The 144,179-nt window shown below is 35.8% G+C and overlaps 11 protein-coding genes and 1 pseudogene across 14 annotated transcripts; 8 read left to right on the forward strand and 4 right to left on the reverse strand.

Annotated features, from left to right (window-relative positions):
* Positions 1-2,060: 2,060 nt before the first annotated feature.
* On the forward strand, positions 2,061-3,291 carry LOC120423604 (E3 ubiquitin-protein ligase RNF113A). The gene is made up of 3 exons (XM_039587469.2): positions 2,061-2,229; positions 2,298-3,024; positions 3,089-3,291. The coding sequence occupies exons 1-3, from the start codon at positions 2,160-2,162 to the stop codon at positions 3,255-3,257; spliced, it is 966 nt and encodes a 321-aa protein (XP_039443403.1). The 5' UTR covers positions 2,061-2,159; the 3' UTR covers positions 3,258-3,291.
* Positions 3,292-8,889: 5,598 nt separating this feature from the next.
* Positions 8,890-28,373, reverse strand: LOC120423598 (H(+)/Cl(-) exchange transporter 5). 2 transcript variants are annotated; one of them, XM_039587459.2, is made up of 11 exons: positions 27,596-28,343; positions 23,783-24,107; positions 18,034-18,069; positions 16,661-17,876; positions 16,384-16,592; positions 16,185-16,325; positions 9,994-10,103; positions 9,835-9,935; positions 9,604-9,767; positions 9,336-9,549; positions 8,890-9,275 (listed from the first exon to the last, which is right to left on the reverse strand). In XM_039587459.2, the coding sequence occupies exons 1-11, from the start codon at positions 27,707-27,709 to the stop codon at positions 9,185-9,187; spliced, it is 2,721 nt and encodes a 906-aa protein (XP_039443393.1). In that variant the 5' UTR covers positions 27,710-28,343; the 3' UTR covers positions 8,890-9,184. The 2 variants fall into 2 exon arrangements, with proteins under 2 accessions (XP_039443393.1, XP_039443395.1); XM_039587461.2 differs by lacking the exon at positions 18,034-18,069 and having other exon boundaries at positions 27,596-28,373.
* On the reverse strand, positions 23,973-35,506 carry LOC120423601 (WW domain-containing oxidoreductase). Its single transcript, XM_039587465.2, has 2 exons — positions 34,126-35,506; positions 23,973-24,107 (listed from the first exon to the last, which is right to left on the reverse strand). The coding sequence occupies exon 1, from the start codon at positions 35,342-35,344 to the stop codon at positions 34,133-34,135; it is 1,212 nt and encodes a 403-aa protein (XP_039443399.1). The 5' UTR covers positions 35,345-35,506; the 3' UTR covers positions 23,973-24,107; positions 34,126-34,132.
* Positions 32,237-34,056, forward strand: LOC120423600 (iduronate 2-sulfatase). The gene is made up of 3 exons (XM_039587463.2): positions 32,237-32,539; positions 32,599-33,802; positions 33,865-34,056. Exons 1-3 carry the CDS (start codon positions 32,324-32,326, stop codon positions 33,999-34,001), a joined length of 1,557 nt encoding a protein of 518 aa, XP_039443397.1. The 5' UTR covers positions 32,237-32,323; the 3' UTR covers positions 34,002-34,056.
* A 2,180-nt stretch (positions 35,507-37,686) lies between the features above and the next one.
* On the forward strand, positions 37,687-45,610 carry LOC120423617 (probable inactive tRNA-specific adenosine deaminase-like protein 3). Its single transcript, XM_039587484.2, has 2 exons — positions 37,687-37,952; positions 44,325-45,610. Exon 2 carries the CDS (start codon positions 44,457-44,459, stop codon positions 45,588-45,590), a length of 1,134 nt encoding a protein of 377 aa, XP_039443418.1. The 5' UTR covers positions 37,687-37,952; positions 44,325-44,456; the 3' UTR covers positions 45,591-45,610.
* A 12,893-nt stretch (positions 45,611-58,503) lies between these two features.
* On the forward strand, positions 58,504-60,129 carry LOC120423618 (uncharacterized). 2 transcript variants are annotated; one of them, XM_039587486.2, is made up of 2 exons: positions 58,504-58,800; positions 59,549-60,129. In XM_039587486.2, exon 2 carries the CDS (start codon positions 59,877-59,879, stop codon positions 60,024-60,026), a length of 150 nt encoding a protein of 49 aa, XP_039443420.1. In that variant the 5' UTR covers positions 58,504-58,800; positions 59,549-59,876; the 3' UTR covers positions 60,027-60,129. The 2 variants fall into 2 exon arrangements, with proteins under 2 accessions (XP_039443420.1, XP_052566637.1); XM_052710677.1 differs by lacking the exon at positions 58,504-58,800 and adding an exon at positions 58,864-59,469.
* A 416-nt stretch (positions 60,130-60,545) lies between these two features.
* Positions 60,546-93,835, forward strand: LOC120423616 (uncharacterized). The gene is made up of 10 exons (XM_039587483.2): positions 60,546-60,811; positions 64,298-64,715; positions 70,878-71,303; positions 72,345-72,405; positions 72,465-72,711; positions 73,067-73,357; positions 73,474-73,646; positions 73,731-74,138; positions 74,201-74,275; positions 92,554-93,835. The coding sequence occupies exons 1-10, from the start codon at positions 60,551-60,553 to the stop codon at positions 93,059-93,061; spliced, it is 2,868 nt and encodes a 955-aa protein (XP_039443417.1). The 5' UTR covers positions 60,546-60,550; the 3' UTR covers positions 93,062-93,835.
* A 3,075-nt stretch (positions 93,836-96,910) lies between these two features.
* Positions 96,911-101,563, reverse strand: LOC120423612 (uncharacterized). 2 transcript variants are annotated; one of them, XM_039587478.1, is made up of 2 exons: positions 101,157-101,563; positions 96,911-97,455 (listed from the first exon to the last, which is right to left on the reverse strand). In XM_039587478.1, exons 1-2 carry the CDS (start codon positions 101,440-101,442, stop codon positions 97,361-97,363), a joined length of 381 nt encoding a protein of 126 aa, XP_039443412.1. In that variant the 5' UTR covers positions 101,443-101,563; the 3' UTR covers positions 96,911-97,360. The 2 variants fall into 2 exon arrangements, with proteins under 2 accessions (XP_039443412.1, XP_039443411.1); XM_039587477.2 differs by lacking the exon at positions 101,157-101,563 and adding an exon at positions 97,523-98,619.
* A 2,002-nt stretch (positions 101,564-103,565) lies between these two features.
* On the forward strand, positions 103,566-106,810 carry LOC120423610 (double-strand break repair protein MRE11-like; annotated as a pseudogene).
* On the reverse strand, positions 106,109-106,704 carry LOC120423594 (DNA replication licensing factor Mcm7-like). The gene is made up of 2 exons (XM_052709890.1): positions 106,550-106,704; positions 106,109-106,352 (listed from the first exon to the last, which is right to left on the reverse strand). Exons 1-2 carry the CDS (start codon positions 106,702-106,704, stop codon positions 106,109-106,111), a joined length of 399 nt encoding a protein of 132 aa, XP_052565850.1.
* A 1,652-nt stretch (positions 106,811-108,462) lies between the features above and the next one.
* LOC120423622 (origin recognition complex subunit 4) lies at positions 108,463-110,144 on the forward strand. Its single transcript, XM_039587490.2, has 3 exons — positions 108,463-108,778; positions 108,839-109,336; positions 109,395-110,144. Exons 1-3 carry the CDS (start codon positions 108,584-108,586, stop codon positions 110,082-110,084), a joined length of 1,383 nt encoding a protein of 460 aa, XP_039443424.1. The 5' UTR covers positions 108,463-108,583; the 3' UTR covers positions 110,085-110,144.
* A 2,087-nt stretch (positions 110,145-112,231) lies between these two features.
* LOC120423595 (uncharacterized) lies at positions 112,232-113,130 on the forward strand. The gene is made up of 2 exons (XM_039587456.2): positions 112,232-112,463; positions 112,522-113,130. The coding sequence occupies exons 1-2, from the start codon at positions 112,287-112,289 to the stop codon at positions 112,969-112,971; spliced, it is 627 nt and encodes a 208-aa protein (XP_039443390.2). The 5' UTR covers positions 112,232-112,286; the 3' UTR covers positions 112,972-113,130.
* Positions 113,131-144,179: the final 31,049 nt, after the last annotated feature.

The raw sequence follows: 144,179 nt of genomic DNA on the forward strand, positions 1-144,179 counted from the left end.
GGACGAATCACTGATGAAGTCTGCAAGTAGTAGACGAAATACGTATCTGTCAAGATATTAAAAATATATAGCGGAATTTATTTGAATTTGATTTTTTGATTTTTTCAAAAAAATCATCAGTTTTTGCACCTTGAAAATACTTTATGAAGGAAAAGCACACCTGCAAAAAAATCGAAGAGCTGAGAAAATTTCCAACATTTTTCTTTTTTGACTAGATCATAAGTGAAATTTTCTTTTTATAAAAATAAATTCGGGATTCTTTAAATCAAGATGAATTTAATGAACGAACAAAATCATTTATTTTTGACATTTTCAATTGTTAAGCTGCCAAGCTTCCGTGGCCGTGAGGTTACGGGTTTCGCCTTGTAAGCGGTCGTGAGTTCAATTCTCGTACCGGGATGATGAAGTTTGAAAAAAAATTGTACCTGTCGGGACCAGTTTTCCCAAAAAATGGTTTTGTTTTCTGCTACACGAAGGGGAACTTAGCGAAAATGTTACGTTCATCAAAAGTTGTTTACAAATTACATATTTCTATGAGCTAGAGATTACCAACAAAGCTCATATTTGCACAAGACATACTCTGAAATGTCCTCTAGGCCCGGTCGGGATTAGTTTTGCGAAAACTTTAACCCTTTTCGAGAAATTTGAATTTTAGTAAAAAGTTCCCGGGTGATGCACTCAATCGTTAAATATTTAATTAAAAAAATAATATACAAGTTAGCTTGAGATATCTGTTGAGTATCTTACTTCTCCCCCTCTAAAGTGTCTTCGTGGTTTATGGATGGCCCCTTTATATGATATACAGCCTTGCTTCGGAAGAGACCGGTGGCGTACCGTAAGAATCGGTACAGCTTGGACTCTGATGTTGACCAATCTTGAGCAGAAGCGTTAAATACAATAAAAAATGTTTTTTTAAGCATGCTGTTTTAAAGTTTAAAAAAAATAATTTAAAAATCAAGCTCATTTTTCTGAAATTATCACTGTAGTATTAAATGTAGGTTATTCTTGCCATAAAAGGTTTCTTTTCCAATTAAAAGTAAAACACTTTTACCGATACAACGATTTTGTTCCATAAATGCATGGTAGTATCAAAAACTTTCCAACTTTTAAATTAAAAAGTTTGAACTTTCTACGAATATTCACCAACGCGAACTTTTAATCCAACGAACGATCTTTTTAAATTTAGAGTATTTTTTCTTTGTGTGAAATGACCCTTTGTACGACCACAAAGAGTTCAAAATGGATTTTTAAATCAATTTTGAAAAATTAACCTCGCGGTCCTTCTTGACAGAAAATGTCCTACTTGACAGCTCTTTCCAAGGGGACCATAGTTGATCCATCGAAAAAATGTTGTCTTGAAAATATTTTTTTTGCGTTAAAATGAAAAAAAGTGATCAGAAATGGTTTTTAATCGTGTTTTTTACCGTTGTACATAAAAATTTACATTGGGCTTTAGTACCCAATTTTGTTTATAGGACCTTTTCAAAAAAAAAACTAGAGAAATGAAGAAATTTACAGTCGAATTAAAAGTGAAAACTTTTAAATCAGAGAGCAATGACAAGAAAAAAACTTTTAATGTAGCAAATTTTAATAACTTTTTAATTCAAAACTAAGTTACTTTTGTCATGATCGTAATATTTTTTTGTGTGTACGACAAACAAACAAACATGCAGTTTGCCTGCATTTGTTTGTAGAAACGTCAGCCTGCATATATTAGGCTTTGTTTGCAAGTTTGCTGCAAACTAATGTGCGAGTTTGGCAAACTGTCGAACGAAAAAAAGGGCGATTTTGATTGCCATAGTTTAATAGCTCCTTTACATAAAGGATGATTTCTAGAGTTTTTTCTCAAAACGACTTATAAACCATTGTCTTTCAAATGTTTATAGGACCTAATCAAAAAACTCTAGATTTGAATAGGAATTAATTTGCTGTTAAAAAAATATCTTTTGTTTGGGAACCTCTGCTCAAACATGAGACAATCAGTAGTGGGTACAACTGTCATTGATATCATCGTCATCGTACCGTCATCGTTTGTTTACCATTATTAAAAGTTTGACGTTTGTTTACGTTTGAAAGCAAATTCTACCAAAATAGAGGCAACTCATGCGATTTAAAATCTAAACTAAAGTTTTTGTAACAATAAACTACTTAATTTCAAGATGTCCACATTCATCAAACGCAACGTTAAAAATAAGTTTGCCCGGAAACGCAAGCAATCTTCCGACTCGGGTAAGTCAACATTGTCCAATAAGTTATTGAACAAAATATTTACGTTGAACTTTTGGACCACTTCTCAGATGAAGCCGAAGCGGAATCGTCTTCGGTTGTGGTCAACCACGAGCGCAAGAAAAAGTCCAACCCAAACGTCCAGAGCACCTCCTCGCTGAAGGCCAATCTCAAATCGAAGAAGGAGAACAACTCCTCCGGAAGTGACTCCGACGAAGAGGGTGCCGGAAGTTCGTCAATCGGCGTGAGCTATAAATCGAATCGCTGTGCTGGCCGGGCCGGGCCGCAAGATCAGGGTGCCACCGCCGAGCTGGAGATTGAAACCGACAAAGCTCACGATGCGCAAGCGATTTACGAGAAAAGTTTGGAAGTGAACCGCGAGCTGGAGGGAAAGGAGGACGACAAGCTGTACCGGGGGTTGAACAATTACACGCAGTTCTACAAGAAGAAGGACACCGCGCAGGGTAATGCCGCGTCCGGTATGGTGCGGAAGGGACCGATCCGGGCGCCGGCCAACATCCGCTCGACCGTTCGGTGGGACTACCAGCCGGACATTTGCAAGGATTACAAAGAGACGGGATACTGCGGGTTCGGCGACAGCTGTAAGTTTTTGCACGACCGCAGCGACTACAAGCACGGCTGGCAGATGGAGCAGGAAACGTCAGGGACGGGTGGAACCTACGCCGGGGACGATTCGGACGGGGACGACACCAAGTACGAGATTCACTCGGATGACGAGGAGCTGCCGTTCAAGTGTTACATCTGCCGGGAGAGCTTCGTGGATCCGATTGTGACCAAGTGAGTTGGTTTAAGTGTTTTAGAAATTGGTTCAAATTCTAACTCAAACAATTTTGTTTTACAGATGCAAGCACTACTTTTGCGAAAAATGTGCACTGGCAAATTACAAAAAGTCGACGCGTTGTGCGATTTGTGGAGTTCAGACAAACGGAATGTTCAACCCAGCGAAGGAACTTATCGCTCGGTTGAAGACAAGAGAGATCAATGAGGAAAACGGTTCGGACAGTGATTAAAAGTTGAATGCGCTAATAAAAGATATTAAATTGATTTTTGGAATTTCCATGTATAGCTTGAAAGAAACACTTTTTTATTTGATTTAAACGCTTTATCTTCCATCGGATGAGTTAGTAAAATGTCGGTCCCGGCCTTGGTTGTTAGGCCGTTAAGTCATTCCAGGTGTAGGAGTCTTCTCCATGCCATAAGTACAAACAACACACCAAACCAAGCCTACTCCGGTGGAATCGCTGGCGGCGGTTGGACTCGCAATCCAAAGGTCGTCAGTCCAAACACTGGAGTGGAAGGTTCCTTGGAGTAAAAAAAGGTTTGGGTGCTCTCCCCATTCAAGCCTTCGGACTCCAAGGTTCGAGCAGAAACTTGCAATAGAGACCACAAAAGACCCGGGGGTCGTTAATGTGGATGGTTTGATTTTTTTGATTTATCTGGAGGGTAAGATTGGGTCATACAAAAATGCTGAGATTTCTATGACCCAATCTTACCCCTCAGACTCAATGTCACTCCTGCTGACGGCAATCATCTAAATGAGTTTTTAACTTTGAATTTGACCATAAAAATTTTGCCAAAAAAAGTAGTAGATACCTATTTGAAATTATTAAATCAGGGGAAATTCTCGTATGTTTGGCAGGTTAAGCTCTCGCTCCTAACTCTATCCAGTTAGCTGATTTTCACTATTCAAATCAAAATCAAATTATTCGCTCTACAGCATTGCCTTGGCGTTCTCGATTGCGAGATTCCTACTCGAAACTAGGTGTTCGAAGGCTTGATTGTTGAGGCAATTGCAAACCTCTTTTTACACCTTAGCTTCCATCCACCCCGGGATTCGAACTGACGACCTTTGGATTGTTAGTCCAACTGCCTACACTGAAAGAAACCAACATAGCAATCTCAAGTGTTTTTTCACGTGAGAGTCTCCAAAAATCAACACAATAAATTCACGTGCTTTTCCTTTGACCCACACATGTTTTTCATGTCAAATGGATGTGAAAATCATTCAAAATCAGCTGATCGCTATCGAAAGACCTTTCACTCTTCTTTCGCATGCTATTCACTTCATATTCAAATGAATTTCACTTAGATTTGCCCCATTCGACATTTCCTTTAATTTCGAAGTGAAAAGCACGTTAGATTGAAATGTTTTGGTTTTGAGGTGCGTATGGCTAAAATTCTTCATAAGTAAGATGGCCACATACGATGATGGTGCAAAGTTTGCTTTTCGGATTGAAAAGCTCCTTTTTGCTAACAAATTACCTAGTTTTTTTTTCTATTTGTGCGCTGATGGTAAGTAAAAACCAGAGAAACCCATCATTGAATGAAATTAATGCGGATTGACTTTATTTTTCCAGAAAATCGGCTACTCCGATCCGGAGCTGTTATCCCGGACGAAAGATTGCAAACGGTGTTAGTCAAGATTGGTCATGGACATCAAAGGCGGGCTTCGGATCCGCCAGCTGCCGGATCGAGAAGTGTTTGAGGTTGTCGGTGACGATACATCGGCCCAGCAGGGCTTTCTTTTTGAGCGCCTCGATGGACACAGCTCAGCACAACGCCGTCGGGACCTGGTCCGAACACTTCAACGCTGTGTAGCAGAGCAAATGTAATGCCAGTGAAGTGAAATGTATAGTTCAATGTTATGTATCCAAGAAGATGTTTGGTTTTGAAAATAATAAATATATATGTTTGAAACCGAGGTATAAATTTAATGTAAAAAATAAAGAAACCCCCTCTCACCGTTTTAAACACCTGAAAACCAATGGAAATCCGGTCGATTCAGACTACAAAATCATTTAACATTAATGAGAAAAGCATTGCAAATTCATAAGCGTTGTCTCATGAAGTTAACGTGTTTTGCTTTTGAATATACCGGGTCGCGCGATGAGAATTTTCGATGTGATTTGCACATGACATTCACATGCCAAGTCGTATGGGGCAGATTCACGTGTGAAACATGTGATACTGCTATGTGCCTTTCTTTCAGTGATATACCAGCGACTCCACCGAGGCAGGACCCAGGGAGACGACTCCTACACCTGGACTGAGCTAACGACCTAACCTTTAGGTTAGACCGGGACCAACATTTACTTCCCCGTCCGACGGAAGGCGTGATCAGACAAATCTCGTCTCGGAAAATGCCACCAGGACCGTCTGGGATCGAACCCAGGCCGACTGGGTGAGAGGCAATCACGCTTACCCCTGCACCACGGTCCCGACTGACTATTTTTCACTATTTAAACATCTAATTTTGCAAAACTTTTGATAGAAACTTGCTGGCTCACTTCTTATTGAGCTATTTATCACTCGATTTCAGTTGAAAACGCTTTTAACACTGGAACGCCCAACGCATGTCCAACTTACACGGACGCCCAAGCCTCCCAAAACAGGTGGAACGGTAACTTCAACTCAATGGTTCTTGGGCATAACTCAACCAATCAAGATGATTCTTCTTTCCAGTGATTTGTTAGGATGTCTAGATGATTCTAGAACTTTGCAGAACTAAATTTAATCAAATCTGTAATTTCTGCGACCGAAAACATCGTTCCACCTTTTTTCAAAACGACTGCCTCCGCAGAATTTTTGGCGAATTTTTATTTACACGCGAAAAAAAAAGTTGGAACGATGTTTTTGATCGCAAAAATTACAGATTTGATTAAATTTAGTTCTGCAAAGTTCTAGAATCATCTAGACATCCTAACAAATCACTGGAAAGAAGAATCATCTTGATTGGTTGAGTTATGCCCGAGAACCATTGAGTTGAAGTTACCGTTCCAACTTTTTTGGAGCCTCGGGCGTTGGAATGTTAATTAGCTTTAATTGAATGTAAAAGTCCTGACCTGCCAACATTAGAGGCACGCTGGAATTAGATGCTGTTCCCCTACTTATAGTTGTTTCAAGTGATTAGGAATTCAGAAATAAAAATATATAACAAATTAAAGTTTAAAAACTTAAACTTGAAAACGAAAAATAAAAAAAATAGTAATGCTACAATTTAAAAAAAACAAAGAAATTATAAATTCATAAATATAAATTTTTAGATTTAACAATTTAGAATGCGATTAACCAAAATTTCAATTCAATTCGTGTTGAATCAACCAGTTCTGCTCCAGGATGTTACATTTGCAATTCAGAGATTTGGAGAACCTTTCAACTGAGATCAATTCATAAGCCTTTACAGGGAGGGTACATGTTTCTAAGTTTAGATTTTGCTAGCTGAGAGCTCTTTTAGGGAAAATAAATTTTGTGAAAAAACCCTAGACCAAAATTTCAAAATTCTAGAGATTTGAAATATTGAAAAACAGTTCGTACTCGATTAAACAAAGTTCTCGTCAACATTTAACGAATGAATTTACAAAATTAATAATTTAAAAATGTGTGAATTTAAAAAAAAATATAAATTTAAGAAATTAAGAATCCCAGAGATTAAAAATTTAAGAATTTCAGAAGTTTTGGAATCAAAAATTTAAAAATTTAGTATTAAAATTTTTTAGAATTCACGAATTTAAAAATTGATGAATTTTGAAAATTAAAAATTTAAGGATTTATGAAATTAATAATCCTCGAATTTTAGAAGTTTTGTGATTCGGAATTTAGGAATCTAAAAATTTAAAAATTTACGAATTTAGGAACTTAAGAATAAATATGAGAATTTAAGAATTTAGGAACATAAGAATTTGGGAACTTAAGGATTTATAAATTTAAGTGTTCAAAAAATATTAATTTAACAATTTAGGGAATTTTAGAATTTCAGGATGTAAGAATTTAAAAAAAAATTATTCAGGGGATCTAGGAATTTGAGAATTCAAGAATTAAAAAAATCGAATCAAAATTAAGGTTTCTATGTTAGACTTTAAATATTTAAAAAAAGTGTATTGCCCCCTCGACCTCGGCTGGATTAACACTTTAAATAAAATTTGTATCAGCCTTACTAAAAGTATCTAAATTTGAAAGGAATTTTTTTTTTAAAGAATAAATTTTCATTCTTTAAAGCATTAAGGAACAGTTTAACCCTTTCAGGCCTGAATTTTCAAACAAATATTTTCTTTTTTGGTAATGGGAAAATGATTTTAGGGACCATACGAAAATTAAGATTAGCTAAAAAAAAAAGATTGTTTTGTCATTTAGACCCATCAGGCCTGAAAGGGTTAATTGATTTAAGTTATGTTTAGCCATTTCGAAATGATTTAACCAAAAGGCGCATTTATCTTTGTTCAGACAAATCTTAATTATATAATCTGCAATTTTGTTTTAGCTATCAATGGCAGTGACACTGCAGAGTAACTTTAAATATTTTGAGAATGCCTGCATCTCTCAAACAAATCGCGAACTTCCCGAACACAGACGTAAAATGCAACTACCTATCCTACCGTCTTGTAGAACCATATGTTTTGAATTTTGATTGACTTGGCATAAGCTTCGATGTTAAAATATTTAGTGACGGTTTCAAACAAATAATGCTTGTAGCCGCGTTTCTATTAGATTCTCCGATGTAACCAATGCTGGCAATCACGGCAGTTTATCCGAGACACGCGTGTCGTTCATGATTGCTTACTCGTTGCTCTTCCCTTCACTTAAAATAATCTACGTAGGCCTAATAGATATGATGGTTTTTATCATCCCGTCTTGTGCTTGAATTCCGCGACGATTTCAAAATTATATTCCTGCGAGCGAGCGCCCAGTTTAATTTAAAATCTAATCTTAAGATTTCATCAATGCATCGCCATAGCTAGCTCAAGCTTGTGATTTAGGCAATGCCAATGTATGATGTTTAGAAACAGATTATTGATTAATTGAGCTAGACCGACAAATCTACCAGTCTTAACGATCGCTCCCAAGTCCTGTTCATTTTTTTTTTTTTTAGACATTAGTGAGTAAATTCAAACTTTTAAACTGTTGACAATAAGACTCTTTCCTTAACGGCAGCACGCCAAAATTGTAGAAAATTCGCACACACTTATTCGTTTGGCCTAAAATTTCTCTCAACTGCTGTTCTCAAACTCTTCTTTGTCCGACCCGATTGGTTTTTTCTCTGATTGTTGCGCCCATTTCTTCCTCTTTTCCATATCTCGTTTAAGCTATGAGCAAAGCCACCAATACAGCTCATTTATAAGATGTGGGACATTTTTACTAAATACTCACCTTGAAAGTCGTTTGTTTTCTGCAAATGTAAGTTTTCAGTTAAAATTTATTTTTTGAGTGAGTTATTTTTTTTTAAGGATGAATTTCAAAAAATATAAAACACGTGTTTATTAATCAAGGATTTTATGTTTATTACATAAATATACAACTTTATTATCTCCTGTATTCCTCAATCGGCCAAGCGTTGCTTCTTTATTCGACTCGCCATTCGTACTTGGTGATGAAGTTCCGGAAAACGATCCTGCTGCTCCTCCTAATATCAACCGCTGCCGATGATCCTGGCGAGAATTGAAGTCACACTAACTCTCCTCATGATTTTTTCTGTTTTGTTTTATAATATATGTTACAAAAATGGGCTAACGTTGTATAAAATTTCTCTAATAGAGTTAGGTTGCATTTCTACAGCGTCGTTTTTTTAGCTTTCTCTCTGCGCTTCCTCTAATACTCGAAAAAACAGCCTGCATCAACTGATCGAACGGGGGGTTTGCTCTTCACGGATTTTTAATAAACTCTAATAAATTATATTCTTTTCCATTTAGGGAGGTCGCTAAATGAGGGTGTGATTCATTTTTTTCTTGTGTATGATTCTCTATAACAGAAATATATAATGTATAATATAATTGATACTCTCTCCTCTTGTTCGCTGCGCTTCCAAAGTTTGTAAAAACACTATTTTCAATATCAGAGTGTAAAACTTTGTTATTGCCTGGGTGCAGAAGTATTTTGCTCAATTTTTAAGTATGGAACATTTCATGAAGAAGGGGGATGAAAAAACTGGAAGCCAACAATTGTTCTAGTTGAACAGCACCGTGTTCGGGTCTTCGTTATCCATTTGCTTGACGTGTCGCAGCACGTCCTTTTTGGTAATCACGCCCAGGAGCCGGCTGGAATGCGGAGAAAAGCATAAGTTTCTAGCAAAATTTGAGGGGGGGCAATAAACTCACCCGTTGTGCGTGACCAGGGTTTGCCGCAGGCCCAGCTTCCGGAACATGTCGACGACCGTCTCCATCGGCGTCTGGTCGGTGACGGTGATGGGCGCCATGTCGAGGATCTTCTTCAGCTTGAGCGGCGACGGGCCGAGGTTTTGGACGGGTTGCGCCGACGTGAATATCACCGGCGACTGGCCCGCGATGCCGTCGATCAGGCGACGCGCGTTGGCTGTGTGAAGATAGGAGGAATTAGAATGGTTTTGGGAGAAATTATGGCTCTTACCTATCGCCAGGTTCAGATCCCTCCGCAGCACGAACCCGACCAGATATTGGTTCTCTTTGGACACGACCACCGGGTAGCCGTTGTGCTCAGTCTCTTTCAGTAGCGTTTCGATGTCGTCCACCGTCATCGAGTCCTGCGTTATCACGGACAGCGTCTCGTTGCGCCTAAAAATAAAAAGAAATCAAGAATTTAACATCATCCTTCCAGAAATGCATTCAAAGTGGTTCTTACTTTGGCTGCATCACATCCGCCGCCAGGGTGGTGTGCTGGAACTCGTCCTTGCTGTCCAAGAACGGATATCCGTTCAGCGCTATGTGCGCGTCGTAGATGCCCTGCAAAATGTAACGACTTGAAACAATGGCCAACAAAATCAACCGGAAATTGCATTACCTGTCTGCCGAGGGCATCGCCCACCCACTTGGACGCCATCGCAGCCGCCATCAGGGGCACGATGTACCGCACACCCCCCGTCAGCTCGAACATGATGACGACCAGCGACACTGCAAGTGTTCAAGAGTTATTTATTCCAGAAGACCTCATCAAATCCCATTTTCAAATTCCCGACTAAAGAATGATTTCAAACAAAAAACTCTTTATAAAAAGTCAATATAAACCATACAAAAAAATCTAAAGGAATTTAGAGAATATAACACTATTGACAATTTTCGTAAAAACATAAATTTAACAACAAATTCCTTTAAAAAACCTAAAAAAATTGAAGCACTAATTATTTTGATTCCGATTTAAAACATAAACATTTAGTCTTTGAAAAATAACTGAAAGCTAAATAGTACAGCAATTGTTCGGTAACTTGTCGAGAACGTAGCCCAGTCAGCGAATGCTGTTCGCTAACTGGGCTGAACGAAAAATAACGAGGGGATTACCGATGCATAATGTTTTTTGATGAAATATAAAAATAAAAGTTACTCAAATTTATTTACAATGATTACTTTTCTTATTTTTTTAATTGGGTCCTAAAATGAAGCTTAGATTGCTGATATTATTGTTAACAGCGATAAAGCTTATTTTTCTGAGTACAATGACCCTTTATACGACCACAAAGAGTTTAAAATGGGTTTTTTAATCAATTTTGAAAAATTAACCTCGAGGTCCTTCTAGACAGAAAAGCTCCTACTTGACAGCTCGTTCCAAGGGGACCACAGTTGATCCATCGAAAAAATGTTGTCTTGTCAAACAATTTTTTTTGCATTAAGGTGAAGCCGTTGATCATTTTCGGAGATAATTGATCATCACTCTGAAATATTCTGTACAAAATTCAATTTAACGAATTTCTGCCCCAAAATGAATCAGCATATGCCGGTTGATGCCTTCTTTAAGCCACTGAAGGAATTTTGGATCTAAATCAAATGTGTCTCAAAATTTATATAATTTTGTGGAACAATCATTGACGTCCTAGTTGGCAGTCATTGATTAATGACGATTTCCATAACTTCGCAAGGAATGGGATAATCGTTACCAAAAGGAATCAGCATGTGTAGGGCACTATTCTAAACAACTTGTAGAAGGAATTTTGTCAAAATATTGATAGCGACGCAAAATTTATATCATTGAACGAAAAATCATGGCAATGATGGAAGTCTTCACGTTAAAATGAAAAAAAGTGATCAAAAATGGTTTTTAATCGTGTTTTTACCGTTGTACATAAAAATTGACATAGGGCTTTAGTACCCAATTGTGACTTGAAATTACATAAAAGTTTGAAAAAGTTTGTTTTATTTGTTGAACATGATTTTTGCATCCATTAACCCTTCGGTGATTTCGGTTTGTTTTGATTTTTGGAAGTTTGTCTGCTTTTTAACTGGGCTACGGCCCAGTTATCGAGCGCCCAGTTGAAAAGCAGCCCAGTTACCGAACAACTACTGTATATGTAATTTCGATGATTATTTGTAAAATTGCCACAAGTATAGTTTTTGATACTTCGTTTCAACTGGAAACGACAGGAAGTTAAAGATAACGAAATTTATAATTTTATTCATTTTTTAAAAAATGATTGCTGTTAAGAATCTCTCAAATAATTTTAAAAATTTCTAGGAATTCATAATTTTTTTTTGCTGAGTTTCTTTTTGAATTTTGTTATTGCAGTTTTGAATTAATGTTGATTTATCTAGTTGTCAGTATTTAACTGCTTTATAAGATTTTATGTTTTACCACTTATTTTATGTGAAATGTTTGAAAGAAGAAATTCTATTAAAATATTTGCAATAACTTAAACCAAAATTTGTTGGATTTATTTTTTATAAATTTAATATTTTTTCACGATTTTAAAACGATGTTCGTTCCGAATGAAAAAAATGGCAAAAAATGTAACACATTTTTTTCATTCAGAACGAACATCGAATGGATTTTTTCAATATTCAAGTTTCCCGATAACTGAAAATCTAGCTTTATCTTAAGTAATTTACCTATATATACTCACAAATAATTCAAGGGAATCATTTCGGAAAAAAAATATTTGAAATGAGTTAATGAATATAGTTCAACAATTAAACATATTTACCGCAAAAAAAAAACATTGCCAAACTCAAGTTGATTTTTTTTAATCAAATATTCAATCAATGTGAATCAATGTGAAACAGAATCGTATGAATCGTCAAAATTAGGCTCAATTTTTATGTTAATTTTTCATTAACTTTGTTGTTGTATTAAGTTAGAGTAAGAACAAGAGGTAATGTTTAATAAACAAAAATAAAAAAATAAAAAAACTTGATCAAAAAAAAAAAAAAAATATATATATATATATATATATATATATATATATATATATATATATATATATATATATATATATATATATATATACAGGGCTGCGGAGTCGGGTCATATTTCAAACGACTCCGACTCCGACTCCGACTCCGGCTTTCTCAGATTAGCCGACTCCGACTCCGACTCCGGCTCCGGCTTTCAACAAATGGTTGGCTCCGACTCCGACTCCGACTCCGGCCTACCAACTCTAGCCGACTCCGACTCCGACTCCAGCTTTCAACAAATGGTTGGCTCCGACTCCGACTCCGACTCCACATATTTTTAAATGTTTCAAAAGTTAGTTAACTATTATTAGTTAATTATTTTTAAAACATTGATAAATAGGATTATTTGAATACTCTCTAAGCGTCATGTTTTTCTCAAGAAAAATAAGTTAAGTAAAAGTAAAGTAAAGTAAAGTAAATAAACGGAAAAAAAGTTTCTAGGTTACAAGTTTTATACTTTATGGAAAAAGAAATCAAAAAATATCTTCAGTTTTAGAGGCATTTTGAGAAGAACAGTTATGTAAGTTAATTTGGATTTATTTGCTTAACCTCAAATTTGAAAATATTTTTTTCAAGGTAATAAATTTAAATTTTAAATTATTATTTTTGGAAGAATAACTAAAAGAAACCTGGCCTTAATGATCTATTGAACATAAAAATTCAATTTGCTCACTTTCAGGCTGACATTTGTAAGAAGCACAGTGACAGGCACCTTGTTTTTAAAATGACAATTTTAAACGAAACATTTTTTTTTGTTTTTTTAAGACGTACATGGACATCACGGCTGAAGGAGATTATTATTGCAAATCAATGTAAAAAACGAAACTATTGGCACTACGCCCCCCGGGGCATGGCCTTCCTCTAACGTGGGATTTCTGCTCCAGCGCCTCTGACGAGACAGGAGAAACCGGGACCGACGTTTTACTTCACCATCCGATAGAAGCTCAGTGGATAAGGCGGGAATCGAACCTGCGTCTCATAGCATCATCGGGATCGGCAGTCGAAGCCGCTACCCCTGCGCCACGAGACCCAAATCAATGTATCTAAACAATTTCTTCGTGAAAAGTACGCTTAAGATGTCCTTTTCAAATATCTGTGAAATGGAAAATATTTTACCCTGGAAATTTTTAATTTATTTAAATTTTAAAATTTTATATACTTTAAAAAGGAGGCGCACGATACTTCGTGAATCTTCACCTAAAACAAAGTTTTATGAATGATCTTGCGCCTCCATCGAAATATATGAAAAAACTTAAAATATAATAAAAAACAAATATCCACAAGTAAAATATTTTCTAGGTCACAAATATTTAATTTTTTAAGGTACATTGTTATGCAATGATTATCACCTTTCGTCATATTGGCGTGGGACCTACAGTTTGAGAAAATTCGTACCAGTTGATAATATTTTGATTTTGTTTTTTGTATAATATTTGAAAAATAAATTAAAATCCTACATTTTGTTCTATAAATTTTTTTATTAGTTCATTTTTCTCTGAATTCTTGAGATTTGGTTTTTTTTTTGCAACGATATCAAAATAGTTTAACTAAAATCAACATCAACAATCAATGATTAATTCAAAATTTGTTGCAACTTCTTTTGATATTTTTTGTTAGTTTCAATTATTCAAATGCAACATATTGATTTTCTTGTACTTAGTGATAAACAAAATGCGCATGTTGAGTTCCAAGTAAGAGATTGTTATTATCGTTGATTATTTGTTACAAAAGTTAAACTGTCAGTGACTCTTTTTCGATTTGCAAAAACAGTGATTACTATTTTTAATCTTAATATGCTATCGGGGTAAAAGATGATTGTGTGTGTACTTTTTTTTAGAAATATCTGGATGAAATTTGGTCAAATCTGAATTGAAAGGGCACATAAATATAGGCAAAAGGAAGCATTCAAGAATCAATTAGATATGTCTGACTACATAACCAATATTTTTTTAAATTATTTTTTAAATTATGATGCTACATACTTGGGTAAGAGGTTATCATTTAGTGATTATAGTGTACACTCAGAAAAAAGTACTGGCAAAATCCATAAGAACATCTTATGACCTTTCGACATCAGGATTTTATTCGGATGTCATAAGATTTTCTAATGGCTGGGAGGGGAAATTTGACAAAGCCGTCAATTAAGATTTCCATTGAGTTATCTTATGACATTCATAGATGGAATTGTGTACAGAATATATGGCAATGCTCATGGAGATTATAATAATAAACATTGTTTTTTATACCCATTTTTTCTTATTTTTAATTGAATGAAAACAAAAAAATATTTAAATTTAAACGTATATATTTTTAAATTATGGTAATACATATAACCAAACTTCATTTCCTTCCGCTGCTCGTCGTCCCGTTAGTTTACGCAGCCTCCGGTTTAATCGTCTTTTGCTGGTGATTCGGCATGTTCTGCCGGATGGCCACCACCTTCGCATTAATCAAACTCAATCAAACTTAAACCTTCGACCGCTGCTCGGAACCTTCCTCACCGATGCTATTCTCCGGATCCTTCTGAAGGATGCTGGGGAGGGCCGCCGGCGGAACCAACGGGCATTGATATTTCCTAAAATACCAAAACAAAATATTCAACTTCGAACCAAAACCCACGAAACACCCGCCACAGAACTTACCTGTGTCTTGGAGGTCGCGGTAAAACTCATAGCGGCGGCGGCAGCTTTGGGAAGTAGTTACCGGAACGAACTACGGGGCGATTTGGAGTAGCGAGCGTTTAAAATTGTCTGCTCGATCCGTCCTTTCGCCATCTTGAAATGTCAAAAAAATTCACACTAGCATCATACGCGAAAACCATTGAAAAATTACAGATGAATTCCATAAGAATTTCTTATGAAGTCCATAGTCTATCAACAGTGGACCAAATACATAAGTAAAGTTTAGATATAACCATATGAGTTTATAGTGACGGTCATAAGATTGTCTATGAAAATCGTGAGATCTTAGTGGATACTTAAATCAGGCAGAACATAAGATGTAGTCTTATGAAAATCTTACATTCTTTTTCCTCAGTGTAATAACACAATTAGACCTTTTCAATCACAATAAAAAGCTTCAAAAACACAATGGCATCTGATAAATCAATAAAAATATAAGATGTTTTGAAAATTAGCCTGTTCTATAGGAAATACTGAACAATAAAAAAAACATGTTTTTTGCTGAATTTAAGATAACTCCGGCTCCGACTCCGACTCCGGGTTATCAGAAATCCTCGGCTCCGACTCCGACTCCGACTCCAGCTCTAAAAATTTAGCCGACTCCGGCTCCGACTCCGACTCCAGATGTTAGAGTTTTGACGACTCCGACTCCGACTCCGACTCCAGGTCCCCAAAAAGACCCGACTCCACCGACTCCGGCTCCGACTCCGACTCCGACTCCACAGCCCTGTATATATATATATATATATATATATATATATATATATATATATATATATATATATATATATATATATATATATATATATATTGTAAAATTATGTGTCAAATACATCCAGTGTTTATTAGTATTTTAACCCTCAAAAAGAATTGAAATAGTTAAACAAAACCATAAATTTAAAGTATGTTACTAAAGAAGAATTGAGTTAATTTAATTTTGAAAATTGATCAAAATATTACAAAATTTTTCAAGAATTTGAAAACAAATCAAGCAGATATGCTTGGGATTCCTGACTTTAAACGACTTTCTGACAAAAAATCACAAATGCTCGACTTTTTCCCGATTCTTAACGGATTTTGGCGAATTCCCGATTTCCCGACTTGAGGGGCCGCCCTGCTAAAAACGCATTACCTGTCATTCGAGTGACACCGCCCAGCACGGCGGCCGCTCCGACCATCGCGTACAACCCGGGCGTGATGCAGTCGTCCCCGGTCGAACACTCCCCGGAGAAGATCCAGATCTTTGGATAGTGGTAGGCCAGCTGTTCCATTCCTGCAACGCGTAAAATCATTTAATAACCGCTCGAGTCATTCTTGGAGAGCCCACTTACCAATTCCCACGATCCGCCCCATGATGGCACCGAGCGCCAGCGACGGAATAAATAACCCGCAGGGGACCTTCATGCCGAACGTGAAGATCGTCATCACCAGCTTCATCGCCAGCGCCAGCGTCAGCAGCCAGATCGCTTTGTACACGCCGGGGCCGGCCGCCGCAATCTCGATCGCCGAGTTGACGTCCGTAAAGTTGCGGTTGTAGTCGCTGAAAAAGGGGAAGACAAATCGAAGATTAAAGCTTGTTTGAAGACGTGCTAATTACGCCGTACGCACCACAGATAGTCACGGTTGGAGATTCCGCACTGGCTAAACAGCAGATAGATCAGCTCGCTGGTGTTCATGCGCGTGTAGTGGTTCGGGTAGGCGATGACGGCCGTGATGAACGTCACGACCAGCACTTCCGTCACCGGGTACTGGCCCAGTTTGCTGTGCTTGCGGAACCGGCACCACCACAGGTTCGCTTTGATGAAGAGCGTCGCGATGCAGCCGCCCATAATGCCCAGCCCGATGAACGGAACCAGCTCGAAGAAGATCCATGGCTTGTTGTACTCCACGTAGAACAGCACCGAGTGCTCGTTTCCGAACGGATTGATCGATCGCAGGATGAACGCCGCAATCAACGCGCAGAAGAACGACCTCCAAAGCGTCTTCAGCGGGAAGTAGTACGAAACCTCCTCCAAACTGAACAACACCCCACCAATTGGTGCGCCGAAAGCAACCGAAACTCCCGCCGCAGCAGCAGCCGAGATAATCTCACGCTTCTTGGCCTCGTTCCGGCCGTACTTTGGAAACAGATACGACAATATGTTGCCGATACAGCTCGCTATGTGCACCATCGGCCCTTCCTTGCCCAAACTAAGCCCCGTCGACACGGCCAACATCAACCCCACCGACTTGATGATCAGCGTCCACTTGCCCAAATAGCTCCGGATGATGAACCCGGACAGGATGGTTTTAATCTCCGGAATACCGGACCCGCACGCGTAGGGCGCAAACATCCGCACCAGCGAGGCCGCCAGCAGGGCAAACAAAAGTGCCCACGCGATGTAGAAAAAGTATGATATGATGTACGCCCCAACGCCCTCCCGCGACGAGGTCAGAATCTCCGCCCACGTGTACCACTGCGAGCAGTTCCCACTCACGAAGCTCGTCTCGTTCGACGACCAGCAGCACTGCTCCCGGTTCAGCCAAAACGCCTGCGGACAGATCCCAAACTTCAGATCCGTCATCCAGCTGGCACCGATGTCGATCACACCGGCCACGCACCCCGTAAACAGGCCCACCAGCAGCACGCACACCCACCCCGACGACGCGTCGTGCGCCCCCTTGATCAGATCCCACAGCGAGTCCTGGCGCTTCTTCACGATGTACCGGTGCCGCATCCGGTCCCGCGCAATGTCCCGCTGCCAGTCGATCGTGTGGAAATCCTCGTACTGCCCGATCCCGGGAATGTCGTCGCTGGTGTCCGTCATCCCGGAGAATGAGATACCTGCAAGGCGAAGAAAAAATACATCAAACAGGATTCAAACACCTTCAACAAAAAAATATAAAATCTGTTAGTAGAAAAAAGGTTCGAATGATTGTTAGTTGAAAATTTCGGAAGGACTCGAATCACAAAACACGCAATTGAAGCAAACGGGTTTTACCTTCCAAAAGGCCGGAAAAGGACACGGCGACAGAATCTGTACCGGGTGGTATAGAATAGGATGTTGAAATACGAGCAACTTACTAACAGTGTTGTAGGACAGTGAAGCTTATACGGGCTAAATGAGGCGAACTTTACAGGCAAAAACAAATAGATTTGTTCTACCTAGTTGGGAATCTCCAGTCAAGTATGGATAAAGAGACTTTTATTTGACCCCCTTCAAAATTCTCGGAAATGTTCCAGGCTTGAAGACAGTGTGCTTTAAATTGTCCATGTGTATAAATATCTTTCAAATGTTCATAACTCAAATACAACGAAAAATTGTTTTGTTCCAAAACGAACGGTCCAATTGCTTCTGGAGAACGCTTTTATGACCTTTTGAAAAACTTTTACTCGATTATCCGAAGGCCTCGGAAAAATTTCACTTCGGATAATCGAATCACGAATTTGTTTTTATAAAACCTTATTTTGAGTTCAATTTGATTCATTTTTAGGTTATAAACCTTCATGACTCTTCGAAAGGGTAATTTAAGTTTGGTATTTTTGTATGGATGTTTCTCAGAATTGTATGAAAATGCAATAATAAACTTCCTGTGGTTTATGCTTTAGGCATTAAACACGTTTTTTATCCACATTTAGGTGGTTGATGCCTTCCACACATTCATTTAGTAAATTCACGGCATCAAAAAAGTGTATAAAAATCACTTAAGTGCTCAAAACCTTCGAAAGGGTTGTCAGATTTTAATTGTTTTGACTCTTTGGAAAAGTCCCATGATAGGTCGTATGGTAGATCCAAACAACGTTATTGCCAATTTTGCACCTAATTCGACGCACAGCCAGAAAATATTCACACCTCAAATATGCACACATCAGAATGCACACACCCTCTCCACCCCGCTTGCCTACTATAGTTAGTGTCTAGGGTAATTTTACCCTAGACACTAGCTTTTAAGCTATCATCGATTTGAAAAAAGCTTTCAGGTGTGTGCCTTAGACAGTTCAAGAGTTTTTTTTTGAAAAGGTCCTATAAACAAAATTTTAAATTTTAGCTTTTTGGGTGTTTTTAGAACCGCCTTGAGTCAGGGGTTTTCAAAAACACCCAAAAAGCAAAAAGTAAAAATTTTGTTTATAGGACCTTTCCAAAAAAAAAAAAAAAAAAACTCGAGAGTTCTACTGTAGTTTGAGGTGTGTACAATTCCAGCTCAAATCAGGATTTTTTTCTGGCACTTTTGTACCCTACCCTCTCCGATTTCAATGAAACTTTTTAGACATGTTATCTATAGACTTCCAATACATCAAAATTTTCACAAGAGTCTGGCCTACACGCCTCGTGTGTCCAAATAAATCGCAAAAATGGTATATGTGCCTAAAAAGTGTCCTTAATGCATTTAAATAGTCATCAAAAATAAAATAAATTCAAATGCTTGGAAATCTATGACCGTAAACCTTCGGACGAATGATTCACCCGACATTTTGTAGTGGAATAGTCATACTTGAAGCCTATTGTATGGGTTTTTGCCCAAATTTGCCCGAGACTTTGTATACCGAGCTCGAAAACTAGCTAAATTATCACGAAATCTTGCTATAACTCATCACATATAGCTCCTATCAATTTGGCGTCTTCGACAAAGTTGTTTGTTTTGATATTACTGACAACTCTTCTGAACATTTTTTTTTTTTTTTTGTTTTTTTTTGCGGATCGAGGTGGGATAGCCAGGATCAAGTCAGTCCAAGTCCGGTTGTGTAAAGGAATGGTAATGGTCGTGTCAATCACATGCGGATCGCTCGCACTCCATGGGAGCGGGGATTGAGGACATGATTGGGTAGGTTAAAATGAGATTGTGTTTGTGAGAGTATGTAATCGTGTAATGATGTAAATAAGCTAAATCGAAACTTCGTGCTCAATCGCCGCCCCCAATGTTCATTAAAAACCCCATTTGCACAAGCTTCCCAAAATCAGTGCTGTAGGTTTGAACTGTCGAGACTGTTAAAACCTACAGAACTGGCCCCAAGGAACTCGAGCAAACGGGGTACACTATCCACGCACCAACGGACTTTTACTACGTGACCCTTAACTGTTCCAACAAAAGCAAAATTATTAAAATGAATTCATATGTTGAGATTTAAACTCAATTAGCAAAGGTCATTATTTAAAAGAAGCAAAGAAACACACCTCGGGCAAAATTTTCCCACATAAAAAGGACTTATATAAAATGTTTTACAGTCTTGCAGTCTCCTGTCCTGTCACGTTCGTCAAAAGTCTTGTCAATTTTGCTGAAAATTAAAGTGGTTAGTGTTGCAGTTAATCGTATTCAACATGACCAGAAAAGGCAGGCCTGTAATACGATTATCATGCATGAGTACTTAGCTTTAAAGAGGACGACTCCGCAACCGCCGTCAGATGTCCTCGATCACCTTCGCCAGTATATGTCGCAATTGGCCACGAGTTTGTCCTGGTCGTCCTTTGACCAGCTCCGCGGTGGGTTTCATCATATCGAAATCGGAATTCCATTACACTACGCAACCCGGCCGCTAGGTACGCTCCAGTTGCTCCGAATTTTCCGACGTCAGGCAGCATTCGATCATTCGGTTCCGTCTGGATTTATTCTTCAAAACTGTGGCACTGTAAATATTCTTCAAATAACTAATAAAGAACTATTAATATTTCCAGACACCACTCGGCAAAGATCAATGTGTAACATCTTTGACTGGCGCTAGTATGGGGAACAAATGCTCCCCTGCTCTTTCCGTATTGGTAAAGTGCATTACAAGCCCTCCGACCGTCCCATGCTTTCCATGGGGGCAAGGTCCCAGCCGTGCGGAGGGACAACTCTTCTGAACATTGTTATCGTCTAAAATCAAAGTTCAACATAGTTTTAGTCAAAAAACTGTTTTTTGGCAGGGATTTATGAAAAAGGTTCCAAAACTGGTATTCAACGCAAAGATAGAGCTTTGGCGTCTTCGACAAAGTTTGTGGAAAGCCCTACAACTTTGCCGAAGACACCAAAGCTCTATCTCTTAACTGTCAAAAGTTAGAAATTCCATAGCCTGCTGTGATGAGTATTTTGAAAAACTAATTTCACCAAAAGTAGGCCATGACAACGCTGAACAAAGTTGTAGAACATGTCGAAGCACGAAAATGCTTACTTTTTGCTCTAATAAATTAAGTTCGTCAAAGCAGCCTTTTGAACCACTGTGAGTTGATAGCCTTAGTTATGAGCAATGCAATTTAGCTTATATCTATAAACCTATCCAGCTTTTTAAGCGAAAATGGCGTTCGAATGGTGAACGCCCGAAATGTCAAAATCGCGCAGTGGTACCAACATTGCGAAAAAAAGTGTGCCATGGCATGACAGTCACATTTTTTGTTTAATGTTGGTGCTACTGCGCGATTTTGACATATCGGACGTTCAACATTCGAACGCCATCTTCGCTTAAAAACCTGGATACATTTGTATTTGTATTTGTATCTTTATTTCAAAAATATACATAAGGGCAAGCCTTTTATCGTATACAGAGACATCATTAAGTTCGAATATGATAAAACTACAAACAAAAAAACATAAAACTAACTAAAAATTAGGTTAGAGTACATCAAATGATCATTGCATAAATAAAGAGAAATAACTTAACCTAAAAACAAATACATCCAATTTAAAAGCTGTCAAATGCAAACTTAGGAGAGACATACTATCCTGCATTTTTTATGAGTCTTTTTGTAACATTTTAAGCTATCTCCTCAAAAATTTTGAACGAAAAAAAATCGTGGCATCTTCTGGCGTGTATTTTTTATTCAGTGTTTTTTTAGAAAGCCCGTCCAATTTCCTACAAGTTTGTCTTTGAACACTTTTTGATACAATGCAACGGCTTCGAGATACAGCAATATTTTAATTTTAAAACACTTACGCCCTTATCCCCAGGATTCCCCAGGCAATTTTATGTGAAAAAAACTGACTTTTGACGAATTTTTGTTCAGCCTCTTTTTGCATGGCGATTTGTACCCTTTTTTGCCCACTTTACAGTGATCAAAAAGGTCTTAAATAGAATCTAGAAATGGGTTGACACCCTGTAGATGTGCCTCCCTGTCTTTCAACCATGTCAAAATTTCTTGGAATAAGTAGCTTAACAACTTTTCCTAAGACACCAACGCTTTAAACCAGTAGAAGTTAGGGCTTGGTTGACACCCTGTAGGTGTGGCACCCTGCATGTCAATAATTTTAAATAAAAGCCACATTCATATAGAACAACTTTTCCTAAGACACCATTTTGCTAGGTTGCTTCTTTATTACGTTATAAATTAAGATTTCGAAATATCTACCAAAGTACTGGAAGTGTTCGCAAGAACTATAATTTTCAGCACTTTTATTTTGAAATGCCCCTTTTAAAAACTCTGTATCTTTTTCCAGAAGCAAGATAGGGCCATATTTTCTTTGGAATAGTTCTAGAGGACATTCAGGACTATACTTCTACGGTGTTTGTTTTTAAATTGAGTGAAAAATGAAAATTATAAAAATCAAAATGTGAAAAAAAGGGTTTTGCCATACAAGTTTCCATAAAAATTTGAATCGATTTGTGGAAAGCCGGGTCAAATCCAATCGCTCCCAAATTTTGGAGGGTTGTTTGGGGGCCCAAATGGAACCGGAGAATGCCTGTTCTGATTGAAAATTGTCCATTTTGAAATTTTCCCAGACAACTTCAAGCCACCCTAATGTATATATTCTTACAAAAAACACCCTTTTTACAATCTTCCGAACTTTGTCAAAAATCTTATTTTTTTTGCATATCTTTTGAAGTACTTTTCTAAACTTCATAATATTAACTAGGGTCTTATGGAACCGCAAGACGAATCGAATGAGGCCAAAACGGTCCAAATCGGATCAGCCAGTCCAGAGATAAACGAGTGCATTTTTTTTTTGTGCACGGACTTACAGACATACACACGCACAGACATTTGTTCAGAATTTGATTTTGAGTCGTGAAGGTGGGTCTACGAGGTCGAATTAAAAAGTTCATTTTTCGAGTGATTTTATAGCCTTTCCTCACTAAGGTGAGGAAGGCAAAAATAAAAAAATCAAGGTATAAAAATCTGGATTCGTCACGCACACGGGATATGTCTTGAGTGAGCTAAAGTCGCGCTTCAAGTGCGCCAATTGTGGTGGTAAACACCAGCCAAATTGGAATCTTTTTCATTAGTCTTTACTGGAATTGCTGTAGCAAAATATTGTCATATTTTTTCAAATCGTAATCGTTATTTTTTTTTTCAAAAATGATGTTTCCGGTAAAATAAATAATCAGGATATTCCAGTTTAAGAGCCTTCAACAATTTATGTACACATGAAAAATGCTTTTCTTCTACACTCATAAAAATGAGTTCGCGTAAACGTGAACAGAGTTCATGCCAACGGGAGCCAGGAAGAAAACTGTTCAACTTTTATAGTGCATTGCACCATGAAAGTGAACAGTTTTCTTCCTGGTTCCCGTTGGCATGAACTCTGTTCACGTTTACGCGAACTCATTTTTTTGAGTGTAATGAAAAGTACGGTAATGGACATTATGTCGATCTGAGGTAAGAAAATAGCCAACTGTAGCATATGTTGGAATCTATTTTTACTTGTTGTTATGAACTAACTAATAAATTGAATATGCCAATTTAATTGCATAAACTGATGCCATCAATTACAGATATTAAATAATAACGTAAGATTTCTCAGTACCATAGTAGAGAGTCAAGCAGAAAATGTCACACATACCTTCGTGATCCGAGTGAAAATCTCGCCCAAATCTGGACGCGTGATGCGTGGGCGTCGTTCGCACTCCACCGTTATCGCTGCCACCACCACCGGCGTGAAGTCCTGCTGCTCCTCCTATCGAACCGGTGCTGCCACCCACACTGCTGCTGGCGCCCACTCCGTCCTCCCGGCTGCCACTTCCGCCACTGCCGTTCGACGACAAGTGGTACTGATAGTTGGGATTGCTTACGTTATTTGGCGTAATGTCGATCATTTCGTCGTCCGACGCAACCGACAGCGAGGTGGTATTTATGAAGCCTCGCTCATTAATCGGCGATCCAGTCGTCTGTAAGGGTGGGAGAAAATTAAGAAGAAGAACATATTTAATTGCGCAAACACATACTTGAGGGACTGGATTGCCATCCAATAAATTATTAATAGCTCTCGTTAGGTGTGTCTGGTGCAGAAAAAAATAACATTTGACATTAAACATCAATTTCCGAGTATCGGTTTCAAGTGCAGCGTAGTTCCAAAAATAGTTTCGCCAAATGGAATGGAAGCAGAGAATGTTACTCTTAACTATTTCCTTCAATTTGTAACCATCACTCAAAGAAGTAACATCTTGCAGACAATAATTACCCAGATTTTAACAACTCCTATTCAACCATATTTCGCACAATCACTCTAGCAATCAAGAAAAAAGTGCAGCAATCTTTCCGCTCCTACTAACCTAACACAACTAGGACAATAGAAATTTGCAGTCTCACGCTGGAACAGGACTATTTCACTCTCCTGCCCAACTGTGTCAGAGCAGCAAAGAACCAGCGTTCGGCCAGATAAAAATCAATAAAGCCCGCAAATGCGCATGTTCCCCCCTACAGTCAACGTGAAAGGTGTGTACTGTTCAGCAGTATCATACGGTGTGAAGCAGATAGGACGCATTACTGCAGCGGCAAAACGTTACATGTGACACTTTTCACATTGTTAACAGTATTGTAATAAGCCGTAATATGAAGCGATTATTCACTTTGCTGGAGTTTGATAGCGTTTGAGGAAAACAAAAGCGCGGCAATATCTTTGCCAATTAATTATTAGCTTTATTTTTCTCACTGAGGAAAGGCCACAGAATCCACTCAGAAAGTTGGATTCATTTTCAAAAAAATATAGCGATCAGTTAAGTACTTCAAAAGTAATGCTAGAAACTTGATTTTAGTTTTTATACAAACATATTTGAGGCATTTGTCTTATTACCGACTCTCCTATCATTATCCTTTGCCTTTTATTGTTTAAAAGTTTGTACAATCACTTTTTATTTTTTTGCCTGTTTTTTGATGATGATGTCATTCACTCTTGGGGCAATGACTGTCAATGAAAGTTCTGAATTCAGAGTCCAGAAATAGTAAATTGAAATTTAAAATTAATCACGATATGTAAAATGCTTCCACAAACTACACAAAGAAAACCATTTTTTGGTTGATGCATTCTGAATCAAGATTTGTATGTTTTTCTAAAACAAACATGGCCGACCGGGAATGATACCTTTTAGAACCTTAATATTGTATAATATATTATTCCATCTTCAGTTTAGTGGCAGTGGTGAGGGCACGCGGTTTCCTAGTGTTTTTCGTGTTGTGTCTTGTTCGCATGGAGTAGATGAGTCGATCGTAAGGAGCGTGGCCACGCGGTTGCTTTGTTTGTGTATAATCGCGATTTCGGGCGTCCATTTTGTGGAGAGATAAGTGCTTATTATTTTCTCGGTATCATTAGTCGATCGCGAGCAGCTTTTCGCGCAGCTGATGAGCATTTTCGTGCTGATTTCGAGTTTTTGTTTTGTTCTCTTTATATAGTTTTCAATAGAAACGGCTCGAATTTTATTCAGACAAGCAAGTCGAATTGCTTGACTAAGTCCTCCCTATATCATCGAAGATCGGAAGGCACGCCAGCGAACATGCTTTAGGGTTCATAATATCAAATCATTTAAATAAATTAACCATCTACTGCCCAATTTTCTTCGATTTTTCTAAAAAACAATCTTGTTTAGGAGGAAACTTCACTTCTCCTGTTTTATTGTTAGTATTTTAATATGCATTTATCTTGTTTGGTTCATGATTGTTTTTGATAGTAGTTGGCCTATTCTAATACCTCCTATCATTACATTTTGCCTATCTAATTTATTCATGTTTTTACAGTCATTTTTTCAGTTTTTTACTTGTTTTTCACATTTTTGACAATAGAATGGCACCATTAACATTTAAATTGTAAAAAATGCGTAAAGCGTAGTCTGAGACACTACAAAAATTACTGCACTGCACATGTTCGTATAAATGTCCCATATGCAAAAACAGCAAACTGAGAAAAACGCTAAACAAGTTTGTCCCACACATAAGGCTACGTGTTGAGTTTTCACGAAAAAACTGGATTTCCTCCTGATTTCTAGAACAAAGTACTGGATGTTATAGGCTCTTTTGAAAGAGCACACGATTTTGAACCAAACTGCATCAATAACTCAAATTTGACGAAAATGCATATGGGACATTTATGCGATCATGGGCAATGCATTCCTATAAAATATAGGAAATGTTAAATAGTAAACCATTTTTTTCACCCCTAAAAAAATTCTAGAGTTTTTTTTAAAGTTTCTATAAGCTATTGTCTTTGATATGTTTATAGGACCTATTCAAAAAAAAAAAAACTCGAGATATTACATTTTGAAAAACATTGGAAATGTCACAGACAAGTCAAACTTACAAACCTAAAATTTTCAAAAGAAATTAAGAGTTCTTCTTTCCAATGATTTTTAAAGATAAAAAATTGGTTGAAAATTTGATTTTTGGCGATTTTTCAGATCGAAGCCCGTCTAAAGGCGGGGTTAGGTTGTAGAGGGTTAACTGTATCTCCATCAGGTTGTAGAGGGTTGTCTTGTTTAAGGTTATTGAGCACAAATAGGACCCTCAAATGCCCGTAGTAAATCTTCAATGGGACGTAACTTTAGATGCGAACAAGCAGCAAATCGTTAATTGTGTGCTATCTTGTGACACGAAACACGACACGATACGACATTTTCAGGGATTGTTGTCCAATATGTCCAAAATGAAAACGTCAAAAATCGAAAAATGTCTGTAACTAAGGCAACATTCAATTAAATTTCAAAATTCAAGAAGCAGGTAAAACGACTCGAAAAATGCAATAAATGAGTAGAGCATCCCAATTGGTTAAATCTAAAGGGAGTTATTGGCATGTTAGTGAAAAATTGCACATTTTTGAAACTTAAATAAAAAGGTGTTTTACTAGATAACAACTCAATTCGACCTGTACCTTGTAGAGGACATCTGGGACTACCTTTAAGACTGAGAACGGTTTGAGATAAACAGTTAAACATATAAAATATACGCTTTTACTTAAAGTGTTCTTTTCAGGTGGAATTTTTTGCTCAGGAGTCCCCTTAGACCCCATTTTTCGATGATAATTTTAACAAATTTGAGGTCCAAAGCAAAAGTTGAAATTGAAATGAAAGTTCAAAATTACAAATTCAGAGTTTTTTTTTTAAAGGACCAATAAACAATTGTCTTTCATATGTTTATAGGACCTAATCAAAAAAAACTCTAGAAATTAACTTTTAATTAATTAATCTTAAATAAATCTAGATATTTATGGATTGTGCTCTGAAATATCTGCTCTCAGAAAAGCATTACATGTCTGCCCTGATAAGCTTAAATCACGCCTAGCCGGCCCCGGTGCAAGAGCCGCCACCGCAAGAGGTGCATCTTCGTTTGTATAGTGATAAAAGGAAGAATCCGCTCTTCTATCTGCAGCAGTACAAAAGCAATTGCTTACCTTATTTCTACCGACCGCCTGATACGTGGGGTGATCTCCGCTCAGCGGATGGCTGCCGACCACGGTTGATGATGTGGACAGGTTGTTCGCTCCCTTCAAAGGAAACTTTTCCATAGTAGGTACTGGTACACTACTTCCACGGGGTTACGCTCGCTGAGTTTACTGTTAAGACGGTGGCGGCAATTGCGCGAGAACGGGTTTATCAACTAGCAATGATAACGCCATGCATTGTATATGATTGAGTTGATGCACTTTTGCAACTTTCGGGTGGGCGGAAGCTGCCGCCGCTGCGGATTTTCACACGGGACCCGCGAAACAATCACGAAACTCGAGCTGACACGTAGGTGACAATCGAGAGATCGTAACGCACAAAGAATCAATCAAGCGAATCAACGAAACGGCCCACAAATTGATTAGCACTTTCAACACGTCGCAAATTGCTCAAACTTTTCCTCGGAAGTGACTTTCCTGCCAGAACCACCGTCCGAGGGTTAATGATCAATGATGATGACGAGATCTTTACGATGCATCAAAAACAATAACAACAATAAGAAGAGGCGAAGAACATCCTCTCTTTTTTCCTGCTGCTGACCCAAATTACGCCCCTCACGGTAAACAAATGGTATCAAAAATATCACAATTACACGGACGAGTACACTAATCACACCGATAAGTAGAGTTTTTGCACACAAACGCGATTGTTTTACCGTTTTCAACACTGTTTTTGCATGACCGACCGACGTCTCTGGTTTTCTACCTTCACCGATGGAATTTCAATCACTCTGAATGACAACCTGTGCAGTGTGACAGGAACCTTGGGGGAGGGATTCGAATCACGTGACGAATAAACATTTATTTTTTTTATGAAAATCTGGAAAAAAATTAAATTGAAACAACAGAAGAAAAGTTATAATCGAGTTATAATATTTAATAAAATAAAAATTTCATGGAAATTAACATTCAGCTGTATATAAAAAGAATAAACCGAAGAGCACAAAACGTGGAGTTACGTACTTACAGAATGACTCCATTATAAATATCATTGTACCCACCAGACACTCGCAAGCACTGGGTGGTGGGTGCTTCTTTCGAAGTAGGGTGGACTTAATTTATTTTCATTCAATCATTTTATTCATATTTGAGGCTAAAAAGTTCTGATTTGCATTGTTAGTGATTCAGGTCGCTCTCTTCATCTAAAGTAACTGTTCATTTTGTGTGTACTGGCTGTACACAATTACGTTACACAATTACAGTTTGGATTTTTAAATCTTGACTTTTTTTTGATAAGGTCCTATAAACAAATGTAAACATTGAGTGTATCCCGCTTACTCCGATGGACTTTGACATAAGGTGTGAAAGGGATACACTCAATGTTTACATTTGTTTATAGGACCTTATCAAAAAAAAGTCAAGAAATGCTTTTACTGCCGTTCTACGCATAATTGTCCCATGTCAGTTTTGGACGATTTTGACTTTATGACATTTTTAAGTTTAGTTTGATGTGTACTTTAAGAAAAACACATAAAATCTGGTACTTTGTTCGGATACTCATTTAAAACAACACCAAGTTTGTTTGTCCCATCGTTAAACTTCTACGCATAATTGTCCCACCAAGTATTTTCTTACACGGAATCATTAGTTTTACTAAGCATTATGTCTTTTTAACCTGTAGTATAGCAAAAGAATCACAACTAAGGGTGATAAACTGCTAACTGGGTCGATTAGGGACACATAGGGCGAATAGGAACCCACGGGACAATTATGCGTAGAAACACAGAAATCGGTCGAAAATTTTCAATCGCGTTTTTCTCAGTTGCACTTTTTTGAACATGGGACAATTATGCGTAGAACGGCAGTATATGTATATGGAATTTCCAGCATCGTATCAGACTGTTCACAAATCCAGGATTACTTGGAGTTTTAGGAAGTAATTCAGTAATTCCGGATTTATACAGTAATTGTAGTAATTCTATTGAATAATGATAATTCTTTTTCGAAAATCAATTCAAAGGAAATTGGAAAATAAAACAATAAAAAACTATTTTAAACAATAATTTCAATAAGCCTTTTCATAAATCCATTTTGATTTATTTATTTTAATTTCGGAATTACTCAGTAATTCCAAAGTTATTCGTGTAATTCCAGAATTTCTCAGTAATTCAACAGTAAAGTAAAGGTAAAAAACAAATCAAGAAAATTGATTACCATGCATTGCAAATATAAAGAAATAAGTCATGCTTTTAACGATCGTAACAGGTATCATTCATCGGTCTGCCATGTTTGTTTTAAGATAAAAAAATTAATTTCGATTCAGAATGTATCAATCAAGATCTTAAAAATACTGGTATTGGCAGGTAGGCAGTAATTCTAAGTAGTTTAGACAATTCTCATTAATGAAGTGTAGTTCCAAGTAGTTTCTGGTAACTCGAATTAATTCTGGGAAACTAAAAGTAATCTCTGAGTTATACTGGTAATTCCATTTCGATTGGTCAGTAATTATTGATGCTGGAAACACTTTAATATTTGATTTCAATTGTTAAAATAGCCTTAACATAAAAAAATAGTTTTACAAATTGTTTTCAATTCGAGCTTTTTTAAAGGTTCTATAAACATAGGGAATCTAATAGCTTATAGGACCTTTTGAAAAATAACTGTAAAAAATCATGTTAATTTTAGAGCGTTTTGAGATAAAATTTAATATTTGTTTTTACATTTTAGATTTCTGGGTATTTATACCCAAAAATCTAAAATGTATTTATTAAATAGCTTAAATTCCACGTTTGAGCCGTTTGAGCCCGATTGATTGCGTACTCGAGAATTACAAGCCAAATAAAATTTCAATAGGGGCAGGGGGGGAAGAATGGACCATGGGGGGCAGAATGGGCCACCCATGGTTTTGGGCTTTAGGATGGATTTAGACCCACTGTATGGCAAGGGTCTTATAAAGGTCGTCAAACAACATCACCACACCGAAAACGACGTTTGAATTCATTGTATTTTTATAATTATGAGAAAAAATGTAAATTTACTGACAAAACCACGCAAATGTTGTTTATTTTGAGGTTTTTAAATAAGCTTTCTCGAAAGTTAGAATGTTTGAAAAAGTTTGTTCAATGTTTAGAATGTTACCAGGAGCTATTACGAAGGTAATCAAACAACAACGAAACCTTCAAATCATTTAGTGGCTTGGTGGTGGAAGTGTTAAATTAAAATCCACTTGGGGCAGAATAGACCACCCTTTTCCTGCCCTCTAAAAACAATCAAAAGTTATGAAATTTTGGTAAAATGGATTATGTCTCTCCTGGTAGGTTCCCAAATCAAGTTTAATGCACCATTTGTTGATTTTTTAGTTGTTTTGATGCTTATTTGTAAAAAATCGTGTCTTATTTCAACATAATAAAACTATTTTCAGAAATGTTTGTTTTGGTAAGTTACTATTTTCATAAAAGTGGTCTAACTTCATGGAAACTATGTTAGAAAGCAGGGATGCCACATGATTTTTTAAAATGTCTGTGAAAAAGTCTGTGTATGTCTGTGCCTTTGTCTAAAATTCAAATATATCAATTTACAGTCATAGAAATCCATCAAAAAATGTGTTTTCAAGCATTTGAAGACTAACGAAATAATTTTCGATTGATATTTTTACATAATAACAATTTAATGAAGTTTTCAAAAAGTCTGTGCACCTCAAAAAATGTCTGACACGAGCTCAAATGTCTGTGAAACACAGACAAATCTGTGTATCTGGCATCCCTGTTAGAAAGGTCCCTTAAGTCATTTATTATCTCCCTTCAACGTTTTATTATACAATGTGGCTTGTTTTCTAAGGTGGCCCATTCTGCCCCGCAGGGTGGTCCATTCTGCCCGCACCCTGGAAAAGTAGTCGAATTTTTTTTTTTTTTAAGGTGGCTCAAAAATAGTTTCAAGCTAAACATTTTAATCAAACCAAGTATACAACATTGAAGGGAACATCCCAAGGCATAAGCCTACTACACTGAATTCATAAATTTTTATGTTTTTCTATGGTTTTTGGTGCATTTTACTTAGGCGGACCATTCTGCCCCCCCTGCCCCTATGATTCAAACCGTAAAATCTGCATTTTGCGGTTTCCGTTTCTGGATATACCTCAACGATTTTACGTCTTAAAATTTAAGATATTCTTAACTCCTCGGCTTATAGTTCGTGTTTCAGGGAACAACTTTGCCGAAGAAAGTTAAAGAGATTCGTTCACTCAGGAGAATGTAACAGAATTTATTATATAGCCCCTTTTTCTTTAAAACTGAAATTACAACCTTCGCTAGAGATTGTTTGTTTTTGCAGTTATGTTTGCTGAAGAAAGATCAGAATAAACAAAAGAGCTTTAAGATTATGTTTTAAAACTTTTTCGGGACGAAAGATTAAACATATTTTTAAGATAGAACACGTTAAAACGGTTATTTTAAATTTGTTAAACTATCAACTTTATGTACAGTTTGCCTAGAGTTTTTTTAAAGACCCTTTATTCTGTTTTCGTATGATCATTCTTAAATCTTTTTAATAATACTGTTAGCAACATTTTTTTTTCATTTGCCACATACCTCGAAAACGTTCTATCTTTGCTACCCTAGCAAGAACAGGACTTTTTGCTTACACAGTCTATCACAAATTTCCAGTCGGTGTCATCTATCTGCGTCGCGTTCTACCTATCGTGTCATGTATTGAACCAATATAGAATTGCTCTGCATTAAAATGCCGGTTTCAAAACTTCTTAGGATTCTACCACATCTCTTGAGCTTGGGTATGTTATCGGCCCAGGCCCAACCGGTGTCTCAACCAAATGTTCTGCTGATCATGCTGGACGACTTCCGGCCCGCGATCAAAGCCTTTGGAGACGTAAACGCCATTACGCCGAACATTGATCGGCTCGCCCAGAAGGGATACTACTTTACGAACGTTTTTGCTCAGGTAAGGGGTTTCTTCTGGTGAATGATTTAGTAACTGTAATAAGGGGTTGTTATTTTTAGCAATCGATTTGTGCGCCGAGTAGAAATTCTTTGCTCACCGGAAGGCGACCCGATACGACCAAGTTGTACGATTTCTACAGCTATTGGAGAGAATTTGCGGGCAATTTTACTACTATTCCTCAGTATTTTAAGGAAAATGGCTACAGCACGCAATCTATTGGAAAGATATTCCATCCGGGTGTTTCGTCAAACTATTCGGATGATTATCCGCTGAGTTGGAGCTACGTACCGTACCACGCACCAACGGCGGAGTTTATGAACAAGCCAGTTTGCATAGACAAGGCAACGGGGAAGTTGAAGAAGAATCTGCTTTGTCCAGTTGTGCTGGAGTTACAACCTCAAGGAACACTTCCGGACATCCAGAGCACGGCAGAAGCTAGAACGTTTCTCAAAGCCAAAAGAAATTCAAGTCAACCGTTCTTCCTGGCCGTCGGTTACCACAAACCGCACGTTCCCTTCCGGATTCCAGAGCGTTATCTGGATCTTCACGATGTCAATAAGTTCAAAACGCTAGATCTGGACTACCCTCCCCATGGACTTCCGTCGGTCGCGTGGAATGCCTACCAGGAACTTAGAAGTCGGGACGACATCAAAGAGCTGAACGTAAGCTTCCCTTTCGGCCCGATTCCGGACGAAACCAAGGTCAAAATCCGTCAACATTACTACGCAGCAGTTACGTACGTGGACGAACTCATTGGAAAACTCTTAGCGGAGGTCAACTTTTACAACACGGTCATCGTGCTGACGTCGGACCACGGTTGGTCCCTCGGGGAACATGCCGAGTGGTCAAAGTTCAGCAACTATGACGTGGCGCTGAACGTTCCGCTGATAGTGTACAGTCCGGACATCGCAACACGGCCCAACAATAAGATTAGTCGGGTGGGCGAATTGCTCGACCTGTTTCCGACGCTGGTTGAGCTGGCCGGATTGCCACCGGTAGAGCGGTGTGAAGATGCTAGTAACAAGGACACGTGCGTTGAGGGGAAATCCCTTTTGCCTTTTATTGGAGGAGGTTCAACATCGGCAGATGCGTCGTTGGATGAGGCTTTTAGTCAATATCCGAGGCCGGGAACGTACCCGACAGTTTATCCAAACTCGGATAAGCCAAAGTTGTACCAAATACAGATTATGGGATATACAATGAGGACGGAGCGCTTCCGGTATACGGCGTGGATCGGGTTTGATCCAGCCACATTTAAGAGAGGTACTATTGGGTTCTTATAACTTTAGTTCTTGTCAAATTAAACTCTCTTTATTCTTTCACAGATTGGTCTCAACTGTACGGAGAGGAACTGTACGACCACAGCATCGATCCAAAAGAGAACCTAAACCTGCTAGATCGACCGCAGCTTGGCGAGGTAAAGTCTTGGTTGAAATTGCGATTACAGCAGAAATTTCCCTAGAGTTTCAACAGACGAATAAGTATGATGGAATCTTCAAAACCGGTTACGATATACAGAACGAACAAAGTTATGCGTACCATTTTATAGAATAGACTGAATAAATACGAATAAAGTAATCAATTACCTGGGTTTCATTTTGCGACACGCTCGACCAACTGTTCGCTCAGTTCCCAAAGGCTCTGCTGCATGCGTTTGCTCTTGGACGTTCCGCTAGGTTCGCACACGTAGCAATTGTTGAAGTACAGCCCGGTCAGGCCGTTGAGCTCGTGAGCCGTGGCACAGTAGATTGTTGTGCTGGCAGCTTGTTGTAGCGATTTGGTAAACGGACGCACCAGGGCAAACAGCACCCGGTAGAACCACCAGTTGCGGGCAATCTGCGACGAGACCATGTTGCCCGGATGCAGTGAAAACACCGAAATGCCGCGGGTCTTCCAACGGCGAGCCAGCTCAGCGGCAAACAGGACGTTAAACAGTTTTGCGTTGTTGTAGGCCACCATGCTCCAGTACTTGTTCGGGGGCGGCGAGAGGTCACTCTCGGACAGTTTGGTCAGCATGCTGAAGCGATGTGATTCGGATGAAACCACCACGATCCTGCTGGTGTGGTCCAGCAATTCCGAGAGTAGCGTTGTTAGTAGGAAGTGCGACAAATGCGACACTTGGAATGTTGTTTCAAATCCGTCCTCGGTTGTACTATACGGCAAGGCAAAAACTCCGGCATTCAAAATTAGCATGTCCAGGTGCTTCCAGCGGGACTTGACCTGGGCTGCGCATTCCCTGGTCGACTCCAAAGAAGCCAGATCCAATTTCACAAAAGAACACTTTTGTCCAGCCGTGCTCTTCTCCTTGGTAATCCGTTCAATCGCTTCCTTGCTCGCTGTCTCATTCCGACAGGCAAAGATAATCTCACATCCGTGCAACGCCAACGACCGCGCCGTCTCGAACCCAATCCCGGCGTTACATCCGGTAATCAGCGCCACCTTCCCGCTCAAGTCACGCCCGTGCAGGACCTGCAGAGCACTCGTCCCGCTATCAAATCGCTGTCGCAGCTCACCCACCTGGGCAGATTCCTCCACGGCAAAGGCCAATCTCGGATCGGTGTACGACTTGCGCTGGGTCTTCTCGTCCAGAAAAATAATCTTACCCGTAGATTCCTCCACATGTTTCGTCCACCCGAGCGGCAGATCTCCGGACACGCGTTTCATTTTTCCGGTTCGTGGATGTGTCCACTGGGTGCTCTTATCATGGTGGTTTACGTAGTATACGAACCCGTCGTTGGTTGCCCGCTCCTCCCAGGCCGGTGGCAGCTCGTCCTCGGAATCCGACTCAGGAAGTGGGACAGACATTTTGCTCAAACGTGGCAATTGGCGTATCTCCGGTGAGCGGTGTGAAAGTCGAACCGTTTGACTACGTGTCTGTATCGGCACTGATAAGAAATCTAATCTGATAACGGGCACGATACCGATCTGGTCTGATAAACAAATTTCTACTGACGAAACCACCGTCAATGATGATGATGAAACAAAAATAAAAACAAATAACAAAACATTTAGCTACACTGAAAAAAAATGTAGAGAGATTCATCGTTGACAGACAACCCGAGCAAAAGTAAGCGAAGGAGAGAAGATGAGAAACGTTCAAGATAAGGTACTTTTTCAAAACCACCAATGCGGCTTGAGTTTCTTATGCTGAATAGCACGTTTTGAAAAAGTAAGCGAAAGGTTGATTTCGGTAAAAAATATTTTTGCAGTTGTGTTCGTCCGAGACGGGGGGGATTGAAAAATTAAGTTTTTAATGACAGTGCTATCAATTGGGTCCTAAAATGAAGCTTGGATTGCTGATGCCCTAACCATAAATAATGATTTTCTGAGTTCAATATCCCACTTTTCATACCAATTTTTTAGTTCAACCCATATAACCATTTTTATGGTTGTAGTACCTGAACTAAAAAAATCCTATGAAAAGTGGGATATTGAACTCAGAAAATCATGATTTTTGGTAAGGGTGCTATTGTCTTCCATATGTTTAAAGGACTTATTAAAAAAACTCTAGATATTATTGTTCCGACGAAAGCTTATTTTTCTGAGTACAATGACCCTTTGTACGACCACAAAGAGTTTAAACTGGATTTTTAAATCAATTTAAAAAAAAAATTACCTCGCGCTCCTTCTTGACATAAAAAATCCTACTTGACAGATTGATCAGAAATAGGGTTTAATCGTGTTTTTACTGTTGTACGTACATAAAAATTGACATTGAGCATTAGGCTTGGCATTAGGACCCAATTTCCTTGAATTCGTCAAAACTTGATAAAATATTAATGTTCCAATAAAATATTATCATTATAAAAAATATCTGAGTAGGCAGTGTTCATCATGTGAAAGGGAATTAAATCAAGAAATGTTTGAGAAAGCCACTATTTATTTTTGGAAAATTGGGAACATCTCTGCTTCCATAGAACCAAAACTGAAAAAACTGTTCAGAAAACTGTTTTCTACAATTTAATTGGTTTTAAAATGTTTCAAAATGTAATGATGGCAGAAGATTAAAAAAATATTGTTTGTAACCTATTGGGTAATTATTAGATTATTGATTAAATAACCTATGTTTTGCATTGTTTAATGCTCAAATTTGTGTCCGGGCAATGCGTTGCTGTATTTTCATGACAGATTGTACAAATTAAAGATTTACATTCGGTCGTATTGCGGTTTCCAGCTTGAATTTTGGGGTAATTTCAAAGAAAGCTTGATTTTTGGTAAAATTGGCTCGGAAACTTTTTATTGGATGTCAAATATTGGTCAAATATATTTAGTTAGAGTCTCCTAAAGCACATTCAATTGAAATTTGAGTGATATCAACATGAATGCACCGATTTTCAGCGGCTATTCTGAAGAAATATCCCATAAAATCGAAAAAAAATCTTTAAAAAAAGTTGCTCTAGACCCCCCAACAAAATATTTCGGTATTCCCCGTAAAATGTTGGGAAAGAGTCCTTCTTTCACGGTGCCAAATATCAGACATACCGAATCGAAGGAAAAAGTTATATAGGGAAAACCATGCAAATTCATATTTTTCAAAGGTTTCTTCCTCGACTCTAGCCCAGTCACGACGTTCTAGCAGGATTCTAGCAGAGTTCTCACAAAGCTGGATATTCTTACAGCATTCTAGCAGAACTGTTCCACCGTTCTAGCACGATTCTGGCAGAACCAGCTCTGCTAGAATATTTCGTGACTGGGAGCCGGGTCGAGGGGAGGACAAAAAACTTTTAAAAATATTGTACCAGCCTTAAAAAGATTGAAAGTCGATTTGCGAAAATATCAATAGTATTTTAAAATGTAGAATTAAACGGAAAACTTATTTAAAATAAAAACTAACGTTTTGATTGTTGGACCTTGAAAAAAATCTATAAATGTATTTTTTAATGCATTCATTTGAACTCACAGAACAGACAAAAATATAAGATTAATTCAAAATAATGTTGGAATAAAACGTATTCATGAAAGTGGCAACTCTGGCGTCGACAAAATCGCCCGCTCGTATCTCACAAACACCACCTCAACTCCGGTCACACAAATGTGGAAAGCAAATGCGTAAAAACGGGATCCGTCAGCTGTCATTCCCCCCATTGATAAAAATAATCTTTCAACACAAAAGTGCACAGTGATAGGCCAGCCATCGAGAGGTCCAATATTCGCAACATTTCCTCCCTCTCCCCTAGGCCCTTAGAGGCATTTTAGTGTGTAGAATTGGCGCAAATTGCCCTCGAATTGGTTCCGCCGCAGTTGGTGTTGGTTAGGAAGGTGGTGTGAATGATCTATCCGAACGCTGACCAATCGCGTTGTTAGTTTGGTCTCCCATCACGATTGACATCATCTCCGCCAGCCATCGAACTTCACTTGGTTAGATCACCCCCCGAGGGAAGACGACGCGACAAAAACAATTATGAATGATTGGGTAAGCAAACCTCATCGGCGACTGATCATTTTGATGGAATACTTTTGATTTTGGCGGGACATTTTTTGACCTTAAAATGATGGTATTTAGTGGTTCAAGTAATTTTACAATCAAATCTTCTTTTTAAATACGTTGTATTTTCCGTCACAACGCAATCCCATAATTTGACGTCTGAGTAAAGTGTGTAAGTAACATACTTTGTATTGAACACCACACTAGCTAACTTGTTGCTGCTTGTGTGGATGAAAACCTTTTTCAGCATGTTGGTGTAAATTATAGATTTGGTTCGCATTTGGTGTTACTAATGTGTTTGGATGTGTAACATCACTTGAAAACTGCTGGTTGAACCATATGTTTTCTCGAAATAACATCATGCTTGTATGTTGATTATCTATCATTTGATTGCGCTTACATGTGTTGGAGAAAATTGTTTATCCGTCTTATGTCAAACATGTCGATTGCATCGATTAATCACTTAATCACTCCAATTAAGAATTCGACGGTAACATTTCAAAAGGCATCATGTACATTTTGACACTTTCTGGGTTATTGGACGTTGGTGATTTCAAAAGGAGTTATGTTTGTTTTACTCAAATAAAATTACGGAAATGATGTTTTATTGAATTTGGATGATCAAGTATCAATAAAAGCAACGTTTTTCATCGTTTGTTGTCATTAGAACATCTTATTTTGCTTTTATATTAAAATGGGAATTGAAAATGGATGCTCAACATTCAAATGCGTTTTTTTCAAAACGCATGGTTTGTACATGATGCTTTTTGAAATGTTGGCGTCGAATTATCAGTATCCAAATTTGGTAACCTTTTTCTTTTTTGATACATAAACATTGAAAAAAAAAAGATTTATCACTTGAATTGTTTTCATATTTCACAAAACATGTAAATTAAAACAACGCCATAAATTATACTATTATTACACAACAGAGCAATCTGTAGACACCCGCATACGATCATACGCGGCGTTAAACAAATTCTTTCGAAATAACTTATAAGTGGAAGACATGCACTGCACAATTTAAGCATTATTTTAAGTAATTAGTAAGTAAGAAAGAAAGAAAGTAAGTTAGGGCCTAAAATTGAATTTAAGAATTTAAAAAAAATATAAATATTGAAATAACAAGCCATAGTTTCAACATTTGCATGCAAAAAGTGTTTTAAAATGCATTTTACGCTAGTTCAGTTGTTTTGCAATTATTAGTTTTCAAAAAATGTAAGATTTGATAAAAACATCAATTTTTTTTTCAAAAATTCAAAACATTTTAAATTAGCCCAAACATGCTATACATGATTCTAAACGCAGGGGAATGCATTTTAAATTGATTTCAGCTAATTGTACTTAAATTTACACTGAAATTTTGAAGTTTTTATGAAAAATATTTTTTTTTTGCACGCTGATTTTTCGGGCTAACTTTGAAGGGGGGGGGGGGGGGATCATTTTTGCCGTTGTGTAAACATGTCAGCGATCTGCAGTTTTCATCAACATATATAATGCTGGCGTGTCCCCGAGAAACACTTCAAAGAGAAGAATATGTTGGTGCTCTGTCCCGCGCAATTCATCAAGCGTCCAAGGTGCGGTGGTAGCGTGTCGGATCAACAACTAAAAAGTTGATGGTTCAATCCTCGTTCTGTTAAGATTTCTTTTTTCTGCAATAATCAATCAGCCGTCTGTAATGTCGATGATTGTCGGTAACGGGCAAAAATGTCATACCCCTATATCGTAAAAAAATGCATGAGGACAGATTACATGCAGATTCTGATATACTTTTATGCCGCCATGCATCACTATCATGCGACTGCCGTTTGGGTGTACGTAAAAATCCGTAAACAAATCCGGCCGAAAAAAAATCCGCGTAGAAAGTCGAAAATCCGTACAGTAATTGGCATTGTCTTCTGGAATTCATAACCAGTATCTACCAAATCGTGTACAACTATTGGGAGTTTTAAGCAGAGTTTATTAGAAGAACTCACTCGTTTAGACTAATTAGTTAGGGAATGAGAGCACACAACAATAGCAAGAAGCTTAAACAAAAACCACCTCACTCAGTTTGAAACATTGTAACATTTGAAAAGACATGAAGTCTTACGTTACTTAATTGAATAAATAAATAAAAATAATAATAATAAGGATAAAATCCATACAGTTGGTAACCTTAATTATACAGTTATAGACAAATTTCAGATTTTTTCGATAACAATATTTTTAAGAATTCGTGATCAGTCATGTAGCATTATTTTGAATACAGTCCAGAATCGATTACACCGACCAACACAATTTCTACGCAGGCTCAACTTGAGAGAAAGCACTGGGCCGAATGATTTTTTGCAAAGTTTGTATGAAGAATTAGTGCTGTTCGCTGCTCCCACTTACTGCATGCAATTTATTGCTTGTATGCAACAGCGACGAACCGCCCTAATTATCCATACAAACTTTGGAGAAAAACCATTCGGCCCTTTCTAAATATTTTTGAAAAATTCAAAGTGCACGTGTTTCTGGGTACCTCAAACTTCATGCTTTCCTTCGAGTTTAGCCTGCACGGCCATTTTTGTTAATTTTTGTTGGTCAGTGTTATCCGAAGTTCGATTATTCGAAGGTTTCTTAGGAACTAATGATAAAATAGAGTTTTATCTTATTTTTTATTTTCCCACTTTTAACCTTATTTATATCAAAACAAAAAATATAAATATTAAAATCTTGCCAAATCGTCTGATTTCATGACAAATTTCTTGTTATTTTACTAAGCGGCGACGGTAGTAAGAGCAGAACCTTGCAAAAGATACCGAAAGACTTGCGGATGGTTTGTTAGTAAATAATATTCATGCATGTGTTTTTTGTGCATATCCTATGACATAATTAAAAGTGTTGTACTCAAATTTTCAATTAATGACTATTCCAAACGAAACCATTTCAATTGAAATTAATCGAAACCGGTCCGCGTTCATTAAAATTCAGAGTCTAGCTTCGGCCATGATCCCTCGATTGGCCTTATTCTTGTTCTCTTCACTGCCGCCCCCCGTCAAGATCACGTGAGGGGCACCTCTTTCTTCGCCTCCTCTTGGACGGTGCTTTAGCGCACTAATTCTAGTGGCATGGCTGACCATTTCTGGGCAATGTCAACCTGGATCAAGTAACAGCAACGATCGAAAGGTGCGTGTACGAAGGAACCCACCGCTCCAGTCCATGAGTCGCGATCGTTGGAAGAGAGTCTCCCCAAGTTTACCGCTGTGCGTCAGTTTCAATCAAATATATCCGGCACGAACTGGATATTTCAATGTTTTTCTCTGTTGCCAACACACCGGCTTGACGACTTTAGAGCAGGCAGTGTGGCTCTCTCGGATGCGATGAAAGCAAGTTTAACCATCGACCGCGTATCTGCATGTTCACTCACCCATATTACTTATTTTTTCTACCTCGTCAACACTTATCAATGCACCTTTTTTACAATAATTAACGTTGCGTGTGTTACCTACTACTGCACTTTGGAATGTGCATATGATGACTGTGTGTGATTCTTAACGATTCGTAGCCATTTCAGCGTGAATGGTTAATTTTAACATTCAAAACGTTATTTGTTGTTGAAAACTATAACATTTGATTAAATGACCAAATTTTTATAACAAACAGAAGTGGTCAAAAAAATTTAAGTACTAGATTTATTTTTTTTATAAAAATCACTTCCAGAGTTTTTTTTTTTTTGAAAAGGACCAATAAACTTTTGTCTTTCATATGTTTATAGGACCTAATAAAAAAAACTCTAGATTTTTATACATATTTATAACTCGTCGCAAAATGTTGGTAAGATGCGGTGTTTTGTCCCCTAAAACATATTAATAATACGGATTTTGAGGAATTGATTTTTTGTGAAAAAAAGGTTTGTTGAAAAACCAATTTTTTTCCGTGTACCTATTTTTTTTTCTCAGTAGTACTCATCAATACCTGCAACTTTGCCGAAGACACCAAAATCAATCAAAAATTTCCATCAAAAGTTACAGATTGTCGAATATTTACGTACCATTTTTGTATGAACAGCTGCCAAAATTGTATGGAGATTTGTATGGCACAAAATGGCATCTTTAGTGATAGGGAAGGTTCCACTAGCGTGCCCAGATCCTCAAGGAAGGTGGGGCAAAAATATTCGCGTTTTGAAAATTTCGTCGTTTATAGACACCCCCTGACCAATTTTAGAACAAATTTCTGAGGATGGTGGGGCAACTGCCCCATGTTGCCCCACCCTGTGCACGCTAGTGGAAGGTTCCCACAAAGTTTGAGCCAAATAAAAAATATAAGTTGGGGAAATATATCCATTTTAAGCGTAATAAGCGGTCGTCTTTGAATGATGCTGGATAATCTGGAGTGTTCGTTGAAATTTTCTAAAACCAAGTACACCAACGAGTATAGCAACTTTTTGTGAACATTTCTGTTTATTTTCACTTTTATTAAAAATTTAAAAAGCACACACAAAAAAAAAATCAAGCGCATTCTAATCAGTCGAGTGCATTGGGCAACGTCCATTTTCCTATTTTCAGCTTAGTTCTTTTTTTCTTCCAGCGCTCTTTTGGATCTGCTTAATGCTGCCAAAATTGATGAAATTTTAAGAGAACACTTACGAAAAGTAGCATTTATAGAGACAGTTTTCTGGCAGCACTGGCTCACTCCAACAGGCGCTGCTTGTGGTGTTGCTGGCCACCCTTTGTTCTTTATTTGCCTACGCTTCTCGCTCGGTTTTCTTCAGCCTTCGATAGAGCTTTATGACGTTTCGCGTACGCACACTAGCGCACCATTTGATTTTGCTGGCCGGACAAAATTTAACCTCACTTTTTTTCGTGTACGTACAAGCAATACATGCGCACGTAAATAACTCTATTGGAATGGGTAGTCAAAATTCAAACGTCAAAAGACTTGGCGCGTTTGTTTTTTTATGGCGCTTGGTAATTATTTACATGTTTCGGGATTATTTTTCAAGTGAGTAACTAACTAATGTGCAAAAGAACATGTTGCCGGTAGTTGGCAGCAATTTTATATCTTAAGCGCTTTAAAATCGTTAGCGCAAGTGAAAATATATTGATGACGGCTTTCGTTAAGCAGTTAACTTTAGAGATCCTAAATAGGGAGACTGGTCGAAGTGAATTTGACGTACCCAAACAGACACGAGTTTGACGTATCGAAACGAGCATTTGCCTTTACGCCCAGCAAAACATATCAGTATTGCCAAGCTCAAAACATACGTTGCCAAATCGATTTAGCAAACTTAGACCAGTCTCCCTATTTAGGGTCTCTAGTTAACCTCTCAGCTTGCGTGTGGATGTTTGTGCCACCAAAATGATGAGAAATGGTCTCGCAAAATAGAAATTATGATCAAAAGTGCATTAAATTTGATCTTTCTGGCTAGTAAATGGCATAAATTTGCGTGCTTACTTGAGGCGGTGCTGTTGCTGGTAAGTTTATAGCCTAAATAGTATTTTTGGAGCTTTAATTATAAGATTTTTAACAAAATACATTTAAATTTTAGGAAAAGCTGTTGAAAAGTCAGAATTTTGTCTAAATTCATTAAACTTTTTTTTTTATTATTGGTTCATATTGCATTTTAAACTGAATTCGAAATCACATTTTGTATGAAATTTGTTCTATTGAAAATGCTTTAATTTGGAGAGTTATGTTTCAAAAACATGTTATATTTAAAAGTTGTTTGTTTACCTTTCCTCCTTGGAACCGTTTTTTGGTTCAAACTTATTTCCATGGAGAAAATCATGACACTCTGAGAATATTAAAATAACTTTTTAATCTTCCAAAAATTCTATGAAATCTTCTATCTATCTATCTCAAACCTATCAAGTTACCATGGTTTACGGTTTCTTTATATTATTAAAAGCCGTGGAGGGCTTAAATGAGTTTGTTTATAGGATAGTCCCCCCTGATGGTGTCATATCAAAACTAATTTTCCAGCACAGCAACTTGAATAAACTGAACGAATAATTTGTCTAGAACTTCGATTTTAAGATTACTTCTAGAGTTTTTTTTTTTGAAAAGGACCAATAAACTATTGTCTTTCATATGTTTATAGGACCTTATAAAAAAAAAACTCTAGACTTTTAACTTGAGCTGTCTAATTGAAATTTTGACTAAAATATTTCTAGAGTAAATTTTCAAAACAACCAATTTGTCATGGGTTTCCTATGCAGATAGGTCCTTTTGAAAATTGAAGCTTGATTTGAGTGTGATTTTTTTTAAATATGTTAGCTCTTCAGTATCCAGCTCAACTTTATGCCGTCATTCCCGATATTTTCCGCCATTTTCAGGTAAATAATGTTTACGATTGGGGTGTTTATTCCACCATCATGTTGTGTTTATTTGCAGATTTCAATAGACGAGTTGTCCCAAATACTGGTCCGCTGCTGATAAACTCGTCCCAAGGCAAACAACATCGTCGTCGACATTTTCCAAAATAATCGCGCGCGCTTGATAACATATTCGCAAGTCAAAGGCAGCATGGCCGACAATCTAGGACAGTCGTCGAACCCCAAGCGAGCCAGAATAATGCCCGCGGAGGAAGAAGATCGGAAGGAGGACTTAACCTTGATAGAGTCCGTGATGGCAGACGAGTTCACGGAGGCTGTTAAGCTGATAGACGTTTATGTTGGCCGTATTGCCGACTTGCGTCACATATCGAAGCTAATTTCGGCGCTGGGCGGCTGCCTGCCGATTCCGGCCCGACTGCAGCATTTGAAGCGCGTTGGGCGTGATGGCCAAATTATTCTCGCGGAAGCGACCGAGCTCGTGAAGCTGCTGGAGCGTGAAGGATTTATGGAGCACGATTCGGGGGTTGGAGACGGGCTGGGGAAATATTTCAAGTCGAAGAAGCTGGACGAGGAGCTGGTAGAAAGTTTGTACACCGACTTGACTGTACGAAAGGTAGCTAAGGATGCGCCGAGGTTGAGATGGCAGTACGAGGAGGCCAACGGTCATTGGCCATGCAAGTTTCATCCGAATAAATATGTGGAGAATCTCTTCAAGAACACCGTCTTCAACGAGACTGAACGGAAGTTTCACCAGCAGATCATGTCCGCGGCTCTCTTTTTAGCACAGAATCACGAGGGTAAACCTTTTGGGATATGTGTTAATCCAAAGCTCAAACGAATCGCTGCCATCGGGGTTGGCAAAAGTGAAGAACATCCGATAATGCACTGTCCAATGGTTCTGATCGACAACGTCGCCGTCTCACAGGAGGGTGGCGTTTGGCATCGGAGTTTTCAGCATGATCCGGAGGCGGAAAAAGACTACATTCTTGGAGGAATAGAACCAGATTACATCCGATTGCTGGCAGGGACATTTCCCGACATCCGCTTTGGAGCTGAGCCGATTAAATCCGCTGCTGATGTTAAGCTTGACGAGCTGCCAACCCACGATGATAACCTGGCAAAGTACGGACCTTATCTCTGTACCGGGTACGACGTGTATCTAACTCACGAACCGTGCATAATGTGTGCGATGGCACTCACACACAGCCGGGTGCGCCGCGTGTTCTTCCATCGCAAAACAAGCCGAGGTGCGCTGGGCTCCATCACGAAAGTTCATTGCGTAACAGGACTGAATCACCACTACGAAGCATTTCAAATTTTGTGAAATATAACTACTAAGCTCAATTGTCTATCATTTTGCCACTGGTTCCATATTCGAAAAACTCCCTTAAAAACAAAAATTCATAAAAAAATAAAATTCAATTTTTATTGCTCTGTTTGTGACCACACTCCGCAAAACTATTACAAATATTTTGTTCTAATAACCGATTCGCAAAACGTAGCTTCCAGCAAACGGCTCGGCGCGGCACCCAATTGGGGTCAATTGTGCGGGTCACGGGCCACGTTTTTTAATTCTGCTTGCTTGCTCGTCGATCATCGTTTATTTTATTGCATTTTTAAATTAATGTATACTGTCTTGAAGTTGTCGTTGTTGGGAACATGTTCGGGGTTTCCATACACTCATAGTTTCGAACGCTCCAAGCTGGGAACGGTTATTGAACGTTATTGTTTTCTTGGGGCGACTTAAACGATGGTCAATTTAGAATGTTGCGTTCTCAGCACGGAACGCAAATAAATTTTATCTTGGCCTATTTGCCGTTTTTGTGTCAAATAACACAATGATAAAAACTGAAAACGACTGTTCGCGATCATCTGCTTCTTAATGTTTCTAATTGTCCCAATTTTACATGACACTTTTTAGCGTTGAAGCATCAAGAGTTTAAATTCCATATCTTAAGCATTAAAACTAAGACAAATTACAATAATTGTATTATCTTTTTTTAGGTAATGTTCACAGTTTTTTTTGCGTCACTGATATTCAAATCGATGCACTTTGGATGAGAATATAACTCTTTACCACTGCGCCACGCATAATTTGCCTAATTGCACTGTTTTATATATCTCGCTGGTAGTGAAAAAGTGGAACTCACGAGTAAACAGTTATTTTATTTTATTTTGTCTTAATTCATAATACAAGCCATTCCACGCAAAAAAAAGGAAGGATCTAAATCAAAAGTTCTCCGATTTTGTATTTATTTGGTTTAGCAAAAATCGTTGTAAAACGCTACTATTTGAATCCTATTTCGAATAAAAGCACTTTAATCGCCAAACAAAAAATACGGGTCTAATTAATTTGGTCAAGGAACTCCCATGCCAAATTTAAGCCAAATCGGATTGCCAATTGGATCCTAAAATGAAGCTTAGATTTCTGATATTATTGTTTACAGCGATAAAGCTAATTTTTCTGAGTACAATGACCCTTTGTACGACCACAAAGAGTTTAAAATGGATTTTTAAATAATTTTTGAAAAATTAACCTCGCAGTCCTTCTTGACAGAAAAGTTCCTACTTGACAGCTCGTTCCAAGGAGACCATAGTTGATCCATCGAAAAAATGTTGTCTTGTCATTATTTTTTTTGCATTAAAATGAAAAAAAGTGATCAGAAATGGTTTTTGATCGTGTTGTTTACCGTTGTACATAAAAATTTAAATAGGGCTTTAGTACCCAATTGGATCCTTCCTGTGGAATCGTTGAATATAAAAATTCAGGCAGTCACATTGACTATTATAATCATGCAAAGTTTTTCTGTTCTGGATTTGGTTCAGAATTCGATAAAAATTGTTGAGATTTTATAGAGATAGTCAATTTTCCATAAGAATGATATTGTTCAAAGTATTTGTAAGTCCTCCACCAAAATTGGCTCAAAAAATTAGGGGGCAAAAAAATATTTAAAAAAAACTTTTGAATATTATAGAATATTTTTACGCTTAAATCTTTTATCGTCAAAACTTTCATTTTTATTTGAAAACTATTGATTGCAAATCAACTGTATACTGTATATATATAAATAATTTATTATATATATATACATAAATAATTAATATTTGATATAAAAAACAAAAAAATAGGAAATTTATTCCATTAAAAAATTGAAAAAAAAAATAGCGAAAAATGTGATAGAAATTCATGTAAAAAAAATCCCTTTTGCGGCACATTATATGACAACATGCTCCTGTCACTCCCTTTTCAAAGTTTAAAACATCGAAAGATTATTGTGTACTTACCTAGTAATAGTTGAAAGGATCCCCATATCTCTGTTAAATGTATTTTAAATACCACAACTTGTACACCGATAAGTACCACTAATAAAACAAAATTGAAATTGAATATAAAAACATTTATAAAAGAGTCCAACTTAACAAACACTTAAAAATAAATCATAAAATGCCATTGTTTGAAGATTTATTATCAGTTGATTGCCTTCGTATCTTCTATATATATAAAAAATTTCCACGGTTTTGTTCGAACGCGAATCAGTTGAACACGGAACGTCGGATCGAGGTGCTCTTTGTTGCGTTGGGTTCGTATAAGTCCAAGGAAGGTTTATAGCCAAAAAGTTACGACTTTGGCCACTCTGGAACCGATTCCTGAAAATCTGCAGATTGTATGGGGAAATTTACGTAAACTAAATGTTTAATCACAGGAGGCTGAATTAGCAAACAAGCAAGAAACGCCAGGAAACCAAAAAAGGGCAGGACGAAGTTTGCCGGGTAAGGCTTGTTTTTCATAAAAGTTTGTTGTGTATGTTTTGAATATTTCAACAAATTAAAATTTATTATAATTTTACATTAATCTTAATATGTTTATATTTTCAGAAACATGTTGTGTTGCATTTAATTAAAAACAAGTTTATTGCTTGCATAAAAAAAGTTCTTGGTACCTAAATTTATTTAAGTGTAATAAGATTTAATCTCATTTTTATTTATTTATTTTTTTATTATTTATTTTAAACATGTTACTCTTATTTTGGGTAATGATTTGGTTAAATTTAATTAGAATATATAAAAAACGTTACTTAATCCACCTTTAGGTGGTTGGTGCCTTCCTCTCATTTATGGTGATTCCAACCCCCCTAAAGTGTCCACATGTTTATTGATCGCCCCTAACGTGATCGCAGCACCTAAGAGCACCTATAAGTGATGAGTAGAAAAACAGACTACCTACAGACTTTTTGTCAAGATTATACAGACACGGCCTTTGAGGAAGATGGCATCCCTCTACACGGCTTTTTCGTGGCGATCAGACTCGACCAGTTTAGGTTATGTGAATTCAGACCATTTTTTAAACTGCTTGTAATTTAAGATAGGTAAGTCAGATCTTGAAAATTCTTACTCCACCTAAAAGGTCTTCTCATATGCTTTCTAAAAATATATAACATGTGAGGGTTTCATGAAAAAACCACCCTTTTTACCATAATTTTAATTTAATATGAAACAGTTTTTTTAACATAACTTTTTAAATACATGATAAAACTGCATGAATTTAAATAGCAACTTAGGGGACGTTAAGACGGATCGATTAAAACCATTCCGGCCAAAATCGGTTGAGCCTGTGACGAGATATTCCAGTGACATTGATTTGGTACAAATGTCTACATACAGCCAAACACACAGACATTTGCTCAGCTGGTGATTCTGAGTCGATATGTACAAATGAAGGTAGGTCTAGGAGGTCTAATTAAAAAGTTCATTTTCCGAGTGATTTTATAGCCTTTCCTCAGTAAGGTGAGGAAGGCAAAAAGGAAAGTCATTCATTTATTTTTTATATTTTTTATAAAAAAAATCCATCTTCAATTTGATTTTAACATTATTTTATTTTGCGGTAACTCAAATTTGGTTGAATTTTGTGTAGCTTAAAGTGATTTTATTGATTTTCATTATAATTTTCGTTGAACTTAATTAAGGTTTTTTACTAATTGTTCACAATTTTTCAACTTCCATTTTAACAATTTTAAGAACTATTTAATGTTTACCTATGTTTTTTTTTAAATGGATTTCTACGGCGAAGATGCCCTAAAGTTGGAGCTTTAAGCTTTCTGGAGCTCTCTGTACAAGCTCTCCGAAATAACAAATTGAATAAACTTGGTTTTATGAGAAAAAAATAAACATTTAAAAATAATTAAAATAAAGAAAGGAATTATTGCATTGAATTTGAATTCTACAAATGATATTGCTACGAAAAAACAGCATTATAATAAAAGTAGCTTACAATGGAAAACAAGTATTTTTATATAGCACAAATGATTTTTAATATATTTCTGTTCATAAACTTATAAACTAAACTGAATTTTACAATGATTTTTCTTTAAAACTGCTTTAATTTCGTCCCGTTTTCAAACTTCCTCTAAAACGGCCATTCCAAGGCGCCCCATAAAGTATTTTATATTCAAAAAGTAACCTCGACTGTCGTGACTGCTTCTGCTGCTGCAGCCCATCACCGATCGATTCCGACCGGCCAGCCGATGATCGGGACGGGTAGGTACGTCAGCGAATCACGTGCAGAAAACTGCGGCTGACATTATTAAAACCACAACAACACACTCTGCCTGCTTGTTTGGGTAACTGGTTTTCTGGGGTTTCTGCATATTGCGAATTGCAGTCTGTTGGGGTGACTTTGATAAAACTTAATGAGCAAGCATCTCAATTAACTGGAATGAGTTTCATCCGGAGGGATTGATAGTTTTTAGTACTGAGTTCAGGATGTTTAATATTTCGGGATGTTTCGTCGATTTTTTTTTTCAATTTGCTAAAATTTTGCTTTGTTACGGTGAGTATTGGTAATGTCTACTTTCCAATGTCAGACAGTTGTCAGCTATTTAAATGAGTATATTTCTGGTACACAGAAAAAAATAATGTAAATTTGGAAGCTGTAATTTTGGAAGGTTGAATATTACCTCTTTTATGATGTAATTTTACATCAATTTAGACTGAAAATGTGACATTACACCAGAAAAGTGGTAAAATTACACATTTCCAGAGGTAAAATTACACCTTTTTTCTGACATAAAAGATGTACCCCTTCCCAGATGCAATATTACCATGATTTTTTTTCTGTGTACAGTAAGCTTCGAAATCATCTGAGCATCATCTTTTTAGAAACATTTTGAAGTGAGAGTCACTAAACTACGTTGAGGAATATTTTTTGAAAATAAATTAAATAAAAATAAGTAAAAATTAAACCGAATTTTATTTTGCTGATTTCTGTCTAATCACACCTAGTCACAATTTAGTTTTCGCACTGTACACAGAAAAAGAAAATCATGGTAATATTACATCTTGGAAGGGGTACATCTTATATGTCAGAAATAAGGTGTAATTTTACCTCTAAAAATGTGTAATTTTAGCACTTTCTGGTGTAATGTCACTTTTTCAGTCTAAATTGAGGTAAAATTACATCATAAAAGAGGTAATATTTAACCTTCCAAAATTACAGCTTCCAAATGTACATTATTTTTTGCTGTGTATCTCGGGTTTCGATGTTCGAAGTTCCACCAATACATGGCGTCGGAATGCCTCTGGCGGTCGGGTGGTGGCGCAAAGAAGAATATTTCTTGCCATTTTTGTAACCTCGCGAGCGGCCGAAGTGACCGGGGGCCGCAGATGACTTACAATGTGTGCGGACCCAGACAAGCAGGCTTTAATGGTGGGTACCGGTTTTACTGTTGACGTAGTTTAAGGGGTCAAAAACGTATTCTTAATTTCAAGTTTTAAAGAAAATAATGCGACAATTTTCTTTAATCTATGACTAGTAGTGTGATTTCCATCTACACAGAAAAAAATAATCCGGTAAATTTACATCATTTATGATGTACCAAAAGTGCACGTCATAAATGATGCTAATTTACAATATTTTCATCGGAAATTTACGTTTCATCCGATGTAAATGTGCCTAGGCAAAACATATCGAAAACGTGTAAATTTCCGATGAAAATAACGTAAATTTACCCAAAGCAAAAAATTTTTTGGCTCCGCTGAATCTAGAATTTGATGTATTTTTCAAATGCTTTTAAATAAATTAAGTAAAAATGCAAAATACGCTTTTTGAAAATAACATCCAATTCTAGATGCAGCGGAGCAAAGCAAAATGTCTGCGAGTAAATATGATGAAACCTTTTAGCAGTAAAAGTTGGTGATTTTACAAATACGGAATAGAACTTACCTAAACAAGCTGTGATAAGAAGGTTACATGAGGTCTGCCTGATCGGCGTCGTTGTTCAGAGAGGCGCTGTCCAATTTTAGCTCTCTTTTGGTAAGCTTCTGGTCCACATCCAAATTCATCAGCGCCGACATTTCATTTTCGACATCATCCGTAATCCGCTTGGTCCGTGAGCAAATCTTCCACCGGGAACGACGAGAAGATAAACTCTACCAAATTGACCTTGAACGTGAACTTTGAACCGTGACATAGATCGTACTGATGGTACTACAATTCCACATGAAGCGATCCTACTCACCAAATATTGCCGAAGGTCGAACCACCATCGGGTATGGAAACTCCTAGTGATCGATCTTCCCGCCGGCGAATTTTTTTTCACGATTTAACTGCTCTCTTTGCGCAGAATCGATTTCGGGTTGATTGTCGTCAAACGGTCTAATTGGCACGTTGGGTACTGTCCAAGTGTACATCCTAGAGGGTAAAGGTAATGGTCAGTACGGTACAAAATTTAACTGAGGAATCGATCTTACTGCAAATTTCCCGCCCGGTTGCACCGAATTCAGAAAAACGATCCCATTTAAACTAAACTTACCTCCAGTCAGACGTTTCGGCGCGGCTAGAATCGTCGTCTACAGCATTCGTGGACAATTGGTGCCATTTTGACCCGCAGATAGGCGATTCCGGATTGTTGCTTGGCCGTTCTTGGATTTTATCCAAAAAAAAAAAATTACAAGAGACAGAACAAGTGGCAGAGATAATAATATTTATTAAATTTTTGACGTTTTTTCCTGAATCTGATGTGGTGTGGTACTAGACAAAGGCACAATCGAAGTACTAGAACGTGATAAATTTGTTCATACACGAAGAACCAGATTTGTACATTTTGGCAGTTAAAATTAAACTGGCAAATTGGGCAAGTCTAGCAGAACAATGTAATTGGGCCAATGTCAAAGTGTAAACAAAGAGTCTAACCTGCTCGTTCCTTATGTAAACATCTACCGCATCTACTGTTTACACTCCGACATTGGCTTAAAAAATGATTATTCGTGTTTTTTTTTTCAAGTTTTATTTTTCATTGAATCTTAGGGGAATTCAAACCTAGATTCAAATACTCAAGAGCCTTGCAAAAGCAAAAAAAGGGTCATGACTCATGATCAACAGAAACACTGATGGTATTTATATCAAGCAAAATTATATAAATTTTCAATTTCCAATGAATCGAGAAATTAAAAGTGAGAGTGTGTGCGTGCAACATGGAGTTAAACTTTTCAAAGTGCCATGGTAATCTTCACAGCAACTTCACAGAAAGTTTAACTCCATGTTGTACACACTCTCGCTTTTAATTTCTCGATTAAAGCTGGTTTTCATTTTTTGGATTTATACGTTTGTCTTATACGATCAATTCAAAAACTGTTTACATAAAAGTTCAGAGTTTAATACCAAACCAATGCACTAAAATAAGGCCGATGCAAATATTTTTCAAAGTTTTTGTCCCTCGGCTCTGGCCAAGGTCGAGGGGGGGGGGGGGTGGAATAAAAAATATAAAATTTGAAATAACAAGCCATAGCCTCAACATTTGAATGCAAAAAGTGTTTTAAAATAAATTTTACACTAGTTTAGTTGTTTTGCAATCATTAGTTTTAAAAAATTGAAAGATTTGAGGAAAACAAAAAATTTAGCGAAAAAAAATTATTGCGATACTTAACATCGAAAATTCAAATGATTTTTAAATCAACCCAAAGATGCTGAAAATGATTCAAAATGCAGGGGAATGCATTTTAAATTAATTTCAGCTGATTGCACTTAAATGTCCATTTAAATTTTGAAGCTTTTGATATTTGTTTTGCCCTCTGATTTTTCGGGCCAACTTTGAAGGGGGGGGGGGGGGGTGTTTGTTTTAAATCCTCATTGGCCCATGTAAAATGTTTGGCTTGAATCGTATGTTTTTTTTTCAGGTGCATAATTAACCTATATTTTAAATAACTTTTAGCTTTTCCAACTTTTCACCTATCAGTTTGTAATTCGGCGTTTTAAAACAGCTGTGAAACCAACCCGAAAATCAATTTACTTAATTTTGGGTAACGCTGAGTATTTGAATGCTGTAGTATTTTAATGAGTAATATCTCCGGATGTAGTATGCCACGATAGTCGTGTAAACTGCAAAAATTTTGACAATCAATCTGTTTGCATTTCACTTTGCTGACTTTTCGTTTTGTTTTGGTTTTCAAACGGCAGGAGTAAAACCTATTTTTTTAAAAGAAAAGCATTTGTAAACTGCAAACAAGAAAGTGAAGAACTAAGTTAATTTGTAGTGTAGTGCATTTGATGTGAAAAAATACTCACCAGTAGCAGTAATGACCCGTATTGAGCCAGTGGCCGTGATTCTACCGGAAGAAGTGCTTTGCGCAAGCAGTTGGCACCCAAGGCTTTGCGTGAAATCCCCTTGTAGAAGAAGTCTCGGAGCTAATGATTACTAGGTAAGTCTTCTTGTCCTTCGAGCAGTTGGTGGGTGTATTCGCACAGACTCCAAACCCGATCTGCACTCATTCAGACTGGACCATGGCGGGCTTTCCCAGAAATTCAACAAAGCCTACCTGGTTGGCCTGAAGCACCAAATTATGCGCGGTCCAAGCCAAACTAGCCATCCTGCTGGCGAGCAGCCCTTGATTGTTTCCCCTTCATCTTCGCTTTGCCGAAAGTCGACGAGCCGTGGGAATATCGCCGGAAGTGGGTGCGAGCGCAGCGCCGACAGCAGCTCCAGGCTCTGCCCCTTTTGCTTCCCGGAATCACAACATTCTACAACAGCGGAACCAGCCACAAGCCGATTGTCGACGGATGAATGTACATCAACAGATCCCTGAATAAGTATGACAATTACGTTCACAAACAATCTTGTTTTGAAAAACATTATTCTAGCGTCTTAATTTGGTATACTTACACAATTCCATTACCAAAACACCGCCAAAACTAAGGCAACATCAAATATGTTCTCTAGCAACCTGCTTCCAATCTGCATTCATTGTTATCCAACAGTCTCGAAATTCTTGCTATAATCATGACGTTTATCGAGATTCATTTGTGATAACAAACATTTGATGCAAAAACATGTCCACTTTGATGCGCGCCCGCCAAACTTTAATAATTTTGATCTGATTTGTTTTGTCTTCCGCTTGAGCTGTCATTCGCAAAACAAACTTGCATTTTAATTTTAAATGCCTTTTCAATTTAAATTTCGAAAAATTTACATCAGAATGACAATTACATGCTTTTCACATTTTCAAATTCTAGATTTGGCAGCACCAAAAATTCAATTCACATGAAATTTAATAATTACATTCAATCTCATTTTACAAGTAGGCTCTTTAAATTGAATACAACTTTTTACAATGAATTTCGATTTTACATTGAGCATGTTTACGTTGAAAGCATGGCTTCAGTGCAGGGTAAATTTACATTTTTTTTTTCTGTGTACACCTTCATGATCGTTAGATATCCTACACAGAAAAAAAAAATCAAGGTAATATTGCATCTGGGAAGGGGTACATCTTATATGTCAGAAAAAAGGTGTAATTTTACCTCTGGAAATGTGTAATTTTACCACTTTTCTGGTGTAATGTCACATTTTCAGTCTAAATGGATGTAAAATTACATTTTAAAAGAGGTAATATTCAACCTTCCAAAATTACAGCTTCCAAATTTACATTATTTTTTTCTGTGTACTGGCAGCCACATGCGTATACTTTGTACACACTTGCATGAAACGCAAAAACACGCGACTTCCGAAAGCTTGTGTAGATATGTCGATTCGAGCTTCTTAGCTATAAATTACATTACTGATTTCTGATAATATAGTTTTATCTCTAAAACATCACGCATCATTATCATTAATGATAATATATATAATTTATCTCGCTTACTTTCTCAAAAGTTCATACGTACATAAGAAAACCAATGGTGAATTGGTTGTTTTGAAAAAGTGATCTAGATATATTATGTATATGTTAATTTATTTATATGCACGATAAAATTTGCTCCGTTACAAAAATTGAGAAATTTTCCTTGATAAATTCAGTTTAGCGGAAATCATGATAAAATGGTAGGTTTCAGATAAGGTGTCAATCTATATTTGCCTCCACCGGTGTTTGCATCTGCTTGGCTGAGATTCCTCCATCACGCACTGTGAAATGCGTGCTCAGACCAATTCGCACCCACAGCATAATGAATTCTTCATTAACGTGTATGCTTCTCTTATTTTTGCGAAATATGGAGCCCCTTCGTTACGCATGATAAGCATTTGACACATTTGCTGCTGCCAATGCTGCTACTTTTGGGTGATTTGTTATTTTTCTACTCCTAATGAATGTATGAGGTAAAAATGGGTCCCCAACTCAAAAACAAACGAACACACACTCGGCCACTTTATATCGGTGTATGGGTTGTTGAATTAAGCCTGAAAGACCGTGCGTAAGGTTTGGTCCATCGGCGGAGGACACGCTACCAACACGTGAACAGCTGGACCGAAGTTTTGCAAAGTCGTCGCACGAAGTCCGAATGGAGCGAATGTATTGAGGTATTGATTTGATTTTAGTGGATGTGTGACGGAACTGCTTTACTCCCCGCGATGATGGAGCATAAAATATGTCTAGTAGGGTGCTCGAGAGATTTGAAAGCTTTGCCAGAACCTTTGGGACAAGACTATCCTTGGATTAATGGATTAACCCATTTAAAATGCTCAATAATCAATAGTTACTAGCCTATCACCATCAAATACATTCAATATAAATATAAATTTTGATGTTTTTGGGGAAAACATTCTCAAATTCGCAAAAATGTATGGCAAAAAGCATGGTTTCAGGATTTTAGCAGCATGTGGAGCAGGTCTAACCCAAAATTGTCCAAGTGTGAGATTCTTGTAGGAAATTCAATTCCCTACAACTTTTTCGAAGGGTGCAAGAAGATCCAAGTCGATCCTGATGAGTTATTATCAATTCGACGAAAAGAAATAATCTTATATTGTTGAAAGTATATAAGGGGTATATACGAAGTATATAAGAAAATATTTTTTACTTTTAAGTCATGTTTTATGAATGTTCTGATAACCTTTTTGTGAAAATATTAATTAAATTCAGTTGTTCCACAATTGTTGGATGCACATTAACATCCCACAATTATGAAACAGGCAGTTTGGAAGCAGTGTTTTGGATAAAATAACCTTGAATGCAAGCTTGAATGTGTGTTTTTGTTCAAACAGAACTACACCCAAAATTCAGAGTCGAGACCCAAGTAACATTTTTTCCAGGAGTTCTACAAGAGCTCTTCAAGATAGCTACAGCATAGCAGTTTGGACCGCGGTAGGATAAAACTCTCTTCAAGTACTCTTCCAAACTCCTGAAGAAGTTTTGAAGAGAATTTTATCCTAACGGGGTCCAAACTGCTATGCTGTAGCTATCTTGAAGAGCTCTTGTAGAACACTTGGAAAAAAATGTTACTTGGGGAGAATCGTTCCCTCAAAATTTATTAAACTTTCTGTCAAGCTTCTGTGAAATTTACCATAATAGTTGCGAAAGTTTAACTCCATGTTACCGGCTCACATCTCTCTTTTTAATTTCTCGATATATTTGAAATTTAGAAAAATATATAGACATACACAGACTTTTCAAAAAACCATGTGGCATTAATATCAAAATCGATTTTCCAGCACAGCAATTTTTCAGTTCCTTTTGGGGTCCTAAACAACTCCGCAAAGTTTAGGAACGATTGGTTTTGTCCTCACTTTGCGCAAAGCGATTCAATTTTCCATATAAATTTGTATGGGAAAACCCATTTTTTTGGATTTTAATATTTAACAAAATCCATACTCTCTTCGGGAAAGTTGTAGAGCACCTTCCATAGCATCCTAATATTAATCCGGTTTTAGTGTAGGCGTGAAACGTGGATTTTATAAATATCAACATCCAAAAAATGGTTTTTCCCATACAAATTTATATGGAAAATTGAATCGCTTTGTGCAAAGTGAGGACTAATCCAATCGTTCCCAAACTTTGGGGAGTTGTTTAGGACCCTAAAAGAAACTGTAAAATTGCTGTGCTCACTAAATTTGGACAACTTTATTTTTTTTCCATACAACCATATTTCACCCTAATGTGGCATCCCTGGTTCACACACAATACCAAACGTTTGTTTTGATTGTGTTCATAAGCGCCGTCACTTTTGAGTTTGACTTTGACCAACCAACGGGGTACAAACTAAAAAAGTGTCAAACGAAAAAGTGACCAATCACCGGGGGTTGAGTGTAGTCGACACTTTTCGTTTTTTGTTGGACGGCTGAACTTTTTTTTGCAAATGAACCTCGAGGGAATAATTCTCTCGCCCATCTCGAACTGTGTTCTCTGTGTCCTCAAATGGTACTTTTTGTTCAATTTTTGTCCCGTTTAATATTAGTATTCAGTCTGCAAAGACTTTGTGTGATTGTCTTTTTTAAGAAATAGCAAGATGTTCAAAATAGTAGGGACGACAGAAAAGATTCATTTCATGCTATTGACAAATTATCACAAAAGTGTTTCGAGTTTGTGGGTGTTCCAAATATGTGGGATGACTGTAGAGCATTATGAAAACAAATCATAACGCGCCTCCACTTAACGTGTTTTATTCTAGAGGAGACGCATGTTATTCTATAAATTCATTGAAAGAGCATTGAATTTCAAATTAAAATTGAATTTCAAGGTATTTGGAAAGCGGTTCGGCTGCGATTATTTTTACGGTCATCCTAACTAACCATATCCACACTGCCTAACCGCGGCGCTTAACGCTCTCTCACCTGGCCGAGATCACCTCGCCGGACTGGACGCTTTAAAGTTAATCACAAACACATCGCTGAACCGTAACCATCGACAGCGTTTTTGCAGCTTGTTTATTATAAATTCGATATTATAGTAATTTTTCCTTTTCAGTTGGTTCGCGTGATCCCGTAGAGCCAGATCTACCCTCGTCGTCGGTTCGATGGTTGGTTTTTGGTGTATCGAAGTTGAAACCGCCCGGAATAGTAGCAGTAGCAGCAGAACCGGTTCGACGTGACATTGGGCACGGACGGGAATTTCGGGGCAACACGCAACAATTAGCTCCATCTGTGTAAATGGGAGGGGGCTTTCGCTGAGTGCCAACGTGGAAGCTGACGCGCGTTGATCGCGATGTGAAGATTCGGTGGCCGGTTGATAAGCCAGCAGCATCCGTTATCAAAACAGGAGCACCAATACGTGAAAAACGCGCGCGAAACGAACACAAAGACACGCTTAAACGCGTGGAGGTTATATTTATTGAAGTGAGTAGTGGATGCGCAAACAAAAAGTTTGCAGGGAACGTCAGTTGTAAATTAGAGAGGGCCTTAAAATGGAGAGATATGGCGAGGGTAGAATTATAGCCCGGGATCGGTGCGCTCGCGCGAAAAGCTGACGGCCGGGGGTTCGTGGCTGCGTTGCTCTGCGGTCTGTGTTCTATTGGGTTCAATAAATCTTAATTTAAAGTAAAGTACGTTGATTGCCGCGGCGAAGTTTGTACGTTGGTTGCTGTGAGGCATTTTCTGACTGTGGAAGGAAAGCTCACAGACAGACGGGGCGCGCGTTTCATACATACAGATAGATAGACAGGAACACAGGCAGCAGCAGCAGCGACTTGCCACTTGCCGACCGGGCTGGTCTGGACGAGTGCGACATTTTGCGTCGAGTTCTGGAAGAGATAGCACATGCCGAAAACAAAAATGCTCTGTGCGTTGGCGTATTGCGCGAAGCTATGCTGTATTTGACGCGCGATCCCAAACCACCGTCACCTACGGGCGCTAGCATGGATTGTGTGAACGCGATCGAGTATTACATTAACGACTAAGCGCACGCGCGCGTGTTTGTTGGGACTTAAGTCGTGCGAGGGGAAGTGGAAGAAGAAGAAGAAGCAGAAGCCCGCGCCGTTTCTTGGGTCGTTCAGGCCGGTTTCGAACGTCAGCACCTTTTTTGCCCCAACCTCCGAAGAGGGGAATCGCCAGAGAGTGTGCGTGGTGGTGATATTTTTTCATTCAGTTTCAGCTCGCCCGATGTCGCAGTTGTGCTAGAAAAGAGAGAATCGCAAGTGAACATTTCAACCGACGGAGAAGTGCTAATCAGTCACTGATTGATCGCTAAAAGTTTGCGCTAATACAAAAGTGAAGAGAGGTATCATGCGCGAGTGGTGCTAATCTGTGAGGGTATGAATTAGCGATGCAGAACATCTCGGCTTAGTGGGAGAAGCTCAAAATTAAGCTAAAGGACGTTTCCATCGACAGGCCAGCAAACATTATCAAAGTGGAGCTGCTACTGAACAAAGTGTTGGAACAACTGTCCCTGAAGCTTTACGCCACTGGTGTGCCATATGGAGACGGAAAATAAGAGTTCGGAATTCGTCGTTTTTATGGTCAACAAAATGCTGATTGATATCGAGAATACTCTACTGCAAAGCCATCGACAGCGCGAAACTACCGGAATTAAGAAGCTCTACAACTCATTCTTCGTGCTGTTCTAACTGACTCGCGGACACAAGGACCGAAATCTTGGTGCACGTCCGATCCGATTACTTTGTGTGTACTTAGTGTTATCATATGTGAGCGTATAAATATCCAGAAAAATATACTAGTGAAAAGTGCAAATCAATCTAGAATAGCATAAAGTTAAGATTAGTGCTAACCTCAACATATTCAAACCGGGGGCATGTAAACTGGAAAATCAAAGCTTCAAACCTGTGAAGAAAAACCTCGACATCAACGTTGCACCTGAAACAATTGGAAAAGACCAAACACAACCTCAAAGCGGAACATCATCGACCGTGTAGTGCCGAACCGTGTTATCGTGTGATAAGCAAAACCCCGCGAAACAAATTAAATTTCTCGTGACACCTTCCCTGTCGAAGAAAGGAAAATTAATTTCAACCTGCGTCATCCGGTGGCGTCCGCCTCCCCCCCGAAAAACAACATCCATATATCGCCCGGACATCATCTCGATCACAGCATCTCGGCACCGCGCAGGTTTCGATGCGATAGAGAACCACGAATGGCGGTATCGTTGCTGGCAAACTTATGCAACAGCAGTGGATTAGAGCAGCTCTGCCAAACACCGGAGCCGTTAAAGTTCTACTATCACAGCAACAACAGCAACAGTGATCATCAGCATCAACATCAGCAGCAGCAGCAGCAGCAGATCAACAACCTGGGTGTTGAGCCGGACGAAGGTGACGAAGAACAAATGGAATACGCCAATTCCTTCTACCAGCATCAGCAGCAGCAACAACAGAATCAGCAGGATTTTGAAGAGGTATGTTTTGTTGTTTTGGAAAAAAACCTGTTTTGATCAAAAATCTTATTATTGCTAAGCTTTCGGTTTGATATCGAGTTTTCGAATAATTTTTATAAAAAAAAACTTTTGTGGCAATGACTGTCAATGATGGTCGAGTACATATTATATAAGTTAATCACTATATGTAAAATTATTCTACAAACACAAACAAGGATGTTTGTAAGATAGGCCGAAAAAGCGACTTCTCAAATGTTAAGGCAAACTTTTGATACAGACACTCACATATAAATAACACCGACCAACAAAATTTCTGCGCAGGCTCAACTCGAGGGGAAGCACGAACTTTAAGGTTCCCAGAAACACGTGCGTTTGGAATTTTTCAAAAATATTTAGTCAAGGCCGAATGGTTTTTCTCCAAACTTTGTATGGAGAATTAGTGCGGTTCGCTACTCCTACATATTGCATGCAATTTTTGGATTGTATGCAACAGCGACGAACCGCCCTAATTCTCCATACAAACTTTGGAGAAAACCATTTGGCTCTGACTAAATATTTATGAACATTCAAGGTGCACTTGTTCTTGGGGACTTTAGAGGTTCTGCTTCCCCTCGAGTTGAGCCTGCGCAGTCATTTTTGTCAATGTTTTTAGGTTAGTGTAATTCCGTTCCAGCAAAACGAAAAACCATCCCCGACGGATTCGCCACATCCGACACCTACACTTTTTAGTGGGACGTATTTTATACACCATGAGTAATTCACGACTGTTTTTGTTTTAATTTTTATGTTATATCTATTATACTGCCCCTGTTCGCATAAATGTCCCATATGCATTTTCGTCCCTTTTGAGTTAGTTACGCAATCACAAAAAGTTAGTACCTTGTTAAAGAGACCTCGATAAACTTTTATTTTTAAGCAGATCCGTTTATTTTTTCAAAATCGTGTTATCTTTTAGAAAAGCCTATAACATCCAGCACTTTGTTGTAGAAATCAGGAGGAATTCCAGTTTCTTCGTGAAAACTTTACACGTAGCCTTGTGTTTTTGTGGGATAAACTTGCCTTACGATTTTCCACCTTGCTATTTTTGCATATGGGACATTTATGCGAACATGGGCAGTAAAAGAGTATCCAATTACAAATAGGAGACTCTTACATCTAGCATTTTAGATACCTTGGTCACTGTTATATTAAATTTTGATCAAACCGTTTGGCAGAATTTGTTTTAGTGCCAAACACACTACATATAAAACCGAACTACGAATCGTAAAAAAAAAAAATAATAAAAAGAAAAAACTTGTTTACTCGATTTTTGCAACCGAAACTTTGTTGATTTAAAATATTTTCAGAATTGTGTTAATCGTTTATTTTGAATCTCTATTTACCAAATCAATTGACACTCGTCTCTTGCAAAATGGATTGAACAGTCGGTAAAATTATTTGTTTTTTAACTACAAAATACCAATTCGGTTGAACGAAAAAAAAAATCGTGTGGCGTTGACGAGGTCCGTTTTTTGATATCTCGTGACGGAGGGGCGGTTCGACCCCTTTCATTTTTGAACATGCGAAAAAAGAGGCGTTTTTCAATAATTTGCAGCCTGGAAGGGTGATGAGATGGAAATTTGGTTTCAAAGGGACATTTATGTAAAATTGGATGCCCGATTTGACGGCTTACTCAGAATTCCGAAAACGTATTTTTTTTATCGAATAAAAAACACTATTTTTAAAAAAACTCAAATCTTAAAAACTCAACGGTTAAAATATTTGAAACATGTCAATTTACAGGAAATTTAATGTACTTTTCGAATCTACGTTAACCCAGAAGAATATTTTTTCAGAACAAAATTTTTCATTTTAAATTTCGTGTTTTTTCTAACTTAGCAGGGTTAGTTTTTTAGAGTGTAACAATGTTGTACAATGTTGTAGAGCAGACAATTAAAAAAAATGATATGTAAACATAAGGGGTTTGCTTGTAACCATCACGAGTTATCGCGATTTTACGAAATTGTTTTTTTGAAAAAGTTGGTCGTCGTTGTTCATGGCCGTTCATGGTCACCCGCGACAGACACGGACGACGAAACAAAGGGAGCGTTCTTTTATAACGTAACGCAAAAAATCGGATTTTAGACCCCCCCCCTCGTAACAAAATTTCCATACAAATTTAAAAAAAATGTATGGAGCGTAACACGGCCTACGACCCCTCCTCCCCCCCAATTGCGTTACTTAATAAAAGAACGCTCACAAAGAGAAACGCAAAAAGTAACTTTTTCAAAACTTGTTTTCGTAAAATCGACAGGTAGCAAATTATTCAAAAACACCTCTTTTTTTCGCATGTTCAAAAATTGAAGGGGTCGTACCGCCCCTCCGTCACGAGATATCAAAAAACGGACCTCGGATTTGTGATCAGGGACAAAAGTTACTCCTTAGGACAAAGTTTCACGCAAATCGAAGAGGGGTCGGGGCAACTTTCTCGATTTCGTGTGAGTTGGTAGAGAGTAACCCTTAGATGATAAATAGCAAATTTTCGTAATATCACTATATTTTGTATGGACATTTTTTTTAACAATTGGTTATCAGTTTTCAAGTATTTTATGTATTTATTTCCCAATAAAATATCTTGTTGCAGCAAATCGTATTTTTTTTTCCACGCTATAAATCCATATGGTACACTTGACCCACCTGAACAAGACTTTTAAAAAGCTCTCAACAAAAATTATCAAAAGATAAATCATACTTTATAATAGGTGCAAGTCATTGGTAGGGACACTACTGATCTAGGAAAAAAGGCATTTTGATAAAATGAACCTAAAACCGAACCATAAGTCTTATTTTGGGGTTTCTAAATGTTATAAAAAAACAAAGGATTTGAAAAACACCATTCAATCTTGTGTCCCGTGGCGTTTAGGTCGTGTTGGCGGTTATGTGGTAGTAGAATTAACTAATTGCATTGCTTGTAACATTTCCTCATATTAGAAATATTGGAAATAGTCCCACTTTCCCCTAAATGGTCTCCGTCAAAATGGATTTTTTTTGCATAAAATATCATTTAGCTTAGGGGAAATTCTCGTATGTTTGGCAGGTTAAGCACTCGCTCCTAACTCCATCCAATTTGCTGATTTTCACTATTTAAACAACTAATTTTGCAAAACTTTTGATAGAAACTGGCTAACTCACTTCTTATTGAGCTATTTATCACTCCATTTCAGTTGAAAACGCTTTTAATTAGCTTTAATTGAATGTCAAAGTTCTGACCTGCCAACATTAGAGGCACGCTGGAATTAGATGCTGTTCCCCTAGATGCTATAACATTAAGTATTCAAAAATATTTCCGGTTTTTAACATAAGATTTTATAGCTTATTTTAGGATTTTTTACGCATTGTGAAAATTTAGTGATATTTTATGTTTTCGAATAGTGGTCCCCGTGAAAATTGCATTTTTTTTTCAGCGTGAAAAATCACTAAGCGTACAAATAACCAACTATACTATTCATCTTCCTTCCCGTTTCGCAGATTTCGCAAAACTACAACCTCGACAACGACGACAACTACAGCGGATCCCCGAACAACTTCCAGGACTACCGCAACAACTTTGTAGACTCACCGCCGGACTCGAAGGAAGCTTGGCCCGTCGAGTACAGCAAGATGCAGTCGGGACTGGTTCCAGCCTCGACGAACAACAGCAACAACGCCGGACCCAACAACAGCACCAGCAATGCCAACAGCGCCGTAGCAGCCGTGGCCGCCGCAGCCGCAGCTGTTGCCGCCGCCCAGCAGCAAGAAGGTGGAGCACCTTACAGTGGGGTGGTCATGCCAACGCGTAAGCGACGTATCGAGTGGATGTCTGCCCACCACCAGGATCAGGAGGAAAACGACAGTTCCGAGCCCAAGATTGCCAGCACCGATAAGGAGCGCGAAACGCGACGCAAAGGTAAGTTTCAGCAGCAACCCCCTCGGGGCATATTGGACACTTGTTATTTAAGGGGCAGGTTATCAATTTGGAAGCGGTTTTTGGGCAACTGATAACGACCGGACGAAGGCCGGTTTCGTGTTGTTTAACAAGTTCTATAAATCATGAAGCTATACAAGTGTACTTTGCTGTACACCAAATTACGGACAGACCATTGTTTCCGAATGGTGTGTTATCAGGTATGGCCTCAAAACAAGGTTTTTCAAAGTTGGGCCAGTATCCTAGAAACATCCAGAGTGAGAGACTATATAAAATACTCGACTATTCTGGGGAGGAAGACATGAATAACACATTTGCGTTATAAGGTGTCTGGATTTAAATTATAGGTACTAATGAAGAAATGACGACAATCGTGTTTCATATTTCATTAGACGTTTTTGTTACGTATGTGGTACGCCATTATTCGAAAACGGAAAACCCGGCCTGATGAACTGTTGATAACAGCCTGGTGGTGGGGGAAGGTTGTGTGCGTGTCGTCTGGAACGCACAAACACAAGTTCAACGTTGCTTCTCTGCAGGCTCAAAGGTTCGTTGATAAGAGCCTGGTTGGATGTGCTATGAAGCGACCGATTACTTTTTGTTGTATAGACTTGCATCGAGAGATGAAGTGGGCGAAGCAGTGGTCCAGGATCCAAAATGCAGCTAATTTAACATTTTTTACAAGAAATGCGATGGTGCAGCAAAAACAAATTAAGCATAACGATGTAAATTGCCCAATATCGAAGTCCGTAGTAACAGTTCAATAGGGCGAATCTGCGATTGTAAATAAGCAGTCAATCCCTTTTGCTCAAGTGACAGTTCATGTCAAGTAAGAGGGGGATAGACTGCTGGTTTACAATCGCAGATTCGCCCTATTGCACTGTTACTACGGAAGTGTATGGAAGGGATTATCAGAACTATTTGATCTCTTCGGCAAAATTGGTATTATTACGTTTTTTTTTTGGTAGAAAAAATGGTACATGGAAAAATTCCTTTTTTTTAATTTACTTTTTATCACTTAATTCCCAAAATACGATAGGTACAGTCATCCCACATATTAAGAACAATGAACAGATCTGCTAATGTTCTGAAAATCACAGAAAATCGCCAATTAAACATAATTATTTGCTTTTGCTTTCATGTGAAAGCTTTTGTTGTGATCTTTCGATCTGTTGATGGACCGCCTGTAAGTTTCCAAAGGAAGATATTGGCCCTTGAAATCAACAAATTCGGAACATTTTTTGTTGCTACGGATGTAAACAAACTTTAGCTGTATACAAAAATAATGACTTCACACACTAATACCAATGAAACTCAAGCTTAGTTATGTTTTATGAAAGATCTGATAACTTTTTTGTTCGTGAAAATATCAGTTAATTTTAGGTGTTCCTTAATGATGTAGGGCAGAAAAAGCCTTAATTTTTTAGTTCGCAATACCTCGGAAACTATTGGTACGATTTACAATGTAAAAAATGAAACTAGTTATTCTTATTGGTACTATTCGTTATTATGGTTATCCTTGTAGCACTTACATTAAAACTTTGTTTTATTGGTTATCCTTGTAGCACGTAACGTAAAGCTATAAGAATGAAACTTGAGCTATGCGTACTAGAGTGTAACAAAAATGACTTTTTGGCGGGCATTCAAGGGTTTGTTCCGGTGGGCATAATAAGCCCAAATCCAAAATATGAGCTTGATTGGACGTAACAGGAGCTGGCGCTCCGCCCTTCAATTTTAAATAAGATTTAACCCGTAAAAAAAGATTTTTCCGAAAATGTCACTTTTTGAGGCATTTTGGCCACTGAAGCGTTTATGGCGTGTAGGCCAGACCCTTGCGCATCTTTTGGTATATATAACATTGAAATTTGGAGCACCCTGGAGCTCGGTACAAACTTTCAAAGTATGGCATTTTTTTTAAAAAATCGGCCCCGACAAAAAAGATATGCGTCGCGCCTGGCGACGCCCTGGACGCCATTTGATTTTGCCGGGGCCGATTTTTCGAAAAAATGCCAAACTTTGAAGGTTTGTACCGAGCTCAAGGGTGCTCCAAATTTCAATGTTATATATCAAAAGATGCGCAAGGATCTGGCCTACACGCCAATGATGTTGAAAATAAACACTTCAGTGGCCAAAATGCCTCAAAAAGTGACATTTTTGAAAAAATCTTTTTTTACGGGTTAAATCCCATTTGAAAATGAAGGGCGGAGCGCCAGCTCCTGATACGTCCAATCAAGCTCATATAACAAATCCTTGAATGCCCGCCAAAAAGTCATTTTTGTTACATCCTAATGCGTACGCTCATTTATTTTTCGTTACACAGTGAAATGACCTTCTTAAAACTGTTGCAATGCACATATATAAATTTAAAGGCATTGATGGTACTAGGAAAATAATTTTTGAACAAGACAGATATATTGATTGGATTTTGTTTTAAGTAATAGTTTATTCCATCTCATGACTTTTATTTTAGTCTAATAGTTTAAAAATAAACATTAAATAAACACAAAATATAGTTTTGAAGGTAACTCTGGTAGATAATTGTCATGTGGCGTCCTCAGATCGAGTCAACCTTCCTAGTGAGCTGTGGTTGTACCCTTTATGTTTATCCGAAACCTTTTGATTTTCAGCGACGCCGAAAAGAATCTGTTTCAAGGCAAGACCATGCATCTTTTGGAGAAATCGTTCCCAGATTATCCCCTTGGACCACATGGCATGCAAAAGTAGTAAAATTTTAACGGCTGACTTGTAGAGAGCAATAAAGCAAAAAGCACAAGTATTAGGGTTTATTCCCTTTTAAACTTGTTCTAATCCGGTTTTCAACCAAATAGGCTAAAATTTGGTCTAGTCTAGTCCCCTTTTAAATTCTCCTTTGGGCAATCTCTTATAATTACACAACTTAACCATTTTGAAGTTGATGTTAGGTAGACTTCAGTTTCGTCAAGGTATGATACATTTCTTAAAAGCTTACTCAAACTTAATTTTTTTCACAATATTTTTGTAAACGCATAAAATTTACCCTAGAACAAGTCGAAAACCCGATATGAGCTTTTTAGGTAAAAATTAAGTATCAAAAAGACCGGTGCGTACCTTTGCCCTATGGTTGCTTGAGATAATAGAGTTATCTACGTGCGCATGTATTGCGTGTACGTACACGAAAAAAAGTGAGGTTAAATTTTGTACCGTCCAGCAAAACAAAACAAATGGCGTGCTAGTGTGCGTGAGAGCGGGCTTAGATAACTCTATTCCTCGAAATATATTATACTCGAAATTAACAATTTTATTTATTGGCCAGGAGATCACTTAAATTGAATTCTATCGATTGGAGCGTGTTCACTGTTCAGGGAGCCCAAATCTATCATAACATGCTGAAACTGAAACGTTGACTGACATCCACTTAAAAAATGTCGAGTTGGGTTATCAACAGGGTTGCCAGGTTGCCAAATAAATCTGGGAATGCCAGATTTTTCAATTGTCTGCCAGAACAAAGATTCACTCTTCTCTGTGCCAGATATTGACAGATTTTTCACTTTATGCCCATTTTGAACAACTTTTTGATTGACATGAAGGAATTTAATCGAAAAAAATAGTGTTTAGAATTGGAAGAGGAAAGCAAATGGGTCACTAATGATGTACTGTGGTACGCGCGGCTGGTGCTACCCAGCGCAGTACTAATTCTCGCCTGTTTAGGTGGCAGTTCTGAAGTCGCTCATTCTCTCTAATTTCTAACTCTCTGTGGTCCCACTAAGAAGAGAATTAACCCTCCCAGCTTACTGCGATCGGTGGCGCGAAGATGCATCGATCTGATCCATGTATGTTACATGTAGTTTTTGTTAGAGTAATCAGATCCCAAATAAAGTCCGTTGGAAGTAGATCGTTTCGTGTACGAGTGAAGGAATAAATTTTGTGTTTTCAACTCTACGCTCCGCGGTTTCAATTCTCTCCGGAACTAGCCAGAGTGATCCGGACCCATCCGGTTCTGTACAAATAGAATGTGTATTTCTTAAAGAAAATGCAAATTCAACGTTTTTGATGCCATAAAGCCAGTTAAAACTTCTGTATTCTACAAACTTTTGAATTTATTTATATCCTCCCTCCCCATCACTTTGAAGAATTGTTAGATTTTTGTCTGCCAAATTTTTCCAGATTTTAATCAATACTTTGCCAGATTTAACCCTACACTCAAAGTCAGAAGTATCCCTCAAAAGGGTACTTTCAATCCTCAAAAAGGATACTTTCTATCCTTTTTTAAAGTTCACCCGGCGTCACCCTTTTAAAAGGGTATGTCAAATTCAGTACATTTTCGATACCCTTTTAAAGCGTGACGACGGGTGAACTTGAAAAAAGGATACTTTTTACTTTGAGTGTAGTTATCAATCTGAGTAACTTTAGTTTTATTTTAACACTCGAAAAAAATCAATTCTCGAAATCGTGAATAATGTTCATGAATTTGAGAACCACGAAGGAATATATTTACGTTTACGTTTTTTGCGTTTAATGCACCATACTCATGAATAAATTCCTTCGTGGATCTCAAATTCATGAACACAATTCACGATTACGTGAATTAAATTTTCTCTGTGTATAGCTTCATTGACTATGTTGGTATGTTGAGATATCCTGAGTTATCAAGGACTTCCTGGAGTAACGTATTACCCAAGGTATTAACTTTTGAAGTCCCCAAACGGAAACAACTTAAGAACGCTTCACTGCCGTTCTACGCATAATTGTCCCATGTCATTTTTGGTCGATTCTGACTTCTTGACATTTTTAGGTTTGGTTTGACGTTTACTTTTCGAAAAACACATAAAATCAAGTACTTTGTTCGGAAACTCATTGAAAACAACACCAAGTCTGTTTGTCCCATCGTTGTACTTCTACGCATAATTGTCCCACCAAGTATTTTCTATCACGAAATTATCAGTTTGACGAAGTATTGTGTCTTGTTTACCTATTGTATAGCAAGAGGAATACTAATAAGAGTGATAAACTGCTAACTGGGATGATAAGGGACTTACAGGGTGAATAGGAACCCACGGGACAAGTATGCGTAGAAACACAAAAAACGGTCGAAAAATTTCAATCGCGTTTTTCTCAGTTGCACTTTTTTGAACATGGGACAATTATGCGTAGAACGGCAGTTCAGCGAAAGCAAATATACTGACAGAGACGTTTGTGCACAAACTACCCGCAGCGACCAATACACCGCTCGCGAGAGGGTGATGATGGTGTGCTTTTGATTTATTTAATAATTACGTTGATAACGTGTAAATTTTCAGTGATAACCGTCTACACAAACAACTCTCCCATAGTGAAGCCATTTTCCTTGTGCTGATACTTTCCATTAAATGGCGGGTCGGGTCGCACTCTGCTGGTCGCTTCTTATACCTCAACTTGTTGATTCGTACCGCGGTGAATTCGAGGGATTCGTCGATTCGTGCATTCGTGGATTGTTTGTTTGATTAATTAGTACCGCCGACCAAACGGGGTTGAAGATGCTCTCGAATGAGTGAAAGGACTGATTCCGTTCCGGCGATTTCTGCTCATTTAGTTTGCCGGAGACAATCGATCCACGTGCAAGTGTGGCTGTGCAACGGTGACGTAGGACTACGCGTGGCTTTAATTCGCTGGAATAGTTTAGAACCTGCAAGTTTTTCCAGTTTGCACTGGAGGTTATCACGGGTTCGGCTACGGTTCAGATATCGCGCGAGAACCTGTTTATTTGAATGGCATTCGAAGCTAGTGCTACAAATCCTGTTTGCTGTTTTGTTTACATTACGAGCGTGAATTAAATCAAATCTGTTTTCGCGACGAGCTCACTTAGCCAAGCTCAGCGAGTCCAGCCACTATCTGAACTGGACGGGCTTGACAACAACAATGTGCGCCGCGTGGTTTCATTAAGGGTGTATAGGAGATAATTGTGGACGTTGGTGGTTGTGGGGTTCCCGCCGTGGCAAACAGAATTCTTCAAACCGGTTACAGAAATGAGTGATGTTTATGGCACTGAGGAATTCATGGAAAAAGATTTTTTAAGGAAAAAACTGAAAAGTTTCAACCACAACACCAATATCAACAACAATGACCTAAGTGATCCGTCAAAAGGCTCACATAACTCCAAACCATACTAATGTCCACCTTTCCGAACAGGTTCCATGCGCTGGCCCGAAGAACTGGATCTGGATCTGAGCAACGAACTTTCCGGCAATGGATACGACTCGTTGCTGAACTTCCCTGTCTTCAAACAAGAATTGCCCTCACCGCCACAAAAACCTGGCCATGAAGTCATCAAAAGTTTGAAAAACGCTGCTGGATCAAGTTCGATGAATCACCATCATCACCATCAGCAACAGCAGCAGCAACAGCAACAGTTGCAGAACCAAGATCAACAGCAACAGCATCACAACCAGTCGGGATCACAGTCCAATTTGGGTGGAAACGGAAATGTTGGCAACGGAGGCAATGTCCAGCAAAATTCGGTCGGAAACGGCCTGGTGGGCGGATTGGGCGGTGAAGCAGCGGGCAACGTGGCTGCGTTGCAGAATTTCATGCATGCTAATCGATACGATAGTTCAGGTGAGTTGAAATTGATCTATTTTTGCTTTACTGAGGAATGCCGCTAAAATCACTCGAAAAATGAGATTCGAAGTTCGACTTCCTAGACCCACTTTCACGTATATACATCGACTCAAGCAGGTTTAACACTATGACAAACAAACAAAAAATCATTTTTGACCAGTTTCCTGCTTTGTTTGATTGCCCGCTTTTGTTTGCAGAAATCGATGCCAACATTTCAAAAAGCATCATGTACAAACCGTGCGTTTTGAGAAAAACGCATTTGAATGTTGAGCATCCATTTTCAATTACCATTTTTATATAAAAGCAAAATAAGATGTTCTAATGATAACAAACGATGAAAAACGTTGCTTTTGTTGATACTTAATCATCCATATTCAATAAAACATTATTTCCGTATTTTTAATTGAGAAAAACAAACATAACTTCTTTTGAAATCACCAACATCGATATCACCCTGCTGTCACTGAGGGGGGCGCTTTGTTATGATTCGTTTTTCTTCGCTGAATGTACATGGCGCTTTTTTCATGTTGCTTTTTTTTCGTCACGAGGTTTATGTAGCCTTTTGTTTGACAGGTTGACAGGGCTATATAAACAGGGACTGCTGATGGCAGAGATTTTGTTTATGTTACTTTATTTAAAATCATGATTAAACAGACTTTACTGAAGTAACTTTTGCTCATTTTTGGTGGAGAGGTAGCTTATTAGAAGTACTTTCAGAATATGCAATAACCCAGAAAGTGTCAAAATGTACATGATGCCTTTTGAAATGTTACCGTCGAAATGTCAACCTGCATACATTTGAGTTGCTTAAGCAATTGCGAGCACGAAAAAGTGCGAGTTTTTTGTTTGTCATAGTATAATACCAGCTTCAGAATCAAATTCTAAGCGAATGTCTGTGCGTGTCTAGGAATGGTAATCGAAAAATTATCACAAGATTAATTGTTTAGAAACACATGTTTTTGCAATAAAATTGATCAATAAAAATATGTCAGACTATATAAATCAGTTATTGAATAACATTTGCATACTTTTTTGCAGGTAACATCAACCAGGCCAGCGACGGCGTTCAACGGCCAGAGCATATTCACAACGATAACAGGTAACAAAACTCATTCACGTCCCAACAAATAAACCTTAATTAAATGCTGCTTCGTCCAGATTCCAGTACGTCCTGGCGGCCGCCACCTCGATCGCGACCAAGAACAACGAAGAATCTCTCACCTACCTGAACCAGGGCCAAAGTTACGAGATTAAGCTGAAAAAGCTGGGCGACCTGTCGCCCTTCCGGGGGAAGATACTGAAGAGTATTATCAAAATCTGCTTCCACGAGCGCCGCCTGCAGTACATGGAACGAGAGCAGATGCAACTCTGGCAGGCCTCTCGGCCGGGCGAGCGTATTTTGGACGTGAGTTTTCGAGGCGTCACGAGAACTCTTGTAGACAAGAAATCTTTGAGATTCGACTCTTGAAGACTTGAACTCGTAGACTTGAACTCTTAAAGACTCGAACACGTAAAGACTTGAACTCGTAAAGACTTTAACTCCTTAAGACTTGAACTCCTTAAGACTTGAACTCGTAAAGACTTGAACTCCTTAAGACTTGAACTCCTTAAGACTTGAACTCCTTAAGATTTGAACTCGTAAAGACTTGAACGCTTGAAGACTTGAACTCGTAAAGACTTGAACGCTTGAAGACATAAACTGTTAAAGACTTGAAACTGTTAAAGACTTGAACTCCTAAAGACCCGTTTCTTTTTTGTAGGTCGATATTCCGCTTTCGTACGGATTGATTCAGGTGCAACCGAACAGTAGCAGTCTTTTGAACACGATGGAAGTTTACTGGGACCCGATGAAGGAGGTCGGAGTGTACATCAAGGTGAACTGTATTTCAACCGAGTTTACGCCGAAAAAGCACGGCGGAGAAAAGGGCGTCCCGTTCCGCATTCAGGTGGAAACCTTTCTGGACAGCACGCTGAACGATACCAGCGGCAACAGTTCCGGCGGACTGGACAGCCCGGTCAGACCCCTGCACGCGGCGGCCTGCCAAATTAAGGTTAATTAAATTTTCATGGCACTGATTTGCATGCACCCTGAACCACCATCCCAAGGACGTTAAATTCTTTGTTGCTTACACCGAGTTTTCGCTTTTCCCTTTTGTAATCTTCGAAGGTTTTCAAACTCAAGGGAGCCGACCGCAAGCACAAACAGGATCGTGAAAAGATCCTCAAGCGTCCGCCGGCGGAACAGGAAAAGTTCCAGCGCAGCTGCGAGTGTACGATTCTGACGGACATCACCACGGAGTCGATGCTGACTCCGCTGGTCGGCAGTTACAGCCCGGAGCAGTGAGTATTAAATTCAGCAACTCTTGCTGCATCCACTGCCAAAGACTTCAAGTCCTGAAACCTTTAATAACTCATTCCTTCCAGCATCAAGCGCAATATATCGCCGATACTTGTGGCCACCACCCCCACGTCCCCGGTGCACATCAACAAATTCGAGAACATCATGTCCTCGTTCGGAGCCAGCGTGACCGGCACCGGTGCCAACCCCCCCAAATCAGTGTCGATGGCAACGGTAGCCGCGGTCGCTGCTGCCGCCGCCGTCAGCAGCAATCCGATCGGCATCAGCAACGTTTCGTCCACCAACGGGCTGTGCAAGCTGATGGACCAGAACGCGCTGTCGCCGACGACGCAGAACAGCGTCGAGATGGACGACTTTGTGCCGGCAATTACGAAGGAGTCGGGTCCGGCCATGCTTACCCAGTGGTTGAACTATCACCGGCTGGGCGCGTACTCGAAGACGTTTTCGCAGTTTTCGGGGTCGGATTTGCTGCGGTGAGAGGCTTGGATGAATTAGTAGATTGGAAATTTGGTTGAATGTTTGATTTCCGTTTCAGAATGTCCAAGGATGATTTATGCAAGATTTGCGGCTTAGCCGACGGGATTCGTATGTTCAACATATTGCATTCCAAGTAAGTATTTTTTAAAATTAAAAGTGAAGTACGGAGATCGGAAAAAACGCAATCAAAAAAAGTGGCGTAATCCTTAAATTCTAAAACTCTAAAATTCTAAAATTCTAAAATTCTAAAATTCTAAAATTCTAAAATTCTGAAATTCTAAAATTCTAAAATTCTAAAATTCTAAAATTCTAAAATTCTAAAATTCTAAAATTCTAAAATTCTAAAATTCTAAAATTCTAAAATTCTGAAATTCTAAAATTCTAAAATTCTAAAATTCTAAAATTCTAAAATTCTAAAATTCTAAAATTCTAAAATTCTAAAATTCCAAAATTCCAAAATTCCAAAATTCTAAAATTCTAAAATTCTAAAATTCTGAAATTCTAAAATTTTAAAATTTTAAAATTTTAAAATTTTAAAATTCTAAAATTCTAAAATTTTAAAATTCTAAAATTCTAAAATTCTAAAATTCTAAAATTCTAAAATTCTAAAATTCTAAAATTCTAAAATTCTAAAATTCTAAAATTCTAAAATTCTAAAATTCTAAAATTCTAAAATTCTAAAATTCTAAAATTCTAAAATTCTAAAATTCTAAAATTCTAAAATTCTAAAATTCTAAAATTCTAAAATTCTAAAATTCTAAAATTCTAAAATTCTATAATTCTAAAATTCTAAAATTCTAAAATTCTAATATTCTAAAATTCTAAAATTCTAAAATTCTAAAATTCTAAAATTCTAAAATTCTAAAATTCTAAAATTCTAAAATTCTAAAATTCTAAAATTCTAAAATTCTAAAATTCTAAAATTCTAAAATTCTGAAATTCTAAAATTCTAAAATTCTAAAATTCTAAAATTCTAAAATTCTAAAATTCTAAAATTCTAAAATTCTAAAATTCTAAAATTCTAAAATTCTAAAATTCTAAAATTCTAAAATTCTAAAATTCTAAAATTCTAAAATTCTAAAATTCTAAAATTCTAAAATTCTAAAATTCTAAAATTCTTAAATTCTAAAATTCTAAAATTCTTAAATTCTAAAATTCTAAAATTCTAAAATTCTAAAATTCTAAAATTCTAAAATTCTAAAATTCTAAAATTCTAAAATTCTAAAATTCTAAAATTCTAAAATTCTAAAATTCTAAAATTCTAAAATTCTAAAATTCTAAAATTCAAAAATTCAAAAATTCAAAAATTCAAAAATTCAAAAATTCAAAAATTCAAAAATTCAAAAATTCAAAAATTCAAAAATTCAAAAATTCAAAAATTCAAAAATTCAAAAATTCAAAAATTCAAAAATTCAAAAATTCAAAAATTCAAAAATTCAAAAATTCAAAAATTTTAAAATTTTAAAATTCTAAAATTCTAAAATTCTAAAATTCTAAAATTCTAAAATTCTAAAATTTTAAAATTTTAAAATTCTAAAATTTTAAAATTTTAAAATTCTAAAATTCTAAAATTCTAAAATTCTAAAATTCTAAAATTCTAAAATTCTAAAATTCTAAAATTCTAAAATTCTAAAATTCTAAAATTCTAAAATTCTAAAATTCTAAAATTCTAAAATTCTAAAATTCTAAAATTCTAAAATTCTAAAATTCTAAAATTCTAAAATTCTAAAATTCTAAAATTCTAAAATTCTAAAATTCTAAAATTATAAAATTATAAAATTATAAAATTATAAAATTATAAAATTATAAAATTATAAAATTATAAAATTATAAAATTATAAAATTATAAAATTATAAAATTATAAAATTATAAAATTATAAAATTATAAAATTATAAAATTATAAAATTATAAAATTATAAAATTATAAAATTATAAAATTATAAAATTATAAAATTATAAAATTATAAAATTATAAAATTATAAAATTATAAAATTATAAAATTATAAAATTATAAAATTATAAAATTATAAAATTATAAAATTATAAAATTATAAAATTATAAAATTATAAAATTATAAAATTATAAAATTAAAAAATTAAAAAATTAAAAAATTATAAAATTATAAAATTATAAAATTATAAAATTATAAAATTATAAAATTATAAAATTATAAAATTATAAAATTATAAAATCATAAAATTATAAAATTATAAAATTATAAAATTATAAAATTATAAAATTATAAAATTATAAAATTATAAAATTATAAAATTATAAAATTATAAAATTATAAAATTATAAAATTATAAAATTATAAAATTATAAAATTATAAAATTATAAAATTATAAAATTATAAAATTATAAAATTATAAAATTATAAAATTATGAAATTATAAAATTATAAAATTATAAAATTATAAAATTATAAAATTATAAAATTATAAAATTATAAAATTATAAAATTATAAAATTATAAAATTATAAAATTATAAAATTATAAAATTATAAAAATATAAAATTATAAAATTATAAAATTCTGAAATTCTGAAATTCTAAAATTCTAAAATTCTAAAATTTTAAAATTCTAAAATTCTAAAATTCTGAAATTCTGAAATTCTAAAATTCTAAAATTCTAAAATTCTAAAATTCTAAAATTCTAAAATTCTAAAATTCTAAAATTCTAAAATTCTAAAATTCTAAAATTCTAAAATTCTAAAATTCTAAAATTCTAAAATTCTAAAATTCTAAAATTCTAAAATTCTAAAATTCTAAAATTCTAAAATTCTAAAATTCTAAAATTCTAAAATTCTAAAATTCTAAAATTCTAAAATTCTAAAATTCTAAAATTCTAAAATTCTAAAATTCTAAAATTTTAAAATTCTAAAATTCTAAAATTCTAAAATTCTAAAATTCTAAAATTCTATAATTCTAAAATTCTAAAATTCTAAAATTCTAAAATTCTAAAATTCTAAAATTCTAAAATTCTAAAATTCTAAAATTCTAAAATTCTAAAATTCTAAAATTCTAAAATTCTAAAATTCTAAAATTCTAAAATTCTAAAATTCTAAAATTCTAAAATTCTAAAATTCTAAAATTCTAAAATTCTAAAATTCTAAAATTCTAAAATTCTAAAATTCTAAAATTCTAAAATTCTAAAATTCTAAAATTCTAAAATTCTAAAATTCTAAAATTCTAAAATTCTAAAATTCTAAAATTCTAAAATTCTAAAATTCTAAAATTCTAAAATTCTAAAATTCTAAAATTCTAAAATTCTAAAATTCTAAAATTCTAAAATTCTAAAATTCTAAAATTCTAAAATTCTAAAATTCTAAAATTCTAAAATTCTAAAATTCTAAAATTCTAAAATTCTAAAATTCTAAAATTCTAAAATTCTAAAATTCTAAAATTCTAAAATTCTAAAATTCTAAAATTCTAAAATTCTAAAATTCTAAAATTCTAAAATTCTAAAATTCTAAAATTCTAAAATTCTAAAATTCTAAAATTCTAAAATTCTAAAATTCTAAAATTTTAGAATTCTAAAATTCTAAAATTCTAAAATTCTAAAATTCTAAAATTCTAAAATTCTAAAATTCTAAAATTCTAAAATTCTAAAATTCTAAAATTATAAATTTATAAAATTATAAAATTATAAAATTATAAAATTATAAAATTATAAAATTATAAAATTATAAAATTATAAAATTATAAAATTATAAAATTATAAAATTATAAAATTATAAAATTATAAAATTATAAAATTATAAAATTATAAAATTATAAAATTATAAAATTATAAAATTATAAAATTATAAAATTATAAAATTATAAAATTATAAAATTATAAAATTATAAAATTATAAAATTATAAAATTATAAAATTATAAAATTATAAAATTATAAAATTATAAAATTATAAAATTATAAAATTATAAAATTATAAAATTATAAAATTATAAAATTATAAAATTATAAAATTATAAAATTATAAAATTATAAAATTATAAAATTATAAAATTATAAAATTATAAAATTATAAAATTATAAAATTATAAAATTATAAAATTATAAAATTCTAAAATTCTAAAATTCTAAAATTCTAAAATTCTAAAATTCTAAAATTCTAAAATTCTAAAATTCTGAAATTCTAAAATTCTAAAATTCTAAAATTCTAAAATTCTAAAATTCTAAAATTCTAAAATTCTAAAATTCTAAAATTCTAAAATTCTAAAATTCTAAAATTCTAAAATTCTAAAATTCTAAAATTCTAAAATTCTAAAATTCTAAAATTCTAAAATTCTAAAATTCTAAAATTCTAAAATTCTAAAATTCTAAAATTCTAAAATTCTAAAATTCTAAAATTCTAAAATTCTAAAATTCTAAAATTCTAAAATTCTAAAATTCTAAAATTCTAAAATTCTAAAATTCTAAAATTCTAAAATTCTAAAATTCTAAAATTCTAAAATTCTAAAATTCTAAAATTCTAAAATTCTAAAATTCTAAAATTCTAAAATTCTAAAATTCTAAAATTCTAAAATTCTAAAATTCTAAAATTCTAAAATTCTAAAATTCTAAAATTCTAAAATTCTAAAATTCTAAAATTCTAAAATTCTAAAATTCTAAAATTCTAAAATTCTAAAATTCTAAAATTCTAAAATTCTAAAATTCTAAAATTCTAAAATTCTAAAATTCTAAAATTCTAAAATTCTAAAATTCTAAAATTCTAAAATTCTAAAATTCTAAAATTCTAAAATTCTAAAATTCTAAAATTCTAAAATTCTAAAATTCTAAAATTCTAAAATTCTAAAATTCTAAAATTCTAAAATTCTAAAATTCTAAAATTCTAAAATTCTAAAATTCTAAAATTCTAAAATTCTAAAATTCTAAAATTCTAAAATTTTAGAATTCTAAAATTCTAAAATTCTAAAATTCTAAAATTCTAAAATTCTAAAATTCTAAAATTCTAAAATTCTAAAATTCTAAAATTCTAAAATTCTAAAATTCTAAAATTCTAAAATTCTAAAATTATAAATTTATAAAATTATAAAATTATAAAATTATAAAATTATAAAATTATAAAATTATAAAATTATAAAATTATAAAATTATAAAATTATAAAATTATAAAATTAAAAAATTATAAAATTATAAAATTATAAAATTATAAAATTATAAAATTATAAAATTATAAAATTATAAAATTATAAAATTATAAAATTATAAAATCATAAAATTATAAAATTATAAAATTATAAAATTATAAAATTATAAAATTATAAAATTATAAAATTATAAAATTATAAAATTATAAAATTATAAAATTATAAAATTATAAAATTATAAAATTATAAAATTATAAAATTATAAAATTATAAAATTATAAAATTATAAAATTATAAAATTATAAAATTATGAAATTATAAAATTATAAAATTATAAAATTATAAAATTATAAAATTATAAAATTATAAAATTATAAAATTATAAAATTATAAAATTATAAAATTATAAAATTATAAAATTATAAAATTATAAAATTATAAAAATATAAAATTATAAAATTATAAAATTATAAAATTATAAAATTATGAAATTATAAAATTATAAAATTATAAAATTATAAAATTATAAAATTATAAAATTATAAAATTATAAAATTATAAAATTATAAAATTATAAAATTATAAAATTATAAAATTATAAAATTATAAAATTATAAAAATATAAAATTATAAAATTATAAAATTCTGAAATTCTGAAATTCTGAAATTCTAAAATTCTAAAATTTTAAAATTCTAAAATTCTAAAATTCTAAAATTCTGAAATTCTAAAATTCTAAAATTCTAAAATTCTAAAATTCTAAAATTCTAAAATTCTAAAATTCTAAAATTCTAAAATTCTAAAATTCTAAAATTCTAAAATTCTAAAATTCTAAAATTCTAAAATTCTAAAATTCTAAAATTCTAAAATTCTAAAATTCTAAAATTTTAAAATTCTAAAATTCTAAAATTCTAAAATTCTAAAATTCTAAAATTCTAAAATTCTAAAATTCTAAAATTCTAAAATTCTAAAATTCTAAAATTCTAAAATTCTAAAATTCTAAAATTCTAAAATTCTAAAATTCTAAAATTCTAAAATTCTAAAATTCTAAAATTCTAAAATTCTAAAATTCTAAAATTCTAAAATTCTAAAATTCTAAAATTCTAAAATTCTAAAATTCTAAAATTCTAAAATTCTAAAATTCTAAAATTCTAAAATTCTAAAATTCTAAAATTCTAAAATTCTAAAATTCTAAAATTCTAAAATTCTAAAATTCTAAAATTCTAAAATTCTAAAATTCTAAAATTCTAAAATTCTAAAATTCTAAAATTCTAAAATTCTAAAATTCTAAAATTCTAAAATTCTAAAATTCTAAAATTCTAAAATTCTAAAATTCTAAAATTCTAAAATTCTAAATTCTAAAATTCTAAAATTCTAAAATTCTAAAATTCTAAAATTCTAAAATTCTAAAATTCTAAAATTCTAAAATTCTAAAATTCTAAAATTCTAAAATTCTAAAATTCTAAAATTCTAAAATTCTAAAATTCTAAAATTCTAAAATTCTAAAATTCTAAAATTCTAAAATTCTAAAATTCTAAAATTCTAAAATTCTAAAATTCTAAAATTCTAAAATTCTAAAATTCTAAAATTCTAAAATTTTAGAATTCTAAAATTCTAAAATTCTAAAATTCTAAAATTCTAAAATTCTAAAATTCTAAAATTCTAAAATTCTAAAATTCTAAAATTATAAATTTATAAATTTATAAATTTATAAATTTATAAAATTATAAAATTATAAAATTATAAAATTATAAAATTATAAAATTATAAAATTATAAAATTATAAAATTATAAAATTATAAAATTATAAAATTATAAAATTATAAAATTATAAAATTATAAAATTATAAAATTATAAAATTATAAAATTATAAAATTATAAAATTATAAAATTATAAAATTATAAAATTATAAAATTATAAAATTATAAAATTATAAAATTATAAAATTATAAAATTATAAAATTATAAAATTATAAAATTATAAAATTATAAAATTATAAAATTATAAAATTATAAAATTATAAAATTATAAAATTATAAAATTATAAAATTATAAAATTATAAAATTATAAAATTATAAAATTATAAAATTATAAAATTATAAAATTATAAAATTATAAAATTATAAAATTATAAAATTATAAAATTATAAAATTATAAAATTATAAAATTATAAAATTATAAAATTATAAAATTATAAAATTATAAAATTATAAAATTATAAAATTATAAAATTATAAAATTATAAAATTATAAAATTATAAAATTATAAAATTATAAAATTATAAAATTATAAAATTATAAAATTATAAAATTATAAAATTATAAAATTATAAAATTATAAAATTCTAAAATTCTAAAATTCTAAAATTCTAAAATTCTAAAATTCTAAAATTCTAAAATTCTAAAATTCTAAAATTCTAAAATTCTAAAATTCTAAAATTCTAAAATTCTAAAATTCTAAAATTCTAAAATTCTAAAATTCTAAAATTCTAAAATTCTAAAATTCTAAAATTCTAAAATTCTAAAATTCTAAAATTCTAAAATTCTAAAATTCTAAAATTCTAAAATTCTAAAATTCTAAAATTCTAAAATTCTAAAATTCTAAAATTCTAAAATTCTAAAATTCTAAAATTCTAAAATTCTAAAATTCTAAAATTCTAAAATTCTAAAATTCTAAAATTCTAAAATTCTAAAATTCTAAAATTCTAAAATTCTAAAATTCTAAAATTCTAAAATTCTAAAATTCTAAAATTCTAAAATTCTAAAATTCTAAAATTCTAAAATTCTAAAATTCTAAAATTCTAAAATTCTAAAATTCTAAAATTCTAAAATTCTAAAATTCTAAAATTCTAAAATTCTAAAATTCTAAAATTCTAAAATTCTAAAATTCTAAAATTCTAAAATTCTAAAATTCTAAAATTCTAAAATTCTAAAATTCTAAAATTCTAAATTCTAAAATTCTAAAATTCTAAAATTCTAAAATTCTAAAATTCTAAAATTCTAAAATTCTAAAATTCTAAAATTCTAAAATTCTAAAATTCTAAAATTCTAAAATTTTAGAATTCTAAAATTCTAAAATTCTAAAATTCTAAAATTCTAAAATTCTAAAATTCTAAAATTCTAAAATTCTAAAATTCTAAAATTCTAAAATTCTAAAATTCTAAAATTCTAAAATTCTAAAATTCTAAAATTATAAATTTATAAAATTATAAAATTATAAAATTATAAAATTATAAAATTATAAAATTATAAAATTATAAAATTATAAAATTATAAAATTATAAAATTATAAAATTATAAAATTATAAAATTATAAAATTATAAAATTATAAAATTCTAAAATTATAAAATTATAAAATTATAAAATTATAAAATTATAAAATTATAAAATTATAAAATTATAAAATTATAAAATTATAAAATTATAAAATTATAAAATTATAAAATTATAAAATTATAAAATTATAAAATTATAAAATTATAAAATTATAAAATTATAAAATTATAAAATTATAAAATTATAAAATTATAAAATTATAAAATTATAAAATTATAAAATTATAAAATTATAAAATTATAAAATTATAAAATTATAAAATTATAAAATTATAAAATTATAAAATTATAAAATTATAAAATTATAAAATTATAAAATTATAAAATTATAAAATTATAAAATTATAAAATTATAAAATTATAAAATTATAAAATTATAAAATTATAAAATTATAAAATTATAAAATTATAAAATTATAAAATTATAAAATTATAAAATTATAAAATTATAAAATTATAAAATTATAAAATTATAAAATTATAAAATTATAAAATTATAAAATTATAAAATTATAAAATTATAAAATTATAAAATTATAAAATTATAAAATTATAAAATTATAAAATTATAAAATTATAAAATTATAAAATTATAAAATTATAAAATTATAAAATTATAAAATTATAAAATTATAAAATTATAAAATTATAAAATTATAAAATTATAAAATTATAAAATTCTAAAATTCTAAAATTCTAAAATTCTAAAATTCTAAAATTCTAAAATTCTAAAATTCTAAAATTCTAAAATTCTAAAATTCTAAAATTCTAAAATTCTAAAATTCTAAAATTCTAAAATTCTAAAATTCTAAAATTCTAAAATTCTAAAATTCTAAAATTCTAAAATTCTAAAATTCTAAAATTCTAAAATTCTAAAATTCTAAAATTCTAAAATTCTAAAATTCTAAAATTCTAAAATTCTAAAATTCTAAAATTCTAAAATTCTAAAATTCTAAAATTCTAAAATTCTAAAATTCTAAAATTCTAAAATTCTAAAATTCTAAAATTCTAAAATTCTAAAATTCTAAAATTCTAAAATTCTAAAATTCTAAAATTCTAAAATTCTAAAATTCTAAAATTCTAAAATTCTAAAATTCTAAAATTCTAAAATTCTAAAATTCTAAAATTCTAAAATTCTAAAATTCTAAAATTCTAAAATTCTAAAATTCTAAAATTCTAAAATTCTAAATTCTAAAATTCTAAAATTCTAAAATTCTAAAATTCTAAAATTCTAAAATTCTAAAATTCTAAAATTCTAAAATTCTAAAATTCTAAAATTCTAAAATTCTAAAATTCTAAAATTCTAAAATTCTAAAATTCTAAAATTCTAAAATTCTAAAATTCTAAAATTCTAAAATTCTAAAATTCTAAAATTCTAAAATTCTAAAATTCTAAAATTCTAAAATTCTAAAATTCTAAAATTCTAAAATTCTAAAATTCTAAAATTCTAAAATTCTAAAATTCTAAAATTCTAAAATTCTAAAATTCTAAAATTCTAAAATTCTAAAATTCTAAAATTCTAAAATTCTAAAATTCTAAAATTTTAAAATTCTAAAATTCTAAAATTCTAAAATTCTAAAATTCTAAAATTCTAAAATTCTAAAATTCTAAAATTCTAAAATTCTAAAATTCTAAAATTCTAAAATTCTAAAATTCTAAAATTCTAAAATTCTAAAATTCTAAAATTCTAAAATTCTAAAATTCTAAAATTCTAAAATTCTAAAATTCTAAAATTCTAAAATATAAAATTATAAAATTATAAAATTATAAAATTATTAAATTATTAAATTATAAAATTATAAAATTATAAAATTATAAAATTATAAAATTATAAAATTATAAAATTATAAAATTATAAAATTATAAAATTATAAAATTATAAAATTATAAAATTATAAAATTTTAAAATTATAAAATTATAAAATTATAAAATTATAAAATTATAAAATTATAAAATTATAAAATTATAAAATTATAAAATTATAAAATTAAAAAATTCAAAAAATCAAAACTTCGAAAATTTTGAAATTCTAATATTCTAAAATTCTAAAATTTTAAAATTGTAAAATTGTAAAAGTCTTAAGAGCGAGTCCACGAGCAAAGCATACCCATCTCGCATCGACCTCTCCAATCTGCCTGAAATTTTCAGAGGTTGTTTGTACATATAAAACTAGCATCTGGCCAAAATATGAGCACTCTAGGTTAACGGGAAGTGGGGCAAATCGGGACACAAAGTTTGAAGGTTCAAAAACGTCAAAAATCGTAAAAAAGCTTTAACTTGGGCAAAATTCAATTTAATTTCAAAATTCAAAATGCATCTGAAAGGGCTCAAAAATGCAACAAAATGCAGGGTAGAGCATCCCGATTGGTTAAATCTAAAGAAAGTTATTGGCATTTTAGTGAAAAAATAGCATAATTTTCAAACTCAAATAAAAAAGTGTTCCATCCAGTTATCAACTCGGTTCGACCTGCAGCTTGTAGGGGACATCTGGGACTACCATCTGAGGATGAGAACGCTTTGGGTAAGGCAGTTTAACGTATTAAATAGACACTTTTACTTTTAGTGAAGTTTTTGGTTGAAAATTTTTGCTCGGGGGACCCCTTAGATCCCATTTTCTGGTGATAATTTTATCATATTCGTGTTCCTGAGACAATTTCACAATAGAAACATACATAAAAATGTTTATTTTGATCCATCTTAACCCTTTAACCCGTATAGGCCTGGGTGAAATTGGAATCACTAAAATGGCCATAACTCAGCGAAAACTCAACCAATTTGCATACTTCTTTATTAGTTGGACTCGTTAGAATGTCTATTTTCCGAAAATGACCCGCAGAACCCGGAAATGTTCCGGTGGCCGGAGATATTCCGGTGGGTCACTGGGTCAAACAGGGTCAAAAATGGCCATTTTTGGGTCCCGCACTATTTTGTTGATAGAAATCTTGGAAAAAAACACATTTTTTTCATGTTACGATCTTTGTTCTACCAACAGACAATACTGACCAATGATTTTGCACCTCCGGGGATGTTCCGGATTGAACGGGCAGGTTCCCTACCCCGGGGGAACCGGTCAAGGGACGGTCAGAAATAAAACTATTTCTATCATGGCAATATGGGTGTCAAAGTTCATCATTTTCAAAATCAAGCTCATCTTTGATCCCCAAAACCACTTTTGGACCGATCTGGCCACTTTGGGACCGGTTCCCGGTACTCCAGTGAAATCCGGAATAAGGCAAATTACGGGAATATTTCTGAACAATTTTTGACTGGGCAATATGGGAGTCAAAGTTCATCATTTTCAAAACAAAGCTCATCAATGATCCCCAGAACCACTTTTGGATCGATCTGGCCACTTTGGGACCGGTTCCCGGTACTCCGGTGGAACCCGGAATATGGCAAATTAGGGGATTATTTCTGTATAATTTTTGACTGGGCAATATGGGTGTCAAAGTTCATCATTTTCAAAACAAAGCTCATCCATGATCACCAAAACCACTTTTGGACCGATCTGGCCACTTCGTGACCGGTTCCCGGTACTCCGGTGGAACTCGGAATATGGCAAATTACGGGATTATTTCTGTATAATTTTTGGCATGGCAATATGGATGTCAAAGTTCATTATTTTCAAAATCAAGCTCATCTATGATCCCCAAAACCACTTTTGGATCGATCTGGCCACTTTGGGACCGGTTCCCGGTACTCCAGTGAAATCCGGAATATGGCAAATTACGGGATTATTTCTGAACAATTTTTGACTGGGCAATATGGGTGTCAAAGTTCATCATTTTCAAAATTTAGCTCGTCCATGATCCCCAGAACCACTTTTGGATCGATCTGGCCACTTTGGGACCGGTTCCCGGTACTCCGGTGGAACCCGGATTATGGAAAATTACGGGATTATTCCTGAATAATTTTTGACAGGGCAATATGGATGTCAATGTTCATCATTTTCATAATTTAGCTCATTTATGATCCCCAAAACCACTTTTGGACCGATCTGGCCACTTTGGGACCGGTTCCCGGTACTCCGGTGGAACCCGAAATATGGCAAATTACGGGATTATTCCTGAATAATTTTTGACAGGGCAATATGGAAGCCAAAGTTCATCATTTTCAAAACAAAGCTCATTTATGATCCCCAAAACCACTTTTAGACCGATCTGGCCACTTTGGGACCGGTTCCCGGTACCCAGTGAAATCCGGAATATGGCAAATTACGGGATTATTTCTGAATAATTTTTGACAGGGCAATATGGATGTCAAAGTTCATCATTTTCAAAATCAAGCTCATTTATGATCCCCAAAACCATTTTTGGACCGATCTGGCCACTTTGGGACCGGTTCCCGGTACTCCAGTGAAATCCGGAATATGGCAAATTACGGGATTATTCCTGAATAATTTTTGACAGGGCAATATGGATGTCAAAGTTCATCATTTTCAAAATCAAGCTCATTTATGATCCCCAAAACCACTTTTGAAACGATCTGGCCACTTTGGGACCGGTTCCCGGTACTCCGGTGGAACTCGGAATATGGCAAATTACGGGATTATTCCTGAATAATTTTTGACAGGGCAATATGGATGTCAATGTTCATCATTTTCAAAATCAAGCTCATTTATGATCCCCAAAACCACTTTTGGACCGATCTGGCCACTTTGGGACCGGTTCCCGGTACTCCGGTGGAACTCGGAATATGGCAAATTACGGGATTATTCCTGAATAATTTTTGTCAGGGCAATATGGATGTCCATGTTCATCATTTTCATAATTTAGCTCATCTATGATCCCCAAAACCACTTTTGGACCGATCTGGCCACTTTGGGTCCGGTTCCCGGTACTCCAGTGGAACTCGGAATATGGCAAATTACGGGATTATTTCTGAATAATTTTTGACAGGGCAATATGGATGTCAAAGTTCATCATTTTCAAAACAAAGCTCATTTATGATCCCCAAAACGACTTTTTGACCGATCTGGCCACATTGGGACCGGTTCCCGGTACTCCGGTGGATCTCGGAATATGGCAAATTACGGGATTATTTCTGAATAATTTTTGACAGGGCAATATGGATGTCAAAGTACATCATTTTCGAAATCAAGCTCATCTATGATCCCCAAAACCACTTTTGGACCGATCTGGCCACTTTGGGACCGGTTCCCGGTACTCCGGTGGAACCCGGAACAAGGCAAATTATGGGATTATTTCTGAACAATTTTTGACTGGGCAATATGGAAGTCAAAGTTCATCATTTTCAAAACAAAGCTCATCCATGATCACCAAAACCACTTTTAAACCGATCTGGCCACTTTGGGACCGGTTCCCGGTACTCCATCCAGTGAAATCCGGAATATGGCAAATTACGGGATGATTTCTGAATATTTTTTGTCTGGGCAATATGGATGTCAAAGTTCATCATTTTCAAAATCAAGCTCATCTATGATCCCCAAAACCACTTTTGGACCGATCTGGCCACTTTGGGACCGGTTCCCGGTACTCCGGTGGAACCCGGAATAAGGCAAATTACGGGATTTTTTCTGTATAATTTATGGCATGGCAATATGGATGTCAAAGTTCATCATTATTCAGAAATAATCCCCTAATTTGCCATATTCCGGGTTCCACCGGAGTACCGGGAACCGGCCTCAAAGTGGCCAGATCGGTCCAAAAGTGGTTTTGGGGATCATAGATGAGCTAAATTATGAAAATAATGAACATTGACATCCATATTGCCCTGTCAAAAATTATTCAGGAATAATCCCGTAATTTTCCATATTCCGAGTTCCACCGGAGTACCGGGAACCGGTCCCAAAGTGGCCAGATCGGTCCAAAAGTGGTTTTGGGGATCATAAATGAGCTTGATTTTGAAAATGATGAACTTTGACATCCATATTGCCCTGTCAAAAATTATTCAGAAATAATCCCGTAATTTGCCATATTCCGAGATCCACCGGAGTACCGGGAACCGGTCCCAATGTGGCCAGATCGATCCAAAAGTGGTTTTGGAAATTATGTATGAGCTTGGTTTTGAAAATTATCAACTTTGACATCCATATTGCCCTGTCAAAAATTATTCAGGAATAATCCCGTAATTTGCCATATTCCGAGTTCCACCGGAGTACCGGGAACCGGTCCCAAAGTGGCCAGATCGGTCAAAAAGTGGTTTTGGGGATCATAAATGAGCTTGATTTTGAAAATGATGAACATTGACATCCATATTGCCCTGTCAAAAATTATTCAGGAATAATCCCGTAATTTGCCATATTCCGAGTTCCACCGGAGTACCGGGAACCGGTCCCAAAGTGGCCAGATCGGTCCAAAAGTGGTTTTGGGGATCATAAATGAGCTTGATTTTGAAAATGATGAACATTGACATCCATATTGCCCTGTCAAAAATTATTCAGGAATAATCCCGTAATTTGCCATATTCCGAGTTCCACCGGAGTACCGGGAACCGGTCCCAAAGTGGCCAGATCGGTCCAAAAGTGGTTTTGGGGATCATAAATGAGCTTGATTTTGAAAATGATGAACATTGACATCCATATATCCCTGTCAAAAATTATTCAGGAATAATCCCGTAATTTGCCATATTCCGAGTTCCACCGGAGTACCGGGAACCGGTCCCAAAGTGGCCAGATCGATCCAAAAGTGGTTCTGGGGATCATGGATGAGCTAAATTTTGAAAATGATGAACTTTGACACCCATATTGCCCAGTCAAAAATTGTTCAGAAATAATCCCGTAATTTGCCATATTCCGGATTTCACTGGAGTACCGGGAACCGGTCCCAAAGTGGCCAGATCGGTCCAAAAGTGGTTTTGGGGATCATAGATGAGCCTGATTTTGAAAATGATGAACTTTGACATCCATATTGCCATGCCAAAAATGATACAGAAATAATCCCGTAATTTGCCATATTCCGAGTTCCACCGGAGTACCGGGAACCGGTCCCGAAGTGGCCAGATCGGTCCAAAAGTGGTTTTGGTGATCATGGATGAGCTTTGTTTTGAAAATGATGAACTTTGACACCCATATTGCCCAGTCAAAAATTATACAGAAATAATCCCGTAATTTGCCATATTCAGGGTTCCACCGGAGTACCGGGAACCGGTCCCAAAGTGGCCAGATCGATCCAAAAGTGGTTCTGGGGATCATGGATGAGCTTTGTTTTGAAAATGATGAACTTTGACTCCCATATTGCCCAGTCAAAAATTGTTCAGAAATATTCCCGTAATTTGCCTTATTCCGGATTTCACTGGAGTACCGGGAACCGGTCCCAAAGTGGCCAGATCGGTCCAAAAGTGGTTTTGGGGATCAAAGATGAGCTTGATTTTGAAAATGATGAACTTTGACACCCATATTGCCATGATAGAAATAGTTTTATTTCTGACCGTCCCTTGACCGGTTCCCCCGGGGTAGGGAACCTGCCCGCTCAATCCGGAACATCCCCGGTGGTGCAAAATCATTGGTCAGTATTGTCTGTTGGCAGAACAAAGATCGTAACATGAAAAAATGTGTTTTTTCCAAGATTTCTATCAACAAAATAGTGCGGGACCCAAAAATGGCCATTTTTGACCCTGTTTGACCCAGTGACCCACCGGAATATCTCCGGCCACCGGAACATTTCCGGGTTCTGCGGGTCATTTTCGGAAAATAGACATTCTAACGAGTCCAACTAATAAAGAAGTATGTAAATTGGTTGAGTTTTCGCTGAGTTATGGCCATTTTAGTGATTCCAATTTCACCCAGGCCTATACGGGTTAAAAAATAAAAGTTAAAAAAAATCTTCGATTCACATTTATTGAAAATCAAGCTCGTTTCCAAGGATACTAGATGACACCAGAAAAAAGCAGCTTCATATTTTTTTTTAACTTTTATTTTTTAAAGGGTTAAAATGGATCAAAATAAACATTTTTATGTATGTTTCTATTGTGAAATTGTCTCAGGAACACGAATATGATAAAATTATTACCAGAAAATGGGATCTAAGGGGTCCCCCGAGCAAAAATTTACAACCAAAAACTTCACTAAAAGTAAAAGTGTCTATTTAATACGTTAAACTGCCTTACCCAAAGCGTTCTCATCCTCAGATGGTAGTCCCAGATGTCCCCTACAAGCTGCAGGTCGAACCGAGTTGATATCTGGATGGAACACTTTTTTATTTGAGTTTGAAAATTATGCTATTTTTTCACTAAAATGCCAATAACTTTCTTTAGATTTAACCAATCGGGATGCTCTACCCTGCATTTTGTTGCATTTTTTGAGCCCTTTCAGATGCATTTTGAATTTTGAAATTAAATTGAATTTTGCCCAATCTACAGCTTTTTTACGATTTTTGACGTTTTTGAACCTTCAAACTTTGTGTCCCGATTTGCCCCACTTCCCGTTGACCTAGAGTGCTCATATTTTGGCCAGATGCTAATTTTATATGTACAAACAACCTCTGAAAATTTTAGGCAGATTGGTGAGGTCCAAACGACGTCCCATACAAAGGGGTATGCCCTGTTCGTGGACTCGCTCTTAAATGAATTGCTAAATTTCCACATTTTTACAATTATTAACCGAATTTTAATTGAAATTACAAATTTTAACACTTCAATAGTGTAGATCTTTAAAATTTTAGAATTTCTGAATTTTAAAAGCTTAGATTTATTTTATTTTTGAACATCAGTATTTTTGAATTTTTCTGATTCTAATTTTTGGTAAAATTTTGTAATTAAAGCCCTTCTTTTAGTTTTAATTTTTTAATAATAAATTTAAAAAAATCTTTATTACTGATTTTCTTTTGCCAGAAAACTGTTATTGCTTTGGCTTTTCCCCTTTGGTTGTTTTCATTCCGAGCAAAAATAAGAAATCCCACTTTTGAATATTCGGCATTTTAAGATTCTACGTTTGAGGCAAAACAGGATTTTCAATACTTTTTATTTATTTGGGGTTTTGCGTTCCTTCCGAGCTCCGTACCAGGCAACCTTGAATGGTGAAATAAATGCATAGCTAGTTCAAAAATCTTCACTAAAGGAATTAGATGGATCAGATGAGTAATACTGTTAGACTCCGGACAACTATTTTTGTGTATTTTATTATTTCGATGAAACTTTATGTGTACTTTTTCTATGAAAATATTTGAAAATCTTAATCTTGAAAACGGATTTCTAAATGATTTGGTGTCTTCAACAAAGTTGTAGGTATTACTGAGGACTTCTGAAAAAGCTACACGCGTTTTGCCTTCCTCACGTTACTGAGGAAAGGCTATAAAATCACTCGAAAAATGAACTTCTCAATTAGACCTCCTAGACCCACCTTCATGTATACCTATCGACTCAGAATCGAATTCTGAGCAAATGTCTGTGTGTGTGGTAGGATGTTGATCAAAAAATTGTCACTCGATTATCTCGACATTGGCTGAATCGATTTTGTCCGTTTTGGCGTCATTCGATCCGTCTTGGGGTCCCATAAGTCGCTATTAAAAATTATGCAGTTTAGTGAAGTACTTCAAAAGTTATGCTAAAAAACGATTTTAACAAAAGTCCAGAAGATTGTAAAAAGGGTGGTTTTTGTAAGAAAACCCGTCATGCTATACATTTTCAGAAAGGAATTTAAAAGACCTTTTCAACGCGTCCAAGACATTGAAGATCTGACAAATCTATCAAAAGTTATATGCACTTAAGTGTTATTTATACGCTTTTTGGAGGCCAGATCTCAGATATTTTGATGAAAACGTTGTCCGGATCTCTCATGCGACCTATCGTAGGATGGGTATTCAAAAGACCTTTCTAATGCGTCCGAAACATTGAAGATCTGACAACCCTATCAAAAGTTATAAGCATTTAAGTGTTATTTAAGCACTTTTTGCATTTTGGATAGCACCCTTTAAATGTGAGGAAGGCGCCAACCATCTAAGGGTGGATTAAGTAACGTTTTTTTAACTTGAAATTTGAAGTTTTGTAATAATTTTGTTTAATTTTCAAGGGCCATCGCTCCACGTTTGACGATTTACGTATGCTTCGAGGGAACCATGTACCACGCCATATATTTGCACGGCAACACCATCTCGGAATTGGTCCACAAGCTGCAGAAGATTCCCGGCTTCACGGACGTCCTACAGGGTATGAATTCGTCCGAAAACAGCAACAGTCCGTGGCTGGGCAACTATCAGCGTGCGATGAAGAGCTCGGCCGCCGCCGCAGCCGCTGGTTCCGGCGGGCCAAAATATTCGGGCGGTGTGACCATCAGCGATGCGCACACGTCCATTCCGTCGCCATCGTCGCCCATTTCGTCGTCGTCGATGCCACCGCGGATAAATCTGCTCGTCAACGGGCCGAACGGGGTGCACGTGCTGCTGACGGAGGACGTTCTGAACAACATCAAGGACGAGAGTCTGTTCCAGCTGGAGGTCAAACCGAACGGAAACGTGCTGATGAAGGCTGTCGCGGCCGTCGGGACTTCCGGGGGTGGCGGAGAAAACGATATGAATTAAGAAGCTCTGTGTTTTGTCCGCGCGCAAAGAAGGCAAATATAGTGGCATTTTTTTTTTTTTGGAAAATTCTCAACCGTTCTCTCTGACAGTGTCGGCGTCATGTTATTATCTTTTTTTTTTTGTTATTCTACCATTAGCTCCATTCATTGTGTTTGATGTTCGGTGTCGGATGTACTTCATTTTTTGTCTGTTTTAATAAAATCTTTATAACTTTTGTTAAATTCGTTCTGAAACTCAATTGAACGCACGGTTAAACGCTGCTTGGTCGATTCGCGATGATTGTTTGTGAGTGCCGTTGGAAATGTTGAGCTACTGTTTTGAGACTGAGCAGCTTTAACTTTTTAGATTTAAGGAAAACGAGCAACGCCATAAAATTTGCTGAAGCGAAAAAGTGAGCGTGAAATTATATTTCGAAACCATAGAACACCTCTCCTGTGGCAATCAATGATCAGGGTTAAAATGTTAAATTGTGGCATTTATGTGCATGTAGAGAACGTTGAATTTGTTGTTAAAGATATGATCAAGGCGTGGGCGGAATAAATCAAGAGATTTCTTGCAAGTACAAAAACTAACCCCTTAAACAATGCTTATTTGTGCAAGAGAACACGACGATATGTGCCTTACATTGATAGCTGTTAAACGTAATCATCACTTCTTGGAGAGCAAGAAAGAAACTAAATTAAAAAATCGCTCAAAATAGCGAACTAAAAAAAAAGAATAGATTAGCTCACACTGTCAATCACTTAAGAAACCTCATCGAAACTCCTTGGAAAATATGTGATGGCAATAATGAGAACATAAATTGAAACAATTTCTGAAATCCATAAGGGCCTTGCTTCAACTAAGACCGAAAAGCACATATAATGGGCACAAAATTGCTACAAAATACTTGTTACAACCAATATATGAAATCTTTGTATTGATGTAGTGTAGAAGAAAAGCTATATATTCTCAAATAAATTGTGAAAAAAATCGGGAAACCGTAATAAATTTTATTTTCCATTTCAACCAAAATCCGAAATTCCACATGCATAGGAGAACCCCATATTATAAGTCAAAATAGAATTTATTGGGTCCTAAAATATAATTAAGATTAGTGACTTGTGTACACGATTTAACAAAACTGACTTTTTGGCGGGCATTCAGGGGTTCGTTCCGGTGAGTCCAAATCCCAAATATAAGCTTGGTTCGATGTAATATTCGAATTTTAAATGAGATTTAATCCGTAAGTTTTTATCACAGTTTGGCATTTTTTTGATAAATCGGCCCATGGATCTGTACCTGGAACTGATTCTTGGTCAGGCGGTGGTTGGAAATGACCAACGACCTTGGAATTAGTTCGCCAGGATCTCTGCCATGCCGAAATAAGTCATTGAGAGCTTACACCACTCACTTACCCGCAGTGTTGGCATTCTCGCAACCTCGCGAGAAAAAAAATCATCTCTCTCGAGTTCTCGCTGAGAGTCCCGAGCTGTCGCGAGAGAGGCCGAGCGACTCGCCAATTGCCCTTCTCTCCCCCGCTCGCGAGAAATAAAACGAGTTGGCAGCGAAGAAAAAAACAACACAACTATTGAAGTTACACTTCTTTACCATCGTGTCGTTCGATTTCATAAACCTGATACACTCAACCCCCGGTGGTTGGCCACGTTTTTGTTTGACACTTTTTTAGTTTGTACTCCGTTGGTTTGACAAAGTCAAACTAAAAAGTGACGAACTGTCACTTTTTATACAGCGCTCAAGCGCACTATCAAAACAAACGTTTGGTAGTATGTGTGAACTCCGTGTAAAAGGGGTGTCAAACTAAAAAGTGACACTCGAATCCCAAGTGTGATACAAACTATACTTTCCCATAATTTCGTTGCCGGCCGCGATTATAGAGTTATCTAAGCCCGCTCTCACGCACACTTGCACACCATTTGTTTTGCTGGCGAGTACAAAATTTAACCTCAATCTTTTTCGTGTACGTATACGCAATACATGCGCATGTAGATAACTCTATTGGATGGGAAAATACACACAAAGTTTTAAAAAAATGTGTACATGTTTTTCATTTAATTGTTTCATTTTTGAAATGTTAAAGGATCGAACTATTTGCCTTCCTCACTTTACTGAGGAAAGGCTATAAAATCACTCGAAAAACGAACCTTTTAGTTAGACCTCCTAGACCTACCTTCATTTGTACATATCGACTCAGAATCACCAGCTGAGCAAATGTCTGTCTGTTTGGCTGTATGTATACATGTGTACCAAATCAATGTCACTGGAATATCTCGACACAGGCTCAACCGATTTTGGCAAGAATGGTTTCAATCGACCCGTCTTAACGTCCCCTAAGTTGCTATTTAAATTCATACAGTTTTATCTTGTATTTAAAAGTTATGTTAAAAAACTGTTTCATATTAAATTAAAGTTAAGGTAAAAAGGGTGGTTTTTTCATGAAACCCTCACATGTTATATATTTTTAGAAAGCATACGAGAAGACCTTTCTTGTGGATTAAGAATTTTCAAGATCTGACTTACCTATCTTAAATTACAAGCAGTTTAAAAATGGTCTGAATTTACATAATCTCAAATGATCCCGTCTGATCGCCACGTAAAAAGCCTTGTAGAGGGATGCCATTTTCCTGAAAGGTGGTGTCTGTATAATCTTGACAAAAAGTCTGTAGGAAGTCTATTTTTTTACTCGTCACTTATTTTTATTAGGACCTCTTAGGTGCTGCGATCACGTTAGGAGAGATCCATAAACCATGTGGACACTTTAGAGGATTGCAATCACTCTATAAACGAGAGGAACGTTTTTTAATATAAAATCAATCGGATGAAAAACATTAAAATATTGTTTTATAAAATAGATATAATAACTTTAAAATTACTGAAACATTGCCAAGGGTGCTGTGGATAACTAGGGGAACAGCATCTAATTCCAGCGTGCCTCTAATGTTGGCAGGTCAGAACTTTGACATTCAATTAAAGCTAATTAAAAGCATTTTCAACTGAAATCGATTGATAAAAAGCTCAATTAGAATTGAGCAAGCAGTTTTAAAAGTTTTGCAAAATTAGTTGTTTAAATAGTCAAAATCAGCAAATTGGATGGAGTTAGGAGCAAGTGCTTAACCTGCCAAACATACGAGAATTTCCCCTAGTTGCGCTAATAGGCAAACTTTTTTGAAAGAACAATGAAATTTCTGTTATTTGTTCTAAGATTCGGGTATTTTTTTTCTAAGATATTTCAAAATAACGAGATTGTCAAAAAGGCTTGTGTTTTTGTCGATATTTAATTTAAAAATACATAACTTTAGATTAATTGACCACTGGCAAACAGATGTAAATTAATGTTGAAAACCATCAATTAACAGTCGAACGGATCGCACTGACCTTCAAAAAATAACAAAAAATATTGCGCAGGCTCAACTCGAGGGGAAAAGTTTAAATGGAGAATTACGACGATCGTCGTTGTTGCATACAAGCAAAAATTGCATGCAATGTGTGGGAGTAGCGAACAGCACTAATTCTCCATACAAACTTTGGAGAAAAACCATTCGGCCCTGTCTAAATATTTTTTTAAAATCCAAAGTGCACGTGTTTTTTGGAGACCCATAACTTCATAATTCTTCTCTAGTTGAGCCTGCGCAGAAATTTTGTTGGTCGGTGTTATTTAAATGATTTGAAACTAACCTATTTAAAATTTTGAACTTGATGGCCCTGAAGCGCATGATGGGATTATGATAAAAATGTTCAATTATTTTCGTCTGTCATTGGCGTAATTTATAAGCTTCTGGTGGGAAGATGTTGATATAATTTGGTCGAATTACAGGGACTTTCGGATCAATTAGTGTTTCCCATTTGATGTACCTTCTAACGTTAAGATTTATTATTGATATATGTCGTTTTGCCAGAATCCTATCCCGGCTTTAACGGAATGTAAAGAGCCACATGTCTCGATCGAAATTGAATTTTAGAATTTTTAAACGTAACAGGCCAATTTGAATTATTTTTAGATTCTCTAGAAACTGAACGTCTTGGAACAGACAAACAATGCATCGTTTCTTTAGGCTATTCGGAAACTTGTCTAACAGTTACTTAAAAGATGCCAAAAATAAAATGGAATGTGGCTACTTTTGTGTAAAGTATTCATTTAGCATTAAAGTATAGAGTCTCATATGATTGCGCGTATTTTTTAAAGGATGGGACAACCCATTTCAGCTACGAGTCTTTCAATTGTGGAATGTTTTTGTGCTGGTGGTGGCGGGTCGCAGTTTTGCCTCCAACGTGGGGACCACGCTGGGCCGAGGCCACCCCTCATTTCTTCTTCTTAATCTGCTTGGCCTTCAGCTTTTCCTCCCGCTTACGTTCCTTCTCAGTCAGCGAAAGGTACAACTTGTAGCCGAAGAATACTGGAAAATTTTAAGGAAAGGTTGTAAGTTAAGAAGTTATGTTTTTGCCTTGTTAAGAGTAACGAACCAACAAACAGCATAATCAACATCCCAAATCCTATCACAAGAAACGAGTCGACTTCTTCCTGAAACGCATCAGCTGCTCCAAATTCAGGAATGCTCTTCTGGGCTTCACCATTTTCTTGGCTGACTTTCTGCTGTTGAGCCATTTCGTTCAAGTTTTTCAACTGATTCAAAAACTGCCCTTTGAACTCTTTGGCGAATTGCGACTTTTCCCCATCGGATAGCTTTACAAACATCTCCGACAGCTTTTTCAAATTTTCCGTTAACTGCTTGGCCAAACCTCGCTTGGTCTCATCCTTGAGCATTTCACCTAGCGCCTCCGAATGGAGCGCTTCGGTGAAAGGATTGTCACCAGAACTCATTGCTCAACGCGAAATCTTACGCGCACAAAAAAAAACCAGCTGTCCAAACGAATTAAACGATCGGCAGGCACTAAATAAAGAAATTAATATTAAACGCGGCAAGTGTTAACCGCACGGCCAAGGTGGGAATTTTCACACCGCTATAAAAAACAATTGTCTTTTCGGAGTTTACCCGACAATTAGCGTATGCGTGGCGCGCTCAAGTTTAGTCGGTAGGTACACCGGACTGGGCGATATCAAATTTGATACTAAAATGCTAAAATTGAGCCGAGGGGGCAGCTGACGTGTCTACCCCCAACGCAACACACGCTCGTCCAGGTGGATCAGCTGTGTTATCTGCGAGGCGAAGCCTTATTGATTAGATCTCGCGAGTGGCCGTTAGTGAAGTACCCTTAACGCTTTCAAGATAGTGAAAGTGTACTGATAAGAAGGTAACTGGCATAGTACCAAACTGTCGACGTTTAGTATTGCATTGAAAAGTTAGGATTTCAAAAAAAAACCTTCTAAAATGCAATACAAAAACTAGATCACCAATGGAGAACAATAACCGACACATTTTGTTTGGCTGACCGTTTTGTCCATTGTCCCGAAATTTGAAGAATTTCGTTACCCAATTCCGAGTTATATTCCAAAACGTAAACTTTAGACGTGCAAGCAGGAATGACAAAACGGCATCTGACTGAAATTACCTTTGGCAAGTTGTCGCACTTGCAGGTTGTGTCAAGAAATTTTGAAAATTCAATCTCCAAAAAACATTCCAAAAAGTTAGCCCCAAGTTTCAAATTAAACATTTTGATTAGAATACAGTCCTAAGTTACCGTGAATATTCGTATTTTGTTAATAAGTTAGAAAATGAATTCTGAACATCCCATAAGGTAGGCTTTTGAAAAATCTTTCCTATGTGCAATTCTCTGAGACTTCGGACAAACATTTTTTCGTACAATTTTGGCAGCTATCAATACAAAAAAGCCATTAAAATATTCAAAAATCTGTATCTTGAGAACGGATTTTCCGATCTTTTTGACGTCTTCGGCACAGGTAGTTCTTAGGACTTTTCAGAAAAAATATGGGAAATATACCCATTTTAAGCCTAATAAGTGGTCGTGTTTGAATGATGCTGAATAATCTGGAGTGTTCCTCGAAATTTACTAAAACCAAGTGCACCAACGAGTAGAGTAACTTTTTGAGAACATTTCTGTTTATTTTCACTTTTACTAAAAGTTGTTCTATTCCTTTTGCAAGCATTTGAAAAAAATATTTCCCAAACCTATTCTAATCAGTCGAAAATGCATTGGACCACGCCCATTTTCATATTTTCAGCTTAATTATTTTTTCTTCCAGCGCTCTTTTGGGTCTGCTTAGTGCTGCCAATTGGGTTGTATTTTAAGCGAACATTTAAGAAAAGTAGCATTTATAGAGAAAGTTTCCTGGCATCACTGGCACATTCCAACAGGCGCTGCTGGTGGTGTTGGTGGCCACCCTTTGTTCTTTATTTGCCTTCGCCTCTTGCTCGGTTTTCTTCAGCCAACGATTGGAATGGGTAGTCAAAAGTCAATCGTCAAAAGACTTGGCGCGATTGTTTTTTTAATTCGACTTTTCACGCAAAAATGGGAGAACCATTTTTGAAAAATCTCTTTTTTGGATCTAAAACATAAAAATGTTATCTTTTGAGACTAGCAAAAGTTGATGAAAATTAATTTGGAAGTGTTGCCATTTTTTCGAAAAAATCAAATACTGAAAAACGCGGAAATTTTCTTTTTCAGTATAGAGAATTTGCAGCAAAGCTAAAAGACACATGCCGCCACCTATGAACAAATAGCGTAAACCTATGATTTTTCGAAAAAATGTGTTTTTACCTTCAAAATCAACATTTTTATTGAACTTATGCCGGATTCGGATGAGAAAAATTATTTCCAACAATTTGTTGTATAACTTTCCAATATTTGTTTGATTTTTCTATGAGAAAACTGGACATTTAGAAAAAGATAGTAATTTGGACTATTTGGCAAGAAAGTCTGTCAAAAATCAATGAAAATTGTTGAATATACGTTAACACATCTGTTATTATTTATATAACTGTTTATTTCTTTGATATTTACGGGGAAACTCATTTTTTCGTGTTCCAAAACATGTTTTTTAAAGAAAAAGTTCACAAATTTTTGCGCGCCCAAAAAATGATGTTCATTATTTTAAAGCAAAAAATTTTTCTCGTCTTTTGCAACTAGTTTCATTAAGATTGATGTAGGGAATCATGAGAAATAAGCGATTTTGTTCTTCAATCCAGCAGAAAGGAATACGATTTTGGGCAAGTAACCCCATTTTGGCGCCACCTACATTTGAAACACAGGCGCGCTGCAAAACCTCAATTTTAAAATTAACCCTGACATTTAAAAATGTCGATAATAAATGTTTTTGGTCCTTTTTCGCCAAATTAAACATATATAAAAATCTTTTTTTTTAATGTTTATTTTGGTAAAATTTTTGGTGTGAAAAGTCGAATTAAAAAATGGGTAATTTTTAAAAGTGCATTTTTTTCTGAAAAGGCCCAATATCCAATACCTACTTTTCCAAATACGTTAATCGAATAGAAAATCCAATTTTTTAAGCCTTTCTGGAAATTGTATGAAATTTGTCCTATCCATTCCTAATGTCGAAAGAGGTTCGTCCGTCATGCACAGCTCACTTTAAGACCATTAAACTTCGAAAAATTTAAAAAAGAAATCGTAGGGGGAAGTTTGTACAAATCTAAATAACTTAAAATATGGAGGTATTTTTTGGAGAAAAGCTTTTAATTATTTAACTCTAAACAATCCTGACCTACATATTTTCGAATATTTTCATAGCTCTTCTGGACCTAAATTTGTATGGAAAATCAATTATGCAAAATGGCTTCTTTGGACATAAGGAATTGATGGACAAAGTTTTATCAAGTAAAAAATATCAAAAATCGCAAAAAAGAGAGAAGTGTTCACGAATTAAATTTGTTGTACTTTATGAAGGTAGGACTGGCACAAAAATTTACCAACATTTTGTTCGGAATAATTAAATATTTCTAAATAAATCCAGTTCTAAGCTTCAAATAATTCAGACCATTACAAAATAAAAATATGAAATAAGCTGATTCAATTACTCGTCAATATCCTAATTCATTTAATTATTTGAACTTAACATGTCGATTCAATGGTGTTTGTTCAGATGTTCGGTTTATCATTGGTCGTATTTGTTCAGCCATTGTTCGAGGCCACCACATGTGATCAAACCCCTCAAAATGCTTACCAAAAACCGACGCAATGAGGACGATCATGGTCAAAAACACCAAATAGTCGGAAAAGCCGGCCTCCATCTTCCGGCCGGTCATCGAGTTCTTCAGCACGTCCTGCTTGAGCTGTTCCTTCTCCTCGTCCGACAGACTGTCCATGCCTTCGAGCATCTTGATAAACTCGTCCAAGCTGGGCATTTTAAAGTTACCGTCCGCCCCGAATGGCAGCTTGGGCATATCCTGGCCAAGATCGCCAACCCCGAGGGACTCGGCGATGACGTCGTCCGTTGCCACGTTCTCCATGAGGTTTGGAACACGCTGGAACTTTCTTGGGAGCTGACAGGTGTGATTACGATGCGAATAGACCAGGCCTAGTCGTGGACCGAACTGGACACTACACAATCAGTGACTGCAGCCGAGGATCCAAAATACATTTATTGAAGAAACTTCGGAGAGTAGCAATAAAAAGCAGCAGCGTGCAGATAAGCGAGCTACCTTTGAGCATTCGGTTATCAGTTGGGGCATTTTGGAGGAAATTTCGTAAAATAGTTGATGTCAAAATAAATTTTAACTCAAAATTTGTTAGAAAATAAATATAAATTTAAACCAAACTATTCGCTTATCAGAATATGTGAAAATTTAAGATCAAAATGGTCTTTAAGAAGGTCAAGTTAAAAGATAAGTATTTCAACCAATACTAACTGAACTCGTTATCAGTTCGATGTGATTTAAAGTGAACATTGGCTCAGGTATATTTTTTAGCCAGTAGCTTCCACGTCGTAATTCCATATGGATGTGTTTGGCTAGACTTGTTTGGGTCCATTTAGTGATGTTAATTACTTACCGGACAATCCGACGACTACGACGGCCGGAATCACGAAAACTATGTTAGGAAAGCCGTGCTGAAAGGGATCGGTGCTGGAGCTTAGCTCAACCATTTTTATCCGGTGTTTTATTTACTGAAAAAAAACAACATTTTTACGTCTCAGAATGAATTGCAATAATCAAAAAAGGCACGATAAATTACACTGCATTTATTTAAGAATTCACCCCATTTACACAAGAATTACCTTTTGTGGTGATACCGGTCGCCGATAAGCGTAGATTCGCGCAACAAATCAGTAAACTGATAACAAGTTAGCTACGAAAATCTAACAAGTTATTTTCATTCACAACACGTAGGCAGTACGCTCTGGCTGTACGGTGCTGCTGATGCTGATGTGTTGTAAATTTGATTCTTCGCGTCTCGGATGCGTGTGTGTGCGTGGCATCGGTGTTTTCTTGAATGAAGTCGACATAGTCGACCAAAAGGCGGCAACCGAGGGGTGCGTGGCAATTTAGCTGGTACACGCTTGAGAGGAAAGAGACAAAATGTATGAATATACACAGTTTTTTTTGAAAATTTGGTCCTCAAATGAAGCTTACACTCAAAGTAAAAAGTATCCTTTTTTCAAGTTCACCCGTCGTCACCCTTTAAAAGGGTATCGAAAATGTACTGAATTTGACATACCCTTTTAGAAGGGTGACGTCGGGTGAGCTTTAAAAAAGGATAGAAAGTATCCTTTTTGAGGATTGAAAGTACCCTTTTGAGGGATACTTCTGACTTTGAGTGTAGATTGCTGATATTATTGTTTACAGCAATAAAGCTTATTTTTCTGAGTACAATGATTTTTTGTACGACCAAAAATAGTTTAAAATGGATTTTTAAATCAATTTGGAAAAATTAAAATCGCGGTCCTTCTTGACAGAAATGTTCCTACACACAAAAAAGGTTACTTAATCCACCGGACGGTGGTTGCTGCCTTCCTCATAAAAGCCTTGCAAGTTGCAACCACACACTACGAATGCTTTGGCTAACGCTTACTTAGTAAAGACACTATACATCTGAGTGCTGCCATCTATGATAAATTAAATGGACCATTTGACAGCAAAGCAGTGTTTGTGTGCGTGCACTGAGCGGAAAGTTCCGTCAGCTATCCGCCGGAGCTTTCAAATTATGTAAATAATGACCCTTTTTTGTATCAACCAAAACAGTTTTTCGAACATAACTTTTAAAGTACTGCACCAAACCGGATGAAATTTAAAAAAAAACTTAAAGAACCTGAAGATGAATCCAAAAAAAATAGATCCAGACAAAATCGGTCGAGCGAGTTCCGAGAAAAGTGAGTGAGAAAAACAAATTCTACGTCCATCCACACGCACAGACATTTGCTCAGAAATTGATTCTGAGTCGATATGTATACGTAAAGGTATATCTTGGAGGCTTATTTAAAAAGTTCAATTTTTGAGTGATTTTATAGCCTTGCCTCAGTGAGTTGAGGAAGGCAAAAATATTACCGTAATGACAAAAGTAACTTATTTTTTATATGAAAAATTGCTAAAATTAAAAAAAAATATCTACAGTCAACTTCTCCAAACCTGTCCTGATGAAGGCCAGCCACGTGACCATCCTGTTCTCTACTTTGCTGTCGCGCATCGAAAAGTCCATCCGGAATTTAGAGTATTTTTTCTTTACACTGGTAAACAGCATTACACTTTTTTCAGTTCACTTTTACACACTTGTATGGGATTTTTCAGTTCAAGTATGATTACACGAAAGTTGGGGTGTCGTGTAATCGTGTAATCATACTTGAACTGAAAAATCCCATACAAGTGTGTAAAAGTGAACTGAACAGTGTGTAATGTTGATTATCAGTGTATGTGAACTTGGCAGCTCGTTCCAAGGAGACAATTTGTTTTTGCATTAAAATGAAAAAAAAAGTGATCAGAACTGGTTTTTAATCGTGTTTTTTACCGTTGTACATAAAAATTGACATAGGGATTTAGTACCCAATTCCTGGTTAATTTTTATACTAAAACCCGAAGGTTTGACGATTAATGTACAAAGGGTTACATCAAGGGGGTTGACACATCAAATATTTTCATTCGAATCATTCTGCTCATTCCAGAATTATTCTGGAATGATGCTGGCATAAACATGATTATTCTGTTCCTAATTAATTTTGTTTTTGCGTGTCAGCGATCAGCAGCTGTCATTTTATTGAAGGAAAAGTAAACATGTTTTGAAAATCAAACAAATTCTCGTCATTCCAGAATCAATTCAGAATGATCGGCTGGCAACCTAAGAATCGAGGTTCCATCATTCCGTTGATTCCAGAATGAAATCGGAATATTGCGCGTATTCCCGAAAAAGACACGCGGCATACCAGCCTTGAAACGACGCGCCGCACTTTAAGGCAAATGCGCGCTGTCAAATCCCATAATGTGCGTTTTGTTTTTGTTGATCTTCTTCTTCGAATTGCATGGCATTGTTGCCGGGAATGTTTTTTATTGCACCAAAAGTGCAGAAAATTGCTGGCAACAGTGTCTGCGGCACATTCTGAAATGCCGCACGGCGTGTACCTTCGAGAGAAACGGACAATAATATCTTTGAGCTACATCAGCGATGCCCGACTGGCATTGGTCGAAGTGTTTCTGGAGAAGCCGGTTGGTGCAACATTATGGTGCTGCACCAGAACCGGGCCGATCGGGGGCCGAAGAACTACCTGCCGGGTTTCCTGGACCTGGTCATCTGGGGTAACGAGCACGGAAGATAACCCGGCGTCAGTCAGCCCGGCTCGACGGTGGCTACTTCCCTGGAGGAGGGTGAGTCCTTCGATAAGCGCTGTGGCATTTTGAGCATTCACAAAAGTCGGTTCCGAATGAACCCGATCAAGCTGCAGACGGTTCGTCTGTTTGTGTTTGAGACGGTCAATTTGGTGTAGATCGCGGGCGAGTTGCAAGCTGGACGAGGGAGAAGTTCAACAGAAGGTGCAAAACTTTGCGACGGAGATGGTCGAAGAGATGATTGATTGGGCGAAGGGAAAGTTGACCGGGAACCAGAAGCAGCCAAAGTTGCCGTTGATTCGGCCGAGGATTGAAGTTACCGAGGTGGAGCAGCAGTTTAATGCGATCCCGTTCAGACAGGGCTACAGTGGCAGGATTGCGAACCCTCAAGACATGGTCACGTTCAAGAGGAAGGACGAGTTGAAACCGCTGGACAACGATGCGCTGAACGAAGCTTACTAGAATCAACGATGAGCGACGGAAAAGCGCGCGGAAGAGGTCGTTCATCAGTTCAAGAAGGTCAATCCGGACAAGCAGCTGTAGGTGCTATCGGCGAAGAGTATGACTGAGCTGACCCGCAGGATGGTCGACTACGAGGACGACGACGCGGCGGAATTTATTATCATGTTCTACGAACGGCAAGCGATGGCTCACCTGAACGCGGTCGCCGACGCCATCAACGAGGACAACATCGACGAGGTGCTGACTGAGTTTTACAAGAAGGAAAAGGACACCTACAACGACATGCTCAAAATGTTGGACTCTCGCATTCAAAAGCGACGACGACGAGTTTTGCTTGAAAACAAAATCCCGCAACAACTCCACGTCAAACTCCAAGGCGGCGCCACCAACGCCGACGACGACCCGAGGAGGTCGGGGAAGTCGCGGAGGTAGGGGATCGTGAGCGGCGGTCAAATCTAGCACTACGGGTCGGGGAAGAGGGAGTCGCGGAGGTCGTAGGGCGTCGACCAGCAAGATTGACTCGTTCTCGGTTAGCGCAGCGTCGCCGGCGAAGACAAGCTTCCCTGCGAGCGGCCGGAACATTGCCAAAATGGTTTACATCTCGGACGAGGATGACGATTACACACCCTCCCTGTCAGGCTGAAATATATTACATTCCTTTTATTTTGGACCCAGCTTTCTTATTTCTTATCTTTTCCCTTCTGGATTCGTATTCCTAGATGCAGGCGTACTTCTGGCCCGACTTGCCGACCTGTCGTGCAGCGCATCATCATCCCGTACCAGCACGAAAACCTTGTCCGACGTGTTTGGACGCTGTAAATAAAGATTGATTTGTTCGTAGGTCGTAATTTAAGTCATTTATAAAAAGTAACTTACTGGGTGGTCTTCTGCTTGGTTTAGTTCACATTTGCAGCAGACGGAGGGCCTCCTTAACGTCATCCTTGTCGACCTCGTCGGCCTGACGGAGCCGGGCAAGGGCGGTCGAGAGGCGCAAAATTCCCAGCAAGTTCACAGTGCACTGCAGTGCGATGTACCAGCGGCTTTCTTTAGCTGTGGACGAGGGTGATGCGTTTGGCCAGACGAAGATCGTTGTTGCGGCCGAGAAGGTCGAAAAGGGAAAGCAGAGCGGCTGGCAGTTGGATGTTCTGTCGGAAGCCGGATTGGCATCGGCAAGGATCGACACACCATGACCTAGTGTATGGCAATTCAATCGGTATTGGCCGTCTTGTCAAACTCGTCGATCCAGAAAACGCCCTGATCAGCCAGAACCAGCACACTTCCTTGACCTGATGAAAAGTTGGGGGACTATTAGGTTATCGTTATAAATAAACGCACAAATTACCTCCTTTCGAGCATCATCGCGCCGGTCAACGGATCCTTTGTGACGGCAGCAGCCAAATCTTCTCCAGAAGAACCAAGGCTCGTTATGTACTGACTACGAACCAACCGATCGATGTAGCCCAATATCTGCGACTTGGCCACACCGAGATCTCCCATCAGGCAGATGTTGAAGTTGCCACGAATTTACAAGCCGTTCGGACTGCGATCGACTCCACCTCCAGCAACAATAGCAGCGCCTCTTTCATGTACAAATGGCCGTAAATCTCCGGCAATTCGCGTGTAAAAGTACCTTGGCCAACACGACCGGAGTCAGTTTGTTGCTTGTCTCGCCTTCCGCGGAGTTGTCCAGACAGACGATCCGTTGCGCTTCCAGGATAGTATTCTCTCAGTTCCGAAACCTTGGCCTGAAACCACTTTGATGAATCGGCAAAAAGATTCCGCTAATAACGTCGTGATCTCGGGTCGATCACCGTGACACATAACGGTCACCGAGCGCGGAATGTGTCACATGGGAACCTGTGCTTGAAGTAAACCTTGTAAAGATGGACAGCTCGACCGGAATCGTGTTCCGCGTATCATCTCTTCCTTGCCGGTGACACTGCCATCCTGACCTGGGTCATTTCCACCGAGCTTCCCCACCGGAGACAGTGGACGCATCTCCCAGGTTACCGTTTCGATGTCCCGGAGTACGGCCACCGCAGGTCGAGGGGGTTCTCGCCGGATTGGTTCACCACGAGACAGCCACGGCAATCTACTGGTGGAGACGATAGTCGAAATGAAGGTGGCTTGATTGCTGGTTAAAACTCCTACACCCAGCTCGTCACTGGCTTGTTTTTCAAACGTCCTCTTCCATCAGTAAATTCGACGAGGTCCACTTCCGGGTGCCTCGTTAAGATGGTTTGGATATATCCGCAGAGACTTTTGCTTGCCGCAGACAGAACGAACACGTGTATAAAAACATTGGATGAAAACATTTTGTTTTGTTTTGATGTGTTGACGTTTACACGCTAATCTGAAAAAACTTATATAATAGAGCAAAATATTCTCATCATTCCAATTATTCTGGAATTAAACTGGAATGATTCCTGAATGATCGAGTGTCAACCCCCTTGGGTTACATACATGCAGAAAATTTCATATTTCTAAACATTTATTAAATCCTTTCAAAACAAGATTTACAATCTCTCTTGAATTTTCCATGAAGATATTTAATGATTAATGTATTTATGTAAAAGACGATTTAAGCTAGAAATGTTGCCATGCGCAAAGCGAACTGTCAAACTTTCTGAGCGTGTTTCTCATAACAACGAGTTGATTTCTAGAGTTTTTTTGAAAAGGTCCTATAAACCAAATTTTCATTTTTTTGCTTTTTGGGTGTTTTTGAATACCCCTGACTCAAGGCGGTTCTAAAAACACCCAAAAAGCAAAAATTTAAAATTTGGTTTATAGGACCTTTTAAAAAAAACTCCAGATTTATGGGTGCCACGATATCTCGAGATTGGATGGACAAAATTGTCTGAAATTGGGTCCTAAAATGAAGCTTAGATTGCTGATATTATTGTTTACAGCGATAAAGCTTATTTTTCTGAGTACAATGACCCTTTGTACGACCACAAAGAGTTTAAAATGGGTTTTTAAATCAATTTTGAAAAATTAACCTCGCGGTCCTTCTTGACAGAAAAGCTCCTACTTGACAGCTCGTTCCAAGGGGACCATAGTTAATCCATCGAAAAAATGTTGTCTTGTCAAAAAAAAAAAATTGCATTAAAATGAAAAAAAGTGGTCAGAAATGGTTTTTAATCGTGTTTTTTAACGTTGTACATAAAAATTGACATAGGGCTTTAGTACCCAATTTTGGGTGAAAGTTTGACAGTTCGCTTTGCGCGGTAAAAACAACTAGTTGTATTACACAAGTTGTGTTAACGGTGTACTGTTATGTCGACTCTCGGTTTTAAGCGCAATTTTTGAATGAACGTGATTGTGATTGTTTTCAAATGTTAATTTATTTACAATTTTGTGTTCTGTTTCCAATCTCATGATGCCCGTCCTGCAAAGTGAAACGGCGAAAATTCGTCAATTCCTGAAAAGCCGCCTCCAAACGGACGTGACGAGCTTTCGCGGCTATGAGTCCGAGTGGCAAAACATCCGAGATTTGCTGTTCCGAACGGCGGAGCATGGCGAGTCCAACTCGGCTCTGCTGCTGGGAACGCGAGGCTCCGGGAAGACAACGGTGAGTTGTTTGAATAACTTACTTAACTTGCTCATTTATTGAGAGATTTGTGAGTTCTAGCTGATAACATCGGTGCTGGCTGATTTGCTCCCGGAGGCCAACTTCTACCGAAACACCGTAATTGTGTACCTGAACGGGTTGCTCCACACGGACGACCGCCTGGCTCTGAAGTCGGCCACGGCCCAGATGAACCTGGAGAATGCTGTGGATGGAAAGGTGTTTGGCTCGTTTGCGGAGAATCTTGCCTTTTTGCTGGAATGCCTCAAAGCAGGAGATAAGAAAAAGTCCAAAAGTGTGGTCTTTATTCTGGAAGAATTCGACCTTTTCTGCTCACATCACAATCAAACCTTGCTTTACAATTTGTTCGATGTGGCCCAATCCGCCCAGGCTCCGATTTGTGTTCTGGGAATCACTGCTCGATTGGATGTGATTGAATTGCTGGAAAAACGAGTCAAATCTCGCTTTTCTCATCGTCAAATATTTTTGCTGCCGAAAGAAAACGACTTCGAAGGAAGAGTCGAATTGTTCAAAATTCTTCTCAAGCTGCCCACAGATAAGGTTTGTCTCGGAACGTTGCCTACTGTTAAAAATATCCTAATCTGTTATATTTTTTTAGGAAATGAAGGAATTCAACAAAACTTTCAAACCAATACCGGAGGACGCTCTCCAAAATCAAGAATTGCCACTTCTGCGTCGTGTTTTTGACCCAAGAAGCTTCAGTTTCAGCACCAAAACCATTTCCCAATGGAACAAGCACATCGACGCCCTTGCATCAAACCCTAAAGTGATCTCCGTCCTGCAGAACATGTACGACTACGAAGTGATTGAAGCAACGTTCAAAACATTCCTCTTCGAGCTCGTTTGCCAACTGCACGACGACAATCCACTGCTCACCGTTGAGGAAGTCCAAGCCCAAGGGCAGCAGTTTGAAGGTGACGACAAAATCCACATCCTGTGCGGTCTTTCCGTTCTCGAGCTCTGCTTGGTAATCGCCATGAAGCACCACTCCGAGATCTACGACCGGGATCCGTTCAACTTTGAGATGATTCTCACGCGGTACAACAAATTTGCCAACGCCAGCACCACCATGCAGGGCATCGAGCGGAGTGTGGTGCTGAAGGCGTACGAACACGTCAAGAATCTGGAGCTGATTGCGCCCATCAGCAACGCGTCGACGTCGAAGGTGCAGAAGGAGTACCAGCTGCATCGGTTGCTGCTTACGTACGGTCAGATCGGACAGGCCGTCGTCAAGTCGCAGAATCTGCCCACCGAGGTGTGTCAGTGGGCGCAGAGTTCGCTCATTTGAGGACGTTTTTGTTTTCCTTTATTTATGTTTTTCGGTTTCCTACAATAAAATCTTATCTATTATGCAGCTTCCACCAAACCGAAGTGCGCATCTCTTCTGTTGCGCAAAACAATCTGTTGCGCCATACAAAAATGGAGCGGTTTATCGTAAGCGTGTACATCAGTCTGTGGCGCAACAGGCTTTGACAGGTTGCGCTCGTGTTTCGATTTTTGTCTGCTTTCACAATATATAGAACACCTTTCTGTATTGTTTTCTACAATTATCTGAAAATTCCTGGATAAAATGCCTGGGTAGTCTAGTAACTAGTACAAGAACTAGTAGCTATATATGTACATTTGTTATTACAAAATTGCATCTATTCCAATTCAATTGGAAGTAGAAGTGGAAAAAATCTACTTACCTATTGAGTAAAATAAGGTGTAAGTTTGAAAAATTTCGCTATTTTTTCAAGATTCCTTATTTTGAATTTATTTATTTGAAATAAAACTTGCTCAATAAGCAAGCCAAGGGTGGCACCTGATTTGTGTGTGATGTACCGGGATTGTAGACGGTATTGCTTTGATTCACAGCATGTTGAGTCAACTGTTGTGGATTGGTTGTGGATGTACCTGATTTGTGTGGATGTACCGGGGTTTCTCTTCTTTCTACTTTCAGCTACTATCTATCTTCTATTTCTTTATTATGTATTAATGATTGTGTCTCCTTAACACATATCCCTTGATTTGGTAGCAATGTTAATTATGTTTATCATTTGCCGATTCTTTGTTGATTTATTTCTTTATTTATTTATTTGAATAAGTTTTAATCAATCTATTAACTATTGTCATTTTTTTTCATCTACTACAAAAAGCCTTTTTCTTTAACATGCAATTACTATTTCTCTTTTAATACTGATTCTTTATTCAATCAATTTTCCTTAAATGTCTATTGTTTACTCCTTTTTCAAACAAGTGAGGATCGAGCCCTCTCTCAGTTTATGGAATGATTAAAGGATTAACACACATATAAATATTGTAATTTTTGGAAAATCTTTCATAACATGCTTAGGACCATAAAATTTTAACAAAACACCGGGACAGAAGAAATAGCTACAGATAGACACGACTTAACATCAGGAAAGATTTCAGTAGGAAACAATACACAGTAAAATAACAATTATATTTTGAATTCAAACTCCAAATATTTTTTGCTTCAACTAAAGTTGAAAGGCACACTATAAATTGTTCTGCGCTTATACTTACATCAATCCCTACGCAATGTACCACCTCCGGAACGAGTTCAAATGCGTAACCGGAACAGGTGCGAACACTCAAAGCGTGTTCTAGCGTGTTGCTCGTACTGACTCAGAGCAAGGGTGAGATGTAGGTGTAAGGGTAGTGCGTGTTCATCGGGAACCTGGTGTATAAGATCGGTCAAGGCCCGTTCTTACACTAAAAATTGCGAATTGCAAATTAGACTTCACTTAGTAGATCCTTCAATTTTTGAAATTTTCAATAAAACATGAGATTTGTGGTGGAAACTATAAAATTTGAAAAAAAGAAAACTCACGAAAAAGTAAACATAAAAAACACACAGGTCCAAATTCACTAAAATGTTCTTCATATCAAATCCTCAAGGTTTTAAATACAAGATCTGAATATTTTTGGAAAATGCAGTATATTTTGAAAAAAATTTAGAAAAAATCATGATGAATGAATCATGAACAATATTGTTTTAAGGAGGGTAAATAAATAAATAATTTTCAGCGAATTTCTAAGAAAAAAGTCAAATAAAATTGTACCATCCTAAAAAGTTAACTAAAGGAATAAGTCATTTTTGTTTCAGTGTAACTAACTCACTCCAGGCAGGAATTAATGAAAATATCAATTTTTAAAATTTTGTTCTTATTTTTTTTGTTAAAACTTGATTATTGCAACAAGTGAGCACCAACACGACGACCTTTATTTTATTTTTTTCATTCGCAGTTCAATGACATGACTACACTTAACCGTTAAAAACTGCTTAAAGTTAAGCAGATACCAAACTAAGAGCTATTAGGTACCAACGCAAGAAAAATCGATATTCAAATTTTAAAAAGAAAGGTACATGCGGGCAACTTTGCACAAACGTTCACACCGCTTTGATATAAATACTTCGGTTAGATGCTCGAGTTGATCACTCTTTTGTCAAGCAAACTGTTTGCAGCGTCACCTGATAACTAGGATGAAGCTTTTGGTATTGCTACTGTTGGTTTACGTTACAGCTGCCGATGAAACGCCAGGATTTTTCATTAAACTGTCCAAAAGCGTCCCTCGTATTGGACGTCGAGGTGATTTTGAAAACTTCTTCCTGAAGCAGTCAAAAAGTGTTCCCAGGATTGGGCGACGCGGTGGTTTCTTGGTAAGGTTAATTATTTTATTGCATAAATTGTCCAATTGTAACTTCGATTCCACTGTAGACAGAACCAGCGAATCCCTCCGAGAATGCCAACAACTGGTTCGAGCGGTTGATGCGTCCTTCGAAACGGCTGGTTGAAAACGGTCAACCGGCTGAAAATGGCAAAATCTACAGCAAAGTTCGACCACTAGATCTACATCACATCATCGATATCCTTTCGGACGACCTGTTCTTCGGATCGGACCTAAAGTTCATATCCTGGGACGTGCTGGACAAAGCCCTCGAGGAGGATCCCGATCTGATGGCCAAGTTGGGTTCGCTGGCACGTGACAAGGAGGTACACCAGCTGAAACAGCTGCTGAGTGAGAATAAGAGTGAACTTATTCAGTACGTTCCACTCGAGGGAGGTGCAGCGGATGTCCATTCCAACAAGGCCTATATTTATCGCACCGATAGAGAGGACCAGAGCAACGCCCAGCTCGGCAAGGAGAAGATCGAGTATCAACAGTGATGAAAGTGCCAATTGATGAACGAAACCTGCTACAATGTATCAACGAACGAAATATGCATCTGCTTTAATGAATATTCATCTCCTGTGTAGTGTTGAGCGAAAAGCTTTTTAATTTTTAAGGTTTGGCCCTCTGAATCTAGACAATAAACGGAAAATGTATTGATGTATTTTATGTTAGTTTGTAGGGACATACATATTATTTTTTATCTTTTGTGTGCATTGGAAAATTGTTGAAATAAATGTCGAGTCAAAGTTTTGCTATTCAATCAATATGACTAAGGTCTTATCTTAAAATGTTTAAATTTGAGTACAGTCATCCCTCATATTCGGAACAGTTTCCAGATCTGCCAACGTTCAACAAATCATAGAAAATCAACAATTGAACATAATGATTTGCTTTTTCCTTCATGTAAAAGCTTTTTTTGCGATCTTTCGATTGATGTATAGACTTGCTGTACATTTTTACGTTTTATATCAAGTTTTTAAATAAAAACATTGACCCTTGAAATCCACAAATTCGGAACACTTTTTTCTTACGATGTAAACAAACTTTTTTTTCTCTCCAGGAGTACATATTTTTTACAAAAAAATGACTTCACACTCTGAAACCAATAAAACTCAAGCTTAGTGATGTTTTAAACATGGTCTGATAACTTTTTTGTGAAAATATCAATAAAATTCAGGTGTTCCACAATTGTGGGAGGCACAATAACATCCCACAATTATGGAACAGGCAATTTGGAGGCAGTGTTTTGCTGCTCTGGATAAAATAGTCTTGAAATGAGGTTTTTTGTTCAAAAAGTACTATTTTTACTAGTGAAATAGCAAGAGAATGTCCAAATAAAGGTCCTAAAAATAGCAGGGACGACAGAAAAGTTGCATTTTGCATCCTATTGACAAATTACCACAAAAGTGTTCCGAATTTGTTTGTGTTCCGAATATGTGGGATGACTGTAGCTTGATAAGAAAATTGAATACAATACAACATGAATGATCAAAGTACTACACAAATTCAATGGTTTTAAAATGTGTTATTCAATGTAAAAAACTTTTTTTTAAATACATATTTGCTCCTTAAATCCTTAAAAAAATACAGCAAACCATTGAAAAACTCTCAATGGAAACATTATACAAGATTTATTGTGACCTTTGGTATTATTCATGTAAAAAAATGCTGGTACTGATCTTTGGATTTCTAATGACTTAAAATATTTCAATATTTTTTTTTGTCCCACCCGTGTGGATCAATCGAACCGCGCACTGGACTTACAATCCAGAGGTCGCCGGTTTGAATCCCGCGGCGGGCGCTCTAAAATTCTGTGTGTAAATATGGGTATTCGGCGCCGTCGCTCCGTGCCATACTTTCATGCACTTAGGAGCCCAGGGTGGCGAAGTCCTTGTAGTTAAAAGGAAGACACTAGTGGTTGGTACTAGCAATGGTAGACAGCTCGGCGAACCTCGTTGGATAAATGTACGACTCGTGCTGAAAAAATCCTCTTTTTGCAACTTGTTGCATAAACAACTATTTCCTGTGTTGGTTAAAATGTTTAAGCAGGTTTGGATTCGTTTATATATTTAATTGGAGTAGAAATACGAGGTTCGTTTTCAACATTTTTTTTTCATTTTCGGGGGGGGGGGGGGGGGGGTGGCAAATATAATTAGACACTTGTTTTGAAAAAAAAAATATTTTTTTTCAAAAAAAAACTACAAAATTTTAATTTATTTTTAGTGCAGCCAGCTGAACTCTCTCGTTGTCGATATTGAAAGGACCTTCGACAGCGGGAGTTATCAAATTATAGAACGAGAAATCAAAGCAATCTATTTGAAGGGACTGAAAAATTTATTGACAGCTGGAATAATATTGATATCGAGAAGATCGACAGCCAGAGGATCCACTGTAATAGTACATTATTCTGCGATTTGTTTTTTAAATGTTGAAGTCAATTCATAAATATTTTGAGTTTTTGTAAATTTTCACTGTACTGTACGCAAATTATTTTTCTTTTCCGCAAATCTAATATTTTCTTTAAAAATCAAACTTTGTGGAAACTAATGATTGCAACCATGAAGTCTTGTTTTTTTTGGAAAAAATGGAAACCTGGATAGAAAATGTTTATTTAATTTTTAATTTTCTCTGAACTGACCTTTTCAAAAGAAAATCTTGATTTAAAAAATGAAATTTGAAAAGATCAAAAAAATTCATAAGAGTTTCCGAGATATCGTCTGTTGAAAATTACAGGCTAATTAGTGACACTTAGAAAAAATCATTTTCATCGATTCGAATTCTTTGTGAGGCTGTATCTCAGAAACTAATTGTACGATTCTCATAATTCAAGAGAGAAAACTGTAGGAAACTTTCTGAGCTGTCCAAAAATATTATTCAAGGGGCTTTTTTTTGCAAGAAGTATTTTTAAAATGCAAAAATAAAACGAAAAGAAATAGAACATGTATTATACCTAACATGAATATCTGTAACTTGAAACCGACTCATTTTATCAACAAAATTGGAAAGTACAATTTAAAAAAAAACAAGCCACGATTTCCACATTTCAATACAAAAATGCATGGAAATGTGACTCGATTATCCAAAGCTTTGATTATCCGATGGTTTATATGAGGTTTCGGTTAATGGGTAATTCTCTACCAACTCACACGAAATCGGGAAAAGTTGCCCCGACCCCTCTTCGATTTGCGTGAAACTTTGTCCTAAGGGGTAACTTTTGTCCCTGATCACGAATCCGAGGTCCGTTTTTTGATATCTCGTGACGGAGGGGCGGTACGACCCCTTCCATTTTTGAACATGCGAAAAAAGAGGTGTTTTTCAATAATTTGCAGCCTGAAACGGTGATGAGATAGAAATTTGGTGTCAAAGGGACTTTTATGTAAAATTAGACGCCCGATTTGATGGCGTACTCAGAATTCCGAAAAAACGTATTTTTCATCGAAAAAAACACTAAAAAAGTTTTAAAAATCCTCCCATTTTTCGTTACTCGACTGTAAAAAATTTTGGAACATGTCATTTTATGGGAAATTTAATGTACTTTTCGAATCTACATTGTCCCAGAAGGGTCATTTTTTCATTTAGAACAAAATTTTTCATTTTAAAATTTCGTGTTTTTTCTAACTTTGCAGGGTTATTTTTTAGAGTGTTTTAATGTTCTACAAAGTTGTAGAGCAGACAATTACAAAAATTTTGATATATAGACATAAGGGGTTTGCTTATAAACATCACAAGTTATCGCGATTTTACGAAAAAAAGTTTTGAAAAAGTTACTTTTTGCGTTTCTCTTTGTTTCGTCGTCCGTGTCTGTCGCGGGTGACCATGAACGGCCATGATCGATGACGACCAACTTTTTCAAAACTTTTTTTTCGTAAAATCGCGATAACTTGTGATGTTTATAAGCAAACCCCTTATGTCTATGTATCAAAATTTTTGTAATTGTCTGCTCTACAACTTTGTAGAACATTGTTACACTCTAAAAAATAACCCTGCAAAGTTAGAAAAAACACGAAATTTTAAAATGAAAAATTTTGTTCTAAATGAAAAAATGACCCTTCTGGGACAATGTAGATTCGAAAAGTACATTAAATTTCCCATAAAATGACATGTTCCAAAATTTTTTACAGTCGAGTAACGGAAAATGGGAGGATTTTTAAAACTTTTTTAGTGTTTTTTTCGATGAAAAATACGTTTTTTCGGAATTCTGAGTACGCCATCAAATCGGGCGTCTAATTTTACATAAAAGTCCCTTTGACACCAAATTTCTATCTCATCACCGTTTTAGGCTGCAAATTATTGAAAAACACCTCTTTTTTCGCATGTTCAAAAATGGAAGGGGTCGTACCGCCCCTCCGTCACGAGATATCAAAAAACGGACCTCGGATTCGTGATCAGGGACAAAAGTTACCCCTTAGGACAAAGTTTCACGCAAATCGAAGAGGGGTCGGGGCAACTGCTGTGTGAGTTGGCGGAGAATTACCCTAATCGAAAAACAAACAAAATTTTTTTTGTCATATTTTTTTATTTTCTTACTTTTAACATTAAACTCGAACTTTGCGATCTAGTTTGGTCAAATTTGACTGGTTAATTGCATTCAAATGCTTTTTTCAAAATTACATCACCACCATTTTGGCCGCCATCTCTGACTTTATATCATATAAGTCAGTCAAAATAATAATCGAAATTTTTTTTTTCTCGATTCCATTATCCGAAGTTCCGATTTTCCGAAGTGAAATTTTGCCAAGGCCCTCGGAAAATCGTGTCTGGACTGTTTATAGCATGTACAATCGATTGTAATCATTAATTTAAAAAAATCTGAGTTTTAAAGAAAATATTAGTTTTTGCGGAAAAAATAACAAAGTTTTATCCAATTTAAAAAAATACTTATAATATAAAAATGGCAAAAATGTAGAGAACTACTCTAAAATCAAATTTGGTGATATTTGGTTAATAAACGCGTCTTTATTCCAAACATGAAACGATTTGATTAAAACATTGATGAGGTATCGTGAAACCCGATTTCTGAATCTGTTTTCTTCATAATTACGTATCGCAGCACGTAATTAACGGTTTGGTGTTAATGAGGAGGTTGTTTTGAAGCAAACAAAACATAAAATATTATTTGCAAAGATTTTTCTAGCATTATAAAAATCTCCTTTTAAGTTCTTTCAAAAATCCAGTGATTAATAATTTAACAAATATCTGAAGATATTTTTGTTGCTTTTCAATTGTTTTTTTATTTACAAAAAAGCTTTAACGTGGGGGGCGACATCTATATCTCACTACAGGCAGTTAGACCGCAGCCAACAAGCTGTCAATTACGGCACCAGAACAAAAAGGAACTGTCATTTACGGCACCAAAACAAAGCCAGAACAAAAGAACAGCTGTTGATTAAGGAACTAAAACGAATCAACTGCGCACTGTAAAAAAGTACAAAAATTTCTGGCATACAATGGAAAGAAACTGATTATTTTTTCATGTAAAATATACCACAATTCAAGTTTAAAAGGTAGTGTATGCTTTTTAGGTGATTTTTTCTCAATTTATGTGCAAAATGAACTACACTCAAACCCCGATGGTTTGACACCAACTGTTGTCAAACGAACGGGGTCACTTTTTAGTTTGACACCCTTTTTACACTGAGTTCACACTCACTACCAAACGTTTGTTTTGATAGTTTGCGTGAGCGCCGTGTAAAAAGTGACAGTTCGTCACTTTTTAGTTTGACTTTGACCAACCATCGGGGTACAAACTAAAAAAGTGTCAAACGAAAAAGTGACCAACCACCGGGGGTTGAGTGTACTAAAGTAGGGATCCTAAAGAACACATCTTGCCGATGACTTCATATAAAGTTGTACTTTTACTTTTTTGTGCGCAGTTTATGCGCGATATTAATCTCAACCCCCAAGATGGCTGCCTTTAGCATCCCCCTGTGTAAAACAAACAATGCTTTCAAATATCAACCAACCCTTTTCGGTTCTGTCAAGCTCCCCCATTTTCACCAAAGCTACCCATTTTCAACCCCTAAACCGAAGCTTGTTTTGCTTCTTGCACCCCTCTTCGCTGCCGGTGTGATCTTGCTCTTTGCGTGAGCTTTACGAGGGGCGGAGCCATCGTCAGCCAATCACTGTGCCGTTGCCATGGCAACCCCACTCCACCAGTGAAACCTGCGCGCGCCGCTGTCATAATCGTTGATCGTTCGGTTGTGCGCGCCCGTTGACGATCGTCATTTTCAATTTTCAACATTGAACGAGCGCCCGCTTGGAGTTGGCGCAAAAATTGCACGCGTGAGGTTTGCAAAATAAATCTCGCGAATATTTTTAGCAAAAAAAAAAAAATAAAATAAAAAAAATAAAACAGGTTTTAAATTAACTTTATGGTCAACTGAAAATTAAGCTATATGACAACCACGGCTGCCATAACCTCCTTAAAACTAAATTACAGTGTTAAAAAATCGTTGCTATGTTCTGTATGTTTTAATATAGATGTTACGATGGTTCTTAAAAGATTTAGATAAAATATTGGAATTAATTTGCAAATAAAAAAGGTGTACGGGCTGTCGAAACTCGTAATTATTTCTTGGTTTCAAAGTGATTGAGAAAAGAGTAATAAAATGAATTTAATTAGTTTAAAAATCTAAGCAATAACGAGTTTTTTTTTCTTTACCTGGGACCGCACATAATGGTTTCCCATTATGTTTTCAAAATATTTTGAAATGAAAAATAACATTGCAGAATGATTGGACTGCTAATTTCAATAAAATTTCAAAGTATTTTCAAAACACCTTTTTTGCCCCCTACGTTTGGGACATTTTTGAAGTGGGTGAGAAATATATTGAAATTATTTATAGTTCTAATTTTCTGTCGATATGAAAATTATTTTTACAAATATAAATACATAGATTTTACTGTTGATTAGTTTATCCAAAGATAAAAGTTGATAATTGAATAATTGAATTTGTATGTGAAGTTAATTTTAACAGTAAAATATCGAATTTCAACAATCAAAAATGTTGTTTTCTATGTTTGTTTTATTTGTAGAAGGAGAGGGGAAGAGATTACCCCCATGGCACCCACGGAATTGGCCGAGGCGCCACCGGCTGCCACCATGGCCAAAACTCGCGCGATCTTTTCCATGGGGTCCAAATACGCGCGAGGGGTGAGGAGAGAAATTGAGAATCGCGAGATGCACAACACCATCACCACACCACCAAACCAGCCTCGTTTGCATGTGAACCATCAACAATTTTCCATCGCAATCAAGTTATGATTCCATGATTATCGTCTTTGATGAGGATAATAACAATCATCAAATTCATTATTTGTGTTTATTTATCATCCAAGAGTCTCGTCGAACCCAAGGCAAGTGTTTTGGGAGGTTTGAGGGGGGAGTTTGTGGGTAAATTTGGTGGTGTTTGCTTGAATGATCATCGTCTTCCTTCCTGGTCTGGGTCTGGTGGTAGTGGCTCCAGAAGGGGAGGGGGTGAATTGTGGCCAACAGGTTGTTTAGTCGGAGGTAATGAGGTACACTTTACACTGACAAAACCCGGGCTGGAAAAAGGGTGGAAAAGGTGTGAAATAAGCTGTAACGGGCGCTAAATTTACTGTAAATAAATGTACCTGCCGATTGCCGCACGATCGTTTATGCGGTTTTAAGCGGTGCATTAAGTTGTTGATGTGATGGACATTCATTAGTAGTGAGTGGAAAAAGGTGATTATTGGCCAGTTTCGCTTGGCGTTTTATGCGCTCTGGGCGGTCAGTAGCGGGTCAGGTCAGGTTAAGAAACAGATGAGAAGTTGGATTAGACATCACGCATAAGTAAATAATTTTGATAAGATTTCTTGAAATTTTAAAATACTAGAACATATTTGTTCTAATAGTTCAGTTCAGTGCACAGAAAAAAAATGATGGTAATATTCATTAGGAAATGGTGACAGATTTTGTGGCAAAATAAATGATAAATTTTACCCCAGAAAATGATGAATTTTCATCAGTTTTTGATGAATATTCATCAGGTTCACATTTTTACACATTTGTTATGTATTATTAAACAAATGAAGAGGTAATATTCAACCTATCAAATTTTCTCCAAAATTCAATGATTTTTTCTGTGTAATCTTCACAGAAAAAAATGGTAATATTCATCAGGAAATGGTGACAGATTTTGTGTCAAAAAATATGATTAATTTTACACCAGAAAATGATGAATTTTCATCAGTTTTTGATGAATATTCATCAGGTTCACATTTTTACACATTTTTTATGTGTACTCAAAAAAAGAGGTAATATTCAACCTACCAAATTTTCAACATTCCAAAATTCAACATTTTATTCTGTGTTGTTATTAATCTTGTTTTTTTTTTTCTTTTATGAAATTTAGCCTACACAGAAAAAAATAGTTGAATTTTGGAATGTTGAAAATTTGGTAGGTTGAATATTACCTCTTTTTTGAGTAATAAAAAATTTGTAAAAATGTGAACCTGATGAATATTCGTCAAAAACTGATGAAAATTCAACATTTTCAGAGATAAAATTATTTTTTTTTGACACAACATCTGTCATCATTTCCTGATGAATAATACCATATTTTTTTCTGTGTTTTGTACAACCCTCAGTAACTTATTTTGTCTTGTTTAGCGCTTTTATTTATTTTTTTGTTTTTACTTTACTTGAAATTATATTTTTGTGTACATTCCAGACTCGATTATCTGAAGCCTCAACAAATTGAAGTTTCGATTGTTCGAAGTTCGATTATACGAAGGTTTGTATGGGACTTCGGATAATCAAATCACGAACAAATTTGAATTCGATTATCCGAAGTTCGATTATCCGTAGGTTTGTATGGGATTTCAGATAATCGAATCAAAAAAATAGTTGTTTCATATTTCTTTATTTTCTTGCTTTTAACATCAAATTTGAATTTTGCGACTCCATTTTAGTCAAATTTTCATATTTGATTGCCTTTTAAATTGAAAAATGCATTTTCCACATTTGAGCACTGCCATTTTGGCCGCCATATTGGATTAAAAAATTCTAAATCATTATAGAGTAGTTTATGGGTCATACTTAAGCTCGACAATAAAAAATTGACAGAGAAAAAAAATCGTGATTCGATTATCCGAAGTGACATTTTTCCGAGGCCTTCAGATAATCGAGTCTTGACTGTAAATTGAATAATGCATTTTTTAAATACTACATCACCGCCATTTTGGATTTAAACATTCTAAATCAGTTTAGAGTAGTTTAGGGGTCATACTAAAGCTCAACAACTAAAATTAAGACACGGTTTTTTTCGAGTTTCGATTATCCGAAGTTTTGATAATTTGTAGTGAAATTTTTCCAAGGCCCTCGGATAATCGAACAAACAAAACACAACCTAAACAACAGATTCACCAGATTAGTAAAATAATTGAAATAATATTGTGTTGGTAGTAGGGTGACAATAAAAAAAAATCGACATCAGAGATACCCTCTGATTCGATTCCTAATGCAAAAATAAGTATCTGTGCCAATTTTGAGCCAAATCGGTTAAGGCTAAGGGGTCGCTTTTCGTCGTTGAAGATTATATGGGGTCAAAATCACGAAAATGTATGGGGAAAAACATCGTTTCAGTAATTTTCTGCTAGGTGGCGCAGGTCTCGCCCAAAATTGTCCAAGTGTGAGATTCTTGTAGGAAATTTTATTCCCGACAAGTTTGTCGAAGGGTGCAAAACGATCCAAGTTGATCCTGATTTATGGTAATTTTTCTAGAAAAAAATATTTTCTTATATACTTCCTATATACCCCTTGTATACTTTCAAGTATATAAGCCGTTTTCTTTTCATCGCATTGCTAATAACTCATCAGGATCAACTCGGATCGTCTTGCGCCCTTCTACAAAGTTGTAGGTAATTAAATTTTCTACAAGAATCTCACACTTGGACAATTTTGGGCGAGACATGCGCCACCTGATGCAAAAATCCTGAAGCGATGTTTTTCCCCATACATTTTTGCGATTTTCCGCATATAAACTTTAACGGTGAAAAGCAACCCCTTAGCCTTGACCGATTTGGCTCAAAATTGGCTCAGTTATTTGTTTTTGCCTAAAGAATCGATCCAGGGGGTATCTCTTGTGATTTTCCGAAATTTTCAATTTTTCTTGTCACCCTAGTTGGTAGTCATGGTTTTCAGCGAAAGGTTAATCGGAGTATTTCAAAAAAGTTTGTAAAGTTAGTTCTTTTCTACCTTTTTACATTTGTTCTTGATAATTTAACATAATTACAAAACATTGAAAAACGCTTGATTATTTTTTTTAAATAAACAAACAAACTCATTTTACCAAAATTGAATGAGAAACTTCATTTGTACTAATATTTTATTTTAAAATTTTGTCGCGTTGTATTTAATTTGTTCATTGTCATTTAAAAACAAACTTCTGGGGACGTGCAGTCCTGTTTTTTTTCGCGATAATTTTCGTCGTAAATGATCGTGAAAATTTATTCCAACTGGCAGTTTTAGTATTAACCCATCAAACTATCGATTTAACGAAGAGTAAAGCGTCATTTATTTACTATTTTTGAAATTTGCTCGCGTTATCTAAATTGTAAAAACAGAAAAAATATACTGATAAGTCCAGCCCATAGCACTGCTGCTCGGCTGGCACGCGTGCGATAAAAAAAAGCTTTTTAAATAATCAATTATCTATCTTTCCGCAGCCAGTGGCAGTGCGTGGCCGAATGGTTTCGCTGTCCGCTTTATAAGCGGATGATTCTGGGTTCGATTCCCATCTGCTGCATCCTTCCATCGGATGAGGAAGTAAAATGTCGGTCCCGGCCTTGGTTGTTAGGCCGTTAAGTCATTCCAGATGTAGGAGTTGTCTCCATGCCATAAGTACAAACAACACACCAAACCAAGCCTACTCCGGTGGAATCGCTGGCGGCGGTTGGACTCGAAATCCAAAAGTCGTCAGTTCAAATACTGGGGTGGAAGGTTCCTTGGAGTAAAAGAGGTTTGGGTGCTCTCCCCATTCAAGCCTTCGGACTCCTAGGTTCGAGCAGAAACTTGCAATAGAGACCACAAAAGACCCGGGGGTCGTTAATGTGGATGGTTTGAATTTTGATTTTGACTTCACTCGAAACTATTGTTTCGGCAGCATGTAGATAAAATATTAAACAAGTGCAGCATTCTCATCAGGTGTTTGTATCCATTAATTAACAGAAAATCAAAGCTATCTTTGAAAAATAAGCTAGCAGTTTACAAACAAATAATTTACCCCGTTATTGAGTATGCAGTACCTGTTTGGGAGTGTTGCGCTAGAACTCATAAATTGAAGCTCCAGCGTGTCCCTTGTTTTGGTACTCAAAATGGTTTTGAATGTTCCTGGCTGGACAAGATCAAGTGAGGTTCATGAATTAGCAGAAGTAAAAATGTTGGATCAGTAGATTCAAGAAAAATGTTTGAAATTCAGGGAAAAATGTGCTATATCTGAATACCCCTTGATTCAAGGATTGGTTTAGTTTATTGTAAGTTTAAGGTAGTTTTAGGTAGTAATTCCGATTTCGAAACCGGATAAAAATCCTGCTGAAGCCTCAAGCTATCGGCCCATTAGTTTGCTTTCATCTATTAGTAAATTATTCGAAAGAATAATTCTTAATAGAATGATGACGCACATTAATGAAAATTCAATTTTCGCTGATGAGCAGTTTGGATTTCGCCTTGGGCATTCAACTACTCATCAGTTGTTGAGAGTTTCAAATTTAATTCGAAGCAACAAATCTGAGGGCTATTCTACTGGCGCTGCTCTTCTAGACATAGAAAAAGCATTTGACAGTGTTTGGCATAAAGGTTTGATTGCGAAATTGAAAAGGTTTAATTTTCCGATTTATATCGTGAAAATTATTCAAAATTATTTGACGGATCGTACTCTGCAGGTATGTTATCAGAATAGCAAATCTGATCAACTACCTGTACGTGCTGGCGTCCCTCAAGGAAGCATTTTGGGTCCAATTTTATACAATATTTTTACTTCTGACTTGCCTGATTTGCCCCCAGGATGTCAGAAATCACTTTTTGCTGATGACACAAGCATCTCCGCCAAAGGCAGAAGCCTTCGTGTCATCACAAGAAGATTACAAAAAAGCTTGGATATTTTCAATTCTTATTTGAAAGAATGGAAAATTACTCCAAATGCTGCAAAAACTCAACTTATTATTTTCCCTCACAAACCAAGGGCTGATTTTCTTAAACCAAAAAGTCATCACATTATAAAGATGAATGAGGTAAATTTAAAGTGGGAGGATCAAGTGAAATATCTTGGACTTGGTTTTGACAAAAACCTTACTTACAAGGATCACATTGAAAGTATCCAGGTTAAATGTAACAAATATATTAAATGTTTGTATCCACTTATAAACAGGAATTCTAGACTTTGTCTCAAGAATAAACTGTTAATTTATAAACAAATTTTCAGACCTGCCATGCTTTATGCTGTGCCGATCTGGACAAGCTGTTGCTTAACCAGGAAGAAAAAACTTCAGAGGATTCAGAACAAAATTCTGAAAATGATTCTGAAACTTCCTCCCTGGTTCAGCACCAGTGAACTTCATCAATTAGCCGAAGTTGACACTTTGGATGTTATGTCCAATAAGATAATTGATGCATTTCGACAAAAATCATTGCAGTCTTCAGCTGCATTGATCCGCTCTTTATATAGTTTATAAGTTAGTTTTAATGTATTCCTTTTCCCTTTTGTACATGTAGGACCTCCTACATTTGAAATCACTGAATAGCGAAAGCTACAATATTTCATGAATAAATGAAAGTTGCTTGTATTTAAAATTGAGGTGAAAAGTCATCGATTGTGATTGGACACTCAATAATATTTTAACTGAATGAATGTACATGGAAAAGAAATTTGAATAAATATAAATTAAAAAAAAAAAAAGGTAGTTTTAGGTTAGGTTATGTTTTCTTAACATTTTTTTTTCCTCATTGTACCTAGTGTTACAAAAATGATAAATCATATACTTTTAAAGTTATAAAAATGAACAGTGTTTAAATCACGAAAAGCAAACGAAAGCTGAAGAGCCACAGCTGACCACTTATTATGTAAACCAAATGTAATTATTATAAGAAAGATTCAATAAAGTATATTTAATTCAAAAAAAAAAAAAAGAAAAGGAACAGGCAATAAAAAAAATAAAACATATCAGCATTAAAAATTAAAAAGCTTCGCTATCTTCATTGCAAAAAAATCTTTGCTGGTGTTGATTTTTATTGAAAAACATTTTGCATTCATGTTTTTCACTACGATCTATTTTTTTTAAATAACGCACTTCGTTGAGTTTTCACGAGAATTGGCTATCTCAGAACCGTACGCGGAAGCAGCGGCATTCTACAAAGATCGTTTTAATTAATAGCCCATCTCTTGATAGCCGCACAATTTTTCGATATCGGTTTCGATTTGCCGGTGGCGGTAAAAATCTTTTATTTCACAAGCCATATTTATTTTGGTTCGTGTTGGATGCAGAATTCTGCTATATTTTAATTATCATTGACTTTCTCGAGCATTTTTTTCGTTCCGTTTGAAGTTTGGCGCGATGCAAGTTTTGCGTTAAAATTGATAGTCGCACTAAATGTGAAGCCTCTTTTCTGCCTTGGTGATCGGAATCGGCCGCGTAGTGCCGCTGGGTATGCCGTTTGTTCGCCACAATGGAACTGAAGGCGGCACATAGAGAATGCACTTTTCCGTTTGTTCCGAGGCTACGCATTACGCAGATCGGCCGGCGTTGATACGACCTGCGAATATACGCAAAACTGCGAACTCAACGGTGAGTGAGTGAGCATCAAGAGCATCGGAAGCATGCGTGTCGAACAAAAGAGGGAAAATTGCATCATAAAGCTGCTTATCGCGGCAAGAAGTGCTAAAATACAATAAACACTGGTTATGACCTACACCATGGCTGCGTGTTGAAAATGATCGATTTTCCTCCCGTGGAGCCCCTGGACCAGACCCTCTCTCGAAAGTTGCCCTCGTATCGGTGCGCACTCTCATTGGCCAACTCTACGGCCCGAGGGTTTCAGGTTTTTCAGTAAAACTTTATCAAATATGTAAATCATATAGTGGAAAAATGAATACGAAAATTAGCATATCTTTCCAATGGATATTATTGCCTCTCTTTTATGCTATATCGCGAGTAATAAAAGAGCAAGTTTTTCATTATGGAAACCATACTAATAACATATCGAAAGGTTTTTCCTTTCCTTTGGCGTGCCTTTTTCGCATCGGAACCAATCCTGTTATGGAGGGACGCGGTGAGTGTGGCTCCAAATGCGCCCTTCCAGCTCGGGGGGCATCATCCATCCCATCACGTTTCTTGTGCAGGACCTCGTGGCTAGATTCTGGTTCTTCAGTGCATCTGTGTCGTGTATCGGGTGTCGATCTTTTTGGGCATTCGTCGAAGAAAAAGTTAAGACTTTTGTTGACAGAATAAGCATTTTCAAAATTTTAGGCATAGGACTGTAATTTGTTTTCGTGAAGAATTTTATTCCTGAGATGCTGAAAGTTAAATTTTGTGATCAGAGAAACAAAAATGCACATTTGAAACATTTAATCATTCTTTCAATCTTTGAGAAGTTTCAAAGCCACAACACAAAATACCAGACTTTTTTTAGTCATGGGCACACTTGATGTATTTTTTTTAAATATTCCATTAAAATTTGGAGGAAAACCTTGCCATAAATTTTTGAAGGCATTATGAAAATTTGAAAGCTTTTTTCAATCCCCTAAAATAAAAACTTGATTTGAAAATTAAAAAGACTTTCGAAAGTTATTATTTCATTATGTGTGCAATAAAATGTGCATAACTTAAATATTTCAATTTTTGGACATTAATCAATAATTCTTAAATTAAAAATTTAGGTGATTTATTTTTATGCTCTGACAATATAAGTCATAACATTGCACATTTTTGCTTTGTGTTGGACTTGTTTAAATTTATATTTAGCTTATAAATTATTTATCAATGATTGATTATAATATTTTAAAAACATGACATTATCATAATTCTGATTCTAATAGCAGTTTGTGCTGTTTGCATTCACTGATTGTGAAACTCTTTTTTTATAAAATTACAGGGATTTGTCTGTGTATAATTTTTGTAGGCCATTTAGATTATTTGTTTAAAACATTAAAAACAAATCTGATTTTTTTTAAAAGGTCCTATAAACATAAGAAACACAGTAGCTTATTAACTTTGGAAATGGTCTTCATAATTTTAAAGTTATGTTTAAAAAGTTAAATAGATAGTCATTTAAAAAGCATTATTCAAAATTTGGCATTTTGGAAAAACAAAATTTCTACCATTTTAAGAAACCAAAAATGGCTTCAATCTATACTGCCCGTATTCGAATAAAAGTCCCATATGCAAAAACATCAAGCTGAGATAAACGTAAGGAAAATTTGAGTCACGTTTTCATTGATCACTTTCACGTCAAACCAGCAAGATCCAAATCAAGAGTGTGATCCAAAAATTGCGTCTTTTCACATTTTTTGTAAAAAAACAATTTAGAAAAAAAACATATATTCGAAACGGATGCACCAATTTTAGCTCGTCACCTTGCAAAAGGAAGGTGATCAATGTGGCCTGTGGCAATATTAAGACATTTTGAAAAACTAGCTGAATACACTTACAGAACAATGAACATGTTATTTGCTGATTTAAAGGTCTCGGGACCAAAGAACCTACAGCTGAAAATATTCTTCTATGACTTTTCAGGATGTTTTACGTAACTTAAAAATGAAGAATATCCATTTTCAGGATTCTGAGATTAGTTTTTTTTGAAAAATAGTTATCGGATTTCAGTATATTAACCGAATTCAAAGTACCGTGCTTCTCCATTGAAATTAGTTCTCAGTACATTTTGCTGGAGACGCATGGTGCTGTTTTTGTTTTTTTTACACTCCCATGCCAAATTTGGGCCAAAAAGGAGGACGTTTGATCTTGACGTGAAATCGCTGAGGTTACGTGTTACAAAAAAGGGTCAATTCACTTGACAGGCAAATGTTGAAAAATATAAGTTTGCAATACGTCGTAAGAGCCATCGCGACCTCCGACACTCTTTTTTTTCATTGTGTTTAGTTAAAAGCATAGATGACGTGCAGATGAACAATTTAAAGCATTTCTGAATTTGAAAACTCGTAAGTTGATCGAGAACCGATCTACAAAGGTAAACTTGGAGATTTGACGTTATCGGCTGGATCACACAAATAGGCAAGCGTAAAGTTATGTTTTTACGTATGACTTGTGCAAATTTCATTCAAATTCAAATGTTAAAAGACGTGAAAAAGTGATACACTTGGTGTAACATTCGTAATGTAGGATTTCGTGAAAAGTGGGATTTTGGTCGAGTTTTTTAGAACAAGGTGTAATCTTTTACAGTGATTTTTTTTTCTGAAAGTTCGCATGCTCTAGACTTAAAAATTAAGAAAGTGCATACGGGTCATTGATGCGAACATGGGTAAAATAGATCCAGTAGTTAGGACGGTTTTGTTTTTCTGGACATTGCGAGAATCTTGAAACCTTCATTGATTTGGCATAGATATATTTATGGTACTAAAAATAATGTTGATCCCAGTATTTTTTTATATAATCGTATATTTTGTCAAACAAGATTAGTCTAATTTTTTATAAATATTTCTCATAATCTGATTTAACACCCCACTTTAAAAATATTGATTAGAGAGAACTTATTGGAATAATTCGTTTCTGGTTGTTGTTCTTAAAAATAATTTTCTTTGTTTTGCCTTCCTCACTGAGGTAAGGCTATAATCCTGCTCTAAAAATGAACTTCGTATAAAAACGTCGTAGACCCACCTTCATGTATACATATCGACTCAGAATCGAAAACTGAACAAATGTCTGTGTGTATGTGTGTGTGTATGTGTGTGTGTATGTGTGTGTGTATGTGTGTGTGTATGTATGTATGTGACCAACAAACTAGCTCATGTTTCTCGGCACTGGCTGAACCGATTTGACCCGAACTTGTTGCATTCGACTTGGTTTAGGGTCCCATAGATCGAGTTTTATACAGATTGAAGTTTCGATAAGTAGTTCAAAAGTTATGTATAAAAATGTGTTTTCACATATATTTGGATCTCACTTAACTGTATGTAAACTATGTCCGGGTCCATCATCCGACCCATCGTTGGTTAGGTTATCAAAAGACCTTTTCAACAAGTCCAAAACATTGAAGATCTGGCAACCCTGTCTCGAGATATGGCCACTTAAGTGATATTGATATACTTTTTTGAAGCCGGAACTCACTTAAATGTATGTTTTTTTTGTCCGGGTCCATCATCCAACCCATCGTTGGTTAGGTTATCAAAAGACCTTTTCAACAAGTCCAAAACATTGAAGATCTGGCAACCCTGTCTCGAGATATGGCCACTTAAGTGATATTGATATACTTTTTTGAAGCCGAATCTCACTTAAATGTATGTAAACTATGTCCGGATCCACCATCCGACCCATTGTTGGTTAGGTTATCAAAAGACCTTTCCAACGAGTCCAAAACATTGAAGATCTGGCAACCCTGTCTCGAGATATGGCCCCTTAAGTGATATTGATGTACTTTTTTGAAGCCGGATCTCACTTAAATGTATGTAAACTATGTCCAGATCCACCACCCGACCCATTGTTGATTAAGTTATCAAAAGACCTTTCCAACGAGTCCAAAACATTGAAGATCTGGCAACCCTGTCTCGAGATATGGCCTCTTAAGTGAAATTGATATACTTTTTTGAAGCCGGATCTCACTTAAATGTATGTAAACTATGTCCGGATCCACCATCCGACCCATTGTTGGTTAGGTTATCAAAAGACCTTTCCAACGAGTCCAAAACATTGAAGATCTGGCAACCCTGTCTCGAGATATGTCCTCTTAAGTGATATTGATGTACTTTTTTGAAGCCGGATCTCACTTAAATGTATGTAAACTATGTCCGGATCCACCATCCGACCTATTGTTGGTTAGGTTATCAAAAGACCTTTCCAACGAGTCCAAAACATTGAAGATCTGGCAACCCTGTCTCGAGATATGTCCTCTTAAGTGTAATCGATGTACTTTTTGGAAGCCGGATCTAAAAAATAGATGAAACTTGTGTACAGCTATTGTTGTGAGGAAGGCTTCAACCACATAGGTGGATTAAGTTAGTTTTTTTTTAAATGCTTTCAATAATTGATGACATATCTGTGCTGAAAGTTGAGAAATGAACAAAAAATCTATGTTTTTTAACCAGACAGGAACATTTAGTTCGTGTTACTGCTTATTCTGTACTCCTTAAAAGTGAAGAAATTTTTGATAAATTTTGTCAAAAACTCAAATTTCCTCCCCTAAAACCCCACCGATATCCTGCGTAAACCAGCCCTGGCCGGTTGGTACGAGCTGCAGTTCAATGAATTTCCAAGTTTTTCAATTCGCTTCGTCGTCCGCGTTGATCGCCACGATCAGATAGGCTCCGATGCCAAGGTGCGTACAAAGCCACTACGGTGAACAACTTTGTTCCGTCGTCGTTTGTACTCCAGGCCATCTGGAAGGGGTGAACCTGGCCTGGGTACTAAAACGGCGCAATGAAGGGTGTGTACAGAAATAATAAATATGTTTGGTCCGCGTGCGATGAATGGCTGATTGGGAGACCGCTGCTATTCTGCATTGCAAAAAATAATAATTCTTAGCTTGGCCAAACCGGTTTCCTCCAAGTTGTTCTTTGTGTTGTTGGTTTTCCCGCTTCTTTGCGGATAGCCATTACTCGGTGCCATTACTACGCGTTCGTTCGGAAAGTTCCTTGATACAATTTCGCCCGTTTAAAGTAGATTTTAAATCGAAAATTAAGCATGTTATGCTCGCTTGACATGCAAGCAAGGATGCCCAGCGAGTTGATGTGGTGTGAGTTGTTGGAAGCAATGTTGTCGATGCCATCATCAGCATAAGTTCAAAGTTTCAAAGGTTCCAACACCGACGGCACAAGGGTGCAGAGATGGGAGAAGAACACGTGTTTGAAGCCAGCCGCAGCGCGCCAAACCGAGAGGCGGCCATTCGAGTTGAGGCTGCTTTGCCGACTTGTTTGCGCACTCTCCGCTAGGAAACGGTAGATGGCAGCCCTCGTTTAGTTGTTCTCGTTTATGCTTTGCAGCTGAGCGCACGTGTGTGTTTATGTGTGTGTGTGTTAGTGTTGATACGACTTGTTCTTCGTATGCAGGGTCGAAGGTTGGAGTGCGAGCTTTGGCACTGAGCTTTAGGAAATGCACAGAGAGAGATGAATTATCTTGTTGGAAAAAGTTAAATCTAAAGGAAACGGTTTGCTGATTTGTCATTTTATGGTTCAATTTAATAAATTATAAATTGTGAAATATTACCTACTTAGTGGAATTTTGCAAATGTTTCTGGAATTCTTATTTAGATTGCATAATAAACTGCCAAATGATAGAACTGATTTTTGTTTTTTTTTCCGACAATTGTCTTTATTTTTCTAATCTGATGTTCGTGGCAGACAATAATCTATCTTAAGGAAAAAATAACCACGAAGTTATATTTATTCTTGAACGGCATTACCATTAATTGATTCAATGTTTGTTTGATTTGCTTAATTATTAGACCAAAACAAATTATATAGCCTTGAAAATCTTTTGTATCCCTCTTGTACAAAAAATCCCATAAAATAAAATTAAAAAAAAAACGCGAACAAAAAGAAAATTTAATTGAAAAGAAAAGTGATACTTTTTGTATCATATGTTAAGATTGAAATTCAGTTTTTTTGTATTTCTCCTCTACTAGGAGGATCAAAATTTGCGATGGATTTATTTTTAACTACATAGATAAAAAAAACTTGCAGCAATTTTTGAATATGACTGAATTTCACAGTCAAATTGTTTGAATATTGACAATTAGTATAAGTTTAAATATTTCTGGTATTTTGAAGAATTTGGAAAAAATGGTTTTAAATTATAAAGGAATATGAAAAGTTTTCAAACTTCAGAGTACCTCGAAAAGTGACTAAAAGTTATCTTTTATTAAAAACTGTAATGATTTTATCTATAAAACATATAAAACAAATATTCTGCATGTTTGGATTCATTGGACAGTTTTCTACTAAAGCCATAATCGGCTTTTATTCAAAATTTCTTCAAATTGTAGGCATTTTCAGCAGAACAAATATTATTAAATGTAAAAACTATTGATTGTTGCTTTGAAGTCAAATCTAAAGATTCTAAACATTGGTATATCTTTCATGAGAAAACCTGTTTATGAAATTTCAGACAAAGTTAATAATTTATAAACACTAGAGCGTCCAATTTCCCGGGGTTACAAATTTTCCGGGAGACGGGAAATTTTCAGCCAGTTTCCCGGGAAATCCCGGGAATTCCCGGGAATTTTTAAAATTATTAAAAATTGTTTTGATCTTGGTTTTAATTAATATTATGCAACAGAATTGTATAGGACATCAACATCAATGGTTTAAAAAAGTGTGAAGATCAATTAACAGCTTGACTGCATGTAAAAAATCATTCAACTACAAGAAAATGTATTTTGGTATTTTTTGGTGAGAAATTTTAAACTTGCCACTATGACCAGTTTATTGAATTGAGAAAAAAACATGCAGAAATTATGTTTTTCATGACAAATACTGGTTTCAGCTCTTGACCAAATGGTAAAGCTTTTTAGTGTTGGTTTTACTTTAAACAACCCAATGTTTTCAAAAATTTGAAGCAAGCTTTGAAGATATTTTTGCATTTTTTGAGAACAAACAATAGAAAGTAATTTTTCAATGATATTTTTTATATTGTTATGCAATATGATTTAAATTATGCGATAAATTAACATCATTTCACAAAAAGTTCACATTTAATCCACTAACACCTGTAGTTGCACCAGTGCTCCATAATTCTTTTACTTCAAATTGTAATTTCTTTAGTACTAGGTACTCAACCAATTGAATTAATTCTTTATGCACAAATTCGATTTTCATCTCATTTGATTCTGATTGATTATATATAAGTTTGTTCATTTTTTTCAGAGCATTTTCAAAAAAACAGTTTCACAAATTTAAGAAAATGTATACTTCCACTTGAATTTTGGGAATTCCCGGGAAATTTGTAAAATTTGTAAACGGGAACTATTTTTTTTCGGGAAATCCCGGGAATTCCCGGGATTTTTTTTTTCCCAGGACGGGAAATTGGACGCTCTAATAAACACTTATCCTGAAATTGAAACATTTTGCTTCAACGTTCATACACGAAATAGTAAAAAATTATAATTTCATTTCTCAAAACAAACATAATGAGCTTCCAAAGTATTGCTTCATTATACGTGAATAAAGAAATTTTCACATTTTAATATCTGGAATTAGCAATATCTGTAACGTTCATAAGCGATTCCCTTATTTTAAGTGAAGAGAATGCAAAGAAATCTGAGTATCGGGAAACATAGTCAAAAACGACTATTTTTATCGGCATTGAGCTGCACTTCAATTGCAGCTTCTAATTCGCGTTTTTATCAGAAATAATGTAAAAAACAGCTTAGTGAAAAGTGCGCAACGAGTTTCGCCCATTTTTTTTTGCCAAAAATGTTTAAAATGTGGAAATTGGTGAAATGGATAGAACTGGACCGAATTCTTAAACTGCAAAAATCAAATTTCATTTAGTTGCTGAAATAATTAGCCATGTGAGAATTAAACAAAATTGTTCAATATTCGCCCAGCGACGAACCCTCAATGTTGAAATATCGACCGAAAGAAAGATCGAGAGCAGACCGAGACTTCCCGCTGCTAGTTCAAAATGTGTTATTCTAGGCAGCAGGTTTCGTCAAAACAAAAGTGACTTTTAAATTTGCTTCAGCGTTCAAGCCTGTTTGCATTGCGATGGCCTATCTTCACGTGACGCCTTCGCAAGTGCGCTTAGCTCCAAGGCACTGAGCCCCGTACCAGAGGGGATTAGATGAGTGAACTTTTGGTGCAGGTTAATATTCATCATGAGGCTTCAAAAGTCATCATTACCGTGAATGTTTTCGAGGGCTCTTTTTTTCTGCTGGTCTGTGCCCTGGGAGCTGAAGCTTAGGGTGCTGCAAGAATAACAAATGTCAAGACTTTGGGGGATTTGCTATTTTTTGACTACCTTTTGCATTGTTTCGAGTTGGCATTTCAAGTGGATTGGCTATTGTTGGACTGTTTTTCCAAGCTGTGAGCTCCGGACCAAATTTGTGGAACTAAAGGTGGGTTCACGCAAAAAACAGCATGGGCTAATTCTGTAGAGAACAACGCATCATGGATGCTGCAAAACCCTAGGCAAATTTACCTGTTGCAAAATCATCACCACGCACCGACTGATGGACTGCACCCAGGGTTGATTGACATCGGGATTCGAGAAATAAATTAGGGTACGATCAATTACGGGGCCAACTTTGAAACGCACCGACACCGAGTTTCTTGACATTGACATAATCTAGTTTTGGGTACAAACCGGTGCCGACGTCGATGCCGCCACCGTCGTCGTCGTCCTGTCAAATTTTGTGTTATTTTTGAGCTCAAGATGCCGACGCAGTTTGATTGATACCTGTTGTAGGGATGGATGGGTGAAGGGTGCAAGGATCGTTTTATGGTCTGCCTTCTTTCACCCCAGAATAGAATGAATAGAATGATGTCCACTTGAAGACGGTCCATGCGGATAGGAAACGGACGGAGCTCGTGGGTCTTGTACCTGGCTGTGGCTGGCGCCATATAAATGCAGTACTCTAATTTGTGAAAAAGCCACTTGAGACGGTTTTGGGTTCGAGAGGAAATAGCAATCACGATGGTGTCAGAAAGAAAATAGTTATCATTTATTGGGATTCTATTAAATAAGAAGCTTAAGGTTAAGGTTTAATGATGCGAGAAGGTTTTCAATAATAATCTTGTCAATAAAAGAAAAGTCCAGATTAGGAATGTTACTAAAAGCCCCCTCCCCAAATCAAGACACAAATACCCTCGCCACCCAAAAATCATCCTCATTTTCGGCGTGTTCGCAAAGGAAGTGCATAGCTTTTTCCGAGTTCACTTAAAATTGCCGTGCATCTTGGAGGCGATGGAAACTATGGTCAAAAATCGATGATTGCACCGTAATTTCGAACTGGGCAAATATGTGTGCGGGAGAAAATCTCATCCCCAGCGTTGAAAGCGCCAACTATTTTTGGTGGGGCCTATACCGGCAAGTACAGTTAGCAGAAGGGCCAAACCGGAGAAAAAAGCAGGGGGAGGGGGTATATTTTTGGCAGGCTAGCTGGAAAGAGGGGAAAGTGGTGAGCTTTTCACCCACCGAAGAGGGATATATTGGGTCGTTGATCGGACGGCCGAGCGATGGGGCCTTCCTACACATTTTAATGATTGGCTACTTCCTACACCGATTTAATCAAACTGCAGAACGTTAAATTATCGATTTCTAACCATCACGCAATAATTTCTTCCGGAAAAGGCAACGCTGTTGCTGCTAGTTTTGGCGCGGAGATTTACCGGAACGCGGGAAATGCGCTTTGAGCTGTGTTTGCTTAAGTTTGTTCAACTTCAGGAATGATCTTTATCTTTGAAAATGGATAAGGAAATCAACTCTACGGTTTAGTTAGTATTCTATTTTTATTTACCTCTCAAAATTTTCAAGCATGAAATCAAACGAGTATAAAAATACAGCAATTTCCCACGAAAACGCATTTGTTTGGCCATTAGGGTGGTCCAAAAAATAGCAATTTTCGTAGATTTTCGCAAAAACCACTTTTTTTTTTTCAAAAAATCATATCTCCACGCCATTTCATCCGTTTTTAGTTGTCCTAGACGCAAAAGAAAGGTGATTAGTTTGGTTATTTGGAAAAAAATAGCAAGAAGTTTCAAAAATCTAGCTCAATATTTGAAAAGGTCGTAAGAAAACTTTAAATGCTGTTTTCAAGGTCTCGGGACCTAAGAGCCTATGCCTGAAAATATTTTTATCGGATTCCTCGGAAAATTTCACATAACATATCAAAAAATTGTGGAATTATGTTTCCAATACTCTGAGATACGATTTTTTGAAAATAAAAACTGGGGTTTTCGACGCGCCATGCGCAAAAATGGGAAAAATGACTTTTTCACTAAAACTGCGAAAACTTGAAAATTTCAGCGATGACCTATACATGCTAGGGTACCAAAAGTTGCGTATTTCAATTACAAAAACCTCACCTCACCTTTTGATCTTCACAGATAGCTAAAATTCTATTTAAATCTTGAGACATTCAATTTAAACCGGAAAAAACTCTGTGGGGATGCCTGGTCAGAACGCGTTTGACAGATCTAAATGCCCGATTACCGTAAACATTTGTAAATATAAGTTGGGACTTCAAATTCAACTTCGGTGCAATGCACAGAATGGCCAACAAAACAAATCATGTTTGTTATTGTTTACATTGCGTGCTCTGGTTTTTGTATATTCAAGGTCAAACATTAAAACCATTTTTCTCGGAACGTCAAAAAGCGACGTGCGATAAGATAGCACAACGTCGTCAATATTTGAATTTTTTAAATGCAAAACATTTAAATTTTTTGAAAAAAAAAAATCCCAAAATTCTAAATTGCTGTTGTACTTTTTTTGCACCACTCCTAACCAACGATGCCAGCTTATTTTGTGGGAAATCTGTATTTTCTTAAAAATAAATCTGTATTTTATCTGTATCTTGTCGAATTCGAAGCCATAGAGAACATTTTTAAATTTTCAACAGTAGATTTAAGCTTTTTAATCATATTAAAGCATTTTTGAATAACTAAATTGTTGAAATTTTTGAATATAATCATTTAAAAAAATCTGTACATACAGATTTTTATGATGATCTCTAAAATACAGATTTATCTGTATATCTGGCATGGCTGCTCCTAACTCTAGCGCAGAAAATGCCTTTTTTGTTGCCTTAAATATCAATATTTTCCAAAATAAAAAAAAACATTTTTTTTTGGGAATTCAACTTTAAGATTCAAATTTAAAAAAATCGGGATTTGTTGTTTAACCATTAGTGGACCCCCTAGTAGAGCCGAAGCACATTTTTCAATGTTTTAAGCACTTTTTCATAACCTTTTGTACAAAATAATTAAATCTGAAGTCTTTTGAACAATTTTGACTATTTGTTTCATCAGTTATTTGTTTTTGAGCCGAAAAATTGTCATTTGAAAAAAAAAATTTTTTTTTGCCTGTTATGGACCCCCTTTCCTATAGTGGACCCGGGTCCATAATCCGATTGTGGACCCGAGTCCACTATAGGCAAACTGTTATTTTTATACCAAATTTAACCGATATTTGATGTTTTGATGCATGGTGTAGGTCTAATGATAGATATAATGAATAAAAGATGGATTTTGCTCACTTTTCATCATAAACAAAAATGTTTTGTTAACAAATTTTGCTTTAAACAACAAAAAAACCTAACAGATATTTAAACACATTTATTTCCGAAAAAGATCAGAGAAAACGTTTCAAAAACCACTGCAAACATGAAAATAATAAAAAAGTAATCTTGGTGCAAATTTTTCCATATTAATTACATAAATGGTTGACCGAAATTAAACATTAGATTTGTTTACAGTTGCTGATAAAACCACGCATGTTTATTTAGAAAAATGTGTTTTTATTGATTTATTATTATAAAATATCATTTTAAACTGCAATTATGATGCTTCAGTTAAGTCCAATTAACTATAGTTTTGATTAATTATAAATTCTTACGGCTTCAGCTTTTTTGGTACTTTTAACATGAAAACCACTATATTTATACTCATAATTGAATAATATGCGTTTAGGTTGATAAAAACAAGCATTTATTGTATATTTCAGAGAAACTTTTGCTTGGATACACAGTTTTCTTCATTTTTGAAGGTTAAATTAACAGGGGTCCACTTTTGGAAAAGTTTGGATTTTAGTTGTCCTATATTGGACCCCCCTAATTTTTGCTCGAAAATTGCAGTTTTTCGCTATATTTTAGTAAAGATCCTTAAACTTACATTATTTCGACTTGTTGAAGTTAAATAATCAGTCAAAAAATGATTCGATGGTTAATTCAATCATAAAATATAAATGCAGTTTTGTTGTGAAAATGCTAGTGGCCATGGCTGATTTCAGATGTCGAACTCAAAACATTTATTTTGGTAAAAAGGACAATTCAATGTCAGTCAACATTGTTTTAAATTATGCTGAACATGCCAAATAAAAGATTTGTAGACAACAACACGCTTGAAATTGTGATTTTATTGAATTTTTCATCAAAAACCCTTCATAGGGTCCACTATAGGAAAAGGGTCCACTAATGGATAACGTACCCTACCGATAGGATTTCAGTTTAACAAACTGATATTTACTAGCCGGTAAAATACATTTCAGAACATTCATATATTATTTTTTGAGCACTTCCGCCGTGAAATTACTTACTTTTCCTGTCATGCTAGAACGGTGAAACAGCCTACTTTTCTCTACCAAAAATAACAGATTCGTATAGAAACACTTTTCATAACAAATGGTTTAACTTTTCAGCACTAAAATGAATGCACTTGTTTCGAAAAGTAAAACTCTTTAACATTGTTTTGAATTAAACGGTGGACTGACTTACAATTGCATTTAAAGGGTGTTTTTCGTAATTGCCAAATAATGTTCTATGGAACTCGCTGCAAATTTTAATTCTTACAGCATTCGTCGTATTTATCCAATTCGGTGTACCTCGTTGGATAAATGTACGACTCGTGCTGAAAAATCTTCATTCTGCAATTTGTTGCATAAACTAATATTTTATATGCGGTAGGATATGTCATGAAAAGTTTTTTTTATATCTGGGGTGAACTATCAAATTGTCTCCAAATTGATTTCGTTTAGTAGATTCTATAGAAGGTTTCTTTTGTTATTTCATTTGAAATATTGAAAAATAAATAATTGATTGACTAAATTTCTTAACTTTTCTTTTTAATAAAAATTATATGATGTTGAGTTTGAGAAATAAAAAAGTTCGAAATTTTTATCATACTTTAAATTTGTGTTGTAGATCTAACAGCAAAAACACATAAAATTAGCAAATTCTCATTCGGTTACAACGTCTTCAAGAATTTTATGTGGCAAACGAATAGTTTGACTCATAATAACTTTTCCATGGTAATTAGTTGTATAAAATTAAATTTCCAATCCGAATCTGTCATAAGATATAAAAAAGGAATGATTTTGATATCATACGAGTGTTACAAATGTAGTGACGTTGCAACGCCGGAATGTGTCAAATATTTGTTGCCACCAAAACTAATTAAAAGCATAAATCAACAAATTTTCACATTTGCCTAGAAACGTGTTCTACTATTGACTTTTGAACTATTGACTTTTGAAACTAAACTAACTTTAATTTAAAATGCTTCTTGAGGAACTTTGAACACATTTCTACCAGGCGCAGTATGGTTTTATACCATTACGTTCGTTTTTAATTCGTGTAGTATTATTTTTCGATATATCAATGTCACATTACAACCTACAACTTTTCCAAAGATACAAAATCAATCAGAAAATCTCTTCTCAATATTAACATTCAAAAATTCACATGACCAGTTTGTATGACTAGTCTGCAAAATTGGAATGCATGGACGAATCAGGAGGAGTGTTGAAAATGGATTTGTAAATTTAGTAACAATTGAGTTTACTATTTTTAATGCGTTTCCGTGTGTTTTTATCTAGATGGAATACATTTAAGTTTCCAAAACACGTGCATTCTTAATTGATTAAATTTGCTAGAAATGCTTGCAATCATTGTCCTTATGCTCAGAGAAACTCGCAAAGCTCCCAATCAAGCCCATTTCCAAGCTCGATTAGGCTCCCATAAATGCTCAATCCCGACTCCAGAATCACGTCCAGTATAGACAACACGGTTCATAATAGCGTACAAACAAGTCATAAAACGATCACATTTATTGCACATTATTGCCTCATAAAACTACCATAAAGCCGTAAAAACGGCACCGGCACCGAAAACAGCGACCACAAAAAGGTCCGCAAAGTGTTTACAATCGTAAATTCACTTTAATTACACACCTCCTAGAGTGGCAGGGCAGCGCAGCGCACAGGTATCGACAGCCACACGATTGCAGCATCAACCTCAAGACCATGGTCCAAGCAGTGAGGGTGGCATCCCGTGAGTCCGGTTCCGTAACTAATTGCAACGCCTTCGCCTAGTGTATTTTTTCAGTGTTCTTTTCTGTGATCGGCTTTTTTGTCCTAATCGTCAAACACACCCCGGAAAGAAAGGCGAGGAGGTTGGTTGGAATCCCCTTGAAATCTGGAATTATGACCCGTAACCACCCAGCTAGTCGTAAACTATTATGAAAATGTAATATTTTTTGTTCTGGTTTTGAAAGAAAGCGACAGCAGTAAAACAATATAATCGAAGAAAGTTTTAAAGTCAAAGGATCGCACGCAAGAATAAAGGAATAAAGCGAAGTTGTCCTCCCACTTCTATCTGTTTTCAACGTGTCAGATAGGTCATAAAACCACCTTCGAAACTGCACCACAGTATATGAGAAACAATATTTTACGCATATTATCTGTTTTTTAGCCGAGCGCATGGGAACAAATGGGATAATCAAGACTGCCTTGTACCTGAGCGCCAAGTAGAGATAAATCATAAAAAAGGATCCTGCCAACTCAGCACAAGGATGACATCGGCCGAGAGGACAAAACCTCCGACGACGAGCACACGTTGATACTGATCGTACAAAAGTTTAAGAACTCCTTCATGCGCATCAATTTGTCTGAAAAATAGATTAGCACAAAAACGAGTTGCTCCCCGTGGTCAAGAATAACACTTTAATAGGATTAACCATTGTTCTTCTGTGAGATTCCATTCTATACCATACCCGGGCCTACCCAAGTCGGAATGCAAAACTGATGCAGATTTCTGACCAGGTTATGAAAATATTGTGATACTGAGAATCGGGGACCTTCTTCTCATGGAGTGTTGTTTCCCAAATAAACAATAAATCAATAAAATCTACCTGGGTTACTCGGAACATAAAACAAGTGCGATGCAATTCAATGTACTTCTCAACAACCGGTTGTACCTGTGTGTACCGGACCAAATTCCTTCAAGTACAGAGCAATGACAGCGAACAAACGAGTTCTCACCGCGCTAGTTGTTAGGTAGATTATTTGATAATGAAGCGATTCAGCATGTAATGATTATTGTTTACCGCACATTTGATTGCCTTCAATTCGACCCAATCGGGCAAACATATCTTTTAGGAAACGCAAATCTCATTAATTCAAAGTGATGATATTTCATTATCATCGCCTGCGAACGTGTCAATGTCTGTTTGCTTAATCCAATTGCTCGATTTGTTCGTTGTGGGAAAGATATTAACTGATTGCGGTGTTTGATCAAATCGCATAACAAAATTCAATTTTTTTGAATTTTAAGGCTAATTTTTACTCTTATTTGTATTAGCCTTATTTTAAAAAAAAATCTATTTATTTTTTATCATTTCACTGCTAGCTACAAACTTGGTGTCGAAGAGATGCGCGAAAGATGGTACTGTGAGATGCCAAACCCAAGGGGGCTCAGACCTGGCCGCACAGGCTCCACTCACGGCGGCGATTCCGCAGATCTTGCCCTCGGGGGTACCGCTGGCTGGCCGTTGCCGTTTGCCATTGCCGCCGTAACAGCTTGGCGCCACTGGGCGTGACTGGTGCGGTCGGACCGACTGCTGCGGAGCCTTTATACATATTTATAATAGCAACCAGCAAACCATTTGGTCGTCGTCGTCGTCGTCGCCGGTCGATCCGACAGATATCGCGGCCGAGGTCGAGTTGGGGTTTTTTACCTACTTAGAGAGCTTCAACGGGATGTTCAGCGGCATCACCGGCAGTAGTTCTCTGAACTGGATTTCTGCCCTGTAGTGCTAATTTGATTTACCTTTTTGGGGAAATTTGGGGCTTATTTTTTATGTCAGGTTTTCAGAAGTCTTGAATACATTGTAGAATTGCTAATTTAGATCACGATTTTTGAGAAAATTCTTCATTTCTTTGGCATGTCAGGTCGAAACGTCTTCACTTACTGAGTACATAGAGATCTCATTAAAATTCATTACCACACTTAAGTCGCCGATCGCATAAATATTGTCCAACAATCGCTCAAAAATCATCACCACACGATCGGCTGTTCCAAGCCCCGCGATAAAAATTTCTTCCCATCATCATAAATTTCTATATATTGTAATTTATATGATACTACACTAATCACAGTAATTTTCCAGATTTAATTGTATCTGCCGAGTGCTACTGGTTTTGCTGCTCTTTAGGAGCCACACCAACAACGGCACACATGAGCTGGACCAGGCTATGTCGTATGAAGCTTCGAGTCTATGGATGGCTGGGAGGCATTGGCTCGGCCAGCCAATCCGCGCAAAAGTGGCCAAGTCATGATCATGAGTCTTCTAAAGTGAATTTATTGCCCTAGACCTGGAATGGGTTTGTGCAGTTAGCAACTTGTAAGCTGTGGGAAAGATACCCTAGCAATATGACAATCTCGAAGTAGATTTCTGATCGTGCAAATCCAAAACCCTTAACTGATCAAGTGTCCTCGTGGACCTTCTTTTGTACTTTGAAACAATCAACCGGTAAAGAGTCCATTTAATGGCATTACAGTGGATTATCGGGCATATTCGGGGCACTTACCCAAAAAAGGAAGAGATCGATCTTCCTCCACCGCTACGCATCCCACAGATCAGGTCGGCGATCCCTATAATGGATCAGAACATCAAACCAAGCCGAACGGCACCAACTTTTTTAAAGGTTATAAACTGTCTTCGTAAGGGAATAGATGAGTACCGTCGTCGGCGGCGCCTCTAGGTCCAAAAGAAAACAAAAATGTTGCGGTAGAATTTTCTGCTGGATGTGTTGATGAAAAATCATCGTCTTTTCGCCCAGCCGAGATCGGGGGGTGATAAATGACCGTATATTTGTACTAGCCACTAAACATTGTTTCCGGCCCTCGGTATGAATGGTGCTGTTTCGTTTTTTTTTCAAATAGGCCGATCCGTAAAGTTCTGACCTCAACAATCCGCCGTAATTGAGTAATCAGCGTGGTAAGAGAATGGAAAAAATCGCCGCTGGATCGGAGTGACCATTAAGATGAGCGTGTTGCGGCTTGGTTAAAGCTCGTAGTAAAGTAAAGAGTGATATGTGAATGAAGCTGATATATTATAATGAATGATCCCTTCATCATCGTCATTAGGCGCGGTTGTTGTCTAGTTGGAAAATTTCAAGTCAACGAAAAAGCTTGAATTATGACCAACCTAAAAAATCATAAATCAGATTAATGATTTTAACTAATTCAATAAAATGAAAAAAGAAACCTCTGTGTGGAAAAGAGGCAAAAAAGGTTAACAAAATGCTCCTGATGTTGAAATCATTTTGCGTAATTTAGATTTTATTTTAAAAATAAAAAAAAATATTAAAAATTGATTGTAATGCATACCAGTCAAATAAATTTAATGACCTTTGTTCAAAGAAATATGTCTCATTGAACGATCTTACTTATGAAAATTATAAAACATTTTCAACATTTAGGTATATAAATCCGCTTTATAAAGATTTTCTTTCATCGTTTGCTCAGGACCAGTCCAATGCTGTACTGAAATATCATGTGACAATCTTTTTAGTTATTGCA

The sequence above is a fragment of the Culex pipiens genome, chromosome 3 (assembly GCF_016801865.2).
Source record: "Culex pipiens pallens isolate TS chromosome 3, TS_CPP_V2, whole genome shotgun sequence".
In the NCBI taxonomy this organism is placed as follows: Eukaryota; Metazoa; Arthropoda; class Insecta; order Diptera; family Culicidae; genus Culex; species Culex pipiens.

Bases quoted from the DNA above. Each gene is read 5' to 3' on its own strand.
- LOC120423604 (XM_039587469.2), top strand. From the start codon at position 2,160: ATGTCCACATTCATCAAACGCAACGTTAAAAATAAGTTTGCCCGGAAA. The intron at 2,230-2,297 runs GTAAGTCAACAT...ACCACTTCTCAG, and splicing joins CAAGCAATCTTCCGACTCGG to ATGAAGCCGAAGCGGAATCG. The intron at 3,025-3,088 runs GTGAGTTGGTTT...TTTGTTTTACAG, and splicing joins GTGGATCCGATTGTGACCAA to ATGCAAGCACTACTTTTGCG.
- LOC120423598 (XM_039587459.2), bottom strand. From the start codon at position 27,709: ATGGAAAAGTTTCCTTTGAAGGGAGCGAACAACCTGTCCACATCATCA. The intron at 18,070-23,782 runs GTATGTGTGACA...CACCCGGTACAG, and splicing joins TTTTCACTCGGATCACGAAG to ATTCTGTCGCCGTGTCCTTT. The intron at 9,550-9,603 runs GTAAGAGCCATA...ATCTTCACACAG, and splicing joins GGATCTGAACCTGGCGATAG to CCAACGCGCGTCGCCTGATC.
- LOC120423600 (XM_039587463.2), top strand. From the start codon at position 32,324: ATGCCGGTTTCAAAACTTCTTAGGATTCTACCACATCTCTTGAGCTTG. The intron at 32,540-32,598 runs GTAAGGGGTTTC...TGTTATTTTTAG, and splicing joins TTACGAACGTTTTTGCTCAG to CAATCGATTTGTGCGCCGAG. The intron at 33,803-33,864 runs GTACTATTGGGT...ATTCTTTCACAG, and splicing joins TCCAGCCACATTTAAGAGAG to ATTGGTCTCAACTGTACGGA.
- LOC120423601 (XM_039587465.2), bottom strand. From the start codon at position 35,344: ATGTCTGTCCCACTTCCTGAGTCGGATTCCGAGGACGAGCTGCCACCG.
- LOC120423617 (XM_039587484.2), top strand. From the start codon at position 44,457: ATGGCCGACAATCTAGGACAGTCGTCGAACCCCAAGCGAGCCAGAATA.
- LOC120423618 (XM_039587486.2), top strand. From the start codon at position 59,877: ATGGAGACGGAAAATAAGAGTTCGGAATTCGTCGTTTTTATGGTCAAC.
- LOC120423616 (XM_039587483.2), top strand. From the start codon at position 60,551: ATGGCGGTATCGTTGCTGGCAAACTTATGCAACAGCAGTGGATTAGAG. The intron at 64,716-70,877 runs GTAAGTTTCAGC...CTTTCCGAACAG, and splicing joins GCGCGAAACGCGACGCAAAG to GTTCCATGCGCTGGCCCGAA. The intron at 71,304-72,344 runs GTGAGTTGAAAT...ACTTTTTTGCAG, and splicing joins TAATCGATACGATAGTTCAG to GTAACATCAACCAGGCCAGC.
- LOC120423612 (XM_039587477.2), bottom strand. From the start codon at position 97,880: ATGAGTTCTGGTGACAATCCTTTCACCGAAGCGCTCCATTCGGAGGCG. The intron at 97,456-97,522 runs GTTCGTTACTCT...AAAATTTTCCAG, and splicing joins GTTGATTATGCTGTTTGTTG to TATTCTTCGGCTACAAGTTG.
- LOC120423594 (XM_052709890.1), bottom strand. From the start codon at position 106,704: ATGGGAGATCTCGGTGTGGCCAAGTCGCAGATATTGGGCTACATCGAT. The intron at 106,353-106,549 runs GTAATTTGTGCG...GGCTTCCGACAG, and splicing joins GCGATGATGCTCGAAAGGAG to AACATCCAACTGCCAGCCGC.
- LOC120423622 (XM_039587490.2), top strand. From the start codon at position 108,584: ATGATGCCCGTCCTGCAAAGTGAAACGGCGAAAATTCGTCAATTCCTG. The intron at 108,779-108,838 runs GTGAGTTGTTTG...TGTGAGTTCTAG, and splicing joins GAGGCTCCGGGAAGACAACG to CTGATAACATCGGTGCTGGC. The intron at 109,337-109,394 runs GTTTGTCTCGGA...ATATTTTTTTAG, and splicing joins TCAAGCTGCCCACAGATAAG to GAAATGAAGGAATTCAACAA.
- LOC120423595 (XM_039587456.2), top strand. From the start codon at position 112,287: ATGAAGCTTTTGGTATTGCTACTGTTGGTTTACGTTACAGCTGCCGAT. The intron at 112,464-112,521 runs GTAAGGTTAATT...ATTCCACTGTAG, and splicing joins GGCGACGCGGTGGTTTCTTG to ACAGAACCAGCGAATCCCTC.